Consider the following 144179-nt stretch of genomic DNA (forward strand, 5'->3'; position numbering starts at 1 on the left):
CATCATGGAGCTGGTGAATGTTAGAGACCTTGCACTCCTCCACCTTTCGTTTGAGGATGCCCCACAGATGCTTAATAGGGTTTAGGTCTGGAGACATGCTTGGCCAGTCCATCACCTTTACCCTCAGCTTCTTTAGCAAGGCAGTGTTTGTCTTGGAGGTGTGTTTGGGGTCGTTATCATGTTGGAATACTGCCCTGTGGCTCAGTCTCTGAAGGGAGGGGATCATGTTCTGCTTAAGTATGTCACAGTATATGTTGGCATTCATGGTTCCCTCAATGAACTGTAGCTCCCCAGTGCCGGCAGCACACATGCAGCCCCAGACCATGACCCTCTCACAACCATGCTTGAATGTAGGCAAGACAAACTTGTCTTTGTACTCCTCACCTGGTTGCCACCACACATGCTTGACACCATCTATACCATATAAGTATATCTTGGTCTCATCAGACCACAGGACATGGTTTCAGTAATCCATGTCCTTAGTCTGCTTGTCTTTAGCAAACAGTTTGCGGGCTTTTTTGAACATCATCTTTAGAAGAGGCTTTCTTCTGGGACAACAGCCATGCAGACCAATTTGATGCAGTGTGCAGTGTATGGTCTAAGCACTGAGAGGCTGACCCCCACCCCTCCAACCTCTGCAGCAATGCTGGCAGCACTCATACGTCTATTTCCTAAAGACAACCTCTGGATATGATGCTGAGCACGTGTATTCAACTTCTTTGGTTGACCATAGCGGGGCCTGTTCTGACTGGAACCTGTCCTGTTAAACCGCTGTAAGGTCTTGGCCACCGTGCTGCAGCTCAGTTTCAGGGTCTTGGCAATCTTCTCATAGCCCAGGCCATCTTTATGTAGAGCAACAATTCTTTTTTCAGATCCTCAGAAAGTTCTTTGCCATGAGGTGCCATCTTTAACTTCCAGTGACCAGTATGAGAGAGTGAGCGTGATAACACATTAGCACCGGGGATTGTCACTCATATTGTCACTGATATGTATTATATTTTACTATATATACAGTACATATACATTATATTATGGCTCTTGGGAGTCCAGGACCAAAAAAAATTGTCAGGATGAGGATCCAGGAGGATCTGTGTAGTGAATAATAAGCATTCCACTCTAAGCACTTCCAGGTTCATGGCTGTCAAATCCTGGCCAGCTGTGGCTAGAAGAGCAGCATTTCAGGCACTCATTGTCCTCAACCTGTTTGGTCTCAGTGCAGGGGCAATGTTAGGGGTTTAATAGGCCCAAGATGTCTCTATAAAGTGGACCTGTCACCAGTGACATAGCCTGGGTTGCCAACGCCCAGAGCAAGGGGCAGGGACAGTGAAGGTGTGGGTGTGGAGTACTGGGAAGGAATGGGGTGGGTGACATCATGTGAAGGAATCTGTGGCTGATTTTGGTGCTGCACGTGAATGGAGGCAGGGGAAGGAGACATGTGGCAGCTCGGATGGAGACGTGGCTGCGACATGTTCTATCCTACTGTGCACTGAGTTCATGTATGCAGTAGCTGTGCTCCAGCAGCTTATCCAAACCAGGCTGTACAGGGAGCTTCCTGCCCACTACAGCCATGCAGAGCCACATGCTGGGAATTCAGGAATGCCCCGCTGAGCTGGCCAGAGGGATCCTGCATCACACTATACACTACTGCAAACATTTTGCACCCTGGGCAACTGTCCATGATGCCCTACCCATGTTACCTGTTTATAACATAATCCAATAAAATAAACACAGAAATTAAAGGACTCCTACCCCCAAGCATGCAAATGTGCATGCTAGCATAAATCATAGATCTGAATGGGGCATTACAAATCATGCAGCCAAAAATGAAACCTCTAATTAGGAAATGCCTGAAATGTGACTCATATGTCAGTGTGGACTTCTGGGAAAACAACATCTTCTGGTATGATGCATTGATTTGTAGTCAATAAAATGTATTATTATTTGCCAAAAGTAAATACTACAGTCCAACCTCTAAATGATTGCATTTATTTTAAAAAGCAGTATTAAGTAAAAGTAGTGGTGAAAAAAAAGAACTTGTAAGTTTATCCAATTGTTTTTTGGGTTTTTTTGCGTATTAACTCCTCCTGGTCCACGTAACAGGGGTCGTGTCAGGGGTGAGTCCTTTATATACATGCTTTGTGCTAAAGGACATCCCTCTTTTTTATTTCAAATTGGGAGATATTTATTGTATATCAAGGGATATTTGCATTTGTTTAGATTTTAAAGTATAACAGTACCTGCATATGAAACGGAAAAGCTCTTTTTTAATAACACTAGGACCGGGTTCACACTGGTATGACATGACTGTTGTATGACTGTCATCCTACTTTGCCTTGCAACATTGGTCCTACTTCCCTTCGACTTGAATGAACAGGATACAATTTTGCTCCGACTTTGAGATAGTCTGACTTGTCCTTTGACCAATCAAAACAATCCCATTGTGACTTAAATTCATTTTCCTGACGCTGTAATCACCATGTCAGATGTCACAAGTCGGATGGTTAGGGCAAGGATCCGACTTTGATCTGATTCCAATGATATTGAATGGGCTGAAAATGGACCAAAGTCAGACCGAAGTAGTGCAGGAACCTTTTCTAAAGTCAGAACGACTTGTGTCGGACCAGTTAACATGTCATGCGACCTGTGCTCCCAAAGTTGGAGAGTATGTTGCACCAGTGTGAACTGGGCCTCAATTACAAAAGTAGCTGGGTAGCAATTGTACACGATGTATCATTTTCTTTTTCTTTTATTAAAAGTGGAGTTTTCCTTTTACAAAGTCCAAAAACAACAAAGTTTGTAAAGAAAAAAACATTCAGTTGGAAACAAAACACATTATTAATGCATTTGGTCATGACCAGCATATCATGAGAGATCGTAAATTATTGCTCTCTTATGTGCCATCCTCCCAGGTAAGAATTCAGTCAGAATACTTAGATAAGAGAAAGAATCAATACTTTTCTTTTATGAAAGACTATGCTGCTACAGCTGGCAACCAAAAAGCTATCTTGTGAAAAAATCAAAAAATAAAAAATATAAATTTGTCTGATTAATTCTGTTTTTTCTCTCTATCGTGCGTTGTGTAACGTTTAGCTTTCTTTATCTGAACACTTGTGAAGAAGATTGCTTATCACTTTGTAATTTCAATAGCCTCGGAACATTTATTAAATCACTTGACTGCTGGGGAAAATACTCCAAATGTGTACAGAGACGAGCGCAGACAATGCAATCCTACACAGCTGGCTGACCATTTCACGGGAACTGAGTGCAATTGGCTTTCATTCATTTCATGTTGTCAATAAATGCTCTTAGCTGACTATACTACAAAACAACATACTTTGCTTGCATTGACATTCATAATCATCTTTTGTATTTCTCTTTGGTGCTAAATATTTAAAATGTTGCTTCCTTTTTTTTTTTTTTGTTACAATTTACTTAACAACTGCATGTACTAGCCTTTGGAACACTGTATTGTATTACCTCTACTAACCTCCTTTGTTATAACTCGTACTTTCTATAGCGCCATGGGACATAATGGCGCTATATAAATAAGCATCAGTAAGGGTTTTAGCAAAGCTTAGTTGGGATTTTCTACATGGTTCTCTTCTGAAAATATTACAAACAATTTTCCCCTGGGCTGTTGTGTTCTTTTAAAATAAGAAGCAATGAAAGTTTTTTTTCAGGGGGAAGGCGGCCAACATTAAAAAAATGATGGGGCTGAAAATAGAACTCTATACACAAGTATCCTTTGTGCTTTTTTTGAGCTTGCTGTATGTAGATGAAACAATGCTCCTGCTTGATGAACAATATATAAATAAAATAAACATACTGTACATATATACTGTTTATATACCCACAGTACTCACTTAAAGAGGAACTTCACCCCCCCACCTTATTTTTTTTTACCCTGCTTACCTGATGCTTAGTTATCCTCAATTCAGATACCCAACCAATGAATCCAGCATTGTCCTACTGAGATCCTTTTTCCTGAGCCGCTGCTCAGGTCCTGTGCCGCCATGTTCCCCTGTGATGTCACCAGGAGACTGCTGGCTCTTCTGGTTTTAGGTGCAGCCACCTGATGATGTGCTGCTAGGCCTGCCCCCTCCTCCTTAGCAAATGGATTGACTGTAGTGCTCCTGGTGCCTCCTGGGATATGCAGGAGTTCACCTAGGTGAGGAGGGAGGATGGGGAGGCAGGCTGAAACCTATCCAATGAACAATAAAATAAGCCATAAAAAAAAAAAAAAAAAAAGATATTTGTGTAGTGGAGGGGGTAAGGGTGGGTATGGGGGGGAGCAAACTTATGAAAATCTGCTTTAATGACACAGTCCTGTTCCTATGACTAGGTCATTGAGCAAATTGATCAGTAAGCGAAATACTGCCCCTTACCACTATATCAAGCATGTTGTACTGGCAGTGGGTTTGTGTCAATCGTCTTCAGATATTGTTTTAATGTCACCTATTAATGAAATATGTATACAGTGGGGACGGAAAGTATTCAGACCCCCTTAAATTTTTCACTCTTTGTTATATTGCAGCCATTTGCTAAAATCATTTAGGTTCATTTTCTTTCCACATTAATGTACACACAGCACCCCATATTGACAGAAAAACAAAGAATTGTTGACATCTTTGCAGATTTATTAAAAAAGAACAACTGAAATATCACATGGTCCTAAGTATTCAGACCCTTTGCTAAGTATTTAGTAGAAGTACCCTTTTAATCTAATACAGCCATGAGTCTTTTTGGGAAAGATGCAACAAGTTTTTCACACCTGGATTTGGGGATCCTCTGCCATTCCTCCTTGCAGATCCTCTTCAGTTCTGTCAGGTTGGATAGTAAAGGTTGGTGGACAGCCATTTTTAGGTCTTTCCAGAGATGCTCAATTGGGTTTAAGTCAGGGCTCTGGCTGGGCCATTCAAGAACAGTCATGGAGTTGTTGTGAAGCCACTCCTTCGTTATTTTAGCTGTGTGCTTAGGGTCATTGTCTTGTTGGAAGGTAAACCTTCGGCCCAGTCTGAGGTCCTGAGCACTCTGGAGAAGGTTTTCATCCAGGATATCTCTGTACTTGCCCGCATTCATCTTTCCCTCGATTGCAACCAGTCGTCCTGTCCCTGCAGCTGAAAAACACCACCACAGCATGATGCTGCCAAGACCATGCTTCACTGTTGGGACTATATTGGACAGGTGATGAGCAGTGCCTGGTTTTCTCCACACATACCGCTTAGAATTAAGGCCAAAAAGTTCTATCTTGGTCTCATCAAACCAGAGAATCTTATTTCTCACTATCTTGGAGTCCTTCAGGCGTTTTTTAGCAAACTCCATGCGGGCTTTCATGTGTCTTGCACTGAGGAGAGGCTTCCGTCGGGCCACTCTGCCATAAAGCCCTGACTGGTGGAGGGCTGCAGTGATGGTTGACTTTCTACAACTTTCTCCCATCTCCCGACTGCATCTCTGGAGCTCAGCCACAGTGATCTTTGGGTTCTTCTTTGCCTCTCTCACCAAGGCTCTTCTCCCCCGATAGCTCAGTTTGGCCACACAGCCAGCTCTAGGAAGGGTTCTGGTCATCCCAAACATCTTCCATTTAAAGATTATGGAGGCCACTGTGCTCTTAGGAACCTGTGCAGCAGAATTTTTTTGTAACCTTGGCCAGATCTGTGCCTTGCCACAATTCTGTCTCTGAGCTCTTCAGGCAGTTCCTTTGACCTCATGATTCCCATTTGCTCTGACACGCACTGTGAGCTGTAAGGTCTTATATAGACAGGTGTGTGGCTTTCCTAATCAAGTCCAATCAGTATAATCAAACACAGCTGGACTCAACTGAAGGTGTAGAACCATCTCAAGGATGATCAGAAGAAATGGACAGCACCTGAGTTAAATATATGAGTGTCACAGCAAAGGGTCTGAATACTTAGGACCATGTGATATTTCAGTTTTTTAATAAATCTGCAAAAATGTCAACAATTCTGTGTTTTTCTGTCAATGTGGGGTGCTGCATCTACATTAATGAGGAAAAAATGAACGTAAATGATTTTAGCAAATGGCTGCAAAATAAAAACGAGTGAAAAATTTAAGGGGTCTGAATGCTTTCCGTCCCCACTGTGTATATATATATAGCACTCTCATCTAGCAGTAAAAAGGGTCGCTGGTTCGAATCCCAACCACATTAGCTACCTGCATATATACCGTATTTATCGGCGTATAACACGCACCCTAAGTTTAGGAGGGAATTTTAAGGAAAAAACTTTTAGGAGGGAATTTTAAGGAAAAAACTTTTAGGAGGGAAGTTTAAGGAAAAAACTTACATTTAAATGCCCATCAATGCAACCTCATCAGTGTACATCTGCAGCCTTGTCCAGTGTCATTGCAGCCTTGTCATTGCAGCCTTGTCATTACAGTCTTCCATTTTAAAAATGGCGCCCGCCGAGATACAGAGCAGGATGTCCTGTGTATCTTGGCGGCTCTTGGGTCCTCTCGGTGGCTCTCGAGTCCTCTCGCAGTCCCGAGTGGAGCCGAGTGTACTCGGCTCGGCTCCGCTCACAGTCATGCCCAGTCCCTATGTTATGTCCATCGTAGGGCGGGACTGGGCGTGACTGTGAGCGGAGCCGAGTACACTCGGCTATGTATCTCGGCGGCTCGATCCTCCACTCACAATCAGTGAGGGATCAGCGAATAACACGCACCCACAATTTTCCCCTGATTTTAAGGGGAAAAAAGTGGTTGTTATACCCTGATAAATACAGTATATATACACACACATACACACAAACAGTGGATATAAAAAGTCTACACACCCCTGGTAAAATGTCAGGTTTCTGTGATGTAAAAAAATGAGACAAAGATAAATAATTTCAGAACTTTTTCCACCTTTAATGTGACCTATAAACTGTGCAACTCAAATGAAAAGCAAACTGAAATCTTTTAGGGGGGGAAGTAAAAATAAAAAAACTAAAATAATGTGGTTGCATAAGTGCGCACACCCTCTTATAACTGGGGATGTAGCTGTGTTCGGAATTAAGCAATCACATTCAAACTCCTGTTAAATAGGAGTCAGTACACACCTGCCATCATTTAAAGTGCCTCAGTTTAACACCAAATAAAGTTCAGCAGTTCTAGTAGGTCTTTCCTGACATTTTCTTAGTCACATCCTACAGCAAAAGCCATGGTCCACAGAGAGCTTCCAAAGCATCAGAGGGATCTCATTGTTAAAAGGTATCAGTCAGGAGAAGAGTACAAAAGAATTCCCAAGGCATTAGATATACCATGGAACACAGTGAAGACAGTCATCATCAAGTGGGGAAAATATGGCACAACAGTGACATTACTAAGAACTGGACGTCCCTCCAAAATTGATAAAAAGACAAGAAGAAAACTGGTCAGGGAGGCTGCCAAAAGGCCTACAGCAACATTAAAGGAGCTGCAGGACTATCTGGCAAGTACTGGCTGTGTGGTACATGTGACAACAATCTCCCGTATTCTTCATATGTCTGGGCTATGGGGAAAAGTGGCAAGACTAAAGCCTTTTCTTATGAAGAAAAACATCCAAGCCTGGTTAAATTTTGCAAAAACACATCTGAAGTCTCCCAAAAGCATGTGGGAAAATGTGATATGGTCTGATGAAACCAAGGTTGAATTTTTTGGCCATAATTCCAAAAGATATGTTTGGCGCAAAAACAACACTGCACATCACCAAAAGAACACCATACCCACCGTGAAGCTTGGTGGTGGCAGCATTATGCTTTTGGGTTGTTTTTCTTCAGCTGGAACAGGGGCTTCAGTCAAGGAAGAGGGAATTATAAACAGTTCCAAATACCAGTCAATATTGGCACAAAGCCTTCAGGCTTCTGCTAGAAATCTGAACATGAAGAGGAGCTTCATCTTTCAGCATGACAGCGTCCCAAAGCATACATCCAAATCAACAAAGGAATGGCTTCACCAGAAAAAGATTACAGTTTTGGAATGACCCAGCCAGAGCCCAGACCTGAATCCAATTGAAAATCTGTGGGGTGATCTGAGGAGGGCTTTGCACAGGAGATGCCCTCGCAATCTGACAGATTTGGAGTGTTTTTGCAAAGAAGAGTGGGCAAATATTGCCAAGTCAAGATGTGCCATGCTGATAGACTCATACCCAAAAATTCTGAGTGCTGTAATAAAATCAAAAGGTGCTTCTACAAAGTATTAGTTTAAGGGTGTGCACACTTATGCAACCATATTATTTATTTTTTCTATTTTTACTTCCCTCCACCTAAAAGATTTCAGTTTGTTGTTCAACTGAGTTGTACAGTTTAAAGGTCACATTAAAGGTGGAAAAAGTTCTGAAATGATTTATCCTTGTCTAATTTTTTTACATTACAGAAACCTGACATTTTAATAGGGGTGTGTAGACTTTTTATATCCACTGCATATATCTATCTATATCTATATATCTATACCGTATTTATCGGCGTATAACACGCACAGGCGTAAAACACGCACATTCATTTTAGGAGGGAAGTTTCAGGAAAAAAACCCTACATTTTAAATAAGAAACTTTGAAGCAAAATAAGGGTCAGTGCCCATCTGCAGCCTGACCATTGCCATCAATGCAGCCTGATCAATGTCCATCTGCAGCCTCACAAGTGCATCAATGCAGCATCACCATTGCCATCAATAGAGCAGCCTCACCATTGCTATCAATGGAGCAGCCTCACCATTGCCATCAATGCAGCAGCCTCACCATTGCCATCAATGCAGTAGCCTCACCTTTGCCATCAATGCAGCAGCCTCACCATTGCCATCAATGCAGCAGCCTCACCATTGCCATCAGTGCAACCTGATCGAACAGAACAGTGGTCCAATGGCGGCCCAGGAGACAGGGCTTCCTATTACAGAGGCCGCCAAGTAAACAGGAGATTCTCACTGAATGTAATCTGATGGCGCTCATCCCGGCCCGCTTCCTGTCCCCTCTGAGGCAGCTAAAATTGAAGTATTGGCGTATAACACGCACACGCTATTTGCACCCGATTTTTATGGTAAAAAAGTGAGTGTTATACGCCAATAAATACAGTATCTATATATCTAGATATATAGTTGTGGCTTGACGTTACTTGTATATCAAGACAAAATTTATGAAAACAATTTGCTTGTCTTGCAAAATGCTCCCAAACCATGGTTTTACTGTACTCACTTTTGTGAGATACTGTGTATATATATATATATATATATATACATATATATCAATGTCCAGTAATTTGTTTATTTAACATAAAAACAAATTTACATTGCTGCCTCTCAGCCTAATACTCTGCCTTCACCGGAAAAAAGTTCCATGTGTAATATAGTGCATAGTTTTTCATTCAGGCTAATAGGCAACTTGCGTCGCTTTCCTTGACTAATCATTCATCTCTTGAGCCCAGGCAAGGGATGATGTCTGCTCCTGTGATTTCAGATGCACAATTTGTTCCAGCTTAGCAACAATTCTTTTTTTATTGATTAGGTTTCTATTTTTATTACAATACTGAACTTTCAAGATGTAGGAATGTATTTTTTTAAAAATCACATTTTATTCCCATCTCCCATTATTTGTGCCCTGGGCACCCAATAATGTCCTTGTCTCAAATAATAGGATTACCTTAAGCATTGTCCACTGTATTATCATTATCTGTCAGTCCTATTGGATTATATCCACAAGACAGCTCGGTCTATGGGGCAGTTTCCAGCCACTCCACTGTGAAAAGAAAAGCGACCCTTTTCTTTCATTGTAGCAAATGAAGGATCATTGGAATGTAACCAGCACTGTGAAATACTTTTCTGTGTCACTGCAGCCCCAATCACTATGTTACTTTTAAAATACCTATTTAGCAAGTGCCTCTCTAGTTCTAGAAATATATGAAAGCTAAAATTTAGTTATGAATTTTATACAAGTTAGACCAATGTAAGAATGCATATCTCATACCAGAGCTGAAAATAACTGTAGAAGTTGCCTCTACTGCAGCGATCTTCCAGGTCCAGTGCACTTCCACCATTCACAGAACAATCCGCCGATCTGATCCCCTGATGAAGTCACGTCTTTAGTGACGTAACGCGCATGGAGGGGCTAATGATGTCAAGCTGCACGACAGGTAGTTTGTGATCTGCCATTTTGTGAATGTCTGGAGACCAGTACCCTCAAGAGGAAAGAGGCTTGTTGTCTGCAGTGCATCAGATATTTACTTTTAAATGTGAGTTTTTAATAAATACTATTGGAAAACATTTTACACTATGATACTCTATCTTCATGTGAGTTTTGGTGGAAGAAATATGTTGATGATGATGGAAGATGGAGATGGATTGAATTCCTGAGAGAATTGGATCTGGAGAAACATCTGAACTCACACCTACCCGACTTAAAGGGAAAGGCATTATTTGACCTAATATTATTTTGGATCAAATACTGGAGGTGAGGGTATAGACACTAATACCTAAAAGAATTGGGATGCCTGCCTTTACATGCACATGAACTTTAATGGCATCCCAGTCTTATGCCCCGTACACACGGTCGGACATTGATCAGACATTCCGACAACAAAATCCTAGGATTTTTTCCGACGGATGTTGGCTTAAACTTGTCTTGCATACACACGGTCACACAAAGTTGTCGGAAAATCCGATCGTTCTAAACGCGGTGATGTAAAACACGTACATCGGGACTATAAACTGGACAGTGGCCAATAGCTTTCATCTCTTTATTTATTCTGAGCATGCGTGGCACTTTGTCCGTCGGATTTGTGTACACACGATCGGAATTTCCGACAACGGATTTTGTTGTCGGAAAATTTTATATCCTGCTCTCAAACTTTGTGTGTCGGAAAATCCGATGGAAAATGTGTGATGGAGCCTACACATGGTCGGAATTTCTGACAACGAGGTCCTATCACACATTTTCCGTCGGAAAATACGACCGTGTGTACGGGGCATTAGTCTGTAGGATTCAATATTCAGTTGCCCCATCCATTGCAGCTATAACAGCTTAAACTGTTCTGCGAAGGCTGTCCTCAAGGTTTAGGAGTGTATCTATGGCAATGTTTGACCATTCTTCCAGAAGCGCATTTGTGAAGTCAGACACTGATGTGGACAAAAAATCCTGGCTCATAGTCTACGCTCCAATTCCTCCCAACGTTGTTCTACCGGGTTGAGGCCAGAGCTCTGTGCAGGCCAGTCAAGTTCCTCCACCCCAAACCTGCTCATCCATGTCTTTATGGACCTTGCTTTGTGCACTGGTCCAAATCATTTGGTGGAGGGGGATTAAGGTTTGGGGTTGTTTTTCAGGGGTTCCAGTGAAGGGAACTCTTAAGGTGTCAGTATACCAGGACATTTTGGACAATTTCATGCTCCCAACTTTGTGGAAACAGTTTGGGGATGGCCCGTTCTTGTCCCCAACATGACTGCAACCTGTGCACAAACCAGGTCCATAAAGACATGGATGAGCGAGTTTGGGGTGAAGGAACTTGACTGGCCTGCACAGAGTCCTGACCTCAACCCAATAGAACACCTTTGGGATGAATTAGAGCAGAGACTGCGAGCCAAGCCTTCCCGTCCACATCAATGTCTGACCTCACGAATGCGCTTCTGGAAGAATGGTCAAACATTCCCATAGACACACTCCTAAACCTTGTGGACAATCTTATCAGAAGAGTCGAAGCTGTTATAGCTGCAAAGGGTGGGCCAACTCAATATTAAACCCTATGGACAAAGACTGGGATGCCATTAAAGTTCATTCTCTTGTAAAGGCAGGCGACCCAATACTTTTGGTTATATAGTGTAGATTCGTTGGTGAAGGGAAGAGCACTACAGTTGGTGGTACGATCACAAGTGAAATATATGGATTGCACATTAATTGATCAATCTGCATGAATTATTTAGGATATGAATAACATCATTGGCACGTTTATATATCAGCACTAATTGTTTAAGCTACACAGACTACGTAGGAGGACTATACAGCATGTGTTGATTGATTAATGACATATGTTTATAAAGAATGACATTATGTATGTTGTTTAGGCAAATATCTTATTGGTGGAATTTGTTATTTTGGTGTTGTTTTTGTCACGCATTTTATATGTTCAGCATGTTTGATCACATATCATAAGACAGCGCTGCACTGAAAAAAAACGATACATTCACAGAACAACTAGTAGTGTTTTTCAATAAATACAAGGCATCTTCTGAATGCACAAAAGGAGAGGTGGGATGGTGATGTCACAGTCTCCATCTCACCCAATCACAGAACACTGAAAAAATAGGCAATAATCTTATGTCAGCCAAGCAAAATCCCAAAGGAAATAAAAAAGAGGGCTTCCAATAGTGTAAAATTTTTTGTAAGGCGTTTATTCAAACTCGCAAATTTTTAATTTTTCAGCTGCGACCTTTTATGTTTTTAATGCACCGTGTATCCAATGCTGTACACAGTGTTTGAATAAACGCCTTACAAAAGGTTTTTACGCTATTGGAAGCCCCCCTTTTTTATTTCCTTTGGGATTTTGCTCGGCGGGCATGAGGCTCTGATCTGGCCATTGGAGGGACTGTTGGAGAGATGCATATTCCTTAAACCACTGTTTCCCTTGATGTCAGGAGCTGATAATTTCCTATGTTTATTTGACCTTCAATAACAGAGGGTCCACTGTGTGGGGCTTTACTTTATGTTGGTGATTCACCTGGTGAAGGATACTGTCTGGAGTTTATAGCACTCAGCACGTCTCAAGGAACTGGACTTATTATCTTGTTTGATTGCTGACACTTTTTCAATCAAATGTTGGACTCTATTTGTATTCATATTATGTTCACTCAGCGCAACTTTTTCTGTATTTCATATATATTCATGTGTATATCTCTCACATTTTTTTGTTGCTGCTTATTTTTGCACTCAACACACAAGCTGTCAGAAACCATGAACAAGACCGAGACAGAAGTACAGTAAAATCACACTTGTTTATTAATAAAAATAAAAAGGTAAATAGAGTAAGCGTAGTCAGCCAAGCTAGAGTTCAGTAACCAGATCGGGTAATCAGCCAGGCCAGAAGTCAGGGATCCAAGTAGAGGAACAGCAAGCAGGATAAGGAGCCAGAAGGGATGTCAGCAAAGCCAGTCTTTAAACAGGAACGCAGGAGATGGTTTCTTGTGATGTGACCAAGGCGAAGGCAGGAATGAAGTGAGCTGGAGATCTTTAAGTAGGTGGGACTGACGAGCAGATCCACAACAGCTGGTTAACTGTGGAGAGAGATGAGAGCTGGCAATTAGCCGACAGCTGAGCGGACAGCGCATAGAAGGAAGGGCTGAGCCAGCCCTGACACAAGCGCAGTATTTTTGTCGTTATATCACTGTTATATGTCATGCCATTTACTGTTTAGTAAATAAACATATAGACTTTTTTTACTGATATGAATTTCTTTGGTTTCGCCACACTCTCTTTATTCAAAGTCCCATATTCCCCCCTTTTTTGCATATAGTTACAGGAATGGAGGCCTATACATTCCCATAGACTCATTTAACATCCCATGTCATCACCCTTTAGGTTACAAAAATTTGAAATGAAACAATTCAAATCGATCTCCAAATTCATACCTGCAGGATGTGAAGTATTTAATTCAAAGATTTAAATTAATTCTGTTTCATTTCTTGAAATCTTTGTGTCAAACGCCCCCCCCCCCCCCCCCTCCAATGTGGCTTAACTCTATCAATCACAATAAAAGACATGAGGCTAGGGTCTCTTTATAGGGCCCTTTCACACTGGAGCGGTTTTCAGGCGCTATTGCGCTAATAATAGCGCCTGCAAACCAACCCGAAAGTGCAACTGCTGTCTCTCCAGTGTGAAAGCCCTCGGGGCTAGCAGCATCTTCGGAGCGGTGAAGGAGTGGAGTGTATACCGCTCCTTCACCGCTCCTGCCCATTGAAATCAATGGGACAGCACGGCTATACCGCCGGCAAAGCGCCTCTGCAGAGGTGCTTTGCGGTGGTTTTTAACCCTTTCTCTGCCGCTAGCGGGGGGGTAAAACCCCCCCGCTAGTGGCCGAATACCGATAGTAAAGCGCCGCTTACAATAGCGGCGCTTTACCACGGACGCCGCCCCCGCCCCAGTGTGAAAGGGCCCTTATGGTGTATTCTAAAATGGTTAGACTGTTTTGCTTTTAAAAACTTTTTCTTTATATTATTTATGTGTTCATTTAATCTGATCCCTAGCTTTCCTGTGGTACGGGCAATATAATGTAACCAGCTTTGCACATCTAGGAGAGTGACATTTTTGCCCATTCTTCTTTGCAAAATAGCTCAAGGGCTGTTAGATTGCATGGAGAGCGTCTGTGAACAGCAATTTTCAAGTCTTGCCATAGATTCCTAATTGGATTAAGGTCTGGACTTTGACTGGGCCATTGTAGCCCTGGCTGCATGTTTAGGGTCATTGTCCTGCTGGAAGGTGAACCTCTGCTCCAGTCTCAAGTCTTTTGCAGACTAACAGGTTTTCGATTGCCCTGTATTTGGCTCCATCCATCTTCACATCAACTTTGACCAGCTTCCCTGTCCCTGCTGAAGAAAAGCAATATGATGCTGTCACCACCATGTTTCACAATAGATGGTGTGTTGAGGGTAATGTGCAGTGTTAGTTTTGCTTATTGGCCAAAAAGTTCAATTTTGGTCTCATCTGACCAGAGTACCTTCTTCCACGTTTGCTGTGTCCCCCACATGGATTCTCGCAAATTGGAAACAGGACTTTTTATGGCTTTCTTTCAACAATGGCTTTCTTCTTGCTACTCTTCCATAAAGGCCAGATTTTTGGAGTGCACAACTAACAGTTGTCCTGTGGACAGATTCTCCCACCTGAGCTGTGGACCTCTGCAGCTCCTACAGAGCTACCATGGACCTCTTGGCTGCTTCTCTGATTAATGCTCTCCTTGCCCGGCCTGTCAGTTTAGGTGGACGGCCATTTCTTTGTAGGTTTGCACTTGTCCCATGCTCCATTTTCGGATGATGAATTAAACAATGTTCCATGAGATGTTCAAAGCTTTTTTTTTTTTTTTTTTTTTTTTTATATATAACCTAACCCTGCTTTAAATTTCTCCACAACTTCATACCTGACCTGTCTGGTGTTTTCCTTTGCCTTTATGATGCGGTTTGTTCACTAAGGTTTTCTAACAAACCTCTGAGGGCTTCACAGAACAGCTGTATTTTTACTGAAATTAAATTATACACAAGTGGACTCTATTTACTAATTAGTGACTTCTGAAGACAATTGGTTCCACTAGATTTTAGTTAGGGGTATCAAAGTAAAGTGGGCTGAATACAAATGCACGCCACATTTTTCAGATATTTGTTAACAATTTTAAAAACCATTTATCATTTTCCTTCAACTTCAAAATTATGTGCCACTTTTTGTTCTATCACATAAAATCCCAATAAAATACATTTACGTTTTTGGCTGTAACATGACAAAATGTGGAAAATTTCAAGGGGTATGAATACTTTTTTCAAGGCACTGTAATTAAGGGTCTGAATACATTTGGCATGACAATACCCAGATAAAGGTGGAATTCACTTTAATATCTTGCTTTACAAAATGCCACTAGGAGCACTTGATTTTAATAGATATCCAGAGGGGAAATATAACAAACTGGATATATTCCATTCTCCATCCAAACCCTTTAAGAGATTGAGATCAGTTTATATTGTTATAGTTTAACAATGACAGGCAATGACATGCCAAAAATGTAATTGCATTGAAGTGATGTTTCTTTAGGCTGACAGTACCTGCATTCCTCTAGATCACATAATGATGAACTAATATGGGTTAGACAGTCAGTCATGTTATATCAATATCATGGATAAAAAGTGTCTGTATGACTAGAACCAAACCAGTTCTAACAAACTATAACCCAGGAAGAGTGTATACAAGGATGTCTGTCAGGGTTCACCCTCCATGTCACCATCACAGTGTGAGTTGCCAAGGGAACCGGCTCCACTGCCGAAATAATAATCAGCAGGTGGAATAAAGGAGCAGGAAGTAATTCTGTTTACAGCTGACTTTACACATTTGCTTAATAGGTCCCATATGGAGACATTTGAAACTTCAATGTGCAATTGCAAAAACATGTGTTTAAAAGTGTATGAGACACACTGCAGACAATGGTATGACTTCTTATCATATAACAAGTGACTAAATAAAATGAATGTTATTCAGATGGTAATTTTAAAACAAATCCTGCAATCAACATGGTGACAATGCTTGTATAATATCTGCGAAATGCCATGTTTTTGGTAGCTTGGAAAAAATGTTAGTTCATCTTTTCAGAAAAAATGAAAAGGCAAACACTGTACAACTTCCTTAACCCCCCCCCCCCCTCTTCCTCCTCCCTTCTCTGTCCCTGCCGTACTTACCTATGATGCTGAGCTGTCAGTGTCCATGAAGCTGGTCCAGGAACATGAAATCCTTGCTCTTCTCTGTGCAGCGCTCCAGCGCAGACCAGAGCAATTCTGATTGGGCAGCGCCTGCTTAGCGAATCTCTTTGATCTGTCCAAGAAGCGTTGCACAGAGGAGACGGGGGATTCCAAATCCCCAGACCGCTGGATTAGCTGCATGGGCACCAACAGCTCAGCATCCCCAGAGGCGAGTACAGCAGGGACCAGAGGGGAGGAAGGGTGTACAGAGTTAGTCCACCTTTTCTTTTTTTTTCTTACAAGGTGAACACTTTAACCGCTTGCTGACGTACAACGATGTACGTCAGCACAATGGCGCGGCTGCGCAAATGGACGTACCTGTACGTCCCCTTTAAGACGCCGCATTGTGGGTGTGCGCGCCCGCCGCATACTTGGTGAGCGTGCTCGCGGGTCCTGCGGACTCGATGTTCGCCGGGGGACCACAATCGTGACACAGAGCGGCAGAGCGGGGAGACGCCTAAGTAAACAAGGCATTTCCCTGTTCTGCCTAGCAACATGACAGGAATCTACTGCTCCCTGTCATTGGGAGCAGTAATCCCTGTCATGTTGTAGGTAGCCCACCCCCCCACAGTTAGAATCACTCCCTAGGACACACTTAACCCCTTGATCGCCCCCTAGTGTTTAACCTCTTCCCTGCCAGCATCATTTACACAGTAATCAGTGCATTTTTATAGCACTGATCGCTGTATAAAAGGACAGTGGTCCCAAAATAGTGTCAAAAGTGTCCAATGTGTCCGCCATAATGTCGCATTCACGATAAAAATCGCAGATCGCTGCCATTACTAATAAAAAAAATAATAAAAATGCCATAAATCTATCGCCTATTTTGTAGATGCTATAACTTACGCGGAAACCAATCAATATACGCTTACTGCGATTTTTTTTACCAAAAATATGTGGAAGAATACATATCGGGCTAAACAAAGAAAAATATTTTTTGGGGATATTTATTATAGTAAAAAGTAAAAAATATTAATTTTTTTTCAAAATTGTCTCTTGTTTATAGCACAAAAAATAAAAACCGCAGAGGTGATCAAATACCACTAAGGGAAAGCTCTATTTGTGGGGAAAAAAAGGACATCAATTTTGCTCTGGTCAGGAAGGGGGTAAATTCTTCCGGGGCTGAAGTGGTTAAGGCTAGCAGTTAATAGAAAAGTACAATTCCATAAATGCAACCCAATTGCAGACCCCTGATGATGTCTGCCAGTATTTCTATAATTCCTTATATTGTTTCTTGTTACTTTACAGGTACACACTTTATACAGAGGCCTGTTGATCTAAGGCTTCATGTACACTACAGCTCCTAAATTTGAGTTTAGGAGCTCTTGCCATTTTTTTTGCCAAAGCTCCTAAACTCAACTGCTTAAAAGCCTATGAGGTTTATTTACTAAAGGCATACATACAGTGCACTACAAGTGCACTTGGAAGTGCAGTTGCTCTAGATCTGAGGGGGAGGCTCTGAAATGAGGGAAATCTTTGCCGATTTCTATCATACAACCATGCGCAAGCAAAATTTATGTGCACAGACTATTTGCCTTTAGTAAATCATCCACTATGTGTCAATGTACACATAGGCTTTAGCAGAGTTTAGGAGCTTCTCTGGTTAGGAGTGCTTCAACCTCCCTCTCCTGAACGCGAAAGAATTGCGTTCAGGATAGCAACATTTTGACCGCAGGCCAGCACCGTGATTTTGCCATGTTTTGCATTTTCCCGTGGCCGGCAGTCAATGTAGGCTGTGTTTACATGAAGCCTTACACATCAACAGAACAATGCAAGAACATTTACCAGTTGGTGAAGCGGTCACAATGGATTTTTGTGCAGCTTAACCCCTTCCCGCCGACCGTACGCAGATATACGTACTCGGCTTTCTTTTCCGGGGTAATACCGGGATGATGTCCGCAGCTGCAGGCATCATCCTGGTACCGTTGTTTACAGCGGGTGATCGGCTACCTGAGTATAACAACCGATGCGGCTAAAAGCCGCTCGGTTGTTATACCGGAGGAGCGGGAGGGGACACCCCCCCCCTCCCGCCGCCTCCCGCCGCTGTTACCAGGCCTCCCGTGCGATCGGGAGGCCCGGTGTCCAATCGGGTACCTTCGGCGGCTGGGGGCGGGCTGGAACGAAGCTGTGGGCGGCTTCGTTCCAGCCTTCTCGTTGTAAACGCGGAAGCGACGTCATGACGTCATGACGTCACTTCCCGTTTACTCGGCTGCCAATGGCGCTGAATTTAAAAAAGTACACAGTATTCAGAATCACCGTTTTCGCCGATCTGAATACTTTGAAGTGTAAAGGAGGGATGGGGGGTCTTTTAGACCCCCCATAAAGAGTACCTGTCACCACCTATTACTGTCACAAGGGATGTTTACATTCCTTGTGACAGCAATAAAAGTAAAAAAAAAAAAATTTTTTTTTAAAACACAATTTATAAAGTAAAAAAATAAATAAAATAAATAAAAAAAAAAATAATTTTTTTTAAAGTGGCCCTGTCCCCACGAGCTCGCGCAGCGAAGAAAACGCACACGGAAGTCGCGCCCGCATATGTAAACGGTGTTCAAATCACACATGTGAGGTATCGCCACGATCGTCAGAGCGAGAGCAATAATTCTAGCCCTAGACCTCCTCTGTAACTCAAACCTGGTAACCGTAAAAAATTTTTAAAGCGTCGCCTATGGAAATTCATAGGTACCGTAGTTTGTCGCCATTCCACGAGTGCGTGCAATTATAAAGGGTGACATGTTTGGTATCTATTTACTCGGCGTAACATCATCTTTCACATTATACAAAAAAATTGGGGTAACTTTACTGTTTGGATTTTTTAAAATTCATGAAAGTGTCCCTTTTCCAAAAATTTGCGTTTAAAACACCGCTGCACAAATACCGTGTGATAAAAAATATTGCAACAATCGCCATTTTATTCTCTAGATTCTCTGCTAAAAAAATATATATAATGTTTGGGAACTCTAAGTAATTTTCTAGCAAAAAATATGGATTTTAACTTGTAAACACCAAATTTCAAAAATAGGCTTAGTCATGAAAGGGTTAAATTAAGCTGACCATCAATAGTTGATTTTTCTTTAAAAGTTTCCTTTTCTCTGATATGGCAGTCCGTACTGTGTTTGAAAACAGGTGCATGTAGGAAGCTGCTCTACGGGGGTGGATCACTATACTATACAAACTGTTTATCAACACTACTGATAGATTATCCTACCAGGTGGTGTGGGAAAGGGATCTGTCCATAACTCCTGAGGTGGAAGATTGGCATAAATGGAGTACGCAGATTTATATTGGTAGCCTAAATATTGCCTTGATAGAAGCAGGCTATAAAATCCACGCCAGATGGTACTTGGTACCGGAGCGTTTGTTAAAAACTTATCCAGGCACCTCAGCAGCATGCTTCAGGGATTGTGGCCAGATAGGTACACCATTGCATGTATGTATGTATGATGGACGTGCCATAAGGGTCATTGCTTTTGGATAAGGGTTTACTCATTTATTTTCTCAGTTACGATGGTTAATATCACTAAAGATGCGAGTATAGCCCTACTAAATAAGCCTGTTGAAAATGTTCCATGACATACCCAGACCTTGATCCACTTTATGTTTTTAGTTGCTAAAATCTCTATAGCAACAGCGTGGAAAAGCCCTGTTATAGATATTGCCTTAGTGAAATGGAAACTTACGTGGATCATGTTGAATTAAAAAATCGTGAGGGTCCTACGAGATAAACAATATACCTTTGATAAAATATGGTCCCCTTGGCTGGCCTATTTGCAGATCCCGGAAGAGCGAGGCCGATAATAACTGGAGGAACCCCAGATGGATTCACTTTTTTCCCTCCCTCTCTTTTAACCTCTTCTAAAGGTTCCCTTGATTCTAGCCAGCCTTGGCATAATGAACCATTCCCCCCCTCATTTTTTCCCTTCTTTTCCTACTCAAACAGCTTATGTTTATAGTCGGGGGATTGGAGCCCCTTATGGGGGACCGTCTATTGCCTGGAAACGGGAAATACTTAGGAAGCTATATTCACTGGACTAAGGCTTTTTCTTTTTGTAAGCCTATTCACAGTGATTACACTTTAGTGGGGTCTCGACCTCAAGATCTTTGACTTATTGGTCCTTATTCTGACTTAAAGGGCAGTCGTCTGGACATCTACCACCCAGTGTTAATGTCCTTGGTGTATTATACTATGTTTATGGCTCAATGCTTATTTTTTCTGTTTATTTCTGTTGATGTCCATGCATTAACCCAAGGCCTTAAGGAAAACCGAACCCGTTTACCAAGATTTTCTTGTGGTGTTTTTTTTTTCTCTCCTCTTCACTTATGTACCATTTCTTGTATGATTAAGAGCATGCAAGGAATGTTTGCTGCTCTGTGAAGTACTCACTTTTTTGTCTTTTTAAAAATACTAATAAAAACGAATGAAACATAAAATGTTCATTTTCAGGACCTTTGTTCAACTTTCGCATGGTCAAATCAACATTTGCTATTGACTGTGGTGGCGAGAAAATTCAAAGGAACAGTGAAGGTGGTTTTCATTTGGGAAGTTCCATTCATATTAAAATCGAATGTAAGCAAACAAAATTTTGAACAGTGTTCCTTGGGTCATTGTTGGCATCAAATGTAAAAATTCAAGTTAGATTTTCCGGTAACTTGTTTTCCAATAGTCTTTCTGGACAGCACCCGAGAGATCATGGCTCCTCCTCCCACAGGAAACACCTCATCAATCAAATCTTTATCAGGAGACCTCCACGTTGCTTCCATCAGTTGTTTGTAGAGAACCTCCAGCCCCGACTGCAACACATAAGCAACAACTTGAATTTTCCCAAAACAGCTTTCAGGACAGCCCCCGAGAGGATAATCGAGACTTACCCCAATTAGGGTGGGACAACAGCCTGTAAGACTTTCCTTCCGAAAGCCTGGTCCCCAGCCGTCAGCAGGTCTAACCTATAATGACGGGCAAAGGTCGTCAGACTCGTCCATGCAGCTGCCTTACAGATTTATTCAGGGGTGGCACCAGCTTTTTCTGCCTTTTTCTTTTACTACCAGCAAATGAAACAAATAACGCGTCTGAACATCTAAAGTCCTTAGTGGCTTCCAGGTAACTTAAGACTGCTCTTTTAACATCAAGGTATGGAATTCTTCTTCCTTCTTACTCGATGGATTAGAGCAAAACGTTGGAAGAATCATCTCCTGAACTCAATTTTGGACCAAATCAACCTTTCGGTCTGAAAAAAAAAAGAAAAAAATGTCTCCCTGATTGACAAGGCTTGCAGCTCACTAATTCTTCGAGCTGTCGTTATAGCCACTAAAAAAACTGTTTTCAAATTAATCAGTTTCAGGGAGGTTAAACTAATGGGTTTGAAAGGTTCCCTGGTCAGGGCCTGTAGAACAACTAAGTCCCACTTTGGACAGCTTCTGATCACTAACGGTCTGGACCGGGTGAGGACTTTAAAGAATCTGATCACTAGGGGTTCTGATAAGATAGATTTTTCCACACATACCCCCAGTGCGGCAACTTGAACTTTGAGGGTACTGACAGCTAGGCCCTTGTCCGCTCTTTCTTGCAGGAACTGCAGGATAGAAGAAACCTCTTAAGGATCTGCCGGATGCTGTGCACCAGGAGTTGAAAACTTTCCAGACTTTGGAATAAATTGCTCTGGTAACACTCTTTCTGCTAGATAGGAGGGTAGCAACCAACCTATCCAAAAATCCTTTTCTCCTCAAAAGCTGCTCCTCAGAAGCAAAGCTGTGAGTTTTAGCTTTGTTACGTCCTGGTGAAGCAGAGGACCTTGTATCAGCAGGTCTTGTCCCAACAGAAGGTGCCAATATGGTTCGAGTTGCATCTGTAGAAGGGATGAAAACCAAGCCCTCTTGGGCCAGAAGGGAGTGATGAGGATTACGGTCGTATCCTCTTTCTGGATTTTTGTTATGACCTGAGGGATAAGCTAAAAAGGGGGAAAAGCGTAGGAGAGGTGAAATTTCCAACTGTGCGCCAGAGCATCTACCCCTAGGGATGAGCTTACTGCTTCTCTTGTGGATCACGAGCCCTGAGCCCACCAACCGGTCATGTGAGCCGCCCATCTGTTGTTAATCTTACTTGGATTGGGAAGGATCATAACAGACCTGCTGAATACCTTGTCTGGTTTTTCCACCACCAAAGACTCCTTTTCACCATGGTGGGGCCCTTCACTAACGAGTCCAGTGAATCTTGCTGGTGATCCCAGGTTTTTAACAACAAACTTTGCAGAGGTCTGAAGTGGAGCCCTGCCCACTGAATTGCCGGTATGGAAGAGGTCAGGGTTCCCAATGCTGACATGATCTTCCTGATGTTACAGTCCAGTCAGGTCCTGTCCGACACCACGTCCACCAATTTTTTCTGTTTTTCTTCTGGAAGAAAAATCTTTTGCTCCACTGAGTTGATACGGAAACCCAAGAATAACACCTCCTGCGAGGGAAACAGATTTCTTCTTCTGAAGCGCTTCTCTGGTTTGAGCAAAAAACAGCAGGTCGTCCAGATAAGGAATCACTGAGATTCCTTCTAGACGCAAAGGGGCCAACGCTTCGGCCATTACCTTCGTGAGCACTCTTGGGGACGATGACAAGACAAATGGGAGTGCTCTTAATTGCAGATGTACCACCATCTTCCCTACTTTCAATGCCAACCTCAGATATTTCTGGGACCTGGCGGCAATGGGTATGTGGAGGTAGGCATCCTGTAAATCTATTGATGCCATGTAGCACCCATGGTTCAGGAGGTTTTTTACTGAGAAAATGGAATCCATCTGAAATCTTCTGTACTCTACCGATCGAATTAGCATCTTGAGATTTAGGATGAGACAGAACTTTCCTGAGGGTTTCTGGATGAGGAATACGTGCGAGTAGAAACCCTGTAAGAACTCCCCTGTAGGGACCGGAACAATGACTCTGGGATTTCAGTTCATGGCGAGAGCCTTGGCTGGATCCCTTGGGGCGTTTTGACAAGAATCTTTTTGGAGGTTCTTCCATGAATTCAATCACTAATCCCTGGGACAGCATGTTTACAATAAATTGGTTTGATGAAATGCCTCTCCACTGTGGAGACTGTGAAACTGGACTGTGAAACTCCTGGAGTCTGTGAAACTCCTGGAGTCTTCCTCCGACCGGGAGGGAGGAGTCACTGCGGCTTTCCAAAAGTCGCAGAATTGAAGAGCACTCCACTCCTACCTTTGGGCTTTTGCAAAGACCATGGTTATCTTTTGCTCTGCGTTTTCCCTTCGTGCTGTCCTTTTTGAAGATGAAAAAAAAAAAACGCTTACGGGTCTCTACCTGCTTCTTCTTGACCGAAAACAATTTTTATCAGCCGTTCGGTCAAGAATGGATTCTAGTTCAGAACCAAACAGCAAATCCCCTGCGAAGGGAATGCTACACAGCCTGTTTTTTTTTTATGCTGCATCCCCGGGCCAGGTTTTAGCCATAAGGCTCTCCCAGCAGAGTGTGTTAACGTTGCGGACCTGGCCGACATGCATATAGATTCTGCTGAGGCATCTGCAAATATATGATACTGCTGCAGATAAAGTTGTAAAGGAGTCCAAAATCTCCTGTTTTGGGGAATCCGCAGTAACATGGACCTTCATCTGGTTAATCCAGTGTTCTAAATTCCTAGCAACGCATGTTGTTGCCATTGCTGGCTTCAGATTGTTCATCACTGATTGCCAGGTTCTTTTAAGAAGCAGGTCCATCCTCCTTTAGTGTGCCCATATCTTCAAAGGCAAGGTCAGTTGATCCTGAGACCTGTGAGAAAGCGGAATCCAGTTTTGGAACCTTGTTCCAGATAGTCAGGATACTTCTTGTACACTGCACAGGACGTGGTTGAGGACTCACCAGAACAATGGCGGCTTCTCAGCCTTGCACTGCCGCTGTCCCACAATGCGGGCGGCCAGTGGGGGACCACAGCAAACCGCCCATCCTGCAAAAAAATAGGGCAGCACTCTGAGGCAGTACAGGATCTCCACGAGCATGGAGGGTGAGAGGGAGCACACGGGACCATCCAGCAAGAGGCAAGTGGGAGGATCACTCACTTAGCAAAAAAACTGACAGGTGAGAACCTTTCGTCTCCCAGGAAAGCCCTGAGAGATCATGGCTCCCACCAGAGGTGTTCCTCAGGCTGGAGGAAACACAAAAAACAGTTGAAAGCAACGTGGAGGCCTCCTGATAAAGATTTGATTGATGAGGTGTTTCCTGTGGGAGAAGGAGCCATGATCTCTCGGGTGCTGTCCTGAAAGACGTTTTGGGAAAATAAGAGTTTTCAAACATTCATTTGAAAATTTACCAGTATGGTCAGCTTCAGCTGTCATTCAATGTCAGTGTGTTCCATATGGTTTTGTATATTGCAAGAAGGTGACATTCACATTTGTGCAAAGTTTTAGAGAACTACAACAGCTGAAGATTGAAACTGAGAATTTTAATAACATTTATGTATAAAATATATGTATATACATTATATTAAAGTGAAATATTCCTTTAATGAGTGTATCTGAAGCACAAGGTGCTTGCCATTGGATCACCGATGCTCCTCTTACCAAATATATGGGTTTCATCAGCTGCCCCTGACATCCCTTGGGGGGGTCGCACATAATATTCAGGATATATAATGCAGAAGATTTCACAGACTGTAGATATGCTAAACATATAGTTTGAGACTGGGAACATGTAATAGGAGACAATCAGAAACTAGGGTCATATTACATAAGACTGCTAGAGATCACTATCTTTACAAGTCCATTCTCCCACTACAACTACTAGCTTCTGGAGTAAAATTAATAGAATGGGGTTGATATACTAAAAATGTAGAGTGAAAAATCTGGTGCAGCTGTGCATGTTAGCCAATCAGCTTCTTCAATTAAGCTTTGGCAATAAAACCTGGAAGCTGATTGTTTTCTATGCAGAGTTGCATCAGATTTTGCACGCTCCAGTTTTAGTAAATCAACCCCAATAAGTATCAAAGTGCCTTGCGTTGGGTTCTGCACCTACCAACCCCTATATCATTACACTGGACAATTAAGCTTCTTTAATACAACAAAAGTTGTCAGTGTAGCCAGAATAGTTAAGTATTAAAAGCCTTCTTTTACTGGAAGATTTTTTTTTTTCTATTTCATTTTAGTTGCATGAGTCACTTGAAAAGAAAAAAACACCTACTAATCCTTCTCCACATTAATGGGTATTAGTTCGGAAAAAATACTGGAGAAGTAATAATATTCAGTTATGAAGATGTTCAATCATATTAGCACGTTAGAAGCAAATACATCAAGGGTTGTTTACTTTGAAATATATATATGCTTTATACAAGTAATGAAATATATTGTAAGTATTACAGGGGAAAGCTGGTCTAATAGAAAGAAAAAAAAAAAGAAGATTTATCAAAGAACTCTTGAAATCATAAAATAAATCCAGATAGCACCATTTCCTCATTTTACTTTGAGAGAAGAAATCTAATTTTAAGCCCTGTACCTCACAGGGTACAACTTTTACAAGACAAATCAGGGGAAGTTTCATTTGCATCCTCCAACCATCATTTATATTGGGGTGTAGACATGCAGGTATGTTCTACTGGATTAAAGATGTGACTTCCAACAGGTCCTTTTTTTTTTTGCAAATTCTGAATGTGTGTGATTTTGCATGATTAAAAGTTAAGTTCACCTTTCTCAACCTGTTACACCCATAATTAGGACACAGTGGGAGCCAACTGACGGGTCTGGCGGAACCTAATGCCCACCTGGACCCAACAATCATTCCCGACAGAGGCAGAACGGCGCTCTGCCTATGTAAATAAGGCAGATCGTAGGGAAAACAGAGATCCTGTATTTCTGCTAAGCAGAAACACAGATCTCTGTCTTCCCACAGTTAAAGCACCCCACACAGATACAAAGCACTCCCTAGGAACACATTCAACCCTTTGATCGCCCCTGATGTTCCCTGCCAGTGTCATTAGTACAGTGACAGTGCATATTTTTTAGCACTGGTCCCCAAAAAAGTATCACTTAGTGTCTGATTTGTCTGCCGCAATTCTGCTATAAGCCACTGATCGCCTCCATTACTAGTGAAAAAAAAATACATGAAAATATATCCCATAGTTTGTAGACGCTATAACTTTTGCACAAACCAATAAATATGCACTTATTGGGATTTTTTTTTACCAAAAACATGTAGCAGAATACATATTGGCCCAAATTGATGAAAACATTTGATTTTTTTTTTTTTTTAAATGGATATGTTTTATAGCAGAAATTTAAAAAAATTTGTTTTTTTTCAAAATTGTTGTTCTTTCTTATTTATAGTGTAAAAAATAAAAACTGCAGAGGTGATCAAATACCACCAAAAGAAAGCTCTATTTGTAGGAAAAAAAAGGACATCAATTTTATTTGTGTACAGGGTCGCACGGGCGCGCAATTGTCAGTAAAATTAACACAGCACTGTATTGCAAAAATGGCCTGGTCAGGAGGGTAAACCTTCTGAAGCTGAAGCGGTTAAACGTGAGGCGCCTGATAAAAGAATGAAGGATGGTAAGTGAAATATTCATTCTCTTCAAGAACTACAGGTGACACTTCTTTGTGCAATAGCGACATATGTATTTTAAATGGCAATAGGGTATTCTATACAGGGTATGAAAGTTTATATTTTTGCTTTAATTATTTTTTTTTTTCTTATCCTACGCTAACAAATTCAGGACTAAACAACTAGTTATTTCCCACCATTTTATTTTTCTACAAAAAAAAAAACTGAACACCAAAAAACAGTGAAAAAGTAGCTTCTAAATTATGTATGTGAACCAATCACATTAAAAAGTTGTGTAAGAAAACGGTGTAAGGCAGAATACACTCACATCCTATTAATGGCAAATACACCAAAGACTATAAAGGAAAATGCATGAAATATTGACTGTTGAGGAGCAAATTTTCGGAATCCTGCTTTCAACACCATTTTCTGACACAAATTTTATACATATATAGTCCCTTACAAACACAGAAATCATTTAATCTCTGGGTCCTTTCATTTAATGAGCAGCAGAAAACTGGAGTGATCTCAACTTATCAATGCGGAAAGTCAGATCATTAAAACTGTGCCACCAGCGCAGTTTTATTAGGTTAAATAAAAAAGAAAAATAGGAAAAAAAAAAAACGTAAGTAAATGTAACCCAATTTCACAAGATAAAAAGTTATATTCCTCTTCGACTGTATTAGAATTTCCTGTACACAGCCAGTGTTACAGTTTAAACATACACTGTACGTTCTTTTATACACATTAACGTTGACAGACTATAGAGGCGCCAGGGCTATATGGTTTTAAAGACATCTGAAGCCATAATTAAATCTTCCAAATCTTTAATCTTCAAAGTCACTTTGATTTTAAAGGAGAACAGGGCCTGACTGAATTAAATCTTAAATTAAAATTCAGAGTCTGATCTTTTTTTAGGCCCTCAATAAGTATGTTCTTTCCATGTTCCAGAAAGCAAGACGTCCAGAAGGTATTAAGAGCTGCCCACTCGGTCTCTGGGAATGAGTCGGAGTTCAGAGCCGTGTTTGAGGAAAACATTTCCTGGAAAAAAATAAATTACAAAATGTAGGTCAAAACGGCATATTCTAGATTCAACTAGGATTCTGTGTGAAATTAAAGTGCATAATAAGTCAAATGTTTATCATTTAGTTTTCAATAGCGGAGAAGGGTGAGAATTCTAGTCAGGGCTCCATTAGAGATTTCCCCTTACCAGCATTCATAGGGAAAAGTGGTAACCTGTAAAGGCCATTGCACGGGCATGCGCAATTTTAAAGTATGACATGTTTGGTATCTATATATAAAATAAATAAATATATATAATAAATAAAATGTTTGAGGGTTCTAAGACATTTTCTAGCAAAAATTACTAATTGTTACATGTAAACAGAAAGTGCCAGAAAAGGCCTGGAGCTAAAGTGGTTAACTTAAAAGGCAGACATTTTTTTCTTAGCTTCCTGGGAGTTATACAACAAGATCTTCATTTGTTGATGATATTAATTTAAAGTGTCAGTCCATCCAAAACTAAAATTCTATTTATAGTTTTATGTCACATCCCCAATAAATGGTCACAATGAAGACATTTTTGTGGGATTTTTTAGGTGCCATCCAAAAACACATACGAAAGAATTTTTTAAAGCCTTTAATAAGAACAATTCAATGTTAAAATTAAAATCATCCTAAATCACACAGACATATTTGATGATTTCTACAAGTTGATGCTTTGAGTTATGCCACAAAGTAAATTGCTAGATGTAGATATCTCAACAAGTTTCCTGCACTCAACGAGCCCCAGGAGGTATATGCAAGCCACAGGAGGAGCACATAAAGCTAATTCAAATTTCCCCTTAAAATAAGATGCACTAAGTATACGGAAACTTCACAAAGGGAAGGTGACAGCAACATTACTTAAATTGTTACTAAACCCAGGACCCTACATTCACTATATCTGGTCTCCCACAATACACAGAGCACGGAAATGCAATTATTTTAGTAAATATAAACTGCTAAATACCTTCTCTCATCAGCAGTATATAGCAGTCTTGTGATTTCTATCAGTTCCTGGTGAAGCTTGTAGGAGGAGATTTCATACTGCACTGAGCTGTCCTACGAGGCTGCAGGGCTCCTGACTCCCTGTCTGGACAGTGCCGATTGGCCCTGTGCTGATCACATTCACTCGACCAAAAAAAATAAAAAAACAACCTTTCTAGCAATACACACCAAACTGAGCATGTGCAGCCTGACTCCAAAGGATCTGTCTTATCTGGACTTGTCCAGGGGGACAATGCATAAGGAGGATCTGTGCATACAAGATCAAGCAGCTTTTTTTTACACAATGCGGAGGATTAACCCCTTAGGTTACACAGTGAGTACAGACTGATTTTACGGTTTTGGGTTTAGTAACACTTTAAGATAGGCCACGAACAGGAAAGCCACAATGAAGACCTTGCATGCTTTCAATGATATCTGCCAGAATTGGAAAGCTCGGATTGGCAGAAATTTAACTTTAATACATTTCCAGCTGCTTCAAAGTTTTAGTGGAGATTTCCCAGTTATATATACACACACACACAAATTTTTTTTTGTGGCCATTTTATATCTCTGGTAGTTCTTCATGAAGAACGAGTATAGCCTCAATTAAATCAATAATGATAAAATTCAAAGATTAGTGCCATCATCCCGGTTAGACAGACTGAAGAAATATAGGAGTGGAGGCAGTTGCTGCCACTTGCCGAACCGCGCATACACACCTACGAGTTGGAGGTTGGGACTATCTCGGCACTTGTTAGTAACATGCGATTGAGAAGAAATAAATAAAAAGAGTATAAACTTTAATAATTACAAAACACTTTTGCAAACTAGTACATACATAACATACTAAAACAAATTAAATACACTGCACTTAACACAAACGTTAACGGATGAAACCGTAAAGTTTCTTGTCGAGAGGGGTATCTAAGATTGTTTCCTCAACCGGTTTCGCAGTTAAAACCGCTTCTTCAGGAGGGATAGGTCTAAAAATAATTAATAAACTTTAACTTACCATTACAAAGAGTAGACACAATTAAATACTTAGGAATAAATACCTCCAAAAATCCAGCAGACTATATAACACTTAACATTAAACCATTATATTCCCTTATTAAAACTAAAACACAATCGTGGACTAGACTACCCTTAGGAGTATGGGGCCGCATCAACCTTATAAAAATGATACTACTCCCTAAAATATTATATATACTCTGGCATACCCCAACATACATACCTCTAAAACACTTTAAAATAATGGAGTCCCTTCTCAAGCCCTTTGTGTGGGGGAAAAATAGACACAAGATTGCATGGCAAACCCTCAAAAACCCAACAGACATGGGAGGTACAGCACTTCCAGACCTTAATCACTACTATATTGCGTCCCAACTCTCCCAACTTTACCATATAGATAAGGTGGACAGTGAAAGATTCCGGATGCTACTCTGCCCACAATGGGCCCAAGGAACCTCAGATTCCATATATGCTATCACCATGGGCACTAGGACCAATGAAGGTAACACACACAAAACATCCCTGTTGTACCAATACAGACGCATCTGGGAACTCGCAAACAACAAACTCAATATACCCAGACATAACGACTTCACTCCCTTATGGTGTAACAGAGGCCTACCAGAGCTCCACAATATCCATGACCCGAGACCCTGGATGGAGAGGGGTATACTCTACTTGCACCATGTCTGGTCAAACGGAACCCTTAAAAGTTTTGACACCCTTAAAGAAGAATTCCATCTGGCCAGCAATATGGTATTCAGATTCCTCCAATTGAGACACGCAATACAGGCACAATTTCCACAACTCCCACTACAGTCAGCCCCCAATCCTCTAATAGCAATCATAAAAGACATAGACCCAAAAAAATTAATCTCCTGTTTTTATAACATGCTCACTATCCAAATAGCCACAAAAATAGCATACGGCCTCAAATCCCGCTGGGAAAGGGATCTGGGTAACCTAGAAGATGAGGAATGGGAAGAAGCATTGGACACATGTAAAGAAGTATCTCCCAAACTATCAGACAGGTTGACACAATTAAATATAATACACCGTACATACCTAACCCCGCATAGGATAGCCAGATACAAACACAACTGCTCAACATTGTGTCCAATGTGTAAGTCCACAGAGAGTTCGTTCTACCATCTCCTCTGGTCATGCCCACAGATACAGGGCCTATGGAAACAGATAGTGACCTTCCTTCATGACAACATGGGCTCACCTGTGACACTGGACCCCAAACAATGCCTGTTAGGTGTATTCCCGAACCCACTGGAAAAATACACCAAGGTATTTCTACAGGAGACCCTGTTTTCATGCAGAAAGATAATAGCTAGGAAATGGATGCGTCCCTTACCACCCGAGACTAAAGAATGGAAAGCAGAGGTAAATGGGACACTCCCATATAAACGGGTGATATACATCAATAGAGGGTGCCCAGACAAATACAATAGAATATGGGATCGATGGCTACAGGACTCGGAAACCTGCTCATGACCACTGTAAATTTCTTTGCACTGGAGAAATACCTCCCCTCAATGAAAATACTATAATCATACCCTACATTAAACGATAATATCAATAGAGAACATCAGAAGAAACGTACTACAGACCATTCATGTATGTAACCATCTTTATTATACGTACAATTACATTGCAATGTATAAATTTATGCAAATGATATGACTTGTACGCATTCTGATTCACAATAAAAAACTTTGTTGGAAAAAAAATAAACTTTAACTTAGACAAGGTAAAAAATACAGCAAAAGAAAATAATAAGCACGATACAAAATAATAACAAAATAGAAGACTGGCTCACCAACTCAGACAGATTCAATGGGACAGTAGGACCCCAAACTAATCCCCCCATGGCGGACACGGGGGATTGTGGACAGGTTCAGGTTAATAAATAAAACCATAAGTATGTGGAAATTGAAAAGTTAGGGGGTGCTCACCCGGGTGCAATAAATGGAAGTCTCGGTCGGGAAGATAAGGTGATAGAGAAGAATAAGAAGGGGGGAAAAAGTAGGAATTGAAATGAGATAAGTGGAAAAGGAGGGGGGGGGAGGGAAGAGGAGGGGTGGGAAAGGGAGTGATGGGTAAGGAAGGGAAGGGGGGGGAATGAGCAAGGAGGAGGGGGGGATGGGGAAGGGGGGGACAGGGAGAGGAAGGAAAGAAAAGAAACTCCCCCTAGACATCCGGTGGTCAAGAACATACAACGTTAAAACAAGTAAGTAGAGATGTGAGCACTCACCAGTAGTTGGCTAATCAGCAGTGATGCAAGGGCTGCCTATGTCAGGATATCATGTATAGTATTGGTAAGAAATTGAGAGTGGTCCCAAAAAAAAAAAAAAATGACAGATAAATAATCAGGTTTTAAGGTTGCAGTAAAGCAGGACCAGGTACAATGAGTGGGATCCTCAAATAACGACCAAGTCTGTAATATAAAAGGGATATGAGATCAAACCTCTGGAGGTCAGCGGCCAAGAGGGGTGGATAGAAAATAAGAACAGAGAACAACAATGAGGAGAAGGTAGCAAGGAGATGAAAAAAAAAGGGGGGGGGGGGCAGGTCCCCAAAGGCTGACCAGAATATGTGAACACCAGAGAAAGAAAAAGCGCATAGGTGAAGGAGAACAATGGGCACCCAAAGAAGAGGGGAGGGAGAGTGTGGGGGATGATAAGGGCTCATCCCCGCACCATTGACAAAGCCCAGCTAACATGCAAGGTAAAAGATGCAAGAAGAGACAGGAATAGCAGGAGATGACAGTGTCCACAGCCATCAGGCATACCGACCTTGAGAGGGAGGATGATCCAAAAGAGGCAGCCCAGCAAGAAGCGTCCGTTCAGGCTCAGAGAGCGGTCCCAATTGGGGCCGCTAGAAGAGCTCCCCAACCCGGAAGTCAGATACGCACCGCCAGGGGCGGCGTCTGAAGTAGCCGGGTCTGTTTACCCGCACTGCGCAGGTGCACGAGGGCCGTGCTACTGCGCAAGCGCGCACTGACGTCAGAAGGATCGGTGTGATCCAAGACTGTGCAGTGCAAGCAGGATAACCTGCCAGGGTAAACACATGTCCACCGGGGGGAGAGAAGACAAGGGATACCACAACATACCAGAGCCGCTGAGAGGGAGGGGGGAAGAAGGGGGAAGGGGGGGAGCAAGTCTTCTGAACAGCAATAATGTAAAAAAATAGTTTAAATAAACATAACGCAAAAGCTAACAATTATTGATATGTAATAATTCACTTGAGATAAATAACACCAGAAGTGTCACCAATCCTAAGATACAGGTGGATCATTGGCGTAGATGAAGTTGCATAGGAAAGATACATGGACACGATATGATAAGTAGGGGGGGGAGGGGGAGAGGGGGAGGAGAAAGGGGGGGAGGGAGAGGGGGAAAAAAGGGAAGGGGGAAGGGAAGATAAGGGAGGAAAGAAAGGGGGGGAAACGGGGAAGAAAGGGGTAAGGGGAAGGGAGGGGAGAGGGGGAGGGAAAAAGGAGAAGGGGGGGAGAACCATAGGGGGGAGGGGGAAGGGAAAAAGGGGGGGGAGAGGGAGGCCGGGGAAGGGGGAAGGAAAAAGGGTGGGGGAAGGTGGAGAGGAGGAAAGAGGGGAAGGGGGGGGAAAGGAGGTTGACTGCGACATCACAAAAAAAGATTTGTAGGATATCGTTTCGTTGAGGCCAGGGGGACACGTGGCATTCAGCCGTTGTATCCATAAGGTTTCCCTCTGAAGAACTGTACGATCCCAATCACCTCCCCTGGGATTGGGCTGCACCACCTCAAGGACTACAAATTGGACAACAGAATTGTCAAATCTATGGTATAATCCAATATGTCTACCAATTGTCATCAATTTACCATTCTCTGAGTAGTAGAGGTGGTCACCAATCCTCTGTCTTAATTCTTGAATGGTCTTTCCAATGTAAAAGGCTTTACAAATACATAACATCAAATAAACCACACCTCTGGTACCGCAGTCTGCAAAGGTTTGTGGGACAAAGAGTTCTCCATTTGGTAGGATGAATCGTTTCCCCTCACAAACCCAGAAACAGCGTGGGCAATCCCCACATCTAAATGTGCCCTTAGGTCCTATTCTAGGAGATTTTTCAGAGGTATAGTGGCTGGAAGTTGGTCCCGCAGGGAACATGCCCTGCGGAACATCACCTCCGGGGTAGACCGCACATGTTTACCTAGGATATGATGTTCAGCCAGATAATGCCAGTTGTTAGAATGTTTCAGAGTACATTATGGTGTGCTGAATATCTGGTGATGAACCTCACGGGGTCATTAGAGGAGGGGGGTTTTTTACGATTAAATAATAGAGAGTTGCAGGGGTGTGACAAAGCCCTATTGAATGCCTTTCTAAGGTTGGTAGAAGAGTATCCTCGCAGTAGAAGACGTTCACGTAACGCCTTGGCCTGAATCCTAAAATCGCTTTCCAGCGTACAGTTTCTGCGTAAACGCAGATATTGTGCATAAGGTATGCTGCGCACCAAAGAACTAGGATGGGCGCTGGTAGCATACAGTAGAGTGTTGCTAGCCGTAGGTTTACAGTATAAGTCCGTACCAAGGGTGCCGTCTTGTTGTTTGATATTAAGATCTAGGAATGAAATCTGATCAGAGTCAATTTTAAAAGGTGAACTTAAGATTCAGGTTGTCGATATCCAACTCATGGAGGAAGTTCAAGAGTTTCTCTTTCGATCCCGTCCATACTAGAAATAAGTCGTCAATGAAACAAAACCATAGTAAGATGTCATCTAGAAATTCTGTGTATCTATCATCCGAGTGGACAAGCCTTTCCCAACCACCAAGGTAGAGATTTGCGTAAGCTGGAGCGCATGATGTCCCCATGGCCACTCCTTGGATTTGTAGGAACAATTGGTTGTTAAAGGTGAAATAATTTTTAGTTAGAATGAATTGTAATAATGCAAGAACAAAATGATTGAGAGGCCATGTGGTCGTGTCTTGCTCAAAGAGAAAGGAACCAGCCGTCCGTACGCCCTGCTCGTGGGGGATACTAGAGTAAAGCGCCTCAATATCAACTGCCACGAGCAGGGCGTCCGGAGGGATCTGAATTCCCTCGAGGCGCTGCAACATGGGGCATCAGAAACGCGTCAACGAACTTACTGGCGTTAAAGAACCTATCCCAGAGACAATGGGCCTTCCTGGGGGAGTACGAACATTTTTGTGAGTCTTGGGAAGGGAATAAAAGGTGGGGACACGGGGAAATTTGGGGATCGGGAACTCCAGCGTATCTTTGTCAATGAGGCCTGAGAAGAAGGCCTCAGTGTAAAGAGTCTGGAGTTCCTGTGCAAAGGACGACACATGGGATTGGGTGATGGATTGGTACCAGTTATGGTTGTTGAGAATGGCCAAGCACATGGATTGGTATTGGTTATGTGTCATGAGAATGATATTGCCGCCTTTATCAGACTGTTTAATGACGACATCGGGACGTCTCTGCAAAGATTTGAGTGCTTCAATTTGACCGGGGCTGAGGTTAGAAGAGAATTCAGGTCATTGTTGTTTTTTTAAGGTCTCTTATAGTGGCTTGAAGAAAGGCCCAAATCTCTGGGCAAGTGTTCAGGTCTACGTGACCGCAAACGAAAGGATTTGGTTGTAATCCTTGATTGGATGTGACGGTATGACCAGAAACATTAGGTGGGAGCGCATGGTGAGAGGGGGTCCCCGGAGGGAGAGCTCCCTGAGGGGAACCGGTTGAAGACCAGGCAACCAAGGAAGAGTCCGGATCCCCAGTATCCCCCTCGTCATACAGGAGCATGAGATCACGGAGCGGCCGAAACTACTCCATACTGAAGCGTCTGGTACGCTCCGTGAGCTCACGCTCCAAGGTATGGTTAGTACGATCAGTGTCAAAAATAAATCGGTACGTGAGATTGCGTGCGAACAAATATAGGTCCTTTATAGTCTCGGTGACTTTGAGAGCATCGAGGGGGCAAAAGCCTAGACCCAACTGTAATAGCAAAATTTCCTCATTGGTCACCATATAAGGAGTGAGTGAGATTTATAATGTTGAAGTTGGTGTCACATGGGAAGTGTTTTGTGAGGGTTGTGTGGGTTTCAGAACATAAGTGCCTAGGTTGCCCTGTTGCTTCTTTAGATCTAAAAAAATTAGATCTTCGTTGATCTTGGTATACTTGTTTGTCATAAGGGCTGAACTGAGAACTTTTGGAATGGTGCCATGTAGTGACCATGGAGTGACCCACAGCCCCTTCCAAAGGGGTAGTGGTGTCAGTTGCAGTTTGTGTGTGTGTGTCTGTGTGTGTGTGTGTGTGTGTGTGTGTGTGGGGGGGGGGGGGGGGCGTGCAGATTTAGGGCCTTTGGGGCCTTTCTTATCCTTTTTAGGATTAGCTGGTGGAGTACCTCCACCGAAACGTAGTCTTTTTCGCGAGGAATTACTAGCTGGTGTAGCATTGGAACAAGCATTACTCTGGAGGAAAAGAGTAGAGGATAGAGATGAATCAGATTCAGTATCTATAGTAGAGTTCCTAGTAGTATTAGTCCGGGGGGGACCCCTTCTACCTGGGTTCCTCCCGGACCAATGGTATGCAAGGCCCTCAGTGAAGGCTGTTCTATCTTTACTAAATTTGGTTTGTTTTTTGACAATAATGTCTTTATTCATTATCTCTAAACGCTCTTTAAGCTCTTTCCACTTCGTTTTAAATGCTGTATTGTCAGCTAGATATTAGTCAGGAATAGGAATAGTCAGAGTTGAGACGTTCAATGTCACTGTCGAGAGTAGTCATATCCTGGGTGTACTGGGTAATAAGTAGTCTTATTAAATCAAGACTACATTTGGTTAAAATATTTTCCCACATTTTTTTAAAATAGACCGATGGATCTTTTATGGTGGGGAAGATTTGACTTCTCAGGCCGAGGGGGCAGATGTTTTCGGTGACATACATTTTGAAATATTCGATGTGCCAATGCAGATGTGACTTACGTTTCAGCAAACTGAACATCTTAGCAAAGAACGTTTTGATGTCTTCCTCAATTTTGTGATCATTTAAACATGCCATTTTAAGGTTAGTCATAAAGCCTACTCAATCGGTGCCCAGGACGTCCACAGCTACATTCATCTAAGGTAAAATGACCCTAGTGTATTGAGGTGACAGAAAATAATAGAAAGCGTTAATCAAAAACAATCGTAGACAAGGGTAAAGATAGAGGCACTCAAAGGGAAGGGGGAGAGCATCAATCGATGTTGCCATCCATCAAAAAAGTGCAACAAGAATGGGTGTATTATGCACCCTGTGTATATCATGAAGAATGAGTATAGCCTCAATTAAATCAATAATGATAAAATTCAAAGATTAGTGCCATCATCCCGGTTAGACAGACTGAAGAAATATAGGAGTGGAGGCAGTTGCTGCCACTTGCCGAACCGCGCATACACACCTACGAGTTGGAGGTTGGGACTATCTCGGCACTTGTTAGTAACATGCGATTGAGAAGAAATAAATAAAAAGAGTATAAACTTTAATAATTACAAAACACTTTTGCAAACTAGTACATACATAACATACTAAAACAAATTAAATACACTGCACTTAACACAAACGTTAACGGATGAAACCGTAAAGTTTCTTGTCGAGAGGGGTATCTAAGATTGTTTCCTCAACCGGTTTCGCGGTTAAAACCGCTTCTTCGGGAGGGATAGGTCTAAAAATAATTAATAAACTTTAATATAGACAAGGTAAAAAATACAGCAAAAGAAAATAATAAGCACGATACAAAAATAATAACAAAATAGAAGACTGGCTCACCAACTCAGACGGATTCAATGGGACAGTAGGACCCCATACAAATCCCCCCCACGGCGGACACGGGGGATTGTGGACAGGTTCTGGTTAATAAATAAAACCATAAGTATGTGGAAATTGAAAAGTTAGGGGGGTGCTCACCCGGGTGCAATAAATGGAAGACTCGGTCGGGAAGATAAGGTGATAGAGAAGAATAAGAAGGGGGGAAAAAGTAGGAATTGAAATTAGATAAGTGGAAAAGGAGGGAGGAGTGGGGGCGACACGCAGAAGGGGGGAAAGGGAAGAGGAGGGGTGGGAAAGGGAGTGATGGGCAAGGAAGGGAAGGGGGGGGGGGGATGAGCAAGGAGGAGGGGGGGAAGAGGAGGGGGGATGGGGAGGGGGGGGACAGGGAGAGGAAGGGAGAGGAAGGAAAGAAAAGAAACTCCCAAACTCACCCTAGACATCCGATGGTCAAGATGGTAAGTAGAGATGTGAGCACTCACCAGTAGTTGGCTAATCAGTAGTGATGCAAGGGCTGCCTATGTCAGGATATCATGTATAGTATTGGTAAGTAATTGAGAGTGGTCCCAAAAAAACCCCAAAAAAACCGACAGATAAATAATCAGGTTTTAGGGTTGCAGTAAAGCAGGACCAGGTACCACTCATTGTACCTGGTCCTGCTTTACTGCAACCCTAAAACCTGATTTATGTGTCGGTTTTTTTTTTTTTTTTTGGGACCACTCTCAATTTCTTACCAATACTATACATGATATCCTGACATAGGCAGCCCTTGCATCACTACTGATTAGCCAACTACTGGTGAGTGCTCACATCTCTACTTGTTTTAACGTTGTATGTTCTTGACCACCGGATGTCTAGGGTGAGTTTTTTTTTTCTTTCCCTCCTCTCCCTGTCCCCCCCCTTCCCCATCCCCCCCCCTTGCTCATTCCCCCCCTTCCCTTCCTTCCCCACACCTCCTCTCCCCCCCCTTCTGTGTGTCCCCCTGTTGCCCCCCCCCCTCCTTTTCCACTTATCTAATTTCAATTCCTACTTTTTCCCCCCTTCTTATTTTTCTCTATCACCTTATCTTCCCGACCGAGACTTCCATTTATTGCACCCGGGTAAGCACCCCCCTAACTTTTCAATTCCCACATACTTATGGTTTTATTTATTAACCAGAACCTGTCCACAATCCCCCGTGTCTGCCGTGGGGGGATTTGTACGGGGTCCTACTGTCCCATTGAATCCGTCTGAGTTGGTGAGCCAGTCTTCTATTTTGTTATTATTTTTGTATCGTGCTTATTATTTTCTTTTGCTGTATTTTTTACCTTGTCTAAATTAAAGTTTATGAAATATTTTTAGACCTATCCCTCTTGAAGAAGCGGTTTTAACCACGAAACCGGTTGAGGAAACAATCTTAGATACCCCTCTCGACAAGAAACTTTACGGTTTCATCCGTTAACGTTTGCGTTAAGTGCGGTGTATTTCATTTGCTTTAGTATGCTATGTATGTACTAGTTTGCAAATGTGTTTTGTAATTATTAAAGTTTATACTCTCTTTATTTGTTTCTTCTCAATCGCATGTTACTAACAAGTGCCGAGATAATTCCAACCTCCAACTCGTAGGTGTGTATGCGCGGTTAGGACTGCGGTTAGCAACTGCCTCCACTCCTATATTTCTTCAGTCTGGTAGTTCTTATTGGGACAAACCAATACGGTTTTCTGACAGTTAGGTTAGTTTCACACTGAGGCGCTTTACAGGCATTTTGGCACTAAAAATAGCACCTCTCCTGTCACTCCAGTGTGAAAGCCCAAGTGCTTTCACACTGGAGCGGTGCGCTTGCAGGAAGTTAAAAAAAAGTCCTGCAAGCAGCATCTTTGGGGTGATTTGGGAGCGGTGTAGGAAGTTCAAGGAAGCAGCACTGACAGAGAGCATTAACCACTTCCCGCCCAAGGTCATCATATGACATCCTGGACTTTGAGTGGTGATATCTGAATGAGGCCTGCGGCGTTTACCATAGAGAATACCTCGGACCAGATGGTCCCTAGCAATCTCTATGACCTCCGGAGGCCAGGCGTGACGTTATGACGTCACGCTTGCCCGAAGCAGATGTAAACACTGCTGTTTTTTTACCTGGCAAGGCTGAGATTTCTTTTTTTTTTTCATCTCAGGCTTTCCAAGCTAGAGGAGAGATCTGGGGTCTTATAGACCCAAGATCTCCCTGTAAACAGGATCTGTCATGCCCTATTCCTATTACAAGGGATATTTACATTCCTTGTAATAAGAATTAAAATAATTAAAAAAAAAAAAAAAAAACCTTTAAATATGATTACTATTACTAGCTATACCATGACCTATATAAATGAGACTAGCATTTGTAATTGCATTGTTTATGCAGTAACCATACAGCAAAGTCACCACACAACAACCAAACACATGCATGGGTGCCATATTCATTAACACCAATATTCATTTCTTTCATTTAATCTTTTTTATCAAGGATGATGATTCCTCCGCACTTGTCCGTTGGTCATTTAACCAATTCCTTATTAGCACACAATGAATCGATACCTCTCTCTAGGTCTTTTTTCATCTTAACGTGTTTCAACTTCATATTGTCCAAATCCCTCAACACCACGTCTCTGAAAACCTTCAATGAGGGAGCAAGAGCTCCCGGGGGATTAAACAGTGACGAGTTAGAAAGGCCAGAAGTTGATATTCAATGGACGTTGCCCTATTGCCTTTGATGGGATTGGTAATCAGATATCTTTGGATGTTTAGTTTACGCACATACTTATGGACATCCATGAAGGTCTGAAATTTGCTCAAACTTTTAGGTGGAGCAAACTTCGGACCCTTGTCCAATAGCCTTACTTCAGAGTCAGTCAACACCTGGGAACTGAGATTAAAAATCCCAGTTCCCTTTAGGTCCTTTTCCTTTTTGAAATGAACACGCCTCCCCCCTCTAGTTCCTCTCTTAGCTCTTGGTTGGACCTGGGAAAACCCCACGTCTGATGACCCTGGTTATCACTGGCAGTTCAATCCTGGTGTTCCACATAGTTGGGACTGTATTGAATTGGCTGGGTCCATCTATTGGGCCCCCCATATCCCTCAAGGGGAAGAAATTGTTCTGAACTGGATTTTTATAATCATACTCTGCTGATTGGTCTGGGCAGGAGTTCGATAGGGTGGAGGGCCCTGTCTCTGGCCACCTAGAGGGGGGGAGACATTCGTCATACCAGTCCACTCATAGAAGTCAGGGGAGTAATAGGGGTAACAACCATGGAATGGTCCCCCCTCCCTCGACATATGGTCATGGCCAACATCAAAATTGGAATCATGGCCCTCCACGTGTTCAGGGTCAAGGTTGGGTCCAGGGTCCACCACCAGCCCGAGGTCAGAGTCAGCAGCCTCCACCCTATCAAGCTCCTGCCCAGACCAATCAGCAGGGATATGGCCCTAATCGGATATGGACATAATGGTGGCCCATATGACCCGGTCGTTCACTATAATGGGGAGTATGATAAAATTGAGTATGATTATAACATTCCCGTTCAGAACAATTTCTTCTCCTTGAGGGATATGGGGGGCCCAATAGATGGACCCAGCCATCCTAGAACCAACTATGGTGGCATTGGGGGACATCAAAATAGTTCATACGGTCCCAACTATGTGGAACACCAGGATAGAAGTGCCATTGATAACTAGGGTCATCAGACGTGGGGTTTTCCCAGGTCCAACCAAGCCGTCAAAAGAGCCGTAGAGCTAAGAGAGGAACTAGGAGGGGAGGGGGGTGTGTTCAATCCAAAAAGGAAAAGGACCTAAAGAGAACTGGGATTTTTAATCTCAGTTCCCAGGTGTTGACTGACTCTGAAGTAAGGTTATCGGACAAGGGTCTGAAGTTTGCTCCACCTAAAAGTTTAAGCAAATTTCAGACCTACATGGATGTCCATAAGTATGTGCGTAAACTAAGCATCCAAAAAGGTATCTGATTACTAATCCCATCAAGGGCAATAGGGCAACGTCCATTGAATATCAACATTCTGGCCTCTCTAACTCGTCACTGTTTAACCCCCAGGGGCTCTTGCTCCCTCATTGAGGGTTTTCAGAGACATGGTGTTGAGGGATTTGGACAATATGAAGTTGAAACACGTTAAGATGAAAAAAGACCTAGAGAGAGGTATTGATTTATTATGTGCTAATAAGGAATTGGTTATATGACCAGCAGACAAGGGCGGAGGAATCATCATCCTTGATAAAAAAAGATTACATGAAAGAAATGAATAGGATAGTAGGGGATGTGGATACATACACTCCTCTGTCCTCCAATCCTGGTAGGAGATACAAGAAGGAACTTGAGAGTATTGCTCAGAAAGGCTTTGATCAAAACATTCTAAATAAGGAGAGGGTATTCCGCCCGTGCCATAGGACGACGCCAGACTAGTGGCGAAACGCATCGGCGAGCGACGTGCTGACGTCACCGCGCTCTTCACGTCCTGATTGTATGAGCGTTTGGATTGTTTGCCGGCCGGCCTCATTTTTTATTGGAATTCTGTATACGCGATACTGCTTTTTTATTAATAAACAACTATCTGGTTTTACCTATGGCGATTTTCCCTCCTTTTTTTCCTGAGCTGACATCGCCTCTTACATCGTGTGTTGTCCTGCAAGCTGTGCCTCTAATCACCTTCCGGATTGAATGGCTTGACCAGACACCTAAAGTCCTTGGAGGAAAAGGCCCTGGGTAGGTATTAGCCACAGGTGTCTAAACTTGTGCAGCTGGTAAGTGTGCACTCTATGGGGTGATGGATTGACTCAGTTCATTTCTTAAAGTCACATGATTTCCATTAAACCTTCACTGTTTGTCCATCTTCCATTGGAGGAACCTTCAAAGTTTCAGTGTTCACTGGAGGACTTTACATAAGTTACACGACTCAATGTTTGGGACTTATATTCTAATATGATTTTTTTACATTTATTTTTTTTTCTATATTTGGGTAATATGTCACTTTTAAGAGCGCAGCTTATTTTTACTTATTAAAACAAATATTTACAATGAAACATAAGCATTAAAGGGAATTTAAAACATCACATTATCGTATTAGGCAAGCTCCAAATTCATTTTTATTTTCATCTTCACATAGGATATAGAAATGCAAAGCTTGATAAATAAGCATATATCTACAGGCAATTATCTACCATATCTATATTCTACAATACCAACTAAAAATGCTAACATTTCTCATTTAACTTTCCAAGCAATTATAATTACTATGGTATGCAAAGACAACAGTTGTACTGGGGAAGATTATGAACAAAAACGTATTTTATTGCAATGACTGTACCTTTTCTTTTGAGAACAAAAATACAATCCGTTACAGTACATTTAATAGTGGGCAGGTTCATTATGGAATTAAATGACAGGTATATTAATTACCCAGCAAGAAGCCTGAATTAATTGGTTTATGCATGTTGAAATTACATCTTCATTTTAAGCTGATCTGCAGGGCCATTTACCCACTGTTGCTAGGCTGCACCCTGTTGCCGAAAGTAAATATTTAATAGAAATATGCAGAAACCATCAGGAGGAATTTTAAATTATCCAAGATCAGAAGGTCTAAAATTAATTTTCCCAACTAGTGGGTTCAGGGAAATAGAGTCGGCTAAAGTCAATTACCATGTCCTCCAACAAGCGACAAAAAGTATACAATTCTACACACATGAGTAATTGAATGTGCTTGTCTTAATTTATCCAATATTAGTTTTCATTTATTACTGGCAACACACACGTGTACACTACGCCTCTATTAAGACAAATTAATGACCCCTGTTGCATTACTGATAAGAGGAAAACCATGGCAGTTCACTCCAAGAGCCACTAGCACATAAACAATGCCTGTTGCTTGACTTATTGAATAGATAGAATACCAAAACGTGTATATATGATATTAAGAACCAGTCAGTTCTAAAAAGGCCGACAGGCTGCACCTGAATTCCAAGATCTTCCGCCTATTACAATCATCCCATGGAGAGTCTACGTCTATGAAAGATTCTTTATTTGCTGCACAATATGGAGAATGCATGATGGCGGAGTGCACAAAGTCAAATGGTGAGATGTAAGAAATGTAAGAAGTCAGTTGGGAATTCAACTCCCAAACATAAAACGATAAACAGAGTTTTAGTTTTGAATGGACCGACCCTTTAAATTAATATCACCAACAGATCAAGATATTGTTCTATAACTCTCAGGACCCAGGGAGCTTAAAAAAATAAAAATAAAATAAAAAAGGCTCTGGCTTTAAGTTAACCACTTTAGTTTCAGGCCTTTTCTGGCACTTTGTTTACATGTAGCAAACAGTATTTTTTGCTAGAAAATTTCTTTGAACCCACAAACATTATATATTTTTTTACAGCAGAGGGTCTAGAGAATACATTGGTTGGTGTTGCACTAATACCATGTGACATAAAAAATTGCAACGGTTTTTCAAATGCTTTTTTTTTTTGGAAAAAGTACACTTTTTTGAATTTTAATGCAAAAAAACAAAAAAAAACAAACACAATACATAACCCAATTTTTTTTGGTAAAATATAAAAGATGACGTTACGTCGTGGGTAAATGAATACTAAACATGTCACACTTTTAAATTGGGCATGCCCCTGCAATGGCGACAAATGCCATAAATGTTACTATCCATAGGGGATGCTTTAAAAGCCTTTACAGGTTACCACATAAGATTTACACAGAAGGTCTCATGCTAGAATCACTGCCCATGATCTGACATTTGCGGCGATAATGTGCTTATTTTATTGTAAACATCCCATTTTTAATGTAAACATCCCTTGTGACAACAATAAGCATGTGACAGGTACTCGTTATGGAGATCTCAGATACTTACCCTCTTCCCTTAAAAGCATATGATCACACCAAGGTCGGTGTAATTAAATGTTTTTAATTTTTTTAAATGGCGGTGTTGATGTCCAGGGAAACCGGAAGTGACGCTTTCGAGTTCCTATATCAAAGAGGTGATCAAAGCCATTCTGTTCTTAGATTGCCTCTATGCGCAGGCTGGTTGAACAGAGCTACCGGTGGGATGGGAGATCCCAGGTAAAGCTGCAAAAGACAGCGGCACGCATCATCCCGGTATAACCACTTGAAGTCTAACAGTATACGGGTAAAAAAAAAAATAGGATATTTTACTTACCGTAAAATCCCTTCTGGAGTTCATTACAGGACACAGGAGAAGTATTCAGTTACACGGTTCCTCAACCTCCCCTCAGCAACATGCTAATGACCTTTTTAAATAAAAGCTTTCCTTTTTCAGGACATGCCTTATTTTAGACCCAGTGATGTCCTTACTGGGTCTCTGTGCCACATCATGGCTGGTGGAAAGAGCTGTACATAGCTTCCTGTAAACAGCAGACCACCCTAGGACACACCCAGATGTAATATTCCATATTCGAAAGAACTGAAATCCAATGAATGAGAGGTAGTGGGGCTAGCAATAGTAAGGCTGGGGAGAGAAGAAAAGGGCTAAATAATTCTAGGCATCCTCTAGCCAGGGAATGAGATGGGATCTATCTGACTTGCTGCAGCTACTAATGCACATTGTGTGAAGTAAAACTAGAGAAAGCAATTTCAGTACAGCAGAGGGGCCTGTACAACTGCAAGACTGATTTGAGTTCACATTTAGGGCCACCAACTTAGAGACCCACTTCAAAGAAGTGAAAGTGGCAAGAAAGGCAACCAGGGTGAGATCTCATGGGCACACTGGGTATGGGAGGAACAATGTGAGTGATACCTTGTGCGAAGGCCTTCACTAAGGAGTGAGAGGCAGTCACTGAAATAGAATAGTTAAAGCTGAGACGTGACCTTCAAGGGTACTCCATGCCAAATGTCGATCCAGACCAGAATGGAGAAAAGACATGGTTTGTCCCACAAAGAATTTGCTTGGACTGAACTTGCCTTACACCAGGAGAAATATGTCTTTCAAGTGCAATGGTAGACTTTGCGAGAAGTCTACTTCCTAGCCTTCAAGAGCATAGGGACGCACTAATCTGCGAGGCCATTAAAGCCAGAGAAGAGACCACAGAGAGTCTGCCAGAAGACTGAGGAAGTCCAAGATGGAGAGCAATCCGGTTTCACAGGAATGCCCTCCAGCTTGATTCTACGAAGTAGGTGAGGAATGTGTTTTAGCAATGAAAAGGCATAGACAATGTAGAACTGATCATAACATGCCAGGGCAAGTCTTGTCCTGCTAGTTAGATGTATGGGACAATCCAGAGACCAAGCTTGCTGTTCTCACACTGCCAAAAACTTGAGTTGCAATAGTCTGGAGTGAAACTGGGCATATGGAAATGAATTGGTCACCATCAGGCCCAAAACCTTCATGCAAAGTTGGAAAGCTCCTGGACTATAGTGTCCAAACAAAGGATTGGAGAGTCTAGTTTGTCCAGGGGAAGAAAGCCCTTGGACAGGGCCAAATTTAAGATTAGACCCAGATATTCAAACCAATGAGATGGTTCCAGAGTCGAATCTTGGAGGTTTAGAATCCACCCAAAACTCTGGGAGGTCTGCACAGTCTGTTGCATGTTGGCAGTCAGAGTCAACTGTTCACTCAGAAGAAAAGAGGGAATGCCCTGCATCTAAAACAGAGTCTAGTGTGCACAGAAAGCACATTACAGATCAGTTCCATTTCTTTACACTGGGAATCCTGCATCATGGCCTGCAGGGCTAAAACAAGGATTAGCCAGTACAGAACCTGCAAAAAGAAGCTCCAGAGTCTCTGCAGTAACTGTAGAAATAAAATTAAAAAAAAAAAATAAAAGTTTTGGTTCTCTCGGATGAGAGAAGACGCCCAGTCTACTAAGGCACAAGCAAAAAAACTGAGGTATGCTGGGAATGGTAGAGGTGATACTGGGCTGTCCTTACAGCTCCTAAAGGCAACAGCATAACCCCATGTACCCAAATACTTCTCCTGTGCCCCGTACTGTACAAATAAAGTTTAATGATATATTTGTGATACTATCCTGATTAATTTGTGGGGGAAGGGTGAAAACTACTGGAGTATGGTTTGATTTAAATCAATTTGTGATTACAGCTTTGTACAATTTACTTTGCAATATGTCTTCATTAAAAAAAAAAAAAAAAGTTTACTTACCAGCTGTCTGTGCTGGATTTAGCCCTACTCCATCTGTAGGATAAATTCAAATTGTTAAAAAAATACATTGAAATTAAACAAACATGCAATTAATGTTCTAAGAATTAAAATGATGGAAAACAGCTGCAACACTGACAGTTTTGAATTCTCTTTATTGCTGTGTAGCTTGTAGCTTGTGTAGCTTGTCAGAAATGCAGGCTTTGCTAGACATGCATTGTTCAAGAGCAATGATACGCAGTTACCCATAACATTTAGTCAGAAGCTAAATTAAATGCCTGCTCAACTAACCGTTTATAGGAAATCACCGAAGTCTGTAGTGTTTACATGCCCATACGCAAACATACCTCGGAACATAATTTAGTCAAGTGAAGATATAAAAATACGAATTAAGGTACATAATGTTATTTAGGGAGCTACAGTAGTACTAAACATTTCTTTGTGAATATGCTGGGCAATGTGGTTCACTGTTCTATTTAATTGCATTGTTTGTAATAGAACACAAAAAAGACAGACATCAAATACAAATTTCACTAATCGCTATAGGCTAAAAAAAAATGTAACATTCCTTTTGTCTACCAGCATTTCTTGGATAACCAAGACTAAAAGGTTAAATCTTCTGTCATGCTTTTTTCAGTCCTTTCTTCCATTCCTGGATACACAACATGAAGTGAGAGGAACTCTCTCCAATTTCAGGGAACAACCCATCTTAGTCAGATGTCACTTGGACAAGTATCCCCAGTGAAGGATTTCCTTTCCGTTTGTGTTCTTAGGACATGTATAATTTGGATTTCCCATTAGCTTCTGTCCCAGTGACAATGATAACCATTATAAGCAGAACGGGTCAAGTAAAGTAAGAACACAGCAAAATCGAAAAGACCCACATTTTTGGAGCACTTTGAATGCCAATCAAAGCAGCTATCACTGAATAAAATGGCTAACTTACAGTGCTGTACATACTGTTAAGTTTGTGCTACTTTGCTTCAGAATTATTAGCCCATGTTGCTTTACCACACTTTCGAAGCCTCCACAGAAGTCTATCATAGCACCTCCAGCAGTGGGCCTGTTTCGTAGGAATTTCATCTTGTATAAGAACAGTGTGAACAGCAAACTTTGACTAAGCATTTGCAGAGCTTTCAGCAAGCTTTGTTGAAGCTTTATAAAGTACTTTCTTTTTTGTACATCACGGGACACACGGGAACAGTAAGTCCCCCTCCCTATATAACCCCTCCCACACAGGGAGTATCTCAGTTTTTTTCGCCAGTGTCTAATGCCCCGTACACACGGTCGGACTTTGTTCGGACATTCCGACAACAAAATCCTAGGATTTTTTCCGACGGATGTTGGCTCAAACTTGTCTTGCATACACACGGTCACACAAAGTTATCGGAAAATCCGATCGTTCTAAACGCGGTGACGTAAAACACGTACGTCGGGACTATAAACGGGGCAGTGGCCAATAGCTTTCATCTCTTTATTTATTCTGAGCATGCGTGGCACTTTGTCCGTCGAAATTGTGTACACACGATCGGAATTTCCGACAACGGATTTTGTAGTCGGAAAATTTTATCTCCTGCTCTCCAAATTTGTGTGTCGGAAAATCCGATGGAAAATGTCCGATGGAGCCCACACACGGTCGGAATTTCCGACAACACGCTCCGATCGGACATTTTCCATCGGAAAATCCGACCGTGTGTACGGGGCATAAGGTGTTGGTCACAGTTAAGATGTGTGCTAAAGAAGCTCCCTGGAAAGGTCTGCAGGGTCAAGGAGCTGCACAATCGGATACATTCAAAGGCCACAATCAAAGGCTAAAGTGAATGGTACCCAAGCCTCGGTACGGAAGAACAAGGTTTTTGCCTTAACGCTTCTCTTTTAAGAGAGCTGGGCCCTGGGATCCAGCTCCTTGCTCACATTCTCATACCACAGGTTTTGTTCTGGCAGGGCGCTATACTGGTCCAAGGCAGTGGACCCCGTCCTTGAAGGTCTGGCATGACTCCAACCTGCCGTGATGGGTGAATATTTTGTGTCACTATAAGTATTCCAGTTTGTACCCTGCGGTGGAAATGGTAAGTTAAAATCCTGGGACATTCCTATGGACTTCTTTAAGTAGATGTTGTCTTGCCTGTATTTATATTTTCAACCATTTTTTAACATATGTAGTTTTAAACATCTCATGCTAGTCCCTATGGATAGCTGTGTCAAGCAGTAGCTGTGGAGGCTACTCGTAGCAGGAAGAAGGGGGGGAGAATCCAGGCATCGGTGAACTCACCCCCTCCCCCCCTCCGGGATTGCCATTGTGTACCACCGCACGCGCATGCACGAAGCGCTCCTCCTTCACAGTTGTGGATTGAGAGGTCGTCACAAGAGGGCGGGGCTCGGCGTCGCCGGCGTACACGTGGATCGGCGTGCACGCTTTCTCATGGCGCAGGCGCGGACCGGCGGCTTGTATAAGCCATTGTCGCGTACAGAGTGCTGGTTGAAGGAATGACACAGGCACAGTCCAAAGGCATGTAAGCGCTGGGTGATTGGCTACAGGCAATTCAGGCACATCTTGCATGTCATTGATAGCGGAATATTAACCATTGCTAAGACTGAGCTCAGCAATAGATGCATGATAATAGTACCTCTGCTTAGGACTATGTATTCTCAAAAGAGAGGGACAAAAACAGGGAGAAGGAGCGCAAAAGCGCAGCGGTCAGGGTCTGAGCACCCTAGTCATGCCTCCTTAAAGTCCTGAAGCGGCCGACCAGGCTAAGCCATTGGAGCCGTCAGGCATTGTAGCTACCTCCAACATTCCAGCCTCTGCCTATGTCACTAAAGATGATTTGGCTACAGCCCTGGCTGGTTTGGAAGGAAAGATAGCTAGTTTACTCGCATCCTCCTCCCAGGCTGGGAGGAAACGTGAAAGATCCCCTTCCCCTGCCCTGGACTCAGCATCTGCAGATCAGGAGTGGGTAGAGGATCCGGATGTGCCCCTGGGGGGCCCACTAGAGGGGCAGGAGGATGGTTCCTCATTTGAGGACTCTATCCCAGAGGATTCGATTTCAGCTTCACAGTCGCAAATGTTGTTAGTTAAATCACTCACTGAAACTATGCGTTTTTGTTATAAATTACCCGTAGCAGAGATGGCTGAAGCACCTTTCTCCTCTTTAGGTTCAATGAAGCCTCCTCAGGGTTCACATGCTTTTCTTATGCACCCATTGCTGGAACAGCTTATTTATGCTGACTGGGATCATCCAGATAGGAATTTTATTCCTCCTAAAAGATTCTCTCAAATTTATCCTATGGAGGAGAAATTTACTAAAAAATTGAGTTTGCCAGCAGTAGATGCGGCTGTTTCTTCTCCGAATAAGAGTCTTACTTCTCCAGTAGACAATGTTCAGGTGTTTAAGGATCCAGCAGATAAGAGACTGGATACATTGCTTAAAGCCTCATTTTCCATGGCTAGTGCAGTTGCACAGCCTGCAGTAGTGGCAATCGGCGTCTGTCAATCTCTTAATGACAAAGTAAAACAAGTCATCGAAGGGGAAGAGGTCCCGGATTTGGCAGAATTGCCCAGGGCTTTTTTGTTTGCGGTTGATGCTATTAAAGATTCTATTCATCAGGCATCTCGCCTTGCCCTTCTGTTAGTTCACATGTGCAGGATTTTGTGGCTTAAGCATTGGTCAGCAGAGTTGCCTTGTAAGAAGTTGCTGACTGGTTTTCCCTTTCATGGGGAACGATTATTTGGGGATGACTTGGATAAATATATCTGGTGGAAAAAGTACCCTTCTTCCAGTAAAAAGGAAGAGTAAGCATTTTTCTTTCACATGTTCTGCCTCTCCATTGCCAGGGGTAATGGCCTCCAGACAGTTACGACGGCCTCCGCCGTCAACTCCAAGAGGTATGCCTCAGAACCAAACACAGGGCCAGAAGAAGCCCTAGGGACAGAAGTCTACAAAGCAGATTCCCAAGGCCTCCTTATGAAGAGGAGCCCCCGCTAGATCAAGTTCTCAGGAGTCTGGCGGGAGGAAATCCAGGACAAATGGATCATCTCCACAGTGTCTCTGGGATACAAACTAGAGTTTCTGGAGTTTCCACCGTCTTGCTTTCTAAGATCAAGCATTCCCAAGGACCCAATAAACAGAAAGTCCTTGGGGGGCGTGTCCTCATGTGAGCGACGGCGGACGTTTTTACGAGCAGCACCGGGAATCCTGAGAATAATCCGTCGCCATCCATGCATCTAACCAATATTACAGAGCTAAAAAACCTACCAGCCCGCTCAGCTCAGTCCCCTGCAGTGTCCTGGGCCGGTTTTTTGGGGTAATTCTGCCCGTGGACGCCCAAGAAACGTGCCTCCAGACACCTGCGGCTGCCGCCATCTTGCCAGCCTGAGGCCTCCTGGGGAGACTAGATCCCAGCAATTACGGAGGTAAGGGACCACCATCCGTCCCCACCTGCCACCCATCCACCTATCTGGCGCAGTCCAGAGGCCAAGCCGAGTCTCGGGGACGTCAATGTTGGTTGTGGCCTGGTCCAACCTGTGAATCCCCGCTGTTTCCTGTGGCTGTTGCCCCGCGGGAGTGCACCGTGGCCGATCTGGCCTGGCTTCGGAGGCGTGGGTCTCCTCTCTGCATCTGCCCTGTCACCCATCCAAATCCATGCCATGGCCAACTATGCTGCCAAGTACTGCCTGTCTGAACTGGGGTATCCTGAGGCCCAGTGTCTCCAATCTGCTGCCTCTGACACCCTGTTCTGGGCCTTCCCTACACTGGCACTGCTAGCCCCACATCCTTACTACTGTGCCCCTGCCTGTGTGTCTGCTGTGAGGGGGGAGGATGCTGGTGCACACTGACTGCCTGTCCACATTGTGGAAGCCAGGGACTTGAGGCCTACGGCCAGCTTGGGTCGCATCTAGCCATCTACTGGACACCCATCCAGGCACGATCGATCAACCTCTATAGTGGTGTCCCTGGGTAAAATACCTAATGTCCTCCTCCAAAAAAGGGAAGAGGTACTCTAAAACCAATAAGACCAACACTCTGGTCCGGCTGCCACCGCCCGCCTCCCCGCAAGCGGATCACATACTGATCGGTCGGCTTCGGGTCCTGCTGGCCGATCTAGAAATGGAGCCTAGAGAGTCTCAGATGGCGGAGGGGTCGGCCTCACCGTCTCCAGATAGTACAGCCACGATCCTTGCTGCGATCGAGCAGAGTAGGAGCTCGCTGCTGGTGCGCGCACTGACCATCTTGCTGAGAAGTGCAACTTAATACGGAACGACCTCAACAAAATAAGAGGGAGAATGACCGAAACTGAAACCAAAGTGTCAGCCACTCAAGATCTTACAGCCACCCATGCCGCCTCCATCGCTGAGTTGGAGCGCACAGCACAGTCCCTTGTTGCAAAATCTGACGATGCTGAAAAGAGATTGAGGCGCAACAATATCAGAGTCCTGGGACTACCTGAGAGAGAAGAGGAGGATCACCCTGCTGAATTCGCAGGGGAGTTCTTTAAAACCCTCCTGGGCCTTACGGATGTCCCACCAACTTAAGTAGTTGGAAGGGCTCACCGGGTGCCCACGGGCCGTGCCATCCCAGGGAATCTTCCCCGCCCGTTTCTGATCCGCTTCCTCAACTACAGGGACAGGATCCTTTCCGAAGCCCGGAAACATCCTACTCTCAGATATGGCAATTCCTCGGTTCTTCTTTTCCCCGACTTTTCAGCTGACTTGCAGAGAAAGAGGAAAACCTTCAATGATGTTCGTAGACGACTCAGAGATAAGAACATTAAATACAGCATGCTTTACCTCAGCCGCCTGCGGGTCCAACACGACAGGGCAATTCATTTTTTTGACAACCCTGTGGATGCAGATGACTGGCTGACCACCCCGCAATAAAGGATTCTTCTGATAATTCTACCTGATGCACGGATCATACATATCCTTGTTCGCTCCATCCTACACAACCTTCAGCAAATACCGGAGCAACCCCAAATGTACTTCTGCACGTGACTCACACTTGACCCTCACAGTTTGTTGTTTCCTGAGAAGAGATAGACCTGGTGCTCTCCATTTTCTTGGAGGTATTCCAATAGCTGGAGGAACTACACAACCGTTCTAGACTGCCCAGTTATTCTCGCTGTGATGAGATACACGTCCCCCCACCCCTGCCTACTGTTATAAGTTGAACAGAGCTGGGGTCATCCCAGGAATTTAGCAAAGTTATTGACCAGCTATTCTCCACTCACCTGGAGAGACCTTAAAATATCCACAGCTTGAGCCTGCAGTTTCAGTTCAGTGCTGCGGAGGACTGTATTGTGGCCTAGTTCTCAGGTTACCGCTTTACAATGTTGATTTCAGTTTTGGGTATAGACCTACTCCCGGCCCATCCCCAGTGTTTTTGGGGGGTGCCGGGTACTGGTAGGAAAAGCACACAGTGCTTGGGAAGTTGTATTGTTTTCTATGTTTTCTATACAGTGGCGATCGAAAGTTTGGGCACCCCAGGTAAAAATGTGTATTAATGTGCATAACGAAGCCAAGGAAAGATGGAAAAATCTCCAAATGGCATCAAATTACAGATTAGACATTCTTATAATATGTAAAAAAAAAGTTAGATTTTATTTCCATCATTTACACTTTCAAAATTACAGAAAACAAAAAAATGGCGTCTGCAAAAGTTTGGGCACCCTGCAGAGTTAATATCTTGTACTGCCCCCTTTGGCAAGTATCACAGCTTGTAAACGCTTTTTGTAGCCAGCCAAGAGTCTTTCAATTCTTGTTTGAGATATCATTGCCCATTCTTCCTAACAAAAGTCTTCCAGTTCTTTGAGATTTCTGGGCTGTCTGTCACGCACTGCTCTTTTAAGGTCTATCCATAGATTTTCAATAATGTTGAGGTCAGGAGATTGTGAAAACCATGGCCAAACCTTCAGTTTACACCTCTTGATGTAATCCCCCGTGAATTTTGAGGTGTGTTTAGGATCATTATCCATTTGTAGAAGCCATCCTCTCTTTAACTTCAGCTTTTTCACAGATGGAATCAAGTTACCATCCAAAATTTGCTGAAATTTTATTGAATCCATTTTTCCTTCTACTTGTGAAATGTTCCCTGTGCCACTGGCTGCAATACAACCCCAAAGCATGATTGATCCACCCCCATGCTTAACAGTTGGACAGAGGTTCTTTTCATTAAATTCTGTGCCCTTTCTTCTCCAAACGTACCTTTGCTCATTCCGGCCAAAATGTTCTATTTTAACCTCATCGGTCCACAGAACTTGTTTCCAAAATGCCTCAGGCTTGTCTATATGTTCATTTGCAAAGTTCAAACGCTGATTTTTGTGGTGAGGACGTAGAAGAGGTTTTCTTCTGATGACTCTTCCATGAAGACCATATTTGTACAAGTATCTCTTTATAGTGGAATAGTGTACCACAACTCCAGTGTCTGCCAGATCTTTCTGGAGGGATCGTGCAGTCAAACGTGGGTTTTGAATTGCTTTTCTCACAATCCTGCGAGCTGTTTTGTCTGATATTTTTCTTAGTCTTCCAGATCTTGCTTTAACTTCCACTGTTCCTGATGACTGCCATTTCTTAATTACTTTCTGAACAGAGGATATTGACATCTGAAAATGCTTTGCTATCTTCTTATAGCCTTCTCCAGCTTTGTGAGCGTTAATTATTTTCAGTTTCAGTTTTCTAGACAACTGCTTAGAAGAACCCATGGTGCTGATTGTTGGGGCAAAGTCAGATGAGTCTGGCCATTTAAAACCTTTAAGATTGACATCACCTGGTCTTCCCAGACGATGATTGAGAACAATCCATGACACTGGCAGGTCTCAGCTTTGCAAAGGGGGCAATGCATGCTATAAATTCTGCAGGGTGCCCAAACTTTTGCAGACGCCATTTTTTTGTTTTCTGTAATTTTGAAAGTGTAAATGATGGAAATAAAATCTAACTTTTTTTTGACATATTATAAGAATGTCTAATCTGTAATTTGATGCTATTTGGAGATTTTTCCATCTTTCCTTGGCTTTGTTATGCACATTAATACACATTTTTACCTGGGGTGCCCAAACTTTCGATCCCCACTGTATGTTATGTGTGGTTGGCTCTGGCTCTAAAAACACTCATCAAGTGGGACTCAGTTGGGACTCATTCACCCTTAAGTTAGTCATTCTCCCCTGGGATTATGGCGTCACGTGATCAGGGAACAATGTCGGTCATATCCTGGAACGTCAGAGGCCTCAAATCCAGATTTAAAAGGGCACTGATGTTCCAGTATGTCAAGGCGCACAACCCGCAGGTACTGATCCTACAGGAGACCCATTTGATGGGTGGCAAACTGATGGCCTTGAAAAAGCCCTGGGTCCAGAGAACTTTTCATGTACGTATTCCTCATATGCCGGGGGGGGGGTCTCAATACTGATAAATTCTACCCGTGTAAAGTTGAGGTGGTCCATACAGACCCCCATGGCAGATGTGTAATTGTGGTATTGACGGCCTGGCAACAAATGTATATTATTGTAGGAGTTTATATCCCACCATCCTTCAAACTGGAAGTGTTGTACACTATTTTGGAGAGGATTACCCCATACTGTCCAATTGTTAATCCTAGGAGACTTCAATAACACCCTCTCCCCTGATCTTAACAGGCCCACGCCATCACAGCCCTCTACTGGGGACCTGCTGGGGTGGACACACTCAGCGGGGGTAACTGAGGTGTGGAAGGGGGTGGCATCCCCAGACTAAAGCTTACTCATGTTTTTCTACCTCATATAAAACCTCCACCAGAATTGATTATGCGTTTGCAAATCAGCTTATGTTAACGGACATAGTGGTGGCAACATGCCTACCTAGTGGGCTTTCTGATCACTCCCCCCTCAAGATCACTATGAGGACACGAGAAAAAATGCAGTGGCTCCATGTGGCGCCTTGGGGCCCACTGGATCTCCTATGACGAGATATCAGGGCAGACCCCACAAACATTGCGTGAATTTTGGGAACATAATGCGGGGTCATCCTCTCCTCCCACAGTATGGGACGCCTTCAAGGCGTTCACTAGAGGACACTAGGTCAGCCAGACAGGAGAGAGCTGAATAGTCACGTGATCGTTGGGAGCCGCTGTGATATAGGCACAGATCGGCTACTTTCACACTGAGGCGCTATAGCGCTAAAAATAAGGCCTGTAAAGTGCCTCTCCTGTCCAGTGCTTTCACACTGGAGCGGCACGCTGGCAGGACGCTAAAAAAAGTCCTGCAAGCAGCATCTTTGAAATCAATGGGGCAGCGGCGCTTTGCGGGTGCTTTTAACCCTTTTTCGGCCGCTAGCGGGGGTTAAAAGCGCCCTGCTAGCGGCCAAAAGACGCTGCTAAAACTACGGTAAAGTGCCGCTAAAAATAGCTGCGCTTTACCACCGACGCCCCAGCGCCTCAGTGTGAAAGTGCCCGTATTGTTATATTACAGAGGAGATGGGATGATTTTATATCAGTGGCTTAACAACCACTTTAAAGCTTTAACAAAGCATCACAAAAGCATCAAAAAACACATAAAAAATGCATGTTCATCCAAGTTTTTCAGCTTGGTTCAGTCTTTCTACATCTGGTTGTTTGGGGATAGGGAGTATAGAAGTGGCCACTCTGAAAATGGGGAACCTACACAAATGTATGCTTTTTTTAATGGCCGCAAAAAAAAAGCAATATAATGTGATCTGATGAAACTGGAATCCTCAACTATAACCACATTTGTACCGATAGCTCTAAAGCCAGCAACACACTTTGGATTTAAAGCTGAAGTTTAACTACATTTTTTTCTCTTTGCTAAGCAGCACCAGGGACATAACCTACCTCTAATGAAGTGTGTGCCACATCCAACTGACTGTAAAAATCTTCTGCCCACAGCATTGATCCCACTGCGGGGGTTAACATCAGATTCTGCAAGTGTAAAAGAGTTGCGCTGCTTGACCACCCCTTTCGCTCACCTCCTCCATTCACAGAACTCATTATTCTTTTCCAGAATGCAAAGCAAAGCATTCCATGAATGGAGGACAGGCAAATAAATGACAGGACCTGCCTCCATTTACAGAACACTCTGCATTCTGGGAAAGAATAATATGAGTTATATGAATGCAGGAGGCAGGTAGAAAGGGCAAGCAAAACAGCTATTTTATACTCACTGCGGATGATGTTAACCCCAGCAGGGCAGAGGGTCAGCATTGTTAGGAGGACCCAGAGGCAGATGTCATAAGATGTCCCTGGTGCTGCATAGAAAGAAAACATAACTAAACTCTAACTTTAACAAAAAATGTAATTTGAGGACAAACCTAAACAATCCATCCAATTAGTATGAAATCAGACAGGCCCTTGTACTACATAGCTGATGGTAGATCCAAGGAAGATTGTATAGTCAAATGGTATAGAGTATGGCTAGCTTGAAACTAATGTGTTCCTCTCTAATTAACTATTCAATTAAAATGTATTATCAACTACATTAATCACTTTGTATATTAAACGTAATCTCTTATACAGGCCACAAATCAATAATACTGCATTAATGGTAATTGGATAAGACAATGGATAGCGTCAGCATTTATTTGCAGTATGCCAAAAAGACATTAAAGTGGACTTTGCATTACACTGCTGCCCCTTTCTGAAAAACGGTTTTAACCTGCAGGAGGGAAAAGTTAACATACTTACCTTTCTCCTGGCTTCTGTAATCAGCACCTAAGTGAGGTCCATATGATCCTTCTTCTGGCGAGATTTAGGGAATGGCGAGTACTACAAATCTTGCCAAGAAGACAATCAGCATTGTGCTGCAGCCATTCCCGAGGACCTCCTTGGAAGCCAGAGGCACAAAATAGGCTAAATAGAAATATCCCTCTATAGCAGTGATGACGAACCTTGGCACCCCAGATGTTGGAACTACATTTCCCAAGATGCTCAACTACACTGCAGAGTGCATGAGCATCATGGGGAATGTAGTTCCAAAACTTCTGGGGTGCCAAGGTTCGCCACCACTGCTCTATAGTGTGTGTGTGTCAATTAAGAGTGCTAAGTGTCATTTCTGTCTGCTGCTTCGTTCCTCTGCTATCAGCATGAATCACTTCTGACAAGATTTCCTGACACAAAGAGAAAAATGGTGACAGGGGTGGGAGCTCCAAATGATTAACAGCCGCAGCTCTGTTCCTGTGTGGAGGGTGTGTCCCTTTCAATCAGCTCACTGAGCTCTTCAGATATCCGCCCACTTTTTTCTGACAGCTCAGACAAGCTTTATAAATGCTACACTTTGAACAGACGTAGAGAAGACTGCAGAGAAACAGGTGCAATTTATGTAGGAGGATTTGTTTCCTCTCTGTGAATCACCTGAGACCAGTCAGTTCACTGGGTATATGTGAGGTTGTACAACCACTTTAAGCAATTAATACAACTGGGCTTTAAAATATACTTAAAAGGGTTGTAAACCCTCTTTTTCTTTTTTTTAAATAACAAAACATGTCATACTTACCTCCACTGTGCAGTTCGCTTTGCACAGAGTGGTCCCGATCCAACTCTTCTAGGGGCCCCCAGCGGTGCTATCAGCTCCTCCCGGGTTGGTAAACCCCCTAGGAGAAGCGCTCTCCCTGGGGATTACTGTGCGGGCATGCTCCCGAGTCCAGCCTTTGCATCCATAGACACAGAATGGCGGACTTGGCCCTGCCCCCCGCGTCAGTGGAATTGATTGACAGCAGCGGGGGCCAATGGCTGCACTGCTATAAATCTATGCAATCAAGAGCCGAAACTATGGGCAGAGAGGTAGAGCGCGTCTCCGCCGTGGGAACGAACGGGCTCAGGGGAATAAAACGGAGAGGCTGCTCAGTATCAGAAGTTTTTTCACCTTAATGCATAGGATGCATTAAGGTGAAAAAACATGAGGGTTTAAAAACCCTTTAAAAGAGCATGTTTGTTTGAGCGGAGGAGGGGGTATGTTGAGAGTTTAACAAAAAATCTGAGATGTAATAGAATATTTACTTACAGTAGTATTATAACCCTGATATGTTACACAGTGCTACTTAGAGTACATATGGTAGAAGAAGTACTTAAATCGGCACTTGTCCCTTCTAGGAGCACACAGTGAACATTACTATACTTCTATGCACATCAAGGGTAATTTGGGAAGAAGCCAAATAATTTAACAAGGTTTCAGGACTGTGGGAGAAAACCCACATAGATTGGCAAAACATACAAACTCCATGCAGATGGTGTCCCAGGTTGGATCAGAAGCCTTGATCTGGAGCTGCAAGGCAAATTTGCCAACCACTTTGTCCACTGCATTGGGGTAAAATACCACCTGTCCCAGCTCTGTATATTTTATTCTACAAGTCCATAAGGCTGGTAGTAATAAGGATACAGTGCCTTGAAAAAGTATTTCCACATTTTGTCACATTACAAACAAAAATGTTAAAGTAGAAGTTCACCCTAAGGCCCCTTTTACACGGGGCGGAGCCGCTCAGCAGACTCTGCCAGCTCAGTGGGAGATCGCTCCGTTGATCCCCCGCTGAGCCTGGGAGGACAGGTCCGTCTCTGCTCACTGTGCAGGGACGGACCTGTCAGAGCTCCTCTGTCCTCTATGGGAAATCGGACCAAAACGGATCCGCCTGTCCGTTTTCATCTGATCCCATCCGATTCGCTGGGCGGATGGTGAACGTATCGCCATCCGTCTGTTTTGAGCAGATCTTATCGGTTCAGATGGCAGGCAGGTGTTAGCGGACACATCTCCGCTAATATCTGCCTGCCCATAGAAGTCAATGGGTGGCCCACTCAGATCTGCCTGAAAAATGGGCAGGCGGATCAAAGTGGGCCTATCGTGTGAAAGGGGCCTAACACTAAAATCCCTGCATCTACAGACAGCCACGATCTAACACGAACCTATCTCTCCCTGTAAAGAAGAAATCAGTATACATACTTTTTTTAAGCTGATCCAGTCTGGTCTCCAGCGGTGGAAGCTCTACAGAGGACACAGCCAACGACGGCTGTTAAATGAATGGGAAGTGACGTCACCCATAAAGTTACTATGGGACTTCTGTTGTCGGCTGCCTCCTCTGCACCCGCCTCCACAGCAAAGCCATAGTTGACAGCTCAGCGTGGGATCGGGGTTGATAAGCTTCACAAAAGGTATGTATACTGATTTCTTCTTTACAGGTCTAGATAGGTTAGTGTTAGATCATGGCTGTCTGTAGATGCAGGCATTTTAGTGTTAGAATGGATTTCTACTTTAATGTATTTTATTGGAATTTTAAGTGATAGACCAACACAAAGTGGCACATAATTGTGAAGTGGAAGGAAAATGATAAATGGTTTTCAATTTTTTTTTTACAAATAAATATCTGAAAAGTATGGCGTGCATTTGTATTCAGCCCCCTTTACTCTGATACCCCTAACTAAAATCTAGTGGAACCAAGTGCCTTCAGAAGTCACCTAATTAGTAAATAGAGTTCACCTATGTGAAATTTAATCTCAGTATAAATACAGCTGTTCTGTGAAGCCCTCAGAGGTTTGTTAGAGAACCTTAGTACACAAACAGCATCATGACGGCCAAGGATCACATTAGACAAGTCAGGGATAAATGTGTGGAGAAATTTAAAGCAATGTGAGGTATTAAAAAAATATCCCAAGCTTTGAACATCTCATAGAGCACTATTCAATCCATCATTTGAAAATGGAAAGAGTATGCCACAACTGCAAACCTACCAAGACATGGCCGTCCACCTAAACCGACAGGCCGGGCAAGGAGAGCAATAATCAGAGAAGCAGCCAAGAGACCCATGGTAACTCTGGAGGAGCTGCAGAGATCCACAGCTCAGGTGGGAGAATCTGTCCACAGAACAACTATTAGTTGTGCACTCCACAAATCTGACCTTTATGGAAGAGTGGCAAGAAAAAAGCCATTGTTGAAAGAAAGCCATAAGAAGTCTTGTTTGCAGTTTGCGAGAAGCCAAGTGGAAGAAGGTGCTCTGGTCAGATGATGCCAAAATTGAACTTTTTGGCTTAAAAGCAAAATGCTATGTGGGGCGGAAAACTAATGCTGCCTATCACCCTTAACACACCATCCCCACCATGAAACATGGTGGTGGCAGTATCATGTTGTAGGGATGCTTTTCTTCAGCAGGGACAGGGAAGCAGATCAGAATTGACGGGAAGATAGATGGAGCCAAATACAGGGCAATCTTAGAAGAAAATCTGTTAAAGTCTGCAAAAGACTTGAGACCGGGGAGGAGGTTCACCTTCCAGCAGGACTATGACCCTAAACATACAGCCAAAGCTACAATGGAATGGTTTAGATGAAAGCATATTCATGTGTTAGAATGACCCAGTCAAAGTCCAGACCTAAATCCAATTAAGAATCTGTGGCAAGACTTGAAAATTGCTGTTCACAGATGCTCTTCATCCAATCTGACAGAGCTTGAGCTATTTTGCAAAGAAGAATGGAAATAAATGTCACTCTCTAGATGTGCAAAGCTGGTAGAGACATCCCCAAAAAGACTTGCAGCTGTAATTGCAACAAAAGGTGGTTCTACAAAGTATTGACTCAGGCCCACTACAAATGCACGCCACACTTTTCACATATTTGTGAAAATCTATTTATTATTTTCCTTCCACTTCACAATTATGTGCCACTTTGTGTTGGTCTATCACTTAATATCCCAATAAAATACATGTATGTTTTTTGGTTGTAACATGACAAAATGTGGAAAATTGCAAGGGGTATGAATACTTTAAGGCACTGTATTTATTTTTTTGTATGTCTGTGTTTTATCAAACTGCAATAACATGTAATACTTAAAAAATGTATAACGGTGTACTTAAGTGTGGCTAATGGGAGAATCAATTCCTGCGACGGCTTCCAACCAGGAACCAGAAAATGCCTACACAAATGGTAATACAGAATTTATGTTTATTAACTCTCAAATGGGAGGGTGTGGGGAGAAGAATGTATTTTCTCTTTAATGTAGAGGCATGTAACACCACTTATGACATTATAATTACTTATAGAAATAATCTTTATGGTTTACAGTCTATTGGGGTATGTTTACAGCTGCATTTGAGGTGACAGGGACCACCAGCTAACATCTGATGTGTTCAACACCAAAACTATAGACTAGGAATGAACAGTCACCTCATCAGAGGTCAAGATCTACTAGAAGTTGTTACAGATGAGATATCCTGTATTCAGTGACCAAGAAGGCAGGAAAGCAACTTACCATTTGTTATGATCGCACTTGTCTCTGGAGGAACCTTAAACTAAAGAAACAAAAAAAAAACATAATTTAGAATATCTAAAGACAATTTGCTTTTTCTTTATTACCTGAACAGCTATGTTATTCACCAATATGAATTGCACTTGGCCTGCTTCAGGGCTCTAAATTCTAATGAATGGAGGTGAGATTTGATAGGGTTCACCTCCTATTTGGGAATGTTCTCTGCAGCATTATGCAGAGAATACTATGCTGGAAACTGTAGGCTCTTCACTGTACTCTGTATTTAATAAAAAGTAAAACTTATGCCCAGTGTGGAATAATCAGAGCAATGTTCTGTGGAGAGCAAACCACATTTTCCGTTAGTAATACACTCAGTACATTTATACAATACAGACACAATTCCCATTTTATCTCTTTAAAATATGCTGCAAGTACAGAAAAATTAATGTTGATCCTGCCAGAAATGCAGAGAGTTTCTAACTTTCCATAGGGAGCTGACAACACAGTGCCCCCTGCTGCACTGAAAACACAAAAAAATATTTTCACCCCTGCCTGAGGTTTTTCCCTCTCCTCCTCATTATCTCTTAAACATAAGGGGGATGTTCTTTAGTCCAGCAGGGAATAACTCGTAAAGGGCTGATAACATAGCTTGTGATTTGAGTGCAGCAGAGGTAGAGAGGTCAGCTCACTACAGGCAGAGGCAGTTAGGCACTCACTGCGTTTCTGGCAGGATCACAAAGTATTGTTTTCTTTCAGGATCACATGTTATATTTTTGTACTTGCAGGATTTAAAAGCAGGAGGGGCGGGGTGTGGGAGGAAGGAGTACAGATTTTAGAGACCTGCCAAATATATATTTTTTTTCATTTTATTTTGTTTAGACATACACTTTAACTTTCTTTGGTGACGGTGGTAGGTGAGCAGCCCATCTTCTGGAACCCAATACAGTCAGTTTAAATACTAGAACATTCCTATTTTTTTTTTTTATTATTATTTTGCTCAGATGGTTAATAAGGGCATGATCGTGCTGGAGGTACCTTTTAGTGCTATTCCGTTATACTAGAGAGTTACTTTTTTTTTAACTCAAGATAGAAATCTAATGGATATGTTTAAGGTTTTGATCATTTTTATGAAATGAGACTTAAAGCAGCAAAAATTTCAAGGAAGAAAAAAAAAAATGTAATTCTGGAAAATAGTTCAAGCCTGTACCAAGTATAATGCTTTGCATGGATTCACAAAGAACTGACACAGAATAGACACAGTAACAATATTACAGGCATAGAATTGGCTACGGCAAATCAGTTACACATTCAAACCCAGGAAGAGCAAGTGGAGAGAAGGCTGTCAGGGTTCTTCATGTCATCATCACAATAGAGGTTGCTATGGAAACCCGCTCCTGCATTGACATTTTATTCAGCCGGGCAAAAAGGGACCAGGAAGCAATTTTTTACAGCCGACTTCCCTCATTTACTAAGTACGCATAGAAAACCACATTACAGAAAGTAAAATATGCAATAGGAAATAATCCTGAAAATTGGGTTCCTAAATGGGAATGCACACAGTGGAACAGCAGGGTATCCACCAACAGCTGACTAAATCAAATGAGCGTCACTTGAATAGCAATGCTGTAAAAAGTGCTGCCATAAAATGAAAATGTTAACCATACTGACAACTGCTGAAAACTATATAGGAAGGTATTCTCATAACACAGAGTACAGCCTTGGAGGTGTCAACTGGGGCTTCACAATGCTTGTGTTACCTTGTAGTGGGGGGAGTGTGTACTTGAAAGTCACCATTTCCATCTACAAATAAGTAGATCATGTATTTAAACATTTACACCTGTACAGAGGAATCCATGTCAGTAAAAAGAAGGCAGGAGGCTGATTGGCAGGTTTCAGCTATAGAATTCCTGAACAGGAAGTCGGCTGTGCATTAAAAATACAGCCTTCATTTCTGGCATTTTCATTTTAGATATCCTCTGTACTAGCAATTGACCAAAGTTGACAAACGTTAACACCATGGTAGTTATTACAAAGTCAGTCTTCCAAGAACTGGTATTGCCATTATGGATAGAAGGATAGAGGACAGAAACATTCATCGGTCTAAGATCTATTGTAACTGATACAGAGATCTCTGCACCTGCGTTCCCTGCTCCGTCCACTTGTTGCTGCTGCCATTGCATATGTGGTTGCATTCTCCTCTTTAGAAAGTAGCGTTGTATTGAAGAGATCAATTTGATTTTAGGTTTGCATTTTTAAACAACTTGTACAGTGTTACATTTTTTTTTAATTAAACATTCAGTATAGTGTGTAAAATGCCTCATTCACACAGGCATTGAGACCCGTAGACTGTGAATGGGCTGTGTTTATATGGGTTGAACCACAAGTATGCATGCGGTGCATGTAAGCATCTGCTTGGCCTAATTTGACAGCCCTGGGGACGAGCAGCCCCAAACACACAGGAGTTGATTTACTAATACTGGAGAGTGTGACTGTCAGTGGTTCTAAAGGCTGAAGGTTTTTTACTTCCATGTATTCTTCTGTGTGCAACCTTCTGTGTTCTGGTCCCCTCCGACCTACCCCTAATAATTACCCGAGTCCAAACTCTATCCAGCAATATGCATGACAGCAGCCTGTCTCTCTCTCTCTTCATTGGATCAGACACAGCAGCGGGAACCATTGGCTCCTGCTGCTGTCAAATCACAGCCATTGAGGATGGAGCAGGGATGGGGCTGAACCCTGTTGTGTGTGTCAATGGATGCACAGAGCAGGGCTCGGGAGCAAGCACACACACAAGTACCCCATAGCGAGCGGCTTGCTATAGGGGCAATCAGATGGGGTAGGAGCCCAGAGCACTGGCGGGAGATCCGAGAAGAGGATTGGGCTGTTCTGTGCAAAACCACTGCACAGAGTAGGTCAGTATAACATGTTTATTCAAAAAGAAAAAAAAATGTACCTTTAGTATCACATTGAGATGAATGGCTCTACCTGTTCAGACACTGCATCCCGATATGCTTACATGGGCTGCCTACATGCAGCACCTGGTGGCTCAAGTGGTATTAGCACACAACCCATTCAAGGTCAACAGGCCTCAGTGCTTGTGTGAGTGAGGACATAAATAATAAAAAAAAAAAAATTAAAAAAAAAAAAAAAAAAAGTAAACAACCATTACAGAGTGTGACAATTGCATTCAGTTTAAAAAAACAAAAACTGGCATGCTTAAATAGAAGGCCCAGCATTGTCAACATGCTTTTCGGACACCTCATTTTACAGATTACTCTCTCTGTTGGGGAGAAAAAAATCCCTTTAGCAGCCTATTTTTTTTTTTTTTTTTATACAATAGCTGTTTGAAAGAGCATTCAGAGAGCGCACAGCTCACCGCCTGCTGGGCATAATTGCTAAATATCAAATGTTAACATGCTAGATTTCACATTTACAGTCATGTGAATAAAAAGAGGTACACCACATGGAAACTTGACAAATGACAATAATTTGGATTATGAAAATGAAAAGACCAAGTCATTTGTATGTGTAATTTGTCTGAATGAATCTAATGTTTGTCTGTTCAAATATGTTAAAAAAAACTCAATTTTCATGGTGTGTACTTACTTTTTCACACGACTGTACTTAACCACTTACCAACTGGCTCCTGTACATATACGATGGCACTTTGAGGATGGATATCTCGGTAACGGCAGCAGCTGCTGCCACAACCGAGGTATCCATCTTTTCAGGAGTCAGTCGTGTTTACTATAATGGTGGTCTCTGCAGCGGATTCGCCGTGAGATCACCGTTATCGGCGGCAGGAGAGGTGCCACCCCCCTCCCACCGCTCTCCCGTGCCCTCCGCTGCTTACCGGAGCTGTCGGTAGTGGCGGAGGTGATCGGGACCTGTCATGTCTGTGGTATGGAGACGAGTGAGGGGAAGATGGCCCCCACCTGTCTCCATACCATAGGAGGGCGGAAGCGACGTCATAACGTCAGCTCCGCCCATACGTCTCAAAGGGCCATTTTTTTGTTGTCATTTTTTCAAATGACAAAATTTATTTATTTATTTTTTTTTTTTTGCATTTAAGTCCAAATATGAGATCTGAGGACTTTTTGACCCCAGATCTCATATTTAAGAGGACCTGTCATGCTTTTTTCTATTAGGGATGTTTACATTCCTTGTAATAGGAATAAAAGTGATCCAATTTGTTTTTTAAAAAACAGTGAAAAAATAAATAAAATAAAGTAAAATAAATAAGAAAAAAAAAACAATTTTTTTTTAAAGCGCCCCGTCCCGACGAGCTCGCGCGCAGAAGCGAACGCATACTTAAGTAGCACCCGCATATGAAAACGGTGGTCAAACCACACATGTGAGGTATCGCCACGACTGGTTGAGCGAGAGCAATAATTCTAGCCCTAGACCTCCTCTGTAACTCAAAACATGCAACCTGTAGAATTTTTTAAACGTTGCCTATGGATATTTTTAAGGGTAAAAGTTTGACGCCATTCTACGAGTGGGCGCAATTTTGAAGCGTGACATGTTGGGTATAAATTTACTTGGTGTAACATTATCTTTCACAATATAAAAAAAATTGGGCTAACTTTACTGTTGTCTAATTTTTTATTCAAAAATAATTTTTTCCAAAAAAAGTGCGCTTGCAAGACCGCTGCGCAAATACGGTGCGAAAAAAAGTATTGCAATGACCGCCATTTTATCCTCTATCGTGTTAGAAAAAAAACAATATATAATGTTTGGGGGTTCTAAGTAATTTTCTAGCAAAAAAAAAACTGTTTTAAACTTGTAAACACCCAAATCTCAAAACTAGGCTGGTCCTTAAGTGGTTAAAAAGAATTATAAAAAAAAAAAAAAAAAAAAAAAGCACAAAAATGTTATTATTTTCTTACAATTGCTGATTGCTGGTATACCACAGCCAAGGTAGGACAGCTACCATCTGCAGCATAAAAAAATGTCAGCTTCCTCTCCAAAAAAAAAAAAAAAAGTAAAGCTGGTGGGTGGCTTAACCCATCAGCACCTCACCACAGCAAAAATATGGCAGGATTGGGCAGGATAACTTAGATAAACCTATTTAAGAAGAGATGTTATCATTTATGTAATCAAGTAAAGTGAACCTGTTAGCTGTGACCGCATTACAGCATATAAAATTGTTAATTATGCAGAATTTCCTGTGGAGGCTCTTGAGGCTGCATAATGTACACACAAGGCAGAGAGGATAACATTCAGTTATTGTGTATAGTTTAACAATTGATGGCACCAAACTCTATGAAAATGTGTAACAATTCAAATGTGAATTAATATAGGAAAAAGCTGCCCCTCTTTCAGGTGCATATACCCCCCATAAAACAGTTAAAGAAATAATAAAAGGTCGGCGCTAATTAAAAATGTGAACATACATAAATGGCATTAAACACGTAACATAAAACGTTTAAATAGGACCATAAAGTGAAAACATATATGACAAAGAAAGTCCTTATAAGAAAGTCCACACACCAAAAAAAAAAAATCTGTGTAGTGAAAATAAATCTCAGTTATCCGTGCTCCACCATCACTCGTGTAGGAGTAAAAACAAACTCGCCAAATAGCTAAAAATAGGAAAGAAGCTTTTGCAAAAATCAAATCCTTAGAGGGATGGTAAACATTAGAACATCAGGAAGGGATAGTCCCAGGCTGGTCAACCTTAGCTAGTACTGTATATCCTTAAGCTCATATGTAGACGGAAGCTTGATAAAAACAAAAATCATCACATCAGCGCAATACAGCTAGTACAAACTGAAGGCTGATATTAATTAATAAACATTAATAGGCGCTAATAAGCTAGCACCGACATATACAGCAAAGCAGCAGGGATACACGCTGTTCCTAGGACTCTCGGTGTGCATTCCAACACGCCAGAGATCGGAAACCAAACGTACCGAAAGTGATGTCAGTGCGAGCGAGTGCGCAGCCTCAATGCATTTCATCGTTACTTGTCATCAGGAAGCTCCTTTGTCATATATGTTTTTATGTTATGGTTCATTTTAAACGTTTTCGGTTACGTGTTTAATGCAATTTATGTTTGTTCACATTAAGGCCCCTTTCACACATGCGGACAGTATGTCCGTATTTCATCCATCCGTTTTCGGATGAAATACGGACATACATGCATCCCTATGGGATAGCGGGTGTCAGCGGATGTACATCCGCTAACACCCGATGTTGTCCGGCTCCGCTCTCGTCCGATTCTGCGGACGGAAGAAAATCCTATTTTTCTATCCGTCTGCAGAGCGGATCGGATGAACACGGACAGACGGTCCGTGTTCCTCCGATCCCCCATAGGGGAGAGCGGAGATCTGACAGGGCGGTCCCTGCACAGTGTGTGGGTCCCGCCCTGTCATCTGCCTGCTCAGCTGGGGAAAACGGAGCGATCCCCGCTGAGCAGCGGATAAACACGGGGCGGATCAACATGGATCCGTCCCGTGTGAAAGGGGCCTAAGAATTAGAGCCAACCTTTTAGTATTTCTTTAACATGATAACATTCTGTGCAGTCAAAATACTCATAATTGCTAACAGCACAAAAATTTCAAAAGCCAACCTTTCAGGGAAGCCAGCCATTTCCAAGTTGTGGATGTCAGCAGTAGAAATGACATTTGTAAGATTCACTGCTCCATATACAGATAATGCCTCAATTATAACACATGTAATTACCAGTTATTGTTATTTCCCATTATCCTTCCTCCTTGTACTGGAGAAGAAAATTAAGAGAAGACCTATCACAGCTCATAAGTGACTTCTTGACCTCTTTACAGACACTTCTTGGATGGGTTTCCTGATAAGGATGACAACAGTGGGTCACACTAAATACATTCCTCCAACCATACTGCTCACTGATTTGTCCAGAGTAGGGCAAGGACTGGGTGATAGCCTGTAATCCCCTGGTCACTTTCCTGAGCTATGTTCCCCATCCTGTATTTCTCTCGGATAATCTGTCCAATCCATCCAATTCTGGGCGCCAGTCCTCAGGAAGAATGTACTGGAACTGGAGAGAGCCCAGAGAAGGGCAACAAAGCTAATAAAAGGACTAGAGGACCTCAGCTATGGGGAAAGACTGAAAGGATTGAACTTATTCTCTCTGGAGAAGAGACGCTTAAGAGGGGATATGATTACAATGTACAAATAGCATACTGGTGACCCCATAATAGGGAAAAAACTTTTCTGGGAAAGGGAATTTAAGAAGACACGTGGCCATTCACTAAAATTAGAAGAGAAGCGGTTCAACCTTAAACTGCGTAGAGGGTTCTTTACTGTAAGAGCGGGAGGGATGTGTAATTCTCTTCCACAAGCAGTGGTTTTGGTGGGGAACATCGATAATTTCAAAAAACTATTAGAAGGGCACCTTAACGACCACAACATACAGGGATATACAATGCATCATTAACATTTAAGCACACACACAGGTTGGACTGTATGGTCTTTTTTCAACCTCACCAACTATGTAACTATATATAACGTGTGTTAAAACTGCCACTTGTAGTCTCCATCAGAAGCCTGTGTGACAGGGTGACAATGTAGAACAATTAATCAAGAAAAGACAGGAAGTGCCTGCACAGGTGTCTTGGGCCAGATCAATATTATTTGAGTCAGATTTCAAAAGTTTGAAAGTTAGTTTTGAAACGAAAATAAGCCTCATGCACTCTGGACATAAAAAATGCCACTTGTGTTTGGCATTTTTTTTCTCTTTCAGCCTGTAGAAGCAACCCTATGTTAGCCTATGTGTCCATACACTTTTGGGCATTTACAGGCTGAAAAAAAAAAAAACAAACATCACAAGTATGTTTTTGAGAGCAGTTTCAGGCAGAAAAAATGCTTGATGTGCGTAAAACGTGACGTTTAGGCACGTCAATCGTTTTTATGTTTACATTTTGTCTAGTGTTTTGGGGAAAATGCTTATAAATGCGTGTACAATATGCTCCATATGCGCATTTTTTATGCTGTTTTTTTCTGTCAGCAGTTCTGGCATTTTTTCTGCTGCCTCGTGTGCATGGAGACATACATGTTAAAGCTTATATGAGATTGTAGTGATTAGGCTTACATATACTTTAAAAAGTCAATCCAACATAAACTGACTGGTGAACTGGGTCAACAGTGGCCTTTTTTAATATGAGACGGTGAGCCAAAAGCAAAAATTTCTTAGCCATAATTTTTCGCGGTTAGTTGCCAGTCACCTTGCAGTGTCACTTGTCAATGTACACAGGAGGGATTCTGAGCGTTTCCATATCATCATTTATACTCTCCATAAGTTAAATGAAATACATAAATGAGAATTAAACCCCATAAATGCTACAGTGATAACTTTCCTCTAAAACTGGAAGCAATATTGCTTAATACAAATTACAGACATGGGCTTACCTCTTCTGCTGCAAACTTTAAAACTGCAGTAAATGGCGTACATTCAGGAACACTTAGGCTGAAGAATAAAAAATAAAAAAAAATATTCATTTATCTTCAGACATGTACATGTTTGCTTTATTTTGCAGAGGTTTGTGTGCACTCTTGAACCATCTGTAATGTTGCTGGCTTTTAACATCTGTCATGTCCTGAAGACCTAGGACAACGTCACACTAGTAATCCTGTCACTAGCAAGAATTAGCAAGTGATAGGACTGCCAGAAAATGCAAAGATATTGCATGCTTACTTTGTATATGTTGATTTCTTGCTGGTTTGAGCTATGAGGCATTGTTCTTTTGCTACTGAAATGCTGCAATACCAATGAGAGAGTGCCGTGTCACACATCCAGCTGGTGAGGAAGCAACACATACAAACAGGTGACAAACTTACTAAACAGTTTTACTACCCCTTTGTGTCGTCCAAAGCAAACCTGCCGCAGGCCAGTTCTCACCAGCATCAGGATGACTAATGTGATATGGCCCTTAATTGCTGTGAATCGTTAACGGATGCTGTAGCCATAAAAAAAATGCTAATGTTCTAACTAGTTACCAGTTAGTCAAACTTACTAAACAGCAATACTTAAAAAGTTATTTCACCTTTATCAAGAACTGCCTTATGCAGAAAAAGGGTGCCTGTAGATATATATAAAAAAAGATGAAAAAACTGTGCAGCTTTGACAAAGATTCCCTTGCTATAAGGTGTACTGTATGCCATTTACGTACCTCCCAAAGCCTGGCTGAAAAACGCCTACAGATGTCATCATCCTGCCCTGCCTTGTAATGCCCCGTACACACGGTCGGACTTTGTTCGGACATTCCGACAACAAAATCCTAGGATTTTTTCAGACGGATGTTGGCTCAAACTTGTCTTGCATACACACAGTCACACAAAGTTGTTGGAAAATCCGATCGTTCTGAACGCGGTGACGTAAAACACGTACGTCCCGACTATAAATGGGGCAGTGGCCAATAGCTTTCATCTCTTTATTTATTCTGAGCATGCATGGCACTTTGTCCGTCGGATTTGTGTACACACGATCGGAATTTCCGACAACGGATTTTGTTGTCGGAAAATTTTATATCCTGCTCTCAAACTTTGTGTGTCGGAAAATCCGATGGAAAATGTGTGATGGAGCCTACGGACGGTCAGAATTTCCGACAACAAGGTCCTATCACACATTTTCCGTCGGAAAATCCGACCGTGTGTACAGGGCATAAGTCACTCCAAGTAGATTCAAACCACCTTGCATGTGCTCTCTCTCCCCAGATGCAGTAGCTCTGAGCTTGGCAATGCTGAGATGTAGGAGATGGACCACATGTGATGGTGGGGGTGTGCAGTAAAAACTGGGATTGTCTTAGCAATGATGCAGGATGGGATGATGCCATTTCAGGCAGTTTTTCAATAAGGCTACAGGAGGTACAAAAATGGCCTACTCTTATAACAAGGGCATTATCCAACTTTAGTTAAAGATGCACAGCTTATTTTTATCTAAAGGTGCCCATTCCCTGCATAGGCAGTTTTTTGGTAAAGGTAAAACTAACCCTTTAAAGACACACCATCACCTTGTCCATGCAATGCATAGTGACAGTGTCTCTGCAAAGGGGTTCCCTTTAACCCAATATACTCACCTTACCTTCACTTCCCTACAGCTTTCTGCTTTTCAGCAGCAGACACTGTAATCAGCTGTGTCGGCATCCCAGTAAAGCAGTGATGTGACAGTGCTCGGCATCCCAGTAAACCGGTGATGTGATAGTGCTCGGCATCCCAGTAAAGCGGTGATGTGATAGTGCTCGGCATCCCAGTAAAGCAGTGATGTGACAGTGCTCGGCATCCCAGTAAACCGGTGATGTGATAGTGCTCGGCATCCCAGTAAAGCGGTGATGTGATAGTGCTCGGCATCCCAGTAAAGCAGTGATGTGACCTTGGTCGGCATCCCAGTAAAGCGGTGATGTGACGGTGGTCGGCATCCCAGTAAAGCGGTGATGTGACGGTGGTCGGCATCCCAGTAAAGCGGTGATGTGACCGTGGTCGGCATCCCAGTAGAGCGTTGATGGGACAGTGCTCGGCATCCCAGTAGAGCGTTGATGGGACAGTGCTCGGCATCCCAGTAAAGCAGTGATGCAACAGTGCTCGGCATCCCAGTAAACCGGTGATGTGATAGTGCTCGGCATCCCAGTAAAGCGGTGATGTGACCTTGGTCGGCATCCCAGTAAAGCGGTGATGTGACCTTGGTCGCCATCCCAGTAAAGCGGTGATGTGACCGTGGTCGGCATCCCAGTAAAGCGGTGATGTGACCGTGGTCGGCATCCCAGTAAAGCGGTGATGTGACCGTGGTCGGCATCCCAGTAAAGCGGTGATGTGACCGTGGTCGGCATCCCAGTAAAGCGGTGATGTGACCGTGGTCGGCATCCCAGTAAAGCGGTGATGTGACCGTGGTCGGCATCCCAGTAAAGCGGTGATGTGACCGTGGTCGGCATCCCAGTAAAGCGGTGATGTGACCGTGGTCGGCATCCCAGTAAAGCGGTGATGTGACCGTGGTGGGCATCCCAGTAGAGCGGTGATGGGACAGTGCTCGGCATCCCAGTAAAGAGGTGATGTGACCATGGTCAGCATCCCAGTAGAGCAGTGATGTGACAGTACTCGGCATCCCAGTAGAACGGTGATGTGACAGTGCTCGGATTTAGTGAGTGGCTGCTAGGCCTAGTCATTATCACAGGGAGAAGGGTCTCATGCACCCCCTTATTCTGGCAGTGAAGAAACAAGTAGCCAGTAGGCAAGTGTTTAGGTGAGGTGAGTATAAGGAGATCAGGCATGCCCTATGTAAAGACACAGTCACTTTGCCCTCTAAGGTGATGGACTAAGGAGATTCCATCACCTCTACTAACCAAATATTGCTAGAATTCTCAAGTTAGCTAAATACAGACCTAGCTCAATATATGTGTTATTACTCGTACACCTTTATCTAGTTTCTGTGTTCCTTTAGCATTTTCAGTAATATTTTACATCTCAGGAAATATTAAAATGCCTGCTGCTGTCCTAACAGCCTAAATAATGTCAAAGAAAAAAAAATCTGACTCCCATATCTGGTTATATTTCATTTTTCATGTATAAAAAGAATAATAGAGAAACACACTTACACTTTGTAAGGAAGCCGGGGGTCTGCAGTTTGTATAATTTTAAACGTTACTTTTGACCTAAGATTAAAAACAAAATATATATTTTACTGACAATACTTTTCAACTGCAATTTCAAGCACTTGTGTGCAAACATCTTGAAATAAACTGGCATTTAAACTCCTACATTACATAGTACACCCTAAACCAGCAATTTAGATACACAAATACCGGTGTAAAATAACTCCACTTTGTAGGGGAAGTTTCTATTTCTAAAACCATCTGCCTACTAGAACAGCCTGACTAATTTAAAGTGTTCTTGTGAAAACGTTATTAGCATGAAGACATAAAAAAAAAAAAAAAAAATTTAAAATATAATAATTTTACATACATACAAAAACGTTTTGCCGAAGAAAAATAAATATACAGAGTTTTGCAAAAATGCTGCATTTTAGTCTTGTTTTGTCATGCAACATTGAACCAAACAGCTAAACACATGGCAAAAATACTGTACACCTGTCAAAATATCTGGAATTCCGCTCAGCCTGTTCTTCTCTTGGGGCTCACCTTGTTCCTCCATAAGCCTAGGATGACTAAAGCAGTAATCAGGATGCAGGGCAGGAGAAGACTGGTGAACTAAGTAGCTTGCCTAAAGCTTTGCTAATACTCTGTAAATAATTTATACAAATAAAAACAGCCTTAATAATCCTTAATGATAAGAAAGATTTGCTGGCACTAGCTTATCAAACTTTTTCAATTTATAGCATTTGATGTTTTTCAATAATTATTTATTGGTTCTGTTTACCCTTTTCTCCCCTTATGGTTTGGAATATAGGGCCTATTGCAGTACTGTTTCCTGCCATCGGGTGTCCTCTATATTCTGGCTGAGTGCGTGATCTCTTGTCCTATGGCATTCGTGGTGCATCCACTAGATGGTGCTATCGGACGCCGTTTGTAGACAGGCGGACGGCATCACAGAAAGAAATATCTATCTGCCGTTTTCGCGGTACTGTGCATGCGCAGTCCGAGATTGTGTCCGGTGATGTCATCGGCCGGCACCAGTGCGCTGTGCTGTGCCGTCAACTGGATAGGAGCCAGGCCTATATAATGGGAGTTCTCTCCCATTATCTGGCTGTATGATAGCGCTGATGGCGTTGGTGCTATTGCCTCGAAGCGTGTGTTAAGGTTAGGATCTATGTGGAGGCTTGGGCCATGTTGCAATCTATTATAATGCCCTATTCTGGCGTTCTTTGGTGTTTATGGTCTTTTACCAATTTCTAGGGACCTCTGGCTATGGTTAAGCCTGCTAAACCTGATATATTTCAATTGACCTCACCTGTTTTTGATTGGACTTTTGGACCAAACGATGAAAAGTTTTTTTCTTCCCATTTCAACCATCTTAGCAGGGTGAGTGTCTCTACTGACCACTATTAACTATATGGTCTTAATGGTAGTTTCAGCTATGCATACATGACTTTAATAAGCAGTGTTTTGAGACTCCCTTTTTCGATTTATATCTTATATAGCCTTCCCTCACATGCTTCAAGCTCCTGAATTCAATCTTTGGAGAATCCGCCCTCTCAGGCCATACCGCCATCTACCTTATCCTATGATAAATAGCTAATTGGTGTGTAATATCTGAGATATGGATTCTCTGTATTTCCTTGAGTGTGGCTTACCTTACATGTCGACTATGCGATCTACAAAGCTGGGTCCCACTTTTGTCCAAAATTTGATTGATATTATTTTATTGTTTTGAGGCTCGCTCATAAATATGTTTGTTCTCTATAGAGATATCTACACATATACCAAAAACTCTGAAGTATACTCCTGAAGAAGTAAAAAACAGAGCAAATCACCGCGCTATATTACACTAAATAATGCAAAACCACCTATTGACAAATAAAAATAAATTGTAAATTAAACCCAATCTAATGTGACAAATAAGTGATCAAATATATAAAGCAGCTGCTAAAACATGAGATACACACATAACAAAATTAGATAAAAGAGGAGCAGCGCTGTGAGAAATATTCCATGTGATGAACTATTACATAGGTAAAAAACCAAAAAATTAGGATAAACTCCAAGTTCATAGGTTATATAAACAACTGGACTGTCCTATTGAGAACCAATCTTGATGGTAAATACGGGACGTGAATATGGGAATCAATGAGTCCTTCACCACACCACTGTGATAATAAAATTGTGCGCTTACCAAATGGCAAGCTTAGAAGAGCTTGCGACCTTAACCCGGTCGGGGCCTTTCAAGGTGGAACCATCAAGGAGAGACACACCACTTGGTTTAAATTAGGCACACTGTTCTTCCAGTTACCACTCTAAATGGAGATGTGACCCCAGGCTAGGGATAAACCTCCAAGGAGGTATACCAGAAAAAAAAGGAAAGCAACATAGCGTAATCCTGCTTCCACTTTTAATAAAATCAAAAAGAAATGCACTTACATGTAAAAGGATAACAATAAAACATTAGAGCCGGCCGGCTAGAAAGCGAACGCCCGTCCTGTAGACTGTAGACGGTAAATGCAGCACGTCAGGCGTGCTGACGTGCTGCATTTACCGTCTACAGTCTACAGGACGGGCGTTCGCTTTCTAGCCGGCCGGCTCTAATGTTTTATTGTTATCCTTTTACATGTAAGTGCATTTCTTTTTGATTTTATTAAAAGTGGAAGCAGGATTACGCTATGTTGCTTTCCTTTTTTTTCTGGTATACCTCCTTGGAGGTTTATCCCTAGCCTGGGGTCACATCTCCATTTAGAGTGGTAACTGGAAGAACAGTGTGCCTAATTTAAACCAAGTGGTGTGTCTCTCCTTGATGGTTCCACCTTGAAAGGCCCCGACCGGGTTAAGGTCGCAAGCTCTTCTAAGCTTGCCATTTGGTAAGCGCACAATTTTATTATCACAGTGGTGTGGTAAAGGACTCATTGATTCCCATATTCACGTCCCGTATTTACCATCAAGATTGGTTCTCAATAGGACAGTCCAGTTGTTTATATAACCTATGAACTTGGAGTTTATCCTAATTTTTTGGTTTTTTACCTATGTAATAGTTCATCACATGGAATATTTCTCACAGCGCTGCTCCTCTTTTATCTTATCTACTCCTGAAGAAGTGATCTCACTGCAAAACATGTAGAGGCTGAACCGATAAAGGACAATTATCTGATCTCCCCTTCACGGATGGATATATGTTTATTCTTTCAGTTCCCGTTCAGAGATTTAAAACTATGTGTACTGTATTTTTCTCTAAAGGGACATTTTAATCATGTTTTGTTCTAAATACATTTATATTTTTGTATAATTACGTATGTGAGTGTTTACTGTACCATAAAAGTCCATAGTTGCCTCAAACTTGCTGCCCTTTTTCTTTTCAAATAAAACCCGTGCTTATATAATCAATTAGCACAGTCTTGATGCTTGCAGATGTACACAGCTTCTTATAACAATTTTAAATTCTCACTTGACTGTTTGGCCCAGCATGTATAAGGGTTAAATAAAGCTCCTATATCCCAAACAGGTGTATGGTGCTATCTTTCTGACCCTCATACAGTCCATTGAAAAGTTTAAATTGTTATGGGAAGCTGTGTACATCTGCAAGCATCAAGATTGTGTTAATTGATTACATAAGCGCCGGTTTTATTTGTTTGTGTTCATTCATCTGGGTGGCGTTTCTTCTCGGAGCTAAGGGAATCTTTCTGCATAATTGACTGTTTGAATATCTAAACGAGGAGGATAAATCACTGTATTTGTAAATAATGCCCTTATACAAGCTAAAACTAATTTTTACAAGACCTAAGGCTCTGTTCACATCTTGGCGTTCCGAATCATGGGCGGAGTCACCACGATTCTGCCAGCGATTCGAAATAGCGGCAAATCGTGGGTTGCCCATGCGTTCCCTGTCACTTTCAAAAGCATCCCAAAGGCGGCTACATTTTTTGGGGGCGACAATTGCTGTAAAACCGCAGGACGCCTGTCGCCCAAAAGAAGTACAAGAGCTTCTTTTGGGCGGCAGGCGTCCCGCGATTCTGTTCGTGCGATTTTACCATAATTGTCACCCAACTCGCCAAGATGTAAACAGAGCCTAAATCATACAGTTCCATTTAAAGGAGAAGTTCGGGATTTAAAAAAGCGAACAAACATTTATACTTACCTAGGTGGATGCAGCATCGATCCGCTCTGCAGTGAGAACTGTAACTCAAACAAAGCTGATCGCTAAGATCTCCTCTCCATTTTAAAGGAGTTGTAAAGGCAGAATGTTTTTTATCTTAATGCATTCTATGCATTAAGATAAAAATCCATCTGTGTTTAGCAGCTGCCCCAGCACCCTCTAATACTTACCTGAGCCCCATCTCTATCCAGAGAGGTGCACGAGTCCCTTGGTTGTCCGGGACTCTCCCTCCTGATTAGCTGAGACACAGCAATGGCGCCATTGGCTCCCGTTGCTGTCAATCAGGAGAGAGGGAGCGGGTCCGAACGGCAGCTCAGTGTCTGAATTGACACACAGAGCTGCAGCTCGGCTTGGGTGCCCCCATAGCAAGCTACTTGCTGTGGGGGCACTGGACAGGAGGGAGGAGCCAGGAGCAGTGAAGAGGGACCCGAGAAGAGAAGGATCCAGGCTACACTGTGCAAATCCACTACACAGAGAAGGTAAGTATGGACACCCTGTTCTATTTTGTAATTACCTTTTATATTTTTGTCAATACTTCCTTTATTGCTATACCTTTTTTATTTTCTATTCATTATAGGTTTTTGTCATCTTTCTGCCAGGAAATTCCATAACATCCAACTGGCTGTTATCACTTGTTCTTGGGACACACATATTGGGCAGTGAGGAAGATACTACGAACCTTTTTTCCTTCCCCTCCCTCCAATTCTTCTTTTCTCTGTGGACCTTCAAGTGGAGCTCCGCCTTAAAACAAAAATATTAAAAGCCAGCAGCTACAAATACTGCAGTTGCTGACTTTTAATAAATGGACACTTACCTGTCCCAGGGTCCAGCGATTTCGGCAGCCGAAGCCGATCGATCGCTCGTCTCTCAGCTGCCCCCGCCGCTATCCTCGGTCAGGGAATCAGGAAGTGAAGCATTGCGGCTTCACTGCCCGGTTCCCTACTGCACATGCGCGGGTCGTGCTGCGTGTCTACACTGGTCCCCGTTGTGTTATGGGAACTGTGTTTCCCACAACACAACGGGGGGGGGGGGGGGGGGGCGGGCATTGCGGTTAGCTACGCCCAGAAGTGGGTGCAGATACCTGTATTATACAGGTATCTGCACCCCCCTCCCCCCTGAAAGGTGCCAATTGAGGCACCGGAGAGGGGGAGGAATCCAATGAGCGGAAGTTCCACTTTAGGGTGGAACTCCGCTTTCAGCATCACATAACCTGATCTGTTTGTTATACATCATAAGCTATATAAGTGCATTGTGTTATGATCTTCATTATATGGTAGACTGCTTCTGGGCAAGTTTGTACCTCTGTCTTTATGCATCCTCATTGTACTTTTGTACCCTATAGAGCTTCATGATTTGTTTTCCAAGGACAATCCCCTGAGGAAGACCATCATGGTTGAAACGCATCAGTGCATCTTGCAGAACGAACTGCACTTTGTGATCCATTGGAGAGGCATAGCCAAAAAATCTTTAAAGTCTAATTTCTGCATGCATAATAATAATAATAAAAAAGGGGGACATATGATAAAAATGTAATATTTTGGTACTACTACCAGCAGAGTTTCAATATGCAAAAAAGCAGTCATGTATGCAGTTAAAAAAAAAAAATGTGTTTGCTTGTTTCAAAAGAAACCAGTAAAGCTAGCCATGCATAAAAAAAAAAAAAAAAAACAAACACGATTTTTCCATCCTCAGTATATAATCTTCCTCTATATCTGGTGTATTTTAAAAGCTGGCCCTGCTGGCAATCAACATACTTAAACAGTGGCTGCATCTGTTCAGATGCAGCTGCTTTTCAGCCGCCAGTTTTCTGCCTGGCTCCTTTGATTTTTCAATCAAGAATTTTAAATTCTTGCTTATTTTTTATTTCTATAAGCATTTTTTTTATTGACTTACAATGTGTCTCAGAATTTGCTAGAAAATCTGACTACTCCAGGTAGAGTCAATTCCTCCAAAGCACAGCTCCTCCCTCCTTGCATATCATAACCCTCTCCTCTTCTAGGAGTGTCTAATTACTTTCTGTGCTGGGCCAGCTCCTCCTTACATAACTTTATATATATAGATGCTGGGGGTGAAGGAGAATGATACAGAGTGTCATTTTATTAACAGCTCTAAGTCTGCTGACATCACATTCAAAATTGTAGCAGTGTCAAAGCTTTTGGGTGTCTAAATTAGGGAGGCTTTTTTACAGGTAAATGATGTCCCTAAAATATGCTAAATGCACATATAATAATATAATGGGAGGATAGTAGCTGAAAATTAATAATCTGGTGACAGGGTCTTTCTAAATCCCCAACTAAGAATGAAAATGCAGATAAGGACTGCCTGCGCAATCCCAATTTGCATACTTGATCTGGGTCAGTGAAAAAGTAAAAGTGGTACATTTAGTGCTATTTATCACTGATCACAGGGAGTTCACAGGGTAGTACTATGGGTCAGGTTTAAAGATCAGTGGTACAGGCAGCAAGAGATATAAGTATGCAATGTCTTTTTCCAGAGGGCACATGATTCTAAAGCTTTATTTTGGCGACAGAGTTTCTTTAAAGTGATATTATAGGTACAATTAAAAAAAAAAAAAAAAAATGTTAGGCCTCATTCCCACTGATGAAAAAAAGAGAGAGGGGAGGGGAGGGAATTTATGATCCAAGAGACTCAGGTTAACTCAATATAGAAAATACTAACAGATGAGGGAAGTGCCCTAACAACATCTGTGTATGGATGAAGCTAATCGCAAAGCACCCAGGGGATCTAATTTAAATAGCAGGGTGTGTTCCTCTGAATTAAGGCATATCACAAAAAAGGGGACCCAAGGGGAAGGAACGGGACAAGTACCAGTTCCACCCAGGGAAAAGAATTCATCAACAAGGAACCAGCAAATTAGCAAAAATATGAAAAATTTAATGTTGAGTTGAATAATTCCACATATACACCAGACACAAAATCAAAAATTATATATGACAATAAGTGAACCAAGACCTGACACTAAGAAAATAAAATAGACAACGTTGTCCCACTGATGTCTTTACAGCCACATTTATGAGCGTTTTTGCAGCTTAAAAACGCCTCTCAACGCTAGCCTATGGCCTCATGCCCACCACGGTGTTTTTGAGCTGTAAATGGCATAGGCGTTTTTAAGCTGCAAAAAAAAAAACCCCAGGGCATTCTGAGGCACGGCGATAGGGCTGTGAAAACGCCACATCGCCGCTTTTGCGTGTTTTTGAGCACCAGCGTTTTTTTAGGTTTCTGAGGCATTGTGGGTAATTTGGGAGTGTAATATAGCCGAGAGATGTATTTTTCTTATAAAACGCTACTTAGCGCTAACGCGCAAAACTGCGCATAACCGCTAATGCAAAATGCGATAAAAATCACGCTTTTAACGCCGCTATTTCCAGGCATCGGTACTAGTTTACAGCTCGTTTTTAAAAACGTCTGTGGGCATGAGGCCTAATACTTACCTACTCTGTGCAGTGGTTTTGCACAGAGCAGCCCTGATCTTCTTCTTCTCGGGTCCCCCGCCGGCGCTCCTGGCCCCTCCCTCCTGCCAAGTCCCACACAGCAAACAGCTTGCTGTGGGGCATCCAAGCAAGAGCACAGACACAGAGCTGCAGCTTAGCTTAGCACCCTCTCTCTTCTCAATGGCTCACTGGCTGTGATTGCAAGTAACAGGAGCCAATGGCTCCCACTGCTGTCTCAGCCAATGAGGAGGGAGAGAACTCAGAGAGCCAAGGCTCCCGTGCACATTGCGGGATCGTGATGGGGCTCAGGTCAGTATAGGAGGGAGAGGAAGCGGCACACATAGAATGCATGAAGACAAGAAAACCTTGAGCCCTTAAAACCACTTTAAGACTAAACTCTCCAATTTTGTTAGATTGGGAAAAGGGTTAGAAACTTTGCCAGGTATTTTATTGCTTTCTGGGTCACTACTTCCTGTTACAGAAAAACAATAGAATATCTCAACGATGGTAGTAAATACAATGGTTGTGCTGTATAATTTTCAGAACTGGTTTTACAAAAATACAAATCCTTTAGAACAGGGGTCTCAAAGCACCGGCCCGCGGGTCATGTGCGGCCCGCGGATCGGTTAAAATTGGCCCGCAGGCAGGGCCGATCCAGGACTAGAGGTCGACCGATATTTGGCCATTAGGCCGAAATATAACACTGGCCGCCGTTCCTCCTCCCTTCTCCACACTCAGCGCTTGATGCTTGTGTGAAACTGACACGTAACACAGAGGAGAGAGACAGAGGGATCTGTCAGAATTGAGGTTGATGTCGGGGGTGGGCGGGACCCGGCCGGGGTGGGCGGGACCCAGCAGCTATCAAACACCAGCCAATAGGATCTGGGTGGGCCGCTACGTGTATGTGGCCCACCCCTTTTCTTAAGCAGCCCAATCATTGGCTGGTGTTTGATAGCTGCTGGGTCCCGCCCACCCCCGACATCAACCTCAATTCTGACAGATCCCTCTGTCTCTCTCCTCTGTGTTACGTGTCAGTTTCACACAAGCATCAAGCGCTGAGTGTGGACAGCTCCTCTCTGTTACTTGCCAGTTTCACAGACAGTTACACTCCGCTCAGTGTGAAACCTGCCAGTGCCACCTGCCAGTGCCATCACCAATCAGTGCCACCTGTCAGTGCCAACCAGTGCCAGTGCCACTGCCAATCAGTGCCACCTGCCAGTGCCAACCAGTCTGCCAGTGCCACCTGCCACCTCCAACCAGCGCCACCGCCAACCAGTGCCACCGCCAACCAGTGCCACCGCCAACCAGTGCCACCTCCAACCAGTGCCACCACCAATCAGTGCCACCTGCCATTGCCAACCAGTGCCACTGCCAATGCTAACCAGTGCCTGCCAGTGCCACCTGCCAGTTCCAAACCAGTGCCACTTGCCAATGCCTGCCAGTGCCACCTTCCAGTGCCATTGCCAATCTGTGCCACCTGCCAATCAGTGCCACCTGCCTAAGACAACCAGTGCCACCTGCCACAGTCAACCAGTGACATCTGTACTGAGGACATCAAGTGTGTGGTACAGTGACAGGAGCAAGTAGGGAGGAGTGGAGTGGGTGAGGTTTTTTTTTTTTTTTAAATCGGCCTAAAATATCGGCCACAAAAATCGGCATCATATATCAGCCATCGGCCGCCCCCATTTCTAAATATCGGCATCGGCCAGAGAAAAACCCATATCGGTCGACCTCTATCCAGGACATCTTTTTGAACTGCACCCAGGCACCGCAGAGGGGGAGGCGCCAAAGAGCATTACCTCTCCATCTCCTCTGTCCTCTCCGCTGCACGCTGCTGCAGCCCAGAGAGAGAACAGAGCAGAGGAAGAAGCGGAGCAAGGATCCGCTCATCGATCTGCCCACCTAGGCATTGACGATCAACCAGAGCCCCGATCCAGGGTCCTGCTGCCACCTCAGGGCGGGAGATTGTGTTCTCTGGGTCCCCTGTCACTAGACCTGTGTGGAAGCCAGGAGAAGAGGACTCAGGAGGCAGATGATCCTGACTGCCAGGAGAGGTGAGTGAGCCATCACACTGAGGCAAAGTCCTTAGTGGGGTGACTGGGGTAGAAATTTGTGCAGTGTGGAGGGTATTTTATGCAGTGTGGAGGGTGATTGTGTAGTGTGGGGGGTAATTGTGTAGTGTGGGGGGTATTTTATGGAGTGTGGGGCTATTTGTGCAGTGTGGGGGGTAATGCTGGGGGTTAATAATGCGTTTACTGACACCAGTGCTGGGGGTTAATAATGCATCTGCTGACACCAGTGCTGGGTATAGTATAGTATATTATTGCTGGTATAGTTTAATGTTTTTGAAGTTTTGAAAGTTTGCATGCGGCCCCCATGGGATATGAAAACTTGTCACGTGGCCCTCAGGCAATTTGAGTTTGAGACCCCTGCTTTAGAAGGTAAAATAGCTCCCTTATATGTATTTCACCTGTTTGCCTGAAGTTTAGCCACTCTTCTACCACTGTACAAAAAAAAAAAAAAAAAAAGGAGGTGGATCTATTTTTGGACAGACTTTTGTAAACGCTACTCCAGAAATAGCCCTCTGGAGGCAAGCGTGCCCATTATTGTCAGTGAACAGAGCTGTACTCAGATGGCTCCTATATTTCTTATCTTCCATTTGCCTCTCTATGTGACCTGTAAATTAATTCCTACCTCCCTTATCCTGCACATCTGTAATTTAACCCTTCATCATTATCCTCCAATTGTATGCAACCAGTACATAAAAACAGAAATAACCATCATTTTAACAGTTTCAAAAATCATGGAATGCTAACTGTCACATCAGCGTGTATTTGGGCTGATTGTTGCACAACCGAGTAATATTCAGTCAAACTACCACAGTACTGAAAACTGAAACATGGCCTGGTAATGAAGGGGATTTACAGGCTGGTACTGAAGTAGTTAACATAACAGCATCCAATTTTGCATAAATGCCTTCTGACTATTCTAAAGCGATATCTTTCGAATAAAACATTTCAATCAGCTAAAACATTACATAAAAATGTAATTTGATGACTTCTGCTGATTACTATGTACATTTAAATCTCCCTTTGCTAGACCACTGAGTGCAGCTAATCAGGGAAAAGATCTTGAAAATAAGACAAGTGTCTAGTTATTTCCAATGCTGCAAAAAGTCAGACTGCAAGCCAAGTAGGAGTCCCTAGACTTGGCTAGACAAAACACACTAGGGCTTATTTTCAGGAGAGGTCTTATTTATTTACAGTATGTACAAAAAAGTTCCTCCCCGTCAGCTCAGGAGTTAGCATTGTGAAATTCTGTAATCCCAAAAACAAGCCCTAAAGACCTTGTAAAAACATGTAATCCGTTCAGTAAAAAAATTATGTAATGTGCAGAATGTCTCCTTGTGTAACTTTATTGTGGAAATCAACTTTTTTTAAAGCGGCGCTGGGGCTCACGTGACTCGCCGGAGCTCTTCTTCCCCGCTCCAAATACTGCAGAGGGAGAGGCCGAGATCCCCGCTGACGTCAGTCCCGCTGTGAGCACTGCAGAGGGAGGGGCTGCTGACCTCAGCCGGGAGGAGAAGAGCTCTGGAGGGTCACGTGAATGCCCAGCGGCGCTGTAAGTAAGGTATTTTCCACAATAAAGTTATACAAAGAAACACACTGCACATTATATACTCTTTTTACAGGACAGATTACGTGTTTTTACAAGGACTTTAATTAGCGCTTATTTTTGGGGTAGGGCTTATATTGCAGCCATCCCAGAACCTCACGCTAGGTCTTATTTTTTGGGGTAAACAGGGTATGTGTAGCGCAACCAAAGCAAATCTTTATAATGCTGTCTACAGGGTTCAACTACTTAATCCCTACCGCTTGACTAGCATTACACTTCAAAGTTTAAGTAGGTTTATAGTTTATTATTCAATTCCCCAGAACACCCTGATAATGAATATATGAATGTACACTTATTCAGCTGGAATCAGGTTTTCACCTAGCGCCATATTTACTAGCAGACAGCTAAAACAGTAGTGTTGACTCCTTGTTCATTCCTGAGGGTTTATCAGCAAAACACATTGAAGACCATGATGTTATCTCTTACACAGCTATACATGGATCAGTGATAACATTATGATTAGGGCTGCAACTAACGATTATTTTCATAATCGATTAGTTGGTCGATTATTGTTTCGATTAATCGATTAATCGGTTAATAACCTTAAAAAAAAGTGTGGTGTATAATTTAGTTAGTATGTAAAGTTTAAAAAAAAAAACAATGTATTCTTAAATATCTCTATGCAGTGGTAAATATAAACAACTATATGGTTAGGGAGCAAAATATTAAATCCACTCTGAGAATAACAGACAGAAGAGATATACTATATATACACTATTAGAAGAGAAATACAGTTTTTTGGCCAATTTGTTGCAAAAACGAATTACATGCTTTTCTGCAGCTTCTCCGTTGAAGTATATTGAACCAAAAAAGCACCGTTTTGCGTTAAAAAAAAAAAAAGTCCCTGACCCTTTCCAAATATGCAGCGGCTGAAAAAAAGTATAGTTGTGAAAGTGTCCCATAGAAAACCATGTTAAATGAATTGTAGTGTGTTTCTGCAAAAAGCACCAAAAAACACAAAGATGTAATACAGGTCTAAAATGTTTAGTAACATAATGGGGTTAAAAAAAAACTAAAATGAGCCCTTTATAGTACAAAAAAAGCAAATGATCACTACTGTAAGGGGTTCATTTTTTTACTGTAGAACTGTGAAAGTAATATTTACAGTAGCGATTATTTGCTCTTTTTGTACTATAAAGGGCTAATTTTATTATTTTTAACCCCATTATGTTACTGGCTGATTAATCGATTATGAAAATAGTAATCGATTAATTTCATAATCGATTAGTTGTCGATTAATCGATTAGTTGTTTCAGCCCTAATTATGATCACTGGAAGGTAAAAAGTGAACAATAATTAACTTGTTACAATGGCACCTGAATGTAGGTGGGATATATTAGGCAGCAAGTGAACATGTTGTCCCTGAAGTTAATGTGTTGACAGTATAAATGAAAAGGGCAAGCGTAATGATTTGAGAAATTTTGACCAGGGCAAAATTGTAACGGCAAGATGACTGGGTCAGAGCAACTCCAAAACAGCAGCTCTTGTAGGAAGTTGCTTGTCTGCAGTGGTCAGGGCCAAGGAAGATAAACCAGTAAATAGGTCATTCATGGGTGGCCGAGGCTCAGTGATGTACATGGGGACGGCTGGCCCGGGTAGTCCAATCCAATAGAAGAGCTACTGTGGTTCAATTTGCTGAAAAAGATAATGCAGATTCCAAAAGAAAGGTATCAGAACACACAGCGCATCGTTGTGGTCTACGGAGCTGCGTAGCCACAGAGTGGTCAGGGTGCCCATGCTGACCAGTGTCCACAGCCAAAAACGCCTACTATGGGCACGTGGGTATCAGAACTGAAACCCTGGAGCAATGGAAGAAGGTGGCCTGGTCTGATAAAAAAAAATATATATATTTTACATTATGTGGATGGCTGGGCACTTCGCTTGCCCAGGGAAGAGATGGTATAAGGATGGAGTATGGGAAGAAAGCAAGCAGGCAGAGGCAGTGTGATGCTTTGGGCAATGTTTTGCTGGGAAACCTCGGGTCCTGCCATTCATTTAGAGGTTACTCGACTTGTACCACCTATCTAAACATTGTTGCTGACAGAGTACACTCCTTCATGGAACAGATATTTCCCTGATGGCGGTGGCCTCTTTCTGCAGGATAATGCACACTGCAAGAATGGTTTGAGGAACACAACAAGCTTGAGGTGATGACTTTTTCCACCAAATTCTCCAGATCTCAATCCAATTAAGCATCTGTAGGATATGCTGAAAAAACAAGTCTGATCCATGTAGGCCCCACCTCGCAATTTACAGGACTTAAAAGAATCTGCTGCTGATGGCTTGGTACCAGATAACACAGCATACCTTCAGAGGTCTAGGGGTGTCCATGTCCCAACAGGTCAGGGCAGATTTGGTGGCAAAAGGGGGACCTACTCAGTATTAGGTAGGTGGCCATAAAGTTATGACTGATGATGTGTTTCAGTTTCTCTGATCATAAATAACTTTTATAGCTTTGCAAAATCGTATTTTGTGATAAGAAAGTGGCTAGCTTTTAGACAGATTATTACAGATAATAAAATAGCTAACATTTTAAAAACAGTCACAGCAACAGTTTTGATGGACAGTTTGGTCCCCTAACCACTTGAGCTCTGGAAGGTTTTACCCCCTTCATGACCAGACCATTTTTGCCATTTAGCATTGCGCTATTTTAACTGGTAATTGCTCGGTCATGCAACACTGTACCATGAGGAAATTTATATAATTTTTTTTCACACAAATAGAGCTTTCTTTTGATGGTATTTGATCACCACTGTTGTTTTTTATTTTTTGCAATATAAAAAAAAGACAGAAAATTTTGAAAAAAAAAAAAAAATCAATACTTTTTACTATAAAACATATAAAAAAAAAAAACTTCATACATTTTGGCCAATATGTATTCTGCTACATGTCTTTGATAAAAGAAATAAAAAACAATAATTATAAATGTTTTATTTTGTGTAAAGGTTATAGTGCCTACAAACTATGGTATATATACTGTATGTATACAGTATAAATACACTATTTTTTTTTTAATACTACGAATGACTGCAATCAGCCACCTATAATGGGACTGCAATAGTGCGGTGGGCAACCTAAAACTGAATGACGTTGGGAGAAACTGATTGCCACTGACATTAATATAGTGATCTGTGATAATACCATACACTGTCACAACGACACTGGCTGGGAAGGGATTAACATCTAGGACAATCGAGGGGTTAAATGTGTGCCTAACAATATGTAATGCGTGTTGCTTTTTACTACAGATCTCTTTGTTTCTTATCCCTGCTTTTCAGAGATAAGAAACAGAGATCATTCCCCCTGTACAGAACTTTGTGTTAATTGTGAGTCAAGAGCTCTTTGCTGTGAATGGACACAGCCAATCAGCAGGTCCCATCCTATTATTGACCGGAACTTGCTGACTGATTCCTGCTGTGTACAATCACAGCAGGTGTCAGCGGGGAGCACTCGCGCCCTAATCCTGGAAGCAGGCAGCGAAATACTGCTTCCATGAAGAAGTGTACTTGGTGGGCATGAATTTTAGGTAAGTGGTACATGTCAAGTAACATCCACATGAATGGCAGGACCCAAGGTTTCCCAGCAGAACATTGCCCAAAGCATCACACTGCCTCTGCTGGCTTGCCTTCTTCCCATACTGCATCCTGGTGCCATCTCTTACCCAGGTAAGCAATGTACCCGGCCATTCATGTCGTAAATGAAACGTGATTTATCATACCAGGCCACCATCTTCCATTGCTCTGTGTAGAGCTGCACGATTCTGGCTAAATTGAGAATCACAATTTTTTTGCTTAGAAGATAGATCACGATTCTCGCGGCGTAACATCATCTTTCACATTAAAACAAAAAAAAAAAAAAAAAACTGGACTAACTTTACTGTTTTTTTTTTTTTTTTTATTCATTGAAGTGTATTTTTTCCCAAAAAATTGCATCTGAAAGACCGCCGGGCAAATACAGTGTGACATAAAATATTGCAGCAATTGCCATTTTATTCCCGAGGGTCTCTGCTAAATTATATATAATGTTTGGGGGTTCCAAGTAATTTTCTAGCAAAAAATACTGATTTTAACTTAAGAAAGTGTCAGAAAAAGATTTAGACTTTAAGTGGTTAAACTTCCTGCATTTACACTTTGTTGAAAACTTGGCAGACTGCCTGGCTTATTTATTTACACAGAAGTTCTTTCCCTTTGATCTAAGGCCCCTTTCACACATGCGGACAGTATGTCCGTATTTCATCCATCCGTTTTCGGATGAAATACGGACATACATGCATCCCTATGGGATAGCGGGTGTCAGCGGATGTACATCCGCTAACACCCGATGTCGTCCGCCTCCGCTCTCGTCCGATTCTGCGGACGGAAGAAAATCCTATTTTTCTATCCGTCTGCAGAGCGGATCGGAGGAACACGGACAGACGGTCCGTGTTCCTCCGATCCCCCATAGGGGAGAGCGGAGATCTGACAGGGCGGTCCCTGCACAGTGTGCGGGTCCCGCCCTGTCATCTGCCTGCTCAGCTGGGGAAAGCGGAGCGATCCCCGCTGAGCAGCGGATAAACACGGGGCGGATCAACACAGATCCGTCCCGTGTGAAAGGGGCCATAGAAGGAAGCTTAGTTAAAATGTATCAAGTTAAAGACTTGGCAGAATGCCTGGATGCTTTCTTTTGACAGCTGAGTGAGCCGATAGTCTCTCCACTTGTTATATGAAAGAATCGGCAACCTCTGCAGGAGAGATCGTCAGGAAAGGGGAATCGAGATCACGATTTTTTAACGATTAATTGTGCAGCTCTAGCTGTTTGGTCCAGTTCTAATGGTCACGTGCCCATTGTAAGCGCTTTTGGCTGTGGACACGGGACAGCATGGGCACCCTGACCGGTTTGAGGTGACGAAGCCCCATACACAGCAAACTGATTCCCATTTTTTTCTGCTCTCAACACATCAACTTCGAGAACAACATGTTCACTTTCTGCCTTATATATCCCACCAAATTTTGAGGCCATTGTTACGGGATAATCAATGGTATTCACTTTACCCGTGGTCATAAAGTTATGGCTGATCTGTGTAAGTTGGATGTTGACTTTTCTATAATAAACAATAGAAAACACCTAAACGTGCTGATGTTTCTACAGATTTTTTACCTGCTCAATAGTGATCTTTGTGCTCCTCATGCTGATCAGTGTGCCCTGATTTAGTTGGTGGTCAGTGAGAGAAGTCTGACTTACAGGACCAGGCAGGAGAAACACCAGCTCCAAAAAAATGAAAAAGATAGGGAGGATCGTGGCAGGGGCAGAAGGGGGCAAAGCTCACATATAAACACAAGCTGTGCTTACATCCGGAGTATAACTTGCTTTGTGGCCGCAGCATTCCAGTAAAAAAAGAGGGGGGGGTGCAGTTGAGGGAAAGTAAAAAAAAAGGCTCAGTCATGTGATTTTACTGTCACCCAACTGCTAATGTAAACAAACCCTTACAGCACTTCCACACTGATCAGTTTTTAATGTGCTTTTGGGGTTTGACGTCCTAGGTGGACATCATATGACGTCCTCCCGGAAAACACCTCGTGTGCACCACAAGGGTTGCGCTGCGGCGTGATCTGTCAGTGGACACAGCCAATGGCTGATCAGTGTACCGGCCGCTGCCGGTACCACCTGTTTAATCACAGCAGATCACATGCCAACTGTAAACAATGAATGGCTTTGATTCATGCCATTCATTGTGTACAATTGTGTTGTTAGCTGTGATTGGTCACAGTGATCACAGCCCATCTGTACCATGTGATTAGCTGTGGCCAATCAACGCTAATCACAACAATACACACTGAATGAATCCATTTCATTCAGTGAAAATGGTTGCTTATATCAGTGAAATTCACTGGTATAAGCAATCATAATGTGCTCTGATCACAGCGAGTTAAAAAAAGATTGTAATAATTTTTTTTTTTTTAAAAAGTGAATATAATTTTTGAAATGTGTTTATTTTTTTTTTTTACATACTGTCACCAGTGTTTCTGATCACCGCTATACCAGTTATACGACACTGTACTGCACTGGTGACAGTATGTATATAAAAAATAAAAGTGAAATAAACTATTTTTTTACATTTCTTTGCTTACAAAAAAAATTGTGACACAAAAATTACTACTGCAAAAAACTTGTCATTCCTCTTACTAAATAAATTCCAAAAAGGGGACATGTGGGGAACATTTCTGTCCTGGCGTTTTCGGCTCTCAAGAAATGAGAGTGCATCAGGATTGATCAATTTTCGGATATATACACCATAGTTCATGGATTCTATAACCTTCTTACAGACTAAATAATATACACCAATGTGGGTTATTTTCAAAGAAATGTAGCAGAAGGGCCCTTAAAGTTGTTTCCAGAACTCTGGGAGCGAGTTCATCTGGAAGTCCCCCTTCTCCTTCTGCCGGGCCATTTACAAAGCCCAGCAGGGAACCGGCTATGAAGCCCGAGAACCGATTAAATAATTGGCTCGGGTGAAGACACCGCGGGATCTCTGGACAGGTAAGTGACCTAATATTAAAAGTCAGTAGCTGTAGTATTTGTAGCTGCTAACTTATTTTTTTCCGAAGAAGCCTGGAGCTCCTCTTTAAGTACATATCTGGTCAAATGAAAAATCTCCATAGTGTCCCCATCCCGTTTACCATAGCAAATCACAGCCGCTGGAGGTGCTCACGGGACTGGAGGAGATATAGAGGCGCCCCCCCCTCCCAAGGTGACATCACTTCCGCCCTATACCCACTGGGATCCCGGAACTTCTCCTCCAGCGGCCGTGATTTGCCATCATTGGTGGGACACCTATGCAGGGTTTGCATTTGAGCAGAAATGTATTTAACCACTTGCTTTCTGGGCACTTACACCCTCCTTCCTGCCCAGGCCAATTTTCAGCGCTGTCACACTTGACAATTGCGTGGTCATGCAACACTGTACTCATATGACATTTTTATCATTTGTTTCACACAAATAGACCTTCTTTTGGTGGTGTTTACTCACTGCTGTTTTTTTTATTTTTTTATTAAAGACCAAAAATTTTGAAAAAAAAAAAATTAACAAAACATTTTTCATATTTTGTTATAAAATTTTGCAAACTGGTAATGTTTCTCCTTCACTGATGGGCACTGCTCAGCAGCACTGATGGGCAATGATTAGCAGTACTGATGGGCAATGATAGAAGACACTGGTGGGCAATGATAGGTGGCACTGATTAGCAGCACTGGTGAGCAGTAAGGGGGCCGATGTCCATCTAACAGAAGCCGCTTAAATGCTTTCTTTTCTTCACGCTGACAGCGTGAAGAAAAAAAAAAAGCCAGTAACCAGCTTCTGTTTAATTCCGTGATCAACTGTCATTGGCTGACAGCTGATCACGTGATAAAGGGCATCGCTGTCATTGGCCCTTTACCCTGATCTGTGACGAGCCGAGTCCCAAGGACGTCCATGTACGTATTTTAGCTATAGCGCGAGTGTCAAGTGGTTAATGTAAGTTAAAGTGCTTGTAAAGGCAGAAGGTTTTTTTATCTTAATGCATTCTATGCATTAAGATAAAAAGCCTTCTGTGTGCAGCAGCCCTCCTAACACTTACCTGAGGTCCCTCTCTGTCCAGCGATATCCACAAATGTCTCAGCCATCCGAGATTCTCCTTTCTGATTGGTTGTGACACAGCAGCGGCGCCATTGGCTCCTGCTGCTGTCAATCAAAGTCAGCTAGCCAATCAGGGGAGAGAGGGGCTGGGCCAGGGGAGCTTTGACTCGGCTTGGGTGCCCCCAGAGCAAGCTGCTTGCTGTGGGGCACTCAACAGGTGGGAGGGGTCAGGATCCCAGAAGACGGACCCGGGAAGAGGAGGATCCAGGCTGTTCTGTGCAAATCCACTGCAACAGAGCAGATAAGTATAACATGTGTTTAGTTTTATAGGGAAAAAAACAAGACTTTCCAATCACTTTAAAACATTTTTTAACCGCTCCCGACCACCTCATGCAGATATACTGTGGCAGAAGGTCACGTACAGGCAGATTAACGTACCTGTACGTGGCCCTTTAAGAGGCGGCTTTCGGGCGCACCGCCGGGAGCTCCGTGACCGTGATCGCGGGTCCCGCAAACTCTATGTCCGCGGGGATACCCGCAATCGTCTCACGGTGAGAAAGAACGGGGAGCTGCTAATGTAAAAAAGCATTTCCCCATTCTGCTTAGCGACAGGACACTGATCACAGCTCTCTGTAATCAGGAGCGGTGATCAGCATCGTGTCACACATAACCCCTCCCTCCCACAGTTAGAATCACTCCCTAGGACACACTTAACCCCTACAGCACCACCTAGTGGTTAACCCCTTCACTGCCAGTCACATTTACACAGTAATCAATGCATTTTTAATTGCAATGATCACTGTATAAATGTGAATGTCCCAAAATCGCGCCAAAAGTGTCCGATGTGTTCGCCATAATGTCGCAGTCATGATAAAAATCGCTGATCGCCGCCATTACTAGTAAAAAAAAAAATAAATAATCAATAAAAATGCCATAAAACTATCCCTTATTTTGTAGAAGCTATAACTTTTGTGCAAACCAATCAATAAACGCTTATTGAGATTTTTTTCTACCAAAAATATGTAGAAGAATACATATCGGCCTAAACTGAGGAAAAAAAAAAATTTATATTTTTGGGGGATATTTATTATAGCAAAAAGTAAAAAAAATGCGTTTTTTTCAAAATTGCCGCTTTTTTTTTTTTTTTTTTTTTTAAATAAAAACCGCAGAGTTGATCAAATACCACCAAAAGAAAGCTCTATTTGTGGGGAAAAAAAAGGACATCAATTCTGTTTAGGAGCCACGTCGCACGACTGCGCAATTGTCAGTTAAAGCGGCGCAGTGCCGAATCGCAAAAAGTGCTCTGGTCTTTGGCCAGCCAAATGGTCTGGGGCTGAAGTGGTTAATAAACTGCCCACTAGATGGTGCTTCCCTCTCTATACACACACAGCAGCGGTGAGGGGGGAAAAGAAAAAAAAAGAAATCGCACCGCATTCCTGTTCAAATCACATGCAATTCTTTGCAGTGGGATGTGCTCGTATTTATTTTGTGTTGACGCAAATTATCGGTACTCGCTGATAAAAAAAAAACGGTATAGGTGCATCCCTAATTTCCTCTAACTTCCTGTTGCATCTTTGAGACAGAAAATGAGGGGAAATTTCCCCAATAGACACAAGCAGCAAAAGATAAAGGGGGGGGGGGAGTTAACCCTTCCATACATTATACAATATACTACATAACCATATCTGTGGCTACATATAGACTTCAGCACAGCCCATAGTGTGCCTGAGCCCCAGACAGACATGTGGGAGCTGCCATTGCAGGATGTGGGCCTGGTACACTCAGTGTCAGCTTGCTGGAGAGGAAGGAGTAAGGTGACAGTACTGGAGCAAACAGCAATGGCAGCCCCCCTGCCCTGCCAGCTTCACCACATTCCAGGACATGGGCAGGCACTGGGCGCTCCACTCCTGCCCAGCTGTGCCTGAACGTCTATGACCCCCACCATTCCCCCTCTCAGAGCCCCCCATTACTTACATCTTGTACACACTCCTCTCCTCACTCACTCCACACAAGATGCTGCCACACCGGGACCGACGTCACCCGCGCAGGCTTCCTCACTTCAAGGCTGCCCCAGAACACGCCTGACCTATTTCATCGACATAACTGCAATACCAAGAGAAGTTTTCCACCACGCTAGCTACATCGTACTATACTCTGACTGATAATAATTCTCCAGCCGGCTTAGCTCTCATAGAACAAAGCATAATAGGTTTCCTATTTGGCAGGCGCTATAGAACAGCACCCGGCACGGAAGGACCCATGGGGCCCTTCTATGTTTCTACGTGTTCATAAGAATATGAATCACTGTAAGGCATGACGTCAGCAGCCGTGTGAACGGCGCGGCCATATTTGATAAGGGCAGAACTTGTATCTGTATAGTAGAGGATTTGATGGAGACATATATATTTAATAAAAAAAAAACAAAAACAAAAAAAAACGGTATAAGTGACCAATAGCTAAGACCTCATAAAGCTGAAGTGTATTATTATTATTATTAATATTATTTTGGAACACAGAACCATATACTTAATATTAGTAACTAATTATATATGTAATTATATGCGGGTGACTGCTTCTGCTAAAAAAAATCTTCCCTGAAGTCCTTCACAGTTGGTGGATACTGTCATGAGAGATGTCTTGCAGCACTATTAAGATTAAAGGGTTTGTAAACCTTTGATTTTTATTTTTACATGTTATACTTACCTGCTCTGTGCAATGGTTTTACACAGAGCAACCCCGATCCTCCTCTTCTGGGTCCCCCTGCTGATGCTCCAAGCCCCTCCTCTTCATCCGGTGCCCGCTTTCCCTAGAGGCACCCATGCAGGATCTAGGGTTCATGCCACCTGTCGGGGATTGACCCGGACAGTCCAGGATTTGAATCATGTATCTGGGTTTCAGACCACCTGAAACCCGGATACATGATTCAGAATGGACTGCAGTTTCCCAAGTAAATGAGTACCACAACCATACCTCCCAACATTTTGAGAGGGAAATGAGGGACACCTACTAGCAAAAGCATGTAGGCATAGGACACGCCCTCTGCCACACCCCCTTAAAGGAGAATTAACCTAAAAAAAATGAGTTAAACCCACAAGGGCTTTTTTTTTTTATCACTACTATTCCTTTATATTGGCTTTTGAAATTTACAAATGCAACTATTTAGAATTTGGATGAAAGGTTTAGCACTGGGGGACACTTTTTGAAAGCTAAAACGTGAATTTTATATACAACTATATAGATCAGACCAAAATGAGGGACAAATGAGGAGGAAAGAGGGACAGAGACTTTGCTCCAAATCAGGGACAGTTTGGAGCTATGCCACAACCACCAAGTACATAGGTGTGCTCACGGACCCCACCCCTATGCATAGACATAGCTCCCAACTGTCCCTGATTTCGAGAGACTGTTTTGAACAAAGTCCCTCTGTCCCTCTTTCCTCCTCATCTGTCCCTCATTTTGGTCTGATTTATATAATTGTACATAAAATGCACTTGTAATCTTTCAAAAAGTGTTTTCTAGTGCTAAACCTTTCATCCATATTCTAAATTGCTGCATTTGTAAATTTTAAAAGCCAATATAAAGGAAAAGTAGTAGTAAAAAAAATTTATTTAACCTTTTTAATTAACCTTTTTTTTTGGGTTAATTCTCATTTAAGGGGGCATGTCCTTTACCTGCATACATTTGCTAGTAGGTGTCCCTCATTCCCATTTCAAAATGTTGGGAGGTATGTACAGAGAGGAGAGAGCGCTCAATCTGCTCCTCCTCCTCCCACCCTTACCTCTCTGTCTGCCCACCCACACTCCAATCCCCGGTGTTCTGTGCCTCAGGAAAGGAATGGCTGAGCTAGAAATTTGAAGCTCAGCAGCTGGCAGATACACTTTGGAGGAAAGGTGTGGATGCCTGAGCCTCAATCCTTGGTTGAGTGAGCTCAACATCCAATGTCTGTGACTGGCATAATAAAAATGCCATAAATCTATTCCCTATTTTGTAGACGTGATAACTTTTGCTGAAGCGAATCAATATACGCTTATTGCGATTTTTTTTTTTACCCAAAATATGTAAAAGAATACATATCGGCCTAAACTGAGGAAGAAACTTGTTTTTTTTATATTTTTGGGGGGAATGTTTATTATAGCAAAAAGTAAAACATGTTGCTTTATTTTTTCAAAATTGTCGCTCTTTTTTTGCGCAAAAAATAAAAACCGCAGAGGTGATCAAATACCACCAAAAGAAAGCTCTATTTGTGGGAAAAAAAAGGACATCAATTTTGTTTGGGTACAGCATTGCATGACCGTGCAATTGTCAGTTGAAGCGATGCAATCCTAGTCAATCCTAGTATATGAATGTGAGTTAGGGACCTTAGATTGTAAGATCCTTGAGGGTAGGGACTGATGTGAATGTACAATGTATATGAAAAGTTCTGTGTAAACTGATGGCGCTATATAAGTGCCTTAAATAATAATAATAATAATCTATCCAATGAGGAGAGCGACAGTGGCTGGAGCCGCTGCACTCATGCACATCACTCGATCGGATTGAGCTCTGGTAGGAAAAAGTGGGGGTCTAGGGGGAGCTGCAGCACAGGAGGTTTTCACCTTAAGGCTGGGTTCACACTGGTCCGACAAACGCTCTGACATTGGGAGCTCATGTCGCATGACGTGTGAAATTTAATGTTTCCCTATGGGAGCCGTCCTAACTGGTCCGACACAAGTCGTTCCGACTTTAGAAATGCTCCCTGTACTACTTTGGTCCGACTTTGATCCTACTTCAGCCTATTGACTATCATTGAAGTCGGATCAAAGTCGGATTGCCGTCTTGCATGATCTGACTTCGGCACGCGACTTGTGCTCAGATGTTCTTGAGGGGGAACTCCGCGCCAAATTTTAAATAAAAAACCGGCATGGGTTCCCCCTCCAGGAGCATACCAGGCCCTTGGGTCTGGTATGGACCTTGAGGGGAACCCCCTACGCCGAAAAAACGGCGTGGGGGGTCGCCCCCAATCCATACCAGACCCTTATCCGAGCACGCAGCCCGGCCGGACAGGAATGGGGGTGGGGACGAGCGAGCGCCCCCCCCCTCCTGAACCGTACCAGGCCGCATGCCCTCAACATGGGGGGTGGTGCCTTGGGGGAGGGGGCGCGCTGCGGCCCCCCCACCCTAAAGCACCTTGTCCCCATGTTGATGAGGACAAGGGACTCTTCCCGACAACCCTGGCCGTTGGTTGTCGGGGTCTGCGGGCGGGGGCTTATCGGAATCCGGGAGCCCCCTTTAATAAGGGGGCCCCCAGATCCCGGCCCCCCACCCTATGTGAATGAGTATGGGGTACATCGTACCCCTACCCATTCACCTAGGGAAAAAGTGTCAATTAAAAAAAAACACTACACAGATTTTTAAAGTAATTTATTAGACAGCTCCGGGGGTCTTCTTCCGACTTCGGGGGTCTCTCCGGTTCTTCTCCGCGCTCTCCGGGTCTTCTGCCGGGCTCCTCCGCTATTTTCTGCTCTTTTGCTATAGCGGAGGAGCCCGGTCTGCTGCCTTCTTCTCTTCGGGGGTCTCTCCGGTTCTTCTCCGCGCTCTCCGGACCCTCTGCCGGGCTCCTCCGCTCTCTTCTGCTCTTTTGCCGCTCTTTTGCTATAGCGAAGGAGCCCGGTCTTCAATCTTCTGCCTTCTGCCTTCTGCCTTCTGCTCTCTTCTCCTGATGTTGACACGACGCTCTCTGGGGCTGGAATGCACTCTGAGCGCTCCGCTCTGACTTATATAGGTGGTGACCACGCCCCCTTATGCCGTCACAGTCCCTGGGCATGCTGGGACTGTGACGTTTTAGGGGGCGTGGTTATCACCCGATGACCACGCCCCCTTATGCCGTCATAGTCCCAGCATGCCCAGGGACTGTGACGGCATAAGGGGGCGTGGTCACCACCTATATAAGTCAGAGCGGAGCGCTCAGAGTGCATTCCAGCCCCAGAGAGCGTCGTGTCAACATCAGGAGAAGAGAGCAGAAGGCAGAAGGCAGAAGATTGAAGACCGGGCTCCTTCGCTATAGCAAAAGAGCGGCAAAAGAGCAGAAGAGAGTGGAGGAGCCCGGCAGAAGGTCCGGAGAGCGCGGAGAAGAACCGGAGAGACCCCCGAAGAGAAGAAGGCAGCAGACCGGGCTCCTCCGCTATAGCAAAAGAGCAGAAAATAGCGGAGGAGCCCGGCAGAAGACCCGGAGAGCGCGGAGAAGAACCGGAGAGACCCCCGAAGTCGGAAGAAGACCCCCGGAGCTGTCTAATAAATTACTTTAAAAATCTGTGTAGTGTTTTTTTTTAATTGACACTTTTTCCCTAGGTGAATGGGTAGGGGTACGATGTACCCCATACTCATTCACATAGGGTGGGGGGCCGGGATCTGGGGGCCCCCTTATTAAAGGGGGCTCCCGGATTCCGATAAGCCCCCGTCCGCAGACCCCGACAACCAACAGCCAGGGTTGTCGGGAAGAGGCCCTTGTCCTCATCAACATGGGGACAAGGTGCTTTGGGGTGGGGGGGCCGCAGCGCGCCCCCTCCCCCAAGGCACCACCCCCCATGTTGAGGGCATGCGGCCTGGTACGGTTCAGGAGGGGGGGGCGCTCGCTCGTCCCCACCCCCATTCCTGTCCGGCCGGGCTGCGTGCTCGGATAAGGGTCTGGTATGGATTGGGGGCGACCCCCCACGCCGTTTTTTCGGCGTAGGGGGTTCCCCTCAAGGTCCATACCAGACCCAAGGGCCTGGTATGCTCTTGGAGGGGGAACCCATGCCGGTTTTTTATTTAAAATTTGGCGCGGAGTTCCCCCTAATACCAAACAGTGCCGGGCATTGGCGGGTATCCAAGTCGGATCCCCGTTCATTGAAAGTCGGACACATGCCGGCTTTATGTCGCAGGGCAAAGTCGGATCCAAAGTAGGACGGCTGTCATGTCGCACCAGTGTGAACCCAGCCTCATGCATACAATGCATTAAGGTGAAAAACCTTAAGGCTTTACAACCACTTTAAAGCCTAAGCATTACAAACAAAAAAAAAAAAAAAAATCAGCACAAGGGACAGGGCTTACCTTCAGTGTGGTGTGTCCCTTGTGCTGCTGACTCCTGATTTAGTAGAAATTGTCCTTTTCCCCCAACTGCTGTAATCTTCCAGAGTGGCAACAGTTTAAAGGAACAGAGGGAGCTGTGACAGTTTCTCATCAAGAGTGCCCTATTATGTCTGACCTTTTCACCCCCCCGACCTCCTCCATTCATAGGAGCCGCTAGCTGCTACTACAGCTTCTACAAATGAAACAAAATGTATGAATGGAGAAGGTGGACCTTTTATTCATCTCCCCGTCCTCCATTCATAGATTGCTTTTCATTGATGGAAGCGATAGTACGGCTGCTATAAATGGAGGAGGTAATGTAAAAAGTGGACATAGTTAGCACTCTGGATGAGAGTCTGTGACAACTCCCTCGGCTCTAGTCCCTTGCTACACCAGAAGATTACAGCTTCCGAGGGTTCCAAGGGTAGGGAGGTACGGACACAAGATTTCTACTAAGGTAGAAGATAGCAGCACCAGGAACACATCACACTGATATTAAGTCATGTCTCTTATGTCAATTTTTGTTCTATGAATGCCCGGTACACACGATCAGAAATTTGTACGAAAAATGCCGATTTCGGAACGATCGTACGATAATCTGATCATTAGTACAGAGCTTTCGAGAGCCGATCAGGACAGTTCATCTGATATTATTTGATCCGACATGCACAAAATTTTTTTTCTTACGATGCCAGTACAGCTATCAATCGAAAATGCAATACAACACATGACATCACTTCCACATTTTTTATTCTGCACTACAAGAACATTGTTTATTAAAAATCTTTTTAATAAACAAATTTCCTCATCAGTTTAGGCCAATATATATTCTTCTACATATTTTTGGTAAAAAAAAAATCGCAATAAGCGTGGATTGATTGGTTTGCTCAAAAGTTATAGAGTCTACAAACTATGGGAAAGATTTGTGGCATTTTTATGACATTTTTTAATTTTTTTACTAGTAATGTTGGTGATCTGGGATTTTTACCGGACACATTTTTGAGACCATTAACATTTATACAGCCATCAGTGCTATAACAAAGCACTGATTACTGTGTAAATGTCACTGGTAGGGAAGGGGTTGACACTAGGGGGTGATCAAGGGGTTAAATGTGTGTTTGCTAGATGTGCTCTAACTGTATGGGAATGTGACTGACTGGAGGAGGATACATATTGTTGTTCCTACTTAGTATGTCTCCTCTCCCCTGATAGAACAGGGATTTGTGTATTTACACACACAAATCCCCGTGCTGGCGCTCGTGCCCACGATCGCGCGTAGATGGCAACGATCATGCCCGCCGGCCATGCGCATGGGGTCCCCCGTCGTGCAGCGCGCTCGCACACCTCCGGCAGCTCTTAAATGGGCACAACCCATCCCATATGGGGTTTCGCCCAGCAGAGCCATTCTGCCGACGTATATCGGCGTGAGCCAGTCGGCAAGCGGTTAATCCTTTATTTTCCTTTAATTTCACCTGGTGATTTGGCTAGTAAGTCTGTTATTTTTCAACTTCCTTTAACAGACCAAGATGTCCAAACAAAAGTGGCAGTTAGAGGGTTGAGACAAACTATTTAAAGCGGAACTAAACTGTCATCTTGGTCTCTGTTTGATCTTTAACTGCCATGATGCTGCACATGTGATCAGTTATGACACCAGCCATTTGATGGTTTGACAGTTTGGTTGAGGAATGAGGACACAACAAATGTGACAGTTAGGGCCCTTTCACACTGGGGCGGGGGCGTTTTCGACGGTAAAGCGCTGCTATTGTAAGCGGCGCTTTACCGTCAGTATGCGGCCGATAGCGGGGCAGTTTTACCCCCCTCCTAGCGGCCGAGAAAGGGTTAAAACCACCGCAAAGCGCCTCTGCAGAGGCGCTTTGCCGGCGGTATACCTGCGCCGTCCCATTAATTTCAATGGGCAGGAGCGGTGAAGGAGCGGTATATACTCCACTCCTTCACCGCTCCGAAGATGCTGCTAGCAGGACTTTTTTTCCCGTCCTGCCAGCGCACCGCTCCAGTGTGAAAGCCCTCAGGGCTTTCACACTGGAATTAAAGCAGCGGCACTTTCGGGTCGGTTTGCAGGTGCTATTATTAGTGCAATAGCGCCTGCAAACTGCTCCAGTGTGAAAGGACCTTTATATTCGAGGCAGAGACAGGGGATTTAACTGTTTTTTGAAACTGTCAAATCAATTAATTTAGTTCCATTTTAAAATGCTGCTGTGTCCACTGGATTTGATTGATAACAGCAGGAGCCAATGGCTCCTGTTGCTATCGATCTGTCCAATGAGGAAAGAGACAGCGACTGGACCCGCTGCGCTCATGTACATCGCTGGATCGGATCAGGCTCAGGTAAGAAAAAGGGGGGGTCTGGGGGTGAGCTGCAGCACAGAATGTTTTATACCTTAATGCACAGAATGCATTAAGGTGAAACACCTTGAGGCTTTACAACCACTTTTATAGCTCCCAACTGTCCCTGATTTGGAGCAATGTCCCTCTGTCCCCCTTTCCTCCTTTTTGTCCCTCATTTAAGTCTGATCTATATAGTTGTATATAAAATGCACTTTTTATCTTTCAAAAGTGTTTCCTGGCGCTAAACGTTTCATCCAATTTCTAAATTGCTGCATTTGTAAATTTTAAACTCCAATATTACGGAATAGTATTGTTAAAAAAAAAGCCCTTGAGGATTTAATTAACCTTTTTTTTTGGTTAATTTGCCTTTTAAGGGGGTGTGGCAGGGGGCGTGTCCTATGCCTGCATACGTTTGGTAGTAGGTGGCCCTCATTCCCATCTCAAAATGTTGGGAGGTATGCACTTTCACCCTAAGCGGCAGCATGCAGCCCTTTGGAATTTTTCATTTGTTGCACAAGGCCCCTGCAGACACTAATCTGCATGTCCCTATTGCCCTGTTATAGTAGTTCTAAAAGTCTTTTGTAATATGTCTCCATTCTATGACTGTCTCCCGAAATATGTCCCCAGTCTTCAACAACTCCTATAGCATGCTCACATTCTCTGAAAGACTCCTGCAGGAAGTCTGTAGTCTCTAACCATCTATTGCATCATGTTTGCAATCTTTGACCATCTCCTGTACCACATCCACAGTCTCTGATTTTCTATTATAATATGTCCACAGTCTTTGGCCATCTCTTGTATTATGTCCATAGTGTCTGACCATCTCTTTTAACATCACCCCAGTCTCTGGCAATCTCTAGTATTATGTCCATAGTCTCTGACAATCTCTAGTATTATGTCCATAGTCTCTGACAATCTCTAGTATTATGTCCATAGTCTCTGGCCATCTATCGTATTATGTCCATAGTCTCTGGCCATCTCTTGTATTATGTCCACAGTTTCTGACCATCTCTTGTATTATGTCCACAGTTTCTGACCATCTCTTGTATTACTGAATGTCCACAGTCTTTTACCATCTCTTTTTTCATGTCAACAGTCTCTGACTATCTCCTGTATTATGTTCACAGTCTCTAATAATCTCTTGTATAATGCCCATAGTCTTTGACTATATTCTGTTGTGTGTCTGCTGTCTCATGACACAATTCTATGTGCGACCCTTTGGTGATCTTAAGAAATGCCAACTCATTATAGCTTACCGCCTTTGCCACATCTGTGAGTGTGATCAAGTTTGCAGGTGCTTCGGGGACATTGTGGTGCTTGAACACAGGTTTGTAGATACATACTAATTTTGAACACAGCTGTCATGAGAGAAACACGTTCCAGCAACTTTGAAAGCCATGTATGATGACACATCAACGTGGAAATATTCCTTTTTCAATGTTTTATTTGTACCTTGATTTATTTAATCAGAGTTTGAATTTGTAGAATATCACAAGAAATGCCAAATGCCTCCCACTGTGTGACATCAGAAACTGGAAGGGATAAGGATTTTGTCAATTCTAGTTTCAGTTTGTTTATTTACAAACTTTTACCAGCTTTGGAGACCGGAGGAGAGATATGGACATTTAAGCATAACATCGCTCACCATAGCCAATCCTAGTTTGGCTGTATACATGTAAAAGCCTCAGTCAATGCTGCTCCTTGGGCCACACCCTCTAGTAGCAAGGGGGACATGTATACATCCACACTAGGATCGGATATGGTGAGTGGTGGTTTTATCCTTAAAGTAGTTGTAAAGTCAGAAGGTTTTTTTATCTTAATGCATTCTATGCATTAGGATAAAAAGCCTTCTATGTGCAGCAGCCCCCCTCAGCCCCCCCATACTTACCTGAGGTCCCTCTCTGTCCAGCGATGTCCACGAGTGTCTTAGCCACCCAAGATTCTCTCTACTGAGTGGCTGAGATACAGCAGCAGCGCCATTGGCTGCCGCTGTTGTTAATCAAAGTCAGCTATCCAAACAGGGAAGAGAGGGTCGGGGCTGGGTCGGGGCTCCATGTCAACCATAGCAAGCTTCTTGCTGTGGGGGCACCGAACAGGAGGGAGGGGCCAGAATCACAGAAGAGGGACCCGAGAAGGCTGCTTTGTGCAAATCCACTGCAACGGAGCAGGTAAGAATAACATGTTTGTTATTTTTATAGGAAAAAAAATGAGACGTTACAATCACTTTAAATATTCATTGCTCACTAGAGGAGTTTTCCCTCCCCGTCTTTCAGGACAGCCACATTGAGAGACCTTGGCTCCTCCTCTTCCTTGGCAACACTGCGCCAGCCCCCATAAATTTTTACCTGCCAGCCTCAGTTATTTGTGTTTCCCCCGGTGGGGAGACACTGCGCTAGGAACCAGGCCTAAGCAGTCAGGGAGACTGGGGGCTGTATTTTGAAGTTCCTACCTAAGACACAGGGGTTCTCTAGGGCAGCGGCAGGGTACTAACCGGCATTTTGTCTGCCTCCCTTGCTTCACCGAGTGCTAGTGGAAGTCTGGGGGGCCCTCTTTCACAGCTACCAAGCTGTTTGCAGGAGGCATCTCAGTCCCCCCTGTACAGTGTACAGGCCGCAGATGGAACCAGGCGGGCCGGACAGCGGGTGACGTAATTTCCTTTGATCCGCGACTTCCGGTTCCGGGTCGCGCGGCGCTGATAGAGGGCCAGGCAGAGGCTGGTGAGGAGTCGATACACAGCACAGGCGGTGAGAAGACTCCACAGGCCGCTCCACCAGCATGTCGGAAGCAGATGCTCAGACAGCACTCAGCGATGCCAGCTCCAGCCAGCCTAGGGTATGGGCACCCTGGGGAAGGGTTCCCCCTCAACCTAGGTTTTCCCTCCCCCCTCATGGTTCCTGTAGTGGGGAGGGGAAGGAACCCCTCTAGGTGGGCAGAGGGGGGGGGAGACCAATTCTATAGCAAGGCCTGGGCTCTCCGCATGGTTGTATCTCTATGTGATGTCTTGTGGGGATATTGACTGGTGTTTGTTTTTTCCATGTATTTCAGAAACCTTCTGAGAAAAACCCACCACATAGCTCTAAAAGAAAGTGCGCTTCCTGTAGGGATACCCTAGGGAGGCTTGGAAAAAGGTCTTATGTAAGGACTGTATTGACGCACTAGTTAATGAAAAAGCATCTGAGCAGGAGTCAGGGTTAGCGGCATCACTTAAGGAATTGTCCTCAACTTTTCAATCATTTAAAACCCTGTTCGAGGGTTTACAGGTTCCCCTTAAACCCTCACCTGCATCACAGGGTACAACCCCGCTTTTAGCACAGGGCTCTGCATCTTTCCAACCTGGGGCCACTATTTCAGTAGAGGAAGTGGCGGGCGCTTCCAGAGAGGAAGCTAGGGAGGAACCAGACAGTGCTACCTCCAGTTCTCAGGATGAATCGGAGGGAGAGAATAGGGATGGGGAGTCCAGAAAACCCTCAAGGTACAAGTTGTCCCTTGATGAGGTAGAGGACCTCCTGGGGGCTGTCTACACCACCCTGGGTATTCAGGAAGACAAAAAACCCTACCTCTCCATGACCAGATGTATAGGGGCTTAAAGGAACAGAAAAAGAAGGTCTTTCCTGTTCATGAGGTCCTAATAGAAACGGTCAAAAAGGAATGGCAGGATCCAGAACGGAAACCCTTCTTTTCTAGGGCCCTGAAAAGAAGATTCCCATTTTCGGATTACCCTGCCACAATCTGGAACAAGAACCCCAGATTGGACCCAGCATTCTCGCAAGTGTCCAGACACACAGATCTGGCCTTCGAGGATCTAGGAGCTCTGACAGATACCATGGACAAGAAAATTGGTTCCCTGCTAAAAAAAGACCTGGGAATCAACTCTAGGTGATCTGAAACCAGAGATGGTGGTCACTGTGGTGGCCCATAACCCCGAACACTGGCTTACACAGATTCAAGCTCACATCGAGGCAGGTACGGCTAAAGAGACTATTTTGTCATCCTTTCCGACTATTCTGCGAGGAGTAGCATATATAGCTGATGCTTCGGCTGAGTCGGTTCGCATGTCAGCCAAGACCGCTGCATTAGCCAACTCATCCAGAAGAGTCCTCTGGCTCAAAACATGGCCAGGCGACAATGCCTCAAAAATTAAACTATGTGGCATTCCGCTGACCGGTGATCTTTGGCTCAGGTCTAGAGACAGTTTTAGACCGTACCGCCGATAAAAAGAAGGCGTTCTCAGTGAAACGAAAACCCCCAAATCAACCCAAGAGGGGATTTTGTCCGCAAAAAAGAAAGCCTCATAAGCCAAAAGGGAAAAAGACTTGGAGCCAAAGGGGTAAGGGCAAAGGAGGAGCGATTTTTCACCCTCCTGAGCAGCCCTGTAAGACCCAGTGACTCATTGATCACAGTGGGAGGAAGATTGGGGGCCTTTCTTCCACAGTGGGAAGTAATTTCCCCCAACCGATTTATTCTGGGGATCATATAAAGGGGGTACTGTCTAGGGTTTACAGAGCCCCCTCCACATCGAAGCTTAGTAACGCTTCTCCCCAAATGTACGGCAAAAGCAGATGCCCTCCTGGGAGCATTGAAGGAACTAGAGCAACAAAATGTGGTTTGCAGAGTTCCAAGATAAGAAGAAGGGATGGGCTTTTATTCACACGTCTTCGTGGTGAAAAAGCCCTCAGGAAGTTACAGATTAATTCTAAATCTGAAACCCCTGAAAAAAGTGATTGTCTACAAAAGGTTTCGGATGGAATCGATATTCACAGTCAGGGCTTTACTGCCCCAGAACTGTTACATGATGTCATTGGATTTGAAAGACGCTTACCTCCACGTCCCCATTGCGGAAACCTTTCAAAAGTTCCTGAGCCTGGCGGTAAAAGTAGAAGAGGAAACCATTCACCTGCAGTTTCAGGCGCTGCCATTCGGCCTATCCTCGTCACCCCGAGTATTTACAAAGGTCATGGCAGAAGCCATGGCCTTTTTGCGAATCAGGGGGGCATCAATTATTGCACACCTAGATGATCTACTTCTATTTGCAGCATCCTCATAGCAACTAATCAGGGATCTGGAACTAACAAAATCAACCCTGATAGGGTTAGAATTGCTACTAAACCTGGAAAAATCCAGCCTAATTCTAGCTCAACAAATTTTCTATCTAGGATTTTTTCTCCCGCCAGAAAAAATTCTGAAACTGGACCGAGCAGTAGCGTCCCTTCAGAACAACCAGCAGCTTTTAATACGGGCGGCCATGTCAACCCTCGGTCTACTAACCTCTGCCATCCCAGCAGTCCAGTGGGCAGGCCTACACTTCTGTCCCCTGCAGGCCCTGGTTCTAAAGATGTGGGACCACAGCCAGGAGTCTTTAGACACTCTACTTTCTGTTCCTCCTCGGGTCAAAAGATCCCTTTGGTGGTGAAGGAAGCAGATAAATCACAAGGGTGCTTGTGGATCATTCCAGTATCCAGAGTGATTACCACCGACGCAAGCGGCAGAGGCTGGGGGGCACACCTGGGATCTCAGTGGGCACAAGGGACGTGGAAAAAAGAGGAACTAAAGAGGTCGTCCAACTGGAAAGAACTAAAGGCGGTAGGACTGGCACTCAAAGCCTTCAGAAGGGACCTCCTGGGACAACATATCCAGGTGTGTTCAGACAACTCCTCGGTCATTGCTTATATAAACAAGCAAGGTGGTGCGAGAAGCGGGGTCCTGTTAAACCTAGATCCTCGGCTGGGTAGAAGCCAATGCTCTTTCTCTTTCAGTGTTCCCGAGGGGGGAAGAGAATGTAGTGGCTGATTTCCTCAGCCGAACGCAGCTGACGGAGGCCGACTGGGTACTCAATCAGGAGGTTTTCGACCTCATAGTCAGGAGAAGGGGCCTCCCAGAGGTGGACCTTTTTGCCTCAAGGAGCAATACAAAGACCCCATATTTTTTCTCTCTCAGCAGATGGGAAAACGCGCTTGGTGTAGACGGCCTGACACAAAGCTGGCACTTCAAAGTTTGCTATGCCTTCCCACCTCTGGTGCTTCTGCCGGCAGTTCTAAGAAAATTTCAGCTAGAAAACACCACTCTGATTTTAGTGGCTCCATACTGGCCCTTTTGGGCTTGGTTCTCGATCCTCCGGCAGTTGGCAGTGGAACTTCCCTGGCTCCTTTCGACCCGAAAGGATCTCCTATCGCAAGACCCAGTTCTCTGTCCTCAGGTAGGCAGCTGGAACTTAGCAGCCTGGCTTCTGAAGAGGGAATACTAAAAAGCAAGGGCTTTTCCGAACAACTAGTAGCCACCCTCCTTGACAGTAAAAAGGAGGAGACGCGCCAAATCTACGAAAAGGTTTGGGGGCGCTTTAGAGTATGGTGCCTAGAAAACTCTTTTAAGGTGCAGAGCCCTATAGCAGTCCTGGAGTTTCTGCAATGCGGGGCAGATAAGGGGCTAGCAATCAGTACCCCTAGGAGCCAAGTCTCAGCACTTAGCACGTACCTAGAAAAATCCCTGGCCACGAACCCCTGGGTGGTCAGATTTTTCAGAACCCTTTCAAGACAGAGACCAGTGCAGGGTCCTTTCTTCCCTAAGTGGGACCTTTCCCTGGTCTTGCAGGTTCTGACTGAACCCCCCTTCGAGCCTTTAGAAGATTGTGCTCTAAATGACCTAACTTATAAGGCTGTTTTTTTGGGGGCAGTGACCACTGCCAGGAGGGTCAGTGAAATAGAGGCTCTTTCAGTTAGACCCCCCTTTTGTGTTGTTTTTTCGGATTGAGTCGTTTTTAAGACTGACTCGGCCTTTTTACCGAAGGTGGCTTCGAAGTACCATAGAAGCCAGGAGGTAATCTTGCCAACTTTTTGCCCTAATCCCTCAAACGAAAGGGAATTTAGGTTCCATACTTTGGACGTTGGAAGATGTATCCTACGTTATTTAAAGCTGACAAAGAGTTTTAGGAAGTCAGACTCTCTCTTTATTTCTTTTTGTGGAGCAAGAAAGGGAAAGAACGCGTCTAGATGCACCATTGCCAGATGGCTCAGGATAGCTATTAGTCAGGCCTAGAAGCTGACGGGTAGAGAGGCTCACATGGGTATTAAAGCACACTCTACCAGAGCTATGGCAGCTTCTCAGGCAGAAAGAGCTGGAGCAACGCCAGAGCAGATTTTCAAGGCAGCAGTATGGTCCAGTTTCTCCACGTTTGTGAAACACTACAGAGTGGATCTGGTATTGGCAGGCCTTTGGGCGAAAGGTATTGCAAGCCGTTGTCCCGCCCTAAGTGGTAAGTGCTTGTCTATCCTCTCAATGTGGCTGTCCTGAAAGACTGGGAGGGAAAATTATAGTTGTGCTTACCGGTAACGTCTTTTCCAGTAGTCTTTCAGGACAGCCCTAGTTACCCTCCCAAATTTTTGGGGGGGGTCTTGAGGAAGACCTAAAACGCAGGCACAATAATAATGGTATGTTATTAACGTGTTCTTGTGTCTCCCCAGCTAACCGGAGGTGCTCTAGAAAAAACTGAGGCTGGCAGGGGGAGATTAAAATTTATAAGGGCTGGCGCAGTGTTTCCAAGGAAGAGGAGGAGCCAAGCTCTCTCAATGTGGCAGTCCTGAAAGACTACTGGAAAAGACGTTACCGGTAAGCGTAACTCTAATTTTTCTTATGCTGGCATCCCTACTATCCTGAGTGTCAATGGGGCTCTACATTTCAGAATGGAGTGGCACCATTGAGTACTTGGCAATAGCAACATAGCAAACCAATAATTCTAGGGCCAGACCTTCTATGTAACTCTAAACTGGTAAGGTAATTTAATGTACTTTAGCGTATTGCTGTTCTACAGGCATGCTTAATTTTAAAGCATGACATGATTGGTATCTATTTACTCAGCATGACATCATCTTTTATCTTACCAAAGAATTGGGTATTATATTGTGTCTGTGTTCAGTTAAATTCATTAAAGTGTATTTTTTCCCAAAAAAAATGCGTTAAAAAAATTGCTCCCCAAATATTGTAAGACAAAAAAATTGCAACACCCACCATTTTATTCTCCAGGGCCTCTGCTTAAAAATATATAATGTTTGAGGGTTCTAAACCCTAACCCCCCACATTGTCATACCTCCCAAAGTACCAAGTTCTTCGTAACTGCTTGGAGATGTAACACCTGAAACAGGTTAAAGATGAACACTTTGATGAGCAGATATTGGCTAAATACAAGACTCACAATCTCTTCCTTGAATCTTTTGTGTGCTTTGTGTATTTGTTCCAGATCTGTGTGGCAATTTACTAAGAAAATGTACCTTTGTGCAGGAGCTTCCTGTAATAAAGACTGGCCACTGCTGCTCTCTCTCCTTGTGCAGAGTGACTGGTCTTCTATCCGCCTTCTCCTGTAGTTTTCTGTAGACAGCCTGTAATGGTTAGAGCTGCTGGGCCCCTCCAACAGCTCTGCTTTCTGCATGTACAGCACAGTGATGATGCCCCTTCAACTTTTAAAAGGTAATATCTTTGGGTTTAAAGTAATTTGGTGTACACAAAAATATTTTCTTTCCTGTGTAGTAAGGTAAAATATTTTAAATGAAAGCTTTTGAGCCCAGTATTCAGCTTTGACCACTTAGGGACCCGAAGATTTGCCCCCTTAATGACCAGGCCATTTTTTGCGATACGGCACTGCGTCGCTTACTGACAATTGCGCAGTCATGCGACGCTGTACCCAAACAAAATTGATGTCCTTTTTATTTGATCACCTCTGCTGTTTTTACTTTTTGCTCTATCAACAAAGAAAATATATTTTTTACTTTTTGCTATAATAAATATCCATGGTTTATGGTTTAGGCCAATATGTTATTCTTCTACATATTTTTGGTAAAAAAAAATTGCAATAAGCCTGTATTGATAGGTTTGCGCAAAAGTTATAGCGTCTACAAAATAGGGAATAGATTTTTGGCATGTTTATTATTTATTTAATTTTTTTTACTAGTAATGACGTTGATCAGAAATTTTTACCAGGAGTGCGACATTGCGGCGGACAGATAGGACACTTTTGACACTTTTTTTGGGACCACTGACATTTATACAGCAATCAATGATATAAAAATGCACTAATTACTGTATAAATGTCACTGGCAGGGAAGGGGTTAACACTAGGGTGCGATCAAGGGGTTAAATGTGTTCACTGGAAGGCGTTTCTAACTGTGGGGGGAGTGGACTGACTGGGAGTACAGAGAGATCGCTGTTCCTAATTACTAGTAACAGACGATCACTCTGAACTCCCCTGTCAGAATGGGGATCTGTTTGTTTACATTGACAGATCCCCCTCTGCGGTTTTTATTTTTTGCTCTATAAACAAAAAAAGATGGACAATTTTGAAAAAAAAAACAATATTTTTAACTTTTTGCTATAATAAATATCCAAAAAAAATTAAGTAAAAAATCAAATTTCTTCATCGGTTTAGGGCAATATGTATTCTTCTACATATTTTTGGAAAAAAAAAATTGCAATAAGCGTATATTGATAGGTTTGCGCAAAAGTTATAATGTCTACAAAATAGGGAATAGATTTATGGCATTTTTATTATCAATTTTTTTTTTTTTACTAGTAATGGCATTGATAAGCAATTTTTAGTGGGACTGCAACATTGCGGCGGACAGATAGGACACTTTTGACACTTTTTTTGGGACCACTGACATTTATACAGCAATCAGTGATATAAAAATGCACTGATTACAGTATAAATATCACTGGCAGGGAAGGGGTTAACACTAGGGGGCGATCAAGGGGTTTAATGTGTTCCCTCTGAGGTGTTTCTGACTGTGGGTGGGGTGGACTGACTGGGAGTACAGAGAGATCGCTGTTCCTAATCACTAGGAGCAGACGATCACTCTGAACTCCCCTGTCAGAACAGGGATCTGTTTGTTTACATTGACAGATCCCCATTCTGGCTCTCTGTGGAGCGATCGCGGGTGGCCGGCAGACATCGCGGCTGCCGGCAACACGCATCAGCGCGCCCACTGTAGTTGTTAAAGGGATCACTGTACAGCTACAGCGATTCGCGGAAATGAGCCAACCTGCTGCCATATAATGACAGCGGCTGGTCGGCAAGTGGTTAAATAGAAGTCGTGCCGCAGTTTAGTAAAAATTTACTCTGTCCTCATAAAGTGTAACTAATCAGATGCCCTGGAACTGCAGCCAATCAGGGTGTCCTAATACTATATAAATACAAAGAATAGAGCTGGCAACTCCAAACGTCCTTGTTGCTTCTTTATTGGTGCATAAAAAAGTGAGTAAAAATATACAGGAGCTCACACCCCTGTATATTTTTACTCACTTTTTTTATGCAACAGTAAAGAAGCAACAAGGACGTTTGGAGTTGCCGGCTCTATTCTTTGTATTTATGTTTGTACCGGTGTGAGAGAGAGCATCAGAGTCAGAGCACCTACTGTGAATTTTATCACAAGCCTGCAAAGGACTTACACTGATTTTGAGCGTTGCATTATCTGCTTTTGCCGGTGTCCTAATACTATCATGTGATAGTGCCAGATGTTTCCCTATTGGCTGTAGTTCCAGAACTTTTCAATTGTTACAAGTTAGAATGACAGAGACACTTACTGAACTGTGGATTGGCTGCTCTTTAATTTTGTCTGTCATTTAACTGAATGTAAATATAATGGCCCTATATGCATCAGCCTAAAGCTGATGAGAAGGGGAAAACCGGTGGAGGAGGCACATAAAGCAGATGTCAGAAAGCAACAGCAGGAATGGCCAGATCTGCGTGGCTACACTCAGGAAACCGAGACCAGACTGTGTATGGTTTAAGTGAGATTTAATTACAGTGAAACAAAATCCTTACAAACAGCAGCACTCAACAAACATGGACATATACTGTAAGTCAACCAAAAAAACCCAGTGATAGAATACCTGACTAATGTAGCACCCTGGAGTTTAGGCAGGGATGCTCCTCACAAATTTACTTGTTATGAGTAGTTATCCTGGTTGATTGTTAGAGATCCATTGATTTCTCCCTAAATTTGGCCTTGTTGCACTTTTCTCTTCTACCACTAGGTGGTATTAGATATGGGAAAGGCAACCCAAGGTCAGGTTATGGGTATATGGGGTATCAGCCAATGGGCAGGGGTTTTCTTGCTTGAATCCCTTGGCCTGCTGGGGAAACCTATATATTGTGCCACCTGAACATCTATCTGGGTGGACGTGTGTCATGTGCCCCAGGCTGCTAGGCCGAAGATTGGGTCTATCCTGGGGGAGTCTGGCTGCTAGACTGTGTGAGGACCTATCCAGAACAGAAGCAAGAGAGCAGCCCAGGGTTGGGATTGTGGCTTGCAGTCCAACCAAAAGTGACGGTTCTGCTGGCCGGAGAACCTGTCAGTGGTCAGAGGTAGAAGGGAAGCTGTCGCCACTAAGGGACCAACCACCTTATTACCAGGGATCACAGTGAGTAACTGAAGCAAGTACCGGAGCAGCATTCTCACCAAACAGGCACGGTGGAGAATTGGGAAACTTCAGGCGGTGATCAAGTCAGGGACCTAGCCAGCGGAGGTGACACTTGCAGAGCAGCCTTATGTGTCAAGCCAGGAACCAAGCAGGCCAGTGGGGTGAAGCTTGAGAAGGAGTGCCAATCTAGGGACCCAGCAGGGAAGCAGGGGTGACGCTTGAGGAAGATACCACTGTGAAGATTAGAGAAGCTCCCTAATCTTAGAGATTCCGAGTCAGTGAATCAGAGAGTATAGTGAGAGACCGGGAGCTCAGCGTGCAGAAGAACTACAAGGAGAAGTTGTAGTGAAGGTGAAAGAACTGCTGCGCTTTGTGTTAGGAACTTTTAAAGACTGTTGCCAGTGGAGACAGCATTCCTGCACATGCAGATGTGGCTTCTTGCTGGAGGCCTTTTCCTGCACGGCTGTCCTCCTATTAAAGTCTCGGAGTCTGCCAATTGAACTTGCAACTACTTAGGGTGTCCTGGCCCTAACCCTTTCCCCCCATAAAAGATTGTAAGAGAAATAAATATCTCTTTTACATTCAAGAAGCCCAGCCCACCATATACAGAAGGATGTCAGCTACCTCTAGCCCTGGAGGTCCTCATTAGACTGAAGGAGGTTGGAGACCTTGCTACATTTGGCGCCCAACTTAGGGCTAAGGCATTGTCTTTGCAGCTGTTGCCCATAGCAACCGGCTTCAGCTTCATTAGGACTCCATCTGGCTCCATGGGAAGGTGGCAAGTAACCTTTATCCTTCTTATAGACTGTGTTGTCGTGTGTACTATCAATGTGGGGAAGTACCAACAAGTTTCATTGCTCGGGAAGGGATCAGCCTGGTCTTTTGACACTCCCCGCCAGCGATGTGAGGGTTAATACAGACTCCAAAAGTTTTGGCGCGCCGCAGTAAGAAGAAGGCAGGCGCCACAGTTCCCTAAAAACATTTGCACCAATCCGTTGGCAGGGCGAGGAGCCCCCACTCTGCAAAGGAAATGCTGCCACGTGCGTCTGCTTTTGGGTTAGAGAAGGAGATGGTGCAGTTTGGAAGCATGATGGCGGATAAAAGTTCTGGATATCGGATTTGGCCTAAGCAAATCCAAAGGCATGGTGACAGAAACCGGAGTGTGGTACACCACAAGGGGTAAGATTGCCCTGTATACCGCTGGAGGCTATGAGGCTCTAGGACTGATCTGTGAATGATGTTCCGGCCTGACCACGCAGTTGAGGCCTTGGATCGTCTGCGGATGTTGTGGGTAACAGTTGTTCGAGGTTATCGCTCCCAACCCAACCTCCGAGGATAGTGCAGGCAGATTGGGGAAAGAATGTCGCTGTCCCAGCTGGGAGTGATATCAAGAGATACCAAGATTGAATGCAGTGTGCCAATGGGAGAGGTAATACCAGTGGCCAGTAAGAGAGAGAAAGTTGTGAGAGCAGCTATCTCCAAGCACAGCTATCTCCCGGCCAAAGAGTGCTCCACTCTATCCCAGTCAGAGGTTCCCTCAAACAGCTCAGAACTGTTCTCAGACACTCTGTCCTGGACGGGGAAATGGACAGAGAGCGATGAAGAGCCTATGAGTGAAAGGGAGGATGATGAGGTTTCTCTGGGGCCTAATACAAAAGTGTAGCTGCCTGCTAGCACCATTCCGATGGTGTGTGTGACTAAAACATTTGAAGACAGCCGATGAGATCAGTGGGTCCTTTCAACAATTGTTACTATACTCAAAACGGCCCCCAAGTTTGATTGCAAACCAGATACCATTGCCGAGTACCCGGTACAGCATGCCACAGATGCACGAGTTCCAGCAACATACGGAGATCCCAAGACCCTTCCTAGGTTGTCCAAGGTTCAGCGTGATTGCAGCCAATCGGCTGTAGCGCTGATAAGTATATTCTGACAATGAAAGAGTCCTGCCATCAGAATACAGAGTCACAGTATTGAGGATTCTGAATCCACCTTGCTTGTGTGGATGGGCCAGCTGACTGATCAAAAAAAATGACCCATCTATGGGCAGCCTAAAACTCTATTTACCATGCTTCTTTAAAGTAGATGTAAATTCTCTCCCAGTGAAGTGAACAGCCTCAGATGATACACAGGGATGAAACAAATCCCCCTAAATAAGTTTTACATGCATATCTGCTGTCTTCAGCTTTCTATATTCTTTAGAAAGTGAACATTGTGTTAGAATTTTTCAGCAGTGGGAGGGGAGTCTTGGCATACATTGTGTGACAACTGATTGGAGGAAAGGCACCCCCCGCCTCTACAAAGGCAGAGGAAGGAAGGAATGTGCAGAGCTGTGCTGTGAATAGATCAGCTCTCTGCTAATCTATTCATGGCAAACGCCCAGGGCTTTTTTTCAGGGGGAACTTGGTGGAACTCAGTTCCACCACCTCTGGCTCAGACCCTTTGGTGCCTGCTCACCACAATCACGTGTAAACACAGAAGTCTGGTTTCTGTGTTTACAAGTGACAGCTCTGCACTCTGTATGTAATGCAATCCTGGTATTTAATGCCCCTTTAAGACCCTCCTACTGATTTCGTGAAATTTGACTGAACACACCCACTATTTGATGTGATTTGGAGGGTGTGTGTAGGGGAGGGGTTTTGTGGGGCGTGGTTAAGTTCCAACACCTATTGTTTGAGAAAAAAAGCCCTGCAAACGCCCAACACAAATTTTCAGCTGCTTTTATCTCCCGTGTCAAAAGTTTTCATGCTGATAACAGAGGAATGAAGCAGCAGAAAGACACAGGACTTAGTTAGGGCTTTGGAGATAGAGAAGAAATCACTGCAGATATATGTGCCCAGGTCAGATTTCATGAATCAGGTTTACTTCCACTTTAAACTTCTCCTTTAATATACAATGCAATTTATCCATGTCCATTTTCACAGCACTCCAGGTGCTTTATGTCTTTGTTCTTGAGGTGACCTTCATTCTCAAGCTTGAACAGAGAATAATGAATATGTGTCACAGGATTCAAGCAAGTAAATGTGTTTATTCAACTCAAACAGAAAAGGTTGAATGAACAGTACTTGGAGGGTCTGTGAGCCTGATGTGTTTATTCAACTCAAACAGATAAGGTTGAATGAACAGTACTTGGAGGGTCTGTGAGCCTCAAAAACCTTCTCATTAAGCCCTGTCGAAAAACTGCCATCTCATACGACCTCTAACAGGACACTCCACAGACTCTAATGTATCCTGACTATAATTTGTGGTTATAAACCTTCAGAGACAGAGACTTTTAATGATGCCCTACTGGTAAGTAGACACTGAAATATTACTTGGTCTTTTATTTATTGAAGTGGTTAATATCCATTGTAAACCTCCATAACTAGGCTCTTAATACATGTTGCAATTGCTTTAGCTGAGCGGTTTAAGTATCACCAATTTGAGTGCCCATATTACTTTTTTATACAACCCAGCTCTCAAAAACAATTCATATTCCATAAATCCTTATATGATAAAATTACAGTCATAACAAGTGTCTACTCAAATGTATAAAAAAGTAACAGTTTGATGTCAGAAATGCCTACATCATAATGTACAGCAGGCAGATTGGGCACATTGCATCTCCTAAGGAGAATGAGCATAAGATCAATATCATGCTTGATGTCTATCAAATTGTGAAGTCTTTTCAAAATTGTGTTGGTTGTTGGAGTGTAAAGCATGGTTATCCGGGAATATTGATTTAGTTAGAAAACTGCCGTTGAGAGAAGGGCCCACTGAAATATCATAAATGCCTCACCAATCCTACCTCCCACCCCTCAGCTCTCTTGATGGGGTATAGATTGGCTCAATGACACCCTCTAGAGCAAAGGTCTCAAACTCAATTTCATTAAGAGCTGCATTAGCATTATGGTTGCCTTCAGGCTGGGTTTCACACTATCTTTGCATGCAGCTCACAGCAGGAGTCCAGTGCGTCCTCATTCCCCCTTACGGGTCCGAATTTTTGGCTGAATTCGGACCTGAAACAGGCCAAAAGATGCACAGGGCTCCTGTGCAAATTCACTCCGGAGCCGCAGCAGAGATATATGAACCGGCTCCATAGAGAGCCGGTCAAAATCTACTGCCATTGTGAATTGGATGCGGAGAACCCAAGCCTTAAAGTGTAAGTTGTATCTGTAAGACTATATAAATTTATCCAGGCTTTTTTTTCTCAGAGAATAAGTCAAGGGATCAATCCTACTCCCCCTCCAAACTGCATCGAGTAGTGGGTGTGGCCAAATTGCGCTGCAACAGTGGGAGCAATAAATACCAGGAGTGTGTTATGTACAGAGTTCAGGGGTGCGCTATGTACAGAGTGCTATGTAGTTCAGGTGTGAGCTATGTACATTCAGGGGTGCCCTATATACAGAGTGCAGAGTTTACGGGTGTGCTACGTACAGTGTGCAGTTTCAGGGGTGCCCTATGCACAGAGTGCAGAGTTCAGGGGTGTGTACAGAATGTAGGGTTGATGACGTGAGGGTTTAGGGGTGTGCTATGCACAGTGTGAAAATGTGAAAATGTTTGCCCGCCGAGCGACCAGCAATGCACTGTGCGCTGTGAAGGGATATTTTGTGAAGCCACCACCCAATGCCCAATTTTTCTGTACCTGTTACTTCAATCCAAAATCTGCAAAAGAGATGCCAGACTTTATTTTAAAAAAATCATTAATCTTGGCCTGAGTGTATTATAATTTGGCTTTTTTACATAAGGTCAGTGTGGTGCAAAACTTTGTTATTTCCATCCAAATCTGCCACACCAGAATTTATCCAAAAAATCTCTAATCTTGTTCTGAGTGCACTAAACTGTGCACTCAGAAGCCTCATCATACAAACTGGCTCCCCAAGCCTTTGTTTTCAAAATTAGGCTTGCAGGGAAAATCAATTTAAGGCTACTTTCACACTGGGGCGGGTGGGCGCCAGCGGTAAAGCGGCGCTATTTTTAGTGCCGTTTTACCGTCGTTTCGGCGGCACTATACGGCTGCTTGCGGGGCGGTTTTAACCCCCACTAGCATCCGAAAAAGGGTTAAAACTGCCCGCAAAGAGCCGCTGCAGCAGTGCTTTGCCCGCAGGTTTGCGGCGCTGCCCCATTGTTTTCAATGGGAAGGGGAGCTTTAGGAGCAGTGAATACACCGCTTCTATAGCGCTGCAAAGATGCGGCTTGCAGGACTTTTTTGATCATCCTACAAGCGCACCGCTCCAGTGTGAAAGCCCTCGGGCTTTCACATTGGAATGAATTGAGCAACTCTTTCAGGGCGCTTTGCAGGAGCTATTTTTAGCGCTATATAGCGCCTGCAAAGCACCTCAGTGTGAAAGTAGCCTTAATGTTATTTTTTTTTTCTTTATATACTGTATGTCAGTTTTGCTGCAGCAGATTTTATACATGGAACAGATGGGCCACTTTACAGGCAGATTAGGGAAACCCCAGGCACTATATCTACAGGGATTTTTCATTTTTATTGTTTCACTTTAAGCATCATTAAAATCACTCATTTAATAAAAAATGTAAATTATTTTTGCATTGGTACATGTCCCCCCCCCCAGGGCAATACCCAGGCCCCCATACCCTTTTTATGGTCAATAACTTGCATTTAAGCCTTAAAAATGGGGACTCTTAATTTTTCAAGTTCGGGTCCCATAGACTTGAATAGGGTTCTGGTCCGAAATTTTTCCCAGTTCGTGAGTTCTGGTGTCGAACTGAACTTGGGGGTGTTCGTCCCATCACTAGTCAGAAGTCCAGGCCAAGGTCGGTAAATGAGCAAACATAAGCAGACAAAAGTCATTCAAAAACAGTTGAGTTGGATGCCAGATCACTAAGAGCCCTTTCACACTGAGCTGCCCCGGGCGTCAGCGGTAAAACGCCGCTATTTTTAGCGGCGCTTTACCATCGTTTTTGCGGTGCCAATCGGCCACTAGTGGGGCACTTTTAACCCCCGCTAGTGGCCGAAAAATGGTTAAAACCGCCGGCAAAGCTCCGCTGGTTGATTTCAATGGGCAGGGGCGCTTTAGGAGCGGTGAGTTCACCGCTCCTAATGCGTTCCAAGGAAGCTGCTGGCAGGACTTTTTCAGCGCACCGCTCCAGTGTGGAAGCTCTTGGGCTTTCACACTGGAGTGAATGGAGCTGCTGTTTCAGGGCGCATTGCAGGTGCTATTTTTAACGCTATAGCGCCTGCAAAGCTCCTCAGTGTGAAAGGGGTCTAACAGGGTCAGTATAAGTATCAGGAATGCAGGAGCAAGGCTGAAACTTAAATCAACCTTCAGTCATTTTTTCATCTTTCCATCTATTAAATCCTTTGCCCTTGTTGTTTTAAAGGAGGGTTCCGGCCGGGAATAAAAAAATGTAAAAGTCAGCACCTACAAACACTGTAGCTGCTGACTTTAAATAAGCACACTTACCTGTCCTGGGTGCCCGCGATTTTGGCCCCCTGAGGCCGACCCGTCCCTCGGCTCTCGGGTCCCGGCACCGCCATCCTAACTAAGGGAAACAGTTAGTGGAGCCTTACGGCTTCACTGCCCGTTTCCTACTGCGCATGCGCGAGTCGCGCAGCGCTTTGTGAATGGGACGCAATGTTTTGTGGGACACACACAGTTCCCATAACACACCGCGCCCCATTCCCCAGAAGACAACGCGGGGAGGAGAAGACCGAACATCACCGCGGAGTAGGAAGAGGCAGATTAGGAAGACTGCCTAGCAACAGCCATTTCAGGTGAGTTAAAACATTTTTTTTTCCTCCTATTTTTTAGGGATTTTTTGATGCAATTTTTTTTTGTGGTGGACCTCCACTTTAACTTTGGATAGTAAAACATTTTTTTTTCTGCCAGTAAATACTTTATACAGCCCACTTCCTGTTTCTTGTCTGGTAAAAAGTCTAGGCTTATGACATCATGCACATCTCTCTCGTAAGAGTTTGCCAGGAAGGGAGGGGGGATGAGTCATTAGAGGACCAATGAGAGCTGAAGAGCTGGAGGTGTGCCTCTGTGTGTCTGTGTAAATCCAGGAAGTGAACAGGCAGCAGCTTCAGCTACTCACAGGTAAAATGGACGTAGCCAGACTTAGTGGAGGGAGATTTCTGCAGCATATTTGGCAAGTACAGAATCACAGTATATATAAAATAATATGCAGAGTAGTTGGAGGGAAGCTTCAGAATGGCAAATATGTTTTTATTACAAGTTATGTGAGCAGACTGCAGTTCCTCTTTAAAGCTGAACTCCAACTTTCTTTTCACTAGAACACAATGGAATGATTAGTCCCACCATAGATCATACCTCTGTACTATGTTGCTCTGTTGTCTGCAGATCCCCTTATATTCTGGGTTCAGTTGTGGCTTTGTATCACGTGACACTCTGTATAACCTGCTGATAGACTCTGCCCCTTCCACAGCCTCTTCCTGCAACAGCTAGAGTCTATAACACTCGCCTCTTTAGTCTTTCAGACTCTGGAAATGATGTCACTTCCTTCACAGCTCTGATGGGGGGTGGATGATTGAATACATCCTAATTAGCATTCAGTCCTGCCCAGTCACACCTACAGGAAGAGTCCAAACCTCCCAAATCCCTCCTCACAGAGCACAGTATTACTTAAGAAGGGAACACATTTATACACAGCCTGTTTTGAAGGCTAGATGTGCTGCTGGGCAGGTTTGAATGAATCAAAATTACAATTCAATCCTGCCCAGTAAAATATGCTGACCATTGTGAACAGGGAGAGTCCCACCCCTCAGATCCTGCCCTCCCAGAGACCTGCTCTCTTTGAAATGATAAATTTATATATGAAGGAAACCCCTTCATAATAACCTCCCATAGCCCTTCCTTTGGAGTCTTGCAGTAAGCTGTTATTCTTCGGTATGCTACAAGACAGGAATGACACAGGAGGAGGTATGACACGTTTACACCTTTCCCCACCCATATGAAGGCCCACAGTAACCCTAGGACCCATCCACATCAACTCCCAGAACTGTACAAGTGACTCCCATAGCCCGCCCTGAAACTACAGAGGCTCGAAGGATCATGGGACATGTAATATCAAGACTGGTAAAGGAAGGAAGCAGGAAGAGAGATCACTTAGAAATGCAGCCAGAAGGAGGAGTGACACCACAGACACATAAACCTACTGTATACAGCTAAAAGAGGTATATAGAAGAATTGTATACGCTAAGGGGGTACCTCATCCATATGAAAATTGTTTTAGAAATTGGACAAACTGAGCAGACTTTACTGGTACCAGAAAAGGACAGTTGCTACATAATAGTACAAAGTTTTTTTATTACAAAAAATTGTTTAAAAAATGTTTACATATTTTAATTAAACCTAAATTACCGTATTTATCGGCATATAACACGCACTTTTTTCCCCTTAAAATCAGGGGAAAATCGTGGGTGCGTGTTATACGCCGATCCCCGCTATTTTGTGATCTATCGGAGCGATCGCCGCCGACATTCACATAGCGTGTATTTTTAAATATGGCGCCGCGGAGTTCGGAGGGACTCGCCGCCGAGAACACAGTGACTGGGTGGAGCCGAGATACACATAGCCGAGGGTTCTCGGCTCTTCTCGGTGCCGTTCACAGTCCCGCCCAGTCCCGCCATTGGACCTGTGTTATGTCCATCATAGGGACTGGGCGTGACTGTGAACGGCGCCGAGAAGAGCCGAGAACCCTCGGCTATGTGTATCTCGGCTCCGCCCAGTCACTGTGTTCTCGGCAGCGCTCGTTCAGCTGTGGCGGCGCCATATTTAAAAATACAAACTAAACTTGTGTATGTCGGCGGCGATCATAAAATGTACACTGGGGACAAGGCTGCACTGACCACTGGGGACAAGGCTGCACTGACCACTGGGGACAAGGCTGCACTGGGGCAAGGCTGCACTGGGGCAAAGCTGCACTGACAATTCTGCACTGGGGCAAAGCTGCACTGACAAGGCTGCACTGACAAGGCTGCACTGGGGCAAAGCTGCACTGACAAGGCTGCACTGGACACTGGGGCAAGGCTGCACTGACAAGGCTGCAGATGGACTCGATAACGCTGCATTGATGGGCATTTAAATGTAAGTTTTTTCCTTAAACTTCCCTCCTAAAAGTTTTTTTCCTTAAAATTCCCTCCTAAACTTGGGGTGCGTGTTATACGCCGGCGCGTGTTATACGCTGATAAATATGGTATATAGCTCTGATCAATTTGACCACTTAGTTGTTTTTACAATAGATCTCTGTTACTAATAGGTCCAGAGGTTGGCTTGTTTCGCATTTGTGCTTCCTCAGGACCTTATTTTCTTGACTATAGACAGAGATCCTGTTTAAGAAAAAGGGAAATAACATATTTTAATTAGATGAGACAATGCAGCATGTCAATTTTGCAAATAAATCCCCACATAAATATACATAGAGATAAAGTGTACATAGGGGACCACTCACATATAGAAGGGAGCCCTCAAAAACAATGGCGTGTCATGTGTCATCTGGACGCAACCCAACAGACAATGTCCTCTACAAATAAGTAGACAAATAAAAACAAGAAAAAGTAGGAAGAAAATTGATCGGGTAGTTACATAGAAAGTGAGGTTGAAAAATACAAGTCCAACCTATGTGTGTGATTATATGTAAGTATTACATTGTATATCTCTGTATGTTGTGATTGTTCAGGTGCTTATCTAATACTTTTTTGAAACTATCGATGCTCCCTGCTGATACCACCGCCTATGGAAGGGAATTACACACCCTTGTCGCTCTTACAGTAAAGTACCCGCTATGTAGTTTAAGGTTTTTCTTCTAATTTTAATGAGTGGCCACGTGTCTTGTTAAACTCCCTTCTGCAAAAACATTTTATCCCTATTGTGGGGTCACCAGTACGGTATTTGTAAATTGAAATTATATCCCCTCTCAAGTGTCTCTTCTTCAGAGAGAATAAGTTCAGTGCTCACAACCTTTCCTCATAACTAACATCCTCCAGACCCTTTATTAGCTTTGTTGCCCTTCTTTGTACTCGCTCCATTTCCAGTACACCCTTCCTGAGGACTGGTTCCCAGAACTGAACAGCATACTCTAGGTGCGGCCGGACCAGAGTCTTGTAGAGCGGGAGAATTATCGTTTTATCTCTGGAGTTGATCCCCTTTTTAATGTATGCCAATATTCTGTTTGCTTTGTTAGCAGCAGCTTGGCATTGCATGCCATTGGTGAGCCTATCATCTACTAGGACCCCCAGGTCCTTTTCCATCCTAGGTTCTCCCCCAGTGTATAGATTGCATTCATATTTTTGCCACCCAATTGCATTATTTTACATTTTTCTACATTGAACCTCATTTGCCATGTAGTTGCCCACCCCATCAATTTGTTCAGATCTTTTTGCAAGGTTTCCACATCCTGCCGAGAAGTTTTTGCCCTGCTTAGCTTAGTATTGTCCACAAATACAGAGATTAAACTGTTTACCCCATCCTCCAGGTTGTTTGTGAACAATTAAATAGGATTGGTCCCAGCACAGAACCCTGGGGGACCCAACTACCCAAGCCTGACCATTCTGAGTACTCTACATTTATCACCACCCTCTGAACTCACCCTTGTAGCCATTTTTCAATCCATGTACTCACCCTATGGTCCATGCCATAATAATAATATGTACTCAAAGAATTATTTGAGTACATATTATTATTCTTTGTATATCTAGATTCCATTCATTTAAATACCTTAAAGGGGACACCAGTGCCCTGATTTCTATACTACTACTGACCATCTTCTCTAATGTTGCTGAGGTATATCCTTGTATATCTACTTATTTTTGATGGTGGGAACTTTAGTAAGGCTGATCCAGTATTTGGAATACTGATTGTGTACTCTGTTCAGATTTGTTAGGGGTCACGCTGAGAAACCAGTGATTCTACCTCCCACTACATATCGAGAGTAGTGAATGACTCTCTCTTTTTCTCTTCCCGTGGACTCCCACTCCCAATTAGTATTATATAGCTACAGATATTGTAGTACATAGCACCCTCTGTCCCCCCCACAGTAGCTTACCAACCCTGTGTCTATTATTATGCAGCGCTTACCCTGAAGGAGCGGCTAAATAATTGTTATATCCGTAATTCACGTTTACCACTCAACTCTTGCAGCTCATAGATTTAAAAGTCACAGTCCTTAATGCTTTTTCTTTCTTGGGATGGGAGAAGGACTGTCTTTGAGATGCTCTTTGGTTGATTTCTGATCTTTTCCTTTGCTTCACTTGCAAAGACTCACAGCATCGCGGGAGACAGCAATTTAAAACTGGATGATTACTTTATCAGGGAAGAGGGAATTAGATTTCTGACCCAGAATAAATGATAAGAGTCACTCTGAATGACCTCTCCCGCTTGACTGATTGGAATCCCAGGGGCAATGCTGAACCCAAAGTCACAGGCCACAACCACCTGTCTTGCTGACTTATGTACCAACATCCCTCAGCCTCTGGACTGTACCTCTCCCTTGGGCTTTTCACTCACTTGATCAATAGCCCGTGTGCTGCTCCTAAGCGATCAATCACCCAGTTTCCTTCCGCTTGACTCTACTTCTATTCCTAGTTCCTCTTCTCCTAGTTCCTCTTCTCCTAGTTCCTCTTCTCCTAGTTCCTCTTCTCCTAGTTCCTCTTCTCCTTTGTGGCCCATTCCCCTCCCCGCAGGGGCGGCCAATGACATCAGTGACTACATGCTGTAAGATGTCGTCTGTTCCTCCATGAGGACCGGTTCTTCACCCTTCCCGCAAAGGTGAAGCTCCAGTGGCTTCCCGGAGGGGAAAAACCTCCCCCTCCCCCTCCGGGAACCAGGCTGGTTCTCTCGCTCCTCAGAGCAGGACTGGACACCAACCCCCCGGATACCACGTGACCCCCTTTTTATATGAGAGTCCTGTGCATTACCAAGCAAATCAATGATTGGTCGAGACTATCACATAAACTACCTGCCACTCAAATGGTAAATAACAACAACAGGCCTGCTGTAATAACATAAGCCTGTCTAAATTTACCAGACATAGAAAGCTAGCAAAAAGGGTCACCTACCTAAAAGTAGGTGCCCGTTACAATTATTTTTCAGCATAAAGCTACCTGATCAATTTTTTTCCTACTTTTTCTTGTTTTTATTCAGCTACCTATTTGTAGAGGACATTGTCTGTTGGGTTGCGTCCAGATGACACATGGAACGCCATTGTTTTTGAGGGCTCCCATCTATATGTGAGTGGTCCCCTATGTACACTTTATCTCTATGTATATTTATATGAGGATTTATTTGCAAAATTGACATGTTGCATTGTCTCATCTAATTGAAATATGTTATTTCTCTTTTTCTTAAACAGGATCTCTCTATAGTGAAGAAAATAAGGTCCTGAGGAAGCAGAAATGCGAAATGCGCAAAGATCTATTGTAAAAACAACTAAGTGGTCAAATTGATCAGAGCTATAAAATTTTGGTTTTATTCAAATATGTAAAAAAAATTGAAACAATTTCTAAAGCTAAAGGAGGTATGTTACACACAAACTGACAGTAGGATTGTGATTCATTTACATACACAATGCATTTGCTATTTTGGGGAGGAAAAGCTGGAATGCTTCTTTAACCACTTCAGCCCCGGAAGGTTTTACCCCCTTAATGACCAGTCCATTTTTTGCGATAATGCACTGCGTCGCTTTAACTAACAAATGCGTGGTCGTGCGACGTTGTACCCAAACAAAATGATGTCCTTTTTTTCCACAAATAGAGCTTTCTTTTGGTGGTATTTGATCACCTCTGCGGTTTTTATGTTTTGCGCTATAAACCAAAAAAGACCAACAATTAAAAAAAAAAAAAAAAAAAACAATATTTTTTAATTTCTGCTATAATACATATCCCCCCAAAAATATATAAAAAAAACAAATGTATTCATCAGTTTAGGCCTATATTTATTCTGCTACATATTTTTGGTTAAAAAAAAGTTGCAATAAGCGTTTATTGATTGGTTTGCGCAAAATTTATAGCGTCTACAAAATAAGGGATAGATTTATGGACTTTTATTTTTTTTTTAAATGTTTTTACTAGTAATGGTGGCGATCTGTGATTTTTAGCAGGACTGCGACATTGCGGCCAACAAATCTGACCCCAAGTGACACTTTTTGGGGACCAGTGACAATAAGTGTTAAAAAAATGCACTGATCAATGTATAAATGACACAGGCAGGGAAGGGGTTAACACTAGCTGGCGATCAAGGGGTTCTAACTGTGTGTGGGGGATGGGCTCACTGAGACAACACAGAAATCGCTGTTCCTGATTACTAGGAACAGCAGATCTCAATGTTGTCCCCCGTCAGAATGGGGATCCGCCTTGTTTACATAGGCAGATCCCCGTTCTGCCTCCCTGTGTATAAGAAGGGAGGACCCCCAACATGCCCAACATCCATAGTTATATGAAAAGGATTTAGACAAGTCAAAAAGAAAAAGAAGGTATCCCCCGTGGGGTTTTAAAGCAGCAAAAAATTATGAAAATAATAGGTTGTTACTTGAAAGAGTTTTTTTATTAATGGAACTTAACCATAATGGTTAAAATAGGAGCTGTGCTACAGGAGATAACACAAATGAAGCTGGCACAAGTATTATACAATGATCAAGCGCTAAAATAGGATGATAATCCTGACGCGTTTCGACCCCGTTGGGTCATCTTCAGAGGATTGAGGCGCTGTGACAAAATTTGCGTATTAGAGTTCATGGATGTGACCATAAAAATACAATATAATATATATATGTTTAACAGTATAATTACCAATCACATTGTGTTTGAGCAATTTCTCCTGAGCTTGTAGTTCTCCGACGTCTCCCCCACCGGGTCCCGACAGGAGTCCCCGGCCGTCCACCACGTCAACAGGGGAAAAGGGGGGGTTAATCGTCCATGCGTGTCTTACAAGGAGTCACACCAAGTGGATATCTCCCAAAACTGGGGAGGAGCATAGGGGCAAGCGAGCGAGACCTGCAGCCAAAGCATCAAACAACAGACAACTGTACCATCAGTGCGTTCGGTTTAGCACGGATAGAGATATATGTATCATGTGTCATTTTTTGAAAAAAAGAGATAACTCTGTAATTTATTTAATTAAATATTTGTTGGATGTTGTCTGTACTTGGGGTCAGCGATGTATGAATATTCCTATAGTGATGGTAGTAACAAAAGGGGGGGAGGGGAAGGGGTTGACAAGGGTAAGTAGGACTGCATATAGATATCAGTATATCAGAGTATGTAATAGGTAAATAGTAGTGTCTATGTGTTGGCCAACACATAGACACTACTATTTACCTATTACATACTCTGATATACTGATATCTATATGCAGTCCTACTTACCCTTGTCAACCCCTTCCCCTCCCCCCCTTTTGTTACTACCATCACTATAGGAATATTCATACATCGCTGACCCCAAGTACAGACAACATCCAACAAATATTTAATTAAATAAATTACAGAGTTATCTCTTTTTTTCAAAAAATGACACATGATACATATATCTCTATCCGTGCTAAACCGAACGCACTGATGGTACAGTTGTCTGTTGTTTGATGCTTTGGCTGCAGGTCTCGCTCGCTTGCCCCTATGCTCCTCCCCAGTTTTGGGAGATATCCACTTGGTGTGACTCCTTGTAAGACACGCATGGACGATTAACCCCCCCTTTTCCCCTGTTGACGTGGTGGACGGCCGGGGACTCCTGTCGGGACCCGGTGGGGGAGACGTCGGAGAACTACAAGCTCAGGAGAAATTGCTCAAACACAATGTGATTGGTAATTATACTGTTAAACATATATATATTATATTGTATTTTTATGGTCACATCCATGAACTCTAATACGCAAATTTTGTCACAGCGCCTCAATCCTCTGAAGATGACCCAACGGGGTCGAAACGCGTCAGGATTATCATCCTATTTTAGCGCTTGATCATTGTATAATACTTGTGCCAGCTTCATTTGTGTTATCTCCTGTAGCACAGCTCCTATTTTAACCATTATGGTTAAGTTCCATTAATAAAAAAACTCTTTCAAGTAACAACCTATTATTTTCATAATTTTTTGCTGCTTTAAAACCCCACGGGGGATACCTTCTTTTTCTTTTTGACATTAATCGGGGTGTGCAGCACTTTATATCTTCTCAGTATGTGTCTCTCCCCTTTTCAGGATTTAGACAAGTAAAAACCTTCTCAAAGAAAAAAGGACTTTTGTAGGCACAACATGAGGCAGAAAGGATATATGCAAAAATATAAATGTCTTTATTACAAAAATAGAAAAATACAAAGAGAAAAATAGAAGCTAAAATATGACAAACAACACCCTCAACTAGACAAGGTCAACAGATAACCAATTTACAAACAAGGAGGCAGGGATTCTGTCAATATGTTGTATAACAAGATAACACACATCATATGTCCTTGCCTGATTGACCCTGAACATCAGATAGGGGCGATGCCACACAAGAAGGATTGCAAGACTAAAAAATGTTCCTACAACAGGCTAGAAATCAACAGGCTGCCGGCGTTTGCAAATCCAAACAGGGCTTGGGTTTGCAAACGCTGACAGCCTGTGGATTTCTAGCCTGATGTAGGAAAAATGTTCAGGAAAGCATATATGGTGTTTGTTATGTTGCTATATATGCTATCTATGTTAGGAATTCTTCCAAGATAAATATATATATGAATATGCTTATCTAATACCTATGTTATACAAATAACTTATATATTTATCAGCACCTACCGATTTTTGTCCTGAGGAAGCAATTTAATGTGAAACACGTTGATTATACAAGCTTGGAGGAGTTCATGGACCCTATTTCCTGATACACGTATACATTTTACAATGGATTGTTTTACAACATATTGACAGAATCCATGCCTCCTTGTTTGTAAATTCTGTATTTGTTGACCTTGTCTAGTTGAGGGTGTTGTTGTTTGTCATATTTTAGTGTCTATTTTTATATATATACATATATTTTTGTAATAAAGATCAGTACATATTTATAGCACTGATTGCTCTATAAATGTCAATGGTCCCAAAAATGTGTCAAAAGTTTCCGATCTGTCCGTCGCAGTGTTGTAATACTGATAAAAATCGCAGATCACTGCCATTACTAGTAAAAAAAATAATAATAATAAAAACGCCATAAAAATGCCATAAATGTTACCAATAGTTTGTAGACGCTATAACTTTTGCGCAAACCAATCAATATACGCTTATGATTTTTTTTACCAAAAATATGTAGAAGAATACATATTGGCCTAAATTGATGAAGGATTTTTTTTCTTTTTAGGGCTGAGGAAATTAACAATTAATTCCTTGATTAATCGTTAATTTTTTTGATCGATCAAAATTTTTTTGATCGGTAGGCTGTGTGCCCTGGGGCCGCTTTGGGCCAAGCTGTGGCTGCAGCGCAGCACTCCACTCCCTCCTCCTCCACTATATGTCATACACAGTCTGCGGGCATCTCCCGCTGTGTGTCTCCGAGCTGAGTGTGAAAACTTTGGCTGTGCTGTGAGAAAAGTCCCGCCCCCCTCCTAGATCAGCTCGTGTGATAGACGCAGTGTTCTGTCTATTACACAAGCTGATCTAGAAGGAGGGCGGGACTTTTCTCACAGCGCAGCCAAAGTTTTCACACTCAGCTCCGAGACACACAGCGGGAGATGCCCGCAGACTGTGTAATCCAGGCACAGGCACTGACTACAGTGAGGCTGCGATTATGGGCATGGTGAGACTGCATTATGGGCACGGTGAGACTGCATTATGGGCATGGTGAGGCTGCCATTATAGGCACAGCAAGGCTGCGATTATGGGCACAGTGAGACAGCATTATGGGCACGGTGAGACAGCATTATGGGCATGGTGAGGCTGGGATTATAGGCACGGCGAGGCTGCGATTATGGGCATGGTGAGACAGCATTATGGGCAGGGTGAGACAGCATTATGGGCATGGTGAGGCTGCGATTATAGGCACGGCGAGGCTGCGATTATGGGCATGGTGAGACAGCATTATGGGCACGGTGAGACAGCATTATGGGCATGGTGAGGCTGCAATTATAGGCACAGCGAGGCTGCGATTATGGGCATGGTGAGACGGCATTATGGGCACGGTGAGACAGCATTATGGGCACTGTGAGGCTGCGATTATGGGCATGGTGAGACTGCATTATGGGAACGGTGAGGCTGCGATTATGGGCACGGTGAGGCTGCGATTATGGGCATGGTAAGGCTGAGATTATGGGCATGGTGAGGCTGAGTTTATGACGTGTGACATCATAGCCATGCCCCGGCTTCGGCCATTGCCTCAACAACGGTACTAAATCAGCTAAAAGTAGTTGGATCTGTATGTGCGTTATAATTCATCGAAATTAGTCAATTAATCGATTTAGAAAAATCGATTAATCAAATGCGAAAATTTTAATCAGTAACAGGCCTATTTTTTTTTTAATTTGGGGGATATTTATTATAGCAAAAAGTAAAAAATATTGTTTTTTTTTTTTTTAAATTGTCACTTTTTTTTGTTTATAGTGCAAAAAATAAAAACCGCAGAGGTGATCAAATACCACCAAAAGAAAGCTCTATTTGTGGGTAAAAAACAACACAGTGCCAAATTGTAAAAAGTGCTCTGGTCAGGAAGGGGGTAAAATCTTCCGGGGCTGAAGTGGTGGGATACAGATACAAGCCTCTCTGTGGCTGCATGGAGAAGTGCAGGATCTGGTGGAGTTCTGTCCTCCTCTTTGCTGCTGACTGCTGAAATAGGTGAGGGCAACAATGAGGGGGTTGCCACAGCCACAGGGGAGGTGTGAGGTCCACATTAAATGGCCTGGAGGGCTAGATTCGGCCCATGGGCCTTGTGAATAAACATGTGCAGTAAAGGATGCATGTTTTCAATAAAGCGCATGGTGGAAGCTATTTTTTATGTACTGGCTCATGGATGAAACAGTCATGTAAATACCGGTGCCTTTGCTATTCTTGGCTGTGTCCACAGATCTTTGACACAAATGCTGCAGCTTTTCACCTTGTGACTTTCTACAAAGTTAAAATATTGCAGTCTGACCAGTGACTGGAGGAAACTGAGGATCTCTCCTGCCTGCGGTAAACTGATGACATCATCTCTTATGTGAAGTCACTGGAGCTAATGGACTGCTTTTTAATTTTAAAATGTACTCCTTTTTTGAATAAAGATACAGTTTCTGTATATTGACATGTCAGGAATTTATCCATGCAGAATCATAAAAATGAGTGAAAAATCCATTTTACTTAGCTACATCTTGAATTGCAGAGTAATTTTAGCAATAATGTGAGAGTATATAAATCAATATCACAGATATCAATATACTATATTTATATACGCTCACTTTATTGCTAAGATTACTCTGAAATTCAAGACGTAGCTGGGTGTACTAAGATGTCCGCATGGTGTCTATTCCACTGTGGAGCTAGAACCACCACTAGGGGCGAGAGGGTCGCCTGTGAGAGGAGAATGTGTCTTCAATGCAGGAGGGACAGTGTGCTATCAGAATACCGCTACTCGTCAGGTCATAAAGTGTGTGGAACACATAGCGCGCCATGGAATGCATGGTGGAATGCATCACGCATGCGCAGTAAGTATTTTTTGGTCAGAACGTCACTTCCGTTGCACAATCTGATGAGTTGCGGTAATCTAATAGAACACATGCCTTCTGAACATCAGAGGTGCTAAGAGGAGGAGTTTCAGGAGGCAGAATCAGTGCAGGAATAACTCCTTGCAGGCAGCAAGGTACCATGGGATATGTGGTCCTTAGAAATTGAAAGTATGCAGCAGAGGAGAGGCTGCAACGCATGCAGGGAATCCAGGAGGCTGTGCAAAGAGATGTCCAGCAGGCAGGCAGAACTCACAACATGAAAGATTTTTCAAGTAAGATTATAATGGATTGTCAAATATTCTTTGTATTGCCTTTATGATGCTGATGTTATAAAATGAAAATGTATGCTGTGACTGTTCTGCCTCTCCAATCTAAGCATTGAAAATGTGATCTCTGTAACTTACAGTTACAGTAAGATATTGGTAATCCAATCTCAGCTGAATTAAAAGACAGTGGCTCAATGCAGACGACACCATGCCGATTTTGTGAAGTTTAATCCATAAACTGTGAGGATCTTACAACAATGAGCATCGGATAGGTCAAAAGATCATAATATGATCCACTTCATGAGACATCAGGCACTGCAGGCAGAGATGCATTACTGGGAAAAATGAACAAAGGGTGGAGCTAACTATACAGGATAAACTCAGCTAAGGGAAGAGAAGGATCCAGGGGCAGAAGAATATATATAACCCTTATAGGCATATCACAAGCATGTGAAACATGACAGTGGCTGTATGGAGCTGTGACCATAGATCTCCTTTAGGTATTAGGTTTCCCAGGATATATAAACACTCTGACTGATGGGTATTGGCTTATTTACTTTTATTTTCTTTTAATTTGTTTCATACTTCCAGCATTATTTATCATTGTCTAGAAAATACAAATTTCATAGCTTTATTTACAGCTGACATTTTATTGTTTGAAATTAAGAAGGTTTTATGTAATGTATAACGGGGTTCATAGTAGAACTGAAATATGCAAAATCTGAAGCCTGAGAACACCAGCTACTGCTGATAACAAAATTAATATACCATATGTCTTCATCATTTAGGATTAATTAAAACCAATGCTTTCATTCCTAATGGTGTTGATGACATTCAAATTTTATTTCAGAAGCTTCTGGAGCAATAGAATAAACACTTTGAACAGACACTGTTCTGCATTTGCCAAGTAACATCTGTATATCTTTTACACTTATTCTGTATATATGAGATTTTTGAATAGAAACTGAAAAAAATGTATAAAAGGTTGTTTAACTACTTGCCTACTGGGCACTTTTACCCCCTTCCTTACCAGGCCAATTTCAAGAGGAAGTAAACCCTGATGGGTTTTACTTTCTCTTTTGCTTTATGCATCGCATACTAGCCCATTATGTGCCACTCATCTGCAAAAGAATCCAGCAATGTCCCCTGTGTAGGCATCATCCATCTTCTGGCCCCTCTTCCTTCCGGGCCGCGGACTCCGGCTCTGTGATTCGCCGGAGCCATGTGACATCGCTTCCGCGTATATGCAGGAGAGCCATGATTAACAGCACAGGCTAGGGAAGAAACGGCACTTAGTTTAGTTTCTTCCCCGCGCATGCGCCGTTGGAATTTTCGGCGGACTACAAGTGAAATATCTCCTAAACGGCGCACGTTTAGGAGATATTTCCACTACCTATAGGTATTCGAGGCTTACCTATAGGTAGAAGTCCAAAAAGTGGGTTTACAACCATTTTCAGCTTTCAACGCTGTCACACTTTAAATAACAATTGCGTGGTTTTGCCGCACTGTACCCATATGAAATTTTTATCAATTTTTTTCACACGAATAGAGATTTCTTTTGGTGGTGTTTAATCAACAATGGCTTTTTTTTTCTTGCTAAACAAATGCAAAAAAGTCCAACAAATTTGAAAATAATTTTTTTTTCTTAGTTTCTGTTTGGCAAACAGGTCATTTATCTTCTTCACTAATGTGCGCCGATGAGGCTGCACTGATGGGCTCTGCTAGGCAGCACTGTTGGGCACTGGAAGGCAGCACTGTTGGGCACTGATAGGCAGTAGTTTTGGGCACTGATAGGCAGCACTGTTGGGGGCTGATGTGCACTGATGAGGAGGCACTGATAGATAGTATAGATAGCCTTGAGCTGGTCATAGGTTTCAAGTGACCATGGCCAATGGCAAGGATCTCAGCAGGCACAATGGATCCTGGGGAAAGGACTGACCGGACAGGTCGGATACATCTCAGCTGCGGACTGCGAGAAAGAAAAATGGTGGGTGTTGTGTAAAAAAGCCAATCAGATTCTAGCTGATAATGTCCTAGTACTGGTTATAAATTGGAATAAAAAAATCTGATTATTAGGAATTAATATGAGTGATTGTTTTCTAAGATGTGAACAGTTAATTGTTATAGAGTAGGGCTAGCCAGAACTTTCTAATTTCTGGTCAAGTAGAGATAGATTTGTATCTTTGTCAGGTATTTATCTGTGCCTCCATTGGCGGAAGGGTGCTCCCTCACTGTTTCCCATCATCAGTGACTTAGATATGTAGATGACGGTCAGGAAAAAGTAAAAGCGGTCTTCCTTATGATCTAAAGAGTTTATTTAGATCATCTACTTAACCAAATATATAGATAATAAATGTGCAATGCTTGTGTCTATGCAGTCTTTGTCTAAATCATCAAATCTTGTTTTAGTGTTAAAAATCAATAAATAATAATGCATAGACGTCACTAATGATTTTAACAATGTGCAAAAATCAAACAAGTCCACAGTAAATAAACTGTTTAACCAAATATTATTCATAAATCAGTGAGCCACATTGTGAAAAAAAATAAAAAAATTCTTGTTATGCTGATTAGCATGCTGATATTCCTAACGACCACGACCATCCTCCATGCTCTTACCTTAAAGTGGGAGTAAACTTCCATCTCAGATTTTACTATAGGCAGGGCTTTTTTTCAACTGGAACTTGGTAGAACTCAGTTCCACCACCACTGGCTCAGGCCCTCTGCTCCCTGCTGACCACTATTACTTGAAAACACAAAAGTCCAGCTTCTATGCTTACAAGTGACATGCAGAGGTCAGAGCTGAAGAGGGGTAAACATGAGATGTGGATGGGGGATGCAGAGGTAAGCAGCTGTGGAAGAAGGCTGAATTCTGCACTCTGTATGCAGCGCACCCCTGAACTCTGCACTATTTACATAGCACACCCTGAACTCTGCAGTCTGTGTGTAACCCCCTCCCTAAACTCTGCACTCTGTACATAGTGCACTCCTGGTATTTAATAACCCTGTTAAGACCCTCCCACTGCTAGTGAAATTTGACCACACCCTCTATTTGATGCGGTTTGGAGTGTGTGTGTGTAAGGGACGGGGGGGACGGGGGGTCGTGATTGAGTTCCTGTACCTATTTTCCGAGAAAAATAGCCCTGACTATAGGTAGGTCTATAATAAGGCTTACCTATAGGTACTGTATCTCCTAAACTTGCACCGTTTAGGAGATATTTACTGTACATGCAGCCGGTGATGTCACCGGCTTATGTGCTCTGAAGGAACGGCTACCTGGGCTGTTCCTTCAGAGTCCTGTGCTGTAAACGGCGTGACATTATCGCGGCTCCGGCCAGTCACACAGCTGGAGTCCGCGGACCCCGAAGGAAGACCGGGTGAAGATGGAAGCACCTGCAGCGGTGATAGCTCGGTGCTGGAGGCTTACTTTTCAGGTAAGTTTAATATAATGCGCTAGAATGTGATCCATACAAGCACATTATGGCTTTACCTTGCAGGTTAAAAAAAAAAGGAAACGCCGAGGGGTTTACTACCACTTTAAAGTGGTTTTAAACCCCATGTCTAACAAATATAAAACACTCACATCTCCTTACTAGGTATGAGCCGAACACCCCCCTGTTCGGTTCGCACCAGAACATGCGAACAGGAAAAAAGTTTGTTCGAACATGCAAATACCGTTAAAGTCTATGGGACACGAACATGAATAATCAAAAGTGCTAATTTTAAAGGCTTATATGCAAGTTATTGTCATAAAAAGTGTTTGGGGACCCGGGTCCTGCCCCAGGGGACGTGGATCAATGCAAAAAAAAGTTTTAAAAACGTCCGTTTTTTCGGGAGCAGTGATTTTAATAATGTTTAAAGTGAAACAATAAAAGTGTAATATCCCTTTAAATTTCGTACCTGGGGGGTGTCTATAGTATGCCTCTAAAGGGGCGCATGTTTCCCGTGTTTAGAACAGTCTGACAGCAAAATGACATTTCAAAGAAAAAAAAGTCATTTAAAACTACTCGCAGCTATTAATGCATTGCCGGTCCGACAATACACATAGAAGTTCATTGAAACGGCATGGGAATTCCCCACAGGGTAACCACAAACCAAAACTAAAAAAAATAAATGACGTGGGGGGTCCCCCTAAATTCCATACCAGGCCCTTCAGGTTCTAACAACCAGGGCCCTCTGATCCCTTCTGTATTAAGTTGGATTGTAACTGTACTGTCTGCCCCAATGTTGTGAAGTGCTGCATAAACTGTTTAATACCGCTTTAAGGCTGTAAGTATCAGTGGGAGCCAGAGCCACAACCACACACAAGTGGGTCTCTTTATAGCTTTATGAAAGCAAGCTTCCACTGTCAGTCTCAACATGAGGCTTTGCCGGGAGCTGTGATATAATGAAGGGTTAGGAGGAATCCCAGATAGCAAGGATAACTTGCCACAAATTCGTGGTAGTTTTGAATTTTATGTCTGTTAACTTGCTGCACATTTTCAGTAGCAAGTTGTACACTTGCAGAGCACTTGAAGCCCTAGTTCTAGTCAACACTTTTCCAATTTGTAGCAAATTTGCGTGGCAAGTTTCTGGCAAGAGAAAAGTTGCAGTGGTGAGTCTACAGCAAGAGCTCTGGAGGTCTACAGCATGAAAATTCAGCCACAGTGACCCCTGTGGTGGGATGACTATTACATAACATAACTGAACCAGAACTTGCAGCAGACTTGCAGAATGTTTTGCAAAGAAAGTTTATCTGGAGTCATGTAATGTGGACTTGCTGCAATTATGCAACACATTTGTGAAGCTTGGAAAGTCTAGCAATAGCCTAGCAAGCCATTTTCAAACTTGCAGCACAATTGGTTGCTACCTGGGATAGTATCTGACAATCTCAAAGATGCCATATTCCTATTACCTTTGCAGCACTTGTACATGTAAGAAGAACAAACAGGTCAGAAAACAATTGGGGTTGCAAGGTTCAATCCAAGATGTGTGAACTGGTGGCATGATCTCTTTAAAGTGGTTGTTAAACCACTCTGACCTCTTTATACTTTTCACTCTGTCTCCTAATGACAGGTGCCCCTGTGTATGTGATTTATAAAAAAAATGCAGTACACTATATACCTAATTTCAGACCGCCGCTCTGCGCTCAGGTGATCATCCGCCTCTCTCCTCTACCGTCTGACAGCTAGAGCGGGAGGGGCTGAGAGTCCCCTGCTGACGTCAGTCTGGAGGAGAAGAGGAGAGAGGTGGTGGGTCACGTGAGCGCCTCTCTGAAATTAGGTATAAACTGCAAATTTTTTATAAATCACACTCAGGGACACCTGTCATTGGGAGACAGAGCGACTAGTATAAAGAGGTCAGAGTTATTTCAGCAGCAGGGGGGGGGGGCACTGTCACTAGCTAACAGGCATGGAGGGTAGGGGGGAGAGGACAGAGGAGGATGGGGAGAGCAGACAGTAGAGCTGCAGTTGATGGAGGCGCATAAACTGACCACGGTGTCAGGGCTCAGCAGCCATGATAAACTGTGGTCAGTTTACAGAGGTAAGGGCAGAAACTGGCAGGATCAGTCAGGTATTTCAGGTGTTACAGGGGGCCAAATTACACAACACAAGCACTGTGCCATATAAAATGCTTTAAAGGGACAGGATACATTTTTTTTACGGTAACAAATGCTTTAATTATAAACACATTTAATATGAGAAAGCTATATGTAGAGGAAAAGTAAAAAGTCCCATCAAAGTTTTTTTCTTTTCTTGTTTTTTATGCCATGGGTATCTTTTCTTATTTAGAAGCATTTTCTTATGGCTGCTTCCTTTCAGCTAGCTTATGTCCTTTGCCTCAGCAATAAATACCAAAAGACAGGCCAATCCAGGAGAATGTGTAGTGCAGAAAAGTTATTTAGGTGTAATGCCAACAGATAAACCAGACTTGCACCTTGTTATCGTACTGACTCCGAGAATTACTTTCTTTTCCCCTTACTTCTGTGATATATAATTGCTACAGTAGAGAATAATAATAACTGCAATGTTCTAACTCAGTTCTTTAGACACCACATTGCATTAGGAAGAAATATTTTTAAATCACATTTAGCATTACTTCCATTGCTTTAGTTTACATTTTAATGCATTATTAGTAATACTAAATCAGCTTCTGTTAACCACTGGGGATAATGCAGCAGTGTACCAGCAAATCTATGTGTATTGGCTGGTATGGAGCTTTAGTTACACTGGAAATTAAGCCAATAATTATAAAATGAACTCTAGTCTATTGAAGCCAAGATATTGTAATAAATTAAAGGAAATGCAGTCGTTGAACACTTTGCTATAGGAGCGCAGCTGATTTGCAACTCAGCACTTAAAGTAAACTTATGCCCAGATTATGCACAATAAAAAATATATTTATTTTGAACAATCAGCAAAAAATATATTTAAAGGAGCCCTCAATTACCTCTGAAGATATAGGCACTGTGGAAAAACAAATTTTCAAAATTTACAACAGAGGCACTAAAACCATGTCTTTTTTCCCCTTTTCTTCATGTGGAGGCAGATACTTGGCAGCCTGCCATCCCTGTAATTAGGGATGGGCCGAATGGACCCCTGTTCGGTTCGCACCAGAACTTTCGAACACCGTGAAAGTTCGGACCCGAGTAACAAACCCCACAGACCTGAGTTTTTGGAATGAGCCCAGGGTGGCCCCCTGTGTGTCTCACTTCCTCATCCCTGCACTGCTGAACTCTCAAGACTGTGTTACCAGCTTCCACCTGCTTGCTGCTGCACTGTTGACCTCTCCTCTAAAGACTGTGTTAACAGATTTTACCTTGCTGCTTTGCATAGCATAGCCAGTCCATCCAGCGTCCCGCTGCCTGGCAACCCGTGCGACATGACGTGCGACTTGGCCACGCCCCCTCACCACCGGGACTTGCTATAAACATCATGGCGCCCCCGCGCTGGAGGCGCGCCAGAGGCAAGCCCGTCGGTGCCCGTCTGGGCCGGGCTGGAGGGGGCAAACGGGCCACAAACCTCTGGATACAGTACAGGAAAACTTTCTGCCGGGGAAATGAGTACTGCACACCATTTAATCTACTCAAGGTTGTTGCTTATTTCACTCAATAATCAACATACTGCAATTTTAAGAGACATTCAACTTAACTGCATCGAAAATAAAATCTGGTGATGAATGCTTGCAGCTCGCCAATGGAACCACTTCTCTATGGAGTCCCGCAGGGCTTGGCATTGTCTCCCCTGCTATTCAACTGCTATATGCGCCCACTCGCTGACATTATTGCTACACACAAATTAGCATGCCAGATCTACGCAGATGACACGCAGATCCTGGCTGATGCTGACAATAGGCCAAATATGCAACTACAACTGAGAAATGGCCTCCTTCACATACAAAAATGGATGGCCGACAACAAGCTAGGCCTCAATGAAGCAAAGACCGAGGTGATGCTGGTGGGTCCTCAATCAACCACCAATTTTCTCTTGGCCTGGCCCACTTCATTCTGCCCCATCCCAACGCCGGCAAAACAGGTCAGGAACCTAGGTATCATCTTTGATCCCTGCCTAACATTTATACCTCATGCAAAACTCTGTATCAAAAACTCCAACTTTTATATACAGAGACTCCGGAAAATGAAAGATCTATTTTCGCATGAAAACCGGCTAACTCTTGTACAGGGCCTTGTGCATTCCCGGTTGGATTGCTCTAACAACTTTTTTCTTGGACTTCCATTGAAGTGGCAAAAAAAAATTGCAAGCAATTCAGAATCAAGCTGTTCGCCTGGTCTCCGGATGCGCCAGAACAGACCACATCTCTCCCGTGCTGGAAAAACTGCACTGGCTCCCTATCGCCAAGCGAGTACTATTCAAGGCAATGTGCTATATGTATAGGGCACATCGGAAACTGGTCCCAATTTATTTGTCTGAATGGGCCTCTCACCATGTACCGTCAAGACCACTCCAATCGGCCAACTTACTTCTCACAGAACCGACAATCAGCAGACTAAAATTTACTGGTAACAGACGCCTGGTTATAAAGGGCAATGAGCTGTGGAACTCCCTTCCAGTGTCTCTGAAGACCTTACCCTCCCTCTTGAGTTTCAGGAAGGGTTTAAAAACCTTCCTCTTTATCCAGGCCTACAGATAATCTGATGAAGAATAGAAATTATACAAAAACATGGATTTTGTATGCTCATTCCCCCCCCCCCCCCGGTTCTTCTCTGTTTTTACTTTACCTCTTTCATATTGGGCACCCTAGGCTCCTTTTTTAACTCTCTTTTGGAAATCTCACTTGATTTTAGGGTCTTGGTGCGCCTAGATGCGCTCCTAAAGGAGCGCATTCGGCGCAATACAAATCCCATATCAAATCAAATCAAATTAAAGCCAATAGGACCCGAATGTCAAAAATCAAAAGTCCCCATTTTGAAGGCTTATATGCAAGTAATTGGGCATACAATGGTTATAGGGGTCGGGGTCTTGCCCTGGGGGGCATGTATCAATAAAAAAAAAAGTTTGTGAAAAACATCATTTTTAAATGAGCAGTGATTTTTTGATTTTTAAAGTGAAAGCATAAAAATGAAAAATTATTTCCAATATAGTGCCTGGGGGTCCCCTTAGTCTACCTGTAAAGTGGCAGATCTGTACTATGTCTAGAATCTGCTGCAGCAATAATTGCATTCATAAAGCGAAAAAAAATGACATTTTCTCTGCAAGCTGCCTTTATTTTGCTCAGTAACAGCCAGTGTGTATGATAAGGCCACAATGTAGTGCACTGGGAACAAGATTAGAGATTTTTTTGGATACATTCTGGTGTCACTTTGACTTTGGATAGAAGTAACGGGTACGTAAAAATTGGTCTTTGGGTGTTGGTGGTGCCTTCCCACCGTAACCCTATAGAGGTAATCTTGATGAAAGCAAGAATCGGCCTCGCTGTAAAAAATTGCAATGATATGCACCTGTCAAACAGCTGCTGAAAATTGATCTTTGGGTGTAGGGTGGCGCCTTCCCACCATAACCCTATAGAGCAGGGGTGTCCAAACTTTTTGCAAAGAGGGTCAGATTTGATGAAGTGAACGTGCATGAGGGCCAACCATTTTGCCTGACATTCTTTGAACCATTAAAATTCAGTCTAAGTGTGTTCGCTCGAGCACTAATACACTGCCCAACAAGAATTCTGAGTAAAGAGATGAGCTTGGGCGTGTCATTTGGTTATACTGTATTTATTGGCGTACAACACTTTAAGAGGGAAGTTTCAGGGAAAAAAAAAATGTAAATTTTAAATAAAGAACTGCGAAGCAAAAGAAGGGTCAGTGCCCATCTGCAGCCTCACAAGTGCCATGAATGCAGCACCCCCATTGCCATGAATGCAGCCCCACCATTGCCATGAATGCAGTCCCACCATTGCCATGAATGCAGCACCCCCCTTGCCATCAGTCAGCACCCCCATTGCCATGAATTCAGCACCCCCATTGCCATCAGTGCAGCACGCCCAATACCATGAATGCAGCACCCCCATTTCCATCAATACAGCACCCCCATTACCATGAATGCAGCACCCCCATTGCTATGATTGCAGCACCCCCCATTGCCACGAATGCAGCACCCACCATTGCCAGGAATGCAGCACCCACCATTGCCAGGAATGCAGCACCCACCATTGTCATGAATGCAGCACCCCCCATTGCCATAAATGCAGAACCTACATTGCCATTAATAGAGCACCCACCATTGCCATGAATGCAGAACCCACTATTGCCAGGAATGCAGCACCCACCATTGCCAGGAATGCAACACCCCCATTGCCATGAATGCAGACTCACCATTGCCATCAGTGCAGCCTAAATGATGCCCATCCATCTGCAGCCTTGGAGGGGACAGGAAGAGGGGCAGGACGAGCGCCAAAAGATTACATAAAGGAAAAACTCCTGCGCCGTCTTTAATAGAAAGTCCCGCCTCCTATGATGGACATAACAGTCATCCAATGGCAGTGCAGGAAACAGGACGTCCTATTACAGAGGCTGCCGTGTAAACAGGAAATTCTCCTGTGTGTACGGCACTCGTCCGCCTCCTCCCTGTCCCCTCCAAGGCAGCCAGCATATATATCTTTTGTGCCCCCTGCGCTGGGGCCACAAAAGATACATTCATTCAAATAACCAGACGGGCCGTTCAAAACTGGAGCGTTGGCCCGCGATTGGCCCGCAGGCTGGACTTTGGACATGCCTGCTATAGAGGTAGTCTTGATGGAAGCAAAAATTGGCCTTGCTGTAAAAAATTTAAATGATATACACCTGTCAAACAGGTCCACAAAAAATACTCTTTTGGTGTTGGGGGCGCCTTCCCACCATAACCCCCATAGAGGTACTCTTAATGAAAGCAAGTATTTGCCTTGCTGTAAAAAATTGCAATGATATGCACCTTTCAGACAGGTGCAGAAAAATTGGTCTTTGGGTGTTAATTGTACCCATGAAACCTATACCATAAACATTATTCCAGATTAGGGATGAGCTTCGAGTTCGAGTCGAACTCATGTTCGACTCGAACATTGGCTGTTCGCAAGTTCGCCGAACAGCGAACAATTTGGGGTGTTCGCGGCAAATTCGAATGCCGCGGAACACCCTTTAAAAGTCTATGGGAGAAATCAAAAGTGCTAATTTTAAAGGCTTATATGCAAGTTATTGTCATAAAAAGTGTTTGGGGACCCGGGTCCTGCCCCAGGGGACATGGATCAATGCAAAAAAAAGTTTTAAAAACGTCCGTTTTTTCAGGAGCAGTGATTTTAATAATGCTTAAAGTCAAACAACAAAAGTGTAGTATTCCTTTAAATTTTGTACCTGGGGGGGTGTCTATAGTATGCCTGTAAAGGGGCGCATGTTTCCCGTGTTTAGAACAGTCTGACAGCAAAATGACATTTTGAAGGAAAAAACCCATTTAAAACTACTTGCGGCTATTGCATTGCCGACAATACACATAGAAGTTCATTGATAAAAACGGCATGGGAATTCCCCACAGGGGAACCCCGAACCAAAATAAAAAAAAAAATGACGTGGGGGGTCCCCCTAAATTCCATACCAGGCCCTTCAGGTCTGGTATGGATATTAAGGGGAACCCCGGCCAAAATTTTTTAAAAAAATGACGTGGAGTTCCCCCTAAATTCCATACCAGACCCTTCAGGTCTGGTATGGATTTTAAGGGGAACCCCGCGCCAAAAAAAAAAAAAAATAACGGCGTGGGGTCCCCCCAAAAATCCATACCAGACCCTTATCCGAGCACGCAACCTGGCAGGCCCCAGGAAAAGAGGGGGGGACGAGAGTGCGCCCCCCCCTCCTGAACCGTACCAGGCCACATGCCCTCAACATTGGGAGGGTGCTTTTGGGTAGCCCCCCAAAAACACCTTGTCCCCATGTTGATGAGGACAAGGGCCTCATCCCCACAACCCTGGCCAGTGGTTGTGGGGGTCTTCGGGCGGGGCGCTTATCGTAATCTGGAAGCCCCCTTTAACAAGGGGACCCCCAGATCCCAGCCCCCCCCCTGTGTGAAATGGTAAGGGGGTACTTACCCCTACCATTTCACTAAAAAACTGTCAAGAATGTTAAAAATGACAAGAGACATTTTTTGACAATTCCTTTGTTTAAATGCTTCTTCTTTCTTCTATCTTCCTTCATCTTCTTCTTCTTCTGGTTCTTCTGGTTCTTCCTCCAGCGTTCTCGTCCAGCATCTCCTCCGCGGCGTCTTCTTCTCCTCGGGCCGCTCCGCACCCATGGCATGGGGGGAGGCTCCCGCTCTTCTCTTCGTTTTCTTCTCTTCTTCCTTCTTCTCTTCTTCTCTTCTTCTCTTCTTCACTTTCTTCTCCGGGCCGCTCTGCATCCATGCTGGCATGGAGGGAGGCTCCCGCTGTGTGAC

General features: G+C 43.3%; 1 protein-coding gene across 1 annotated transcript; it reads right to left on the minus strand.

Moving 5' to 3' along the window:
• Positions 1-27780: 27780 nt before the first annotated feature.
• Positions 27781-94696, minus strand: UFM1 (ubiquitin fold modifier 1). Its single transcript, XM_073613283.1, has 6 exons — positions 94562-94696; positions 73709-73765; positions 70533-70590; positions 62148-62187; positions 46943-46975; positions 27781-28011 (listed from the first exon to the last, which is right to left on the minus strand). Coding segments are annotated over exons 1-6 (258 nt in total). The 5' UTR covers positions 94564-94696; the 3' UTR covers positions 27781-27943.
• Between the last annotated feature and the right edge of the window lie 49483 nt (positions 94697-144179).

This window comes from Aquarana catesbeiana, linkage group LG02 (assembly GCF_042186555.1).
Source record: "Aquarana catesbeiana isolate 2022-GZ linkage group LG02, ASM4218655v1, whole genome shotgun sequence".
Lineage (NCBI taxonomy): Eukaryota > Metazoa > Chordata > Amphibia > Anura > Ranidae > Aquarana > Aquarana catesbeiana.

Excerpts from the sequence above, each read along its gene's own strand:
- UFM1 (XM_073613283.1), bottom strand. Across the intron at positions 62,188-70,532 it reads TAAAGTTTGCAGCAGAAGAG|TTTAAGGTTCCTCCAGAGAC; the intron begins GTAAGCCCATGT and ends TTGTTTCTTTAG. Across the intron at positions 46,976-62,147 it reads AAGTGCGATCATAACAAATG|ATGGAGTAGGGCTAAATCCA; the intron begins GTAAGTTGCTTT and ends TTTATCCTACAG.